The sequence below is a fragment of the Pelodiscus sinensis genome, chromosome 2 (genome assembly GCF_052426305.1).
Source record: "Pelodiscus sinensis isolate ZL-2025 chromosome 2, ASM5242630v1, whole genome shotgun sequence".
Classification (NCBI taxonomy): domain Eukaryota; kingdom Metazoa; phylum Chordata; order Testudines; family Trionychidae; genus Pelodiscus; species Pelodiscus sinensis.
The window spans coordinates 87,422,554-87,566,732 of NC_143053.1; the positions used below are offsets into that span (position 1 = coordinate 87,422,554).

The window sequence follows — 144,179 nt, forward strand, 5'->3', positions numbered from 1 at the left end:
CGTCGCCTGCCAGGCAACCACCTCGCTCATTCCAGGCTCGTACCCCGATGACTGCTGATCAGTAGGAGATGGAAGAGAGTCAGATAACAGAAGAGGATGAGTCCCCACAACCCAGATACCTCGCTTACTGATGAGTCTTCATTATCTCCAGATGAGGCCGTCATCCCGGGGAATGTCTCCCCAGTAGATGATCTCAAGCAGTTTCAGGAACTTTTTGCGAGTGGCCACAAGCCAACAGGAGCCCCTCATTAAGGTTCAGGAAAAACACCACCTCCAGCCAACCCAGAGAGCCAAAATCACACTTCCCATAGATTAAGCTATTATGGAGGCTGCAGATAAAATATGGCAGACACGTGTGTCTGCTCCTTCCACCAACAAGCATGTGGACAAGAAATACTTTGTTCCTGTTAAGGGATCCGACTTTTTATTCACCCATTTGCAACCCAATTCATTCGTAGTTGATGGAGCTCAGCAGAGGTCAAAGCTTCCCCAATACAGAAACACTTCCCAAGACAAAGAATCCAAATGCATGGCCCTGTTTGGCAGGAAAATGTATTAATCTTCTACGTTCCAGCTACACACAGCTAATTATTCTGTCTTCCTTGCTAATCATTATTTGATAATTAATTACTTTGGGACTAAGGGAGCTGATGGAACATCTACTGGATGATAAAAGACCTGTGTTCAAATCAATAGTACAGTAGGAATACAAGATGGCTCTCACAGCTTTTACAAATGGCTTTAGATGTGGTGGACACACTGGCAAGATCTACTGCAAACTTTATCATTATGAGAATGGCTTCCTGGCTTCAAATGGTGGGAGTCCCCAAGGAGCTCCAGGGGAAGGTTGAAGAACCTTCACTTCGACAGAGAACAATTATTTGCAGCAAAAACAGATGAGATCCTTCATACAAGTATGGATTCTCTAACTATACTCCAGATCCTTGGGATGTATACTCTTCCGTATCACTGCAAGAGACACATGCCTTATCAATGGCATCAAGACTTTTCATATTCCCAAAATCAACAAAGACCTTTTGACTAATCCCGATCTAGACCTCGGATACAGAGGAAATGACAGCGGAATAATTGCTCCTCCACCTCCCAGCGCAATAAGCAACGGGTTTGAAATGTTGGTTGCTCTTTGTGACTGGTTTGGTGCCTTTCAGAGGACCACTGCCAGCCTTCAGCTATAAGTAGCTTTCTTTCTAGGCAATTCACACTTATTTGACCTCCCAGTGTTACCCCAGAAACTTGTTGTTATACCATGGCATGTGTGTGCATGCACCTTTTTAAAATGAAATATTGATGTATAGTATATTTGCAGCATTTGACAAGATAACACTGACGTTATCTATTTAATGGCCTTTTAAAAAGCCCATAGAAATGGCTCATAAGCTTACAGTCCATGCAGACAACTCAAGTTTTCAGTACTTTGGAGAGGGAGTTGGAGAAAGGATTCCTTTTAGATATTTAAATTTAAGTTAAGTGACCTGTCTAGTATCACATGGGAACTGTGGTAAAGGCAGGGACAGAATCCAGTTCTCCAGGGTAGAATTCAAATATCTTAACCATGAGACCATCCTTTCCCTTCTGTACTGGATCGGGTCATATGGAGACTTCTTGCCTCACCACAAGCAGGCAGAACAAGTGAATAGGCAGGGCAACAACCAGTCCAGGGGCTCTTGGCACTGTGCTAGGGTCGAGCAAACAGCCAATACGCACAGGTCCTAGTTCACAGACAGGCAGCAAACAGTTCAGGGGTCTCAGGCCTATGCTTAGGCTGAGCAAATTGAGTCTCCTAGCTCTGGTGGAGAGCCAACAAGCACAGGCCTTTTGCCCAGGAACGGGGGTGGGAGGGAGGGAGGAAAGACTGCATCCCAGCCCAGGACTCAAACAGTGGGGATTCTGACTGCAACATGCTGACACAGACCAGGGTCTGCTACACCTGGGCTACTTCCTAATTCCCCCTCTGGGCACACTTGGCTTGGTAGCAGGTCCTCTTGATCATTGGGGAGCAAAGCCTCCAGCAGGGCTTGCAGCAGCTATGGCTCGGGAGTCGTCAGTGGTCCTGGTTGGTCCTCTGCTTCCTTGATATGCATGCCAGCCTCCCACTTCAAGAGCTCAGGGAAAGTGTCCAGGGCTTACCTGAGCTCTCAGCTCCAGCCCTTATATTTCTGGCTCACCCCCTCGGCTTCCTAGGTGGTGGTCTTCCTTTTCCACGTCAGAGAGGGACCAACCAGCCTCATTACACCCTTATAGTGTAACACAGATCCATCTTCCAGTCTCTCCAGGAAATGAATGTGGGTCCTACAGACCATCTCCGTCACTGTACAAACCCGATTCGTCCCCAGAGCATGTTTCATCCTGTGCACTGAATGAGGCTGGGATCCTGTGGGGGAAAATGGTATATGATCATATCATGACATACTGCATCACAATGCATGCAAAGGCTCTGAATTAAGGCTATACAAGCTTTTTCACATAATGGATCTTATAAGTCTATAGCTAGTTATTGAGCACTTATTTATTTTAAGCCATCTTTATTTTCATCATATTAAACAACAAGCACTGGTGTTTCTCTGTGTAGAGCAAACTGTGGGTGCACCTCCCTCCCCCCCCTCAGGGTACAACATCAGCAGGCATGCAGTGGGTCCTGAGCCAGCCCCCAAAAGGGGGTAGGAAGGGAGCATCATCCCGCTCCACTTCGGTCCTGCCCGGGTTCTGCTCATGACCCAAACTGCGGCCTCCACTCCTGACTACGGCTCAGCTACTAGCCTTTGCTCTTGGCCTCCGACTCCCTCAGCCCCCACTCTCAGTTGCTAGCTTCTGGCCATAGCCCCAGCCTGACCTGAACACAGTTCTGGGGGAGGGACACAGGCACATTCTATTACTGGTAAGGGGAGAGGGCATGAGAAGAAAAGTTTGAGGAGCACAGGTGTAGAGTGTGGTGATAAGATAGTAGAGCTTCATTAGAGAATCAATGTAAGGCAAGATGTTACCACTAGATGGCAATATTTTCTTATGCCTACCCACTGTTTTCTTAGAGAGCTTGATTTCTTCCAGCGAGTTTTAAATTACCTAATGAGCTGCTTAAAGCTACTGGTATGGAAACATCACAAGATCAAAAGATCAAGTCTTTAATATAACTTTAAAGTCACATTACACGCGATAAAGCATTGACGTTTGTTTTAGAAGCAAATATTTGGTATGTGGCATTTCATGGATCAGAGTATCATAGTGGCGTGACACTGGAAGATATGCCTGAATCTAGTAATATATATTAATGTGCAGTTAATCAAATTAAACTAATGCAAATTTTGTTGTTTGCTGCCTCCTGGTCTCCACAATATTCGTGCTCATGACTGAGTAAAAAAAAAAATCTGTGGGAATATATGATTTAGTTAAATTAATTAAATGTCTAGAGATGTTTTAATATATCAATTTTTTCTCTTTCTGGAATTTGTCTAACTTGATATATATGGCCTGATGCCATACCTCTTATATAGACAAATATATTGAATTTCCATTCAGTTATATAATATCTGAAAGTATAAATTTGTGCTGCCGTTACTTAGCAAATCCTTCTAGATGAAAGCCTTTATTTAATGAAGGAAATATTCTTCTGTGCAGTTTTAGCTCTTGTTTTACAGCAGAATTTCTTATAAATTGCAAAGCTTTAACTAGAGCTGGGAAAAGTGTTTCTACACTAGATTTTTTTTTGGAGGGGTGGGGGGCAAAAATGCAGATTCAGTGACACCAAAATGTTCTAGAAATTGGCATTAACTTTGCTGACTTGTTTCAATTGGAGAAAATTTTGAAAAAAGCTAAAAGTTTTGTTTCAGCATTTTTGAAACACCTTTCATTTCTTTTGTTTTAAAGGACTTTTTATTTCAAAACTTGCTTTATGTTTTAAAGCTTTTGATGACTTAAAGGCATGAAAATTGAAACCGCATTTTGTTTGATCCAAAATGTGTTTTTTCTCATTTTTAATTTGCAAGAAAAAAAAAGAAAGGATTTGGTTTGGTCCCCAAAAAGAGAGCGAGCACGCGTGCAAGAACTGTTGTTCAGCCAGCTCTAGATGTAATAGAATAGAATGAACAGAATGCAAATTGAAATGGATGGCTTGCAAGCCGTGAGCGCATTATTTCAGGTAGCATTCATTGACCATTTCTTTTACTCAGAGTTTAGTGTGAATTAATTTTGGTCCCAGGAGGCTGTGATAGTGTTGTGACTGAAATACTTCTCAGGAGTTTTTTGCTCTGTACCAAACTTGCAAAGAAGATGGGTGAAGGCATAAGGAGAGAGAGAATGCTTATTCAAAAGTCAATTTTGTGTCAACAACATTGTTTCTTACATTGTTGAAAATATTTGCTTTGAATAACAGATTTTCCTCTACCAACCTAATTTAGTTTTATTTTAATAGTAAAATAAAAATTCAGTGATTTAAGAAATTAATCTGTGATGACAGCAAGAAAATCACCATTGTTATGTCACTAAAGAGGAGAAGTGTAATGAGGAAAAACTCTGAAGTACAAAATGTTTTTGTACTTTTGTGATGGAGGCTTGCAAAGTTATGAAATATATGAAAATTCATTGTGTATTGCCCTGGTTTTTAATATCTAGGCTTGCATTTTTGCCCTCAGGTACAAATTGGAGCAAGTGAGCCAGAACAGAAATCTTGTGTTTGGTTAGAGTTCGTTTATGAAAATATTTTGTTTCTATTGAAACCACACTCCCTTTGTACTGACACAGCTGCTCTGACTGGATCACTGTACAGTCCTCGTAGGCCAACAGTATCATTCCTTGTTGTGTGCTTCCAGGATATATTTCAGCCTATTTTATCAAAAGAACCTGAAGAGTTTTAGTTTGAAACTTATACCTGTGTTCATCAGAGCTCTTTCTAGCTAATTCAGCTGAGGTGATCTACTATGATCTAGATTACTAGATAATAACTCCCCCCCCCCCTTTTTTAAGATAAGTTATTTGATAAAGGGTTTCAGTCTAGTTTGGGTTTAATTTACCACGAGGCCTTTTATTTTTTACAGGTGTATAAAAGACAAAACACAATCATTACAGATAAGATACGGAGGAATTCGTCTCCACTCAGTCTTTTATTTCAATCAGTATTTTAACAAGTGCTCAAATTTTCCTGGCAGTTTAATCTGGAACACGAAGTTGGGAAGAAAAATATCTTCTATAACTTTACAAAAATAAAAATATATTTTTAAAATCCTGGGCTTTAAGCAAATACACTCCAACATTAGCAAGGATGACGTATATATTTCAAAATATAGACTCCTGTCATGTTTTGAACTACAACAGCAGGCACAATGTGTAAACTGTAGTGAAACACACAAAGAGTCTTACTTCTGATCATTTTTTCCTTTCTGTTACATTTTGTGCTTTGAGAGAAGTTAGTTCAAAAAAAGTGTACAAATGATTTGTACAACAGCTTCTTTTGCTGGTCATATCCGGGTACAGTAACTTCTGGACCAGAATGTCACAATGTTGCTACAGAACTCCAGTGTCAAGTTGCACTATTGTGTAAGAAAATGGGTTCAGTCCTTTCACTTCTTAAAAATGTGTGAACCTAAATGATATAAATTACTCTATTCACAGGTCCTCCGTTGTTAAGTTTTAACACGTTAGGCTGACAGGCCATGGAGCCACGTCATTCAAACTATAGACTAGAATATATTTGTATTGTGCCATAGGTGTACATAGTGCTATACAATTTAAAATGAGTTTGATGAATTAGAGAATCAATAACTCGTGCAATTTTCATCTAATTTGCATATGTGACCTAACTGCATACATCTTGTAGCATACTGACTGCATATTTTACTCAAATTTGAAGATTTGTTCCTATCTCAGCCATTAATAATGAAGATAAACAAATGGGCAACTAATATTTAAAATGGTATACACTGAGTATATGTAAGGCCAGCAGACACTGGTTATCTGTGGGCGGAATCAAACCTAGGATCTCTGGAGCTTTGTACATGAGCCTCTACTGCATGAGTTGGCTATTAACTAAGGCTGTAGAGCAGACTCATTATTCTCTGGTAAATGGGCTTAATGTTACCAGATGGGATAGTATATCACACCTAGAAGGGATGTGGGTTACATATGGACATAGGAAGGCATTTCTTACCTCATCTGAAAAAAAAAAAAAAAAAGGGAGGAATGTGCAAAGCACCCTTTTCATTAAATATATACCTGTACCTGGAAATTATATTTCATAGGCAATATAAAAAGTGAAACAGAAAAGCCTCAGGTTGAATTCCTATACTTACTCCATACAAAAATGTTCACCAAGTAACTTATTTTTAAACCACGTCTATGGTACTGAAAATATGAATTATACATAGAGATGAATTAAACTTTTGTCCTATTGGCTAGTAGTATAAAGACACTCTCTATGCAAAGCCAAATATTCACAAAATGGCAATTCAATGTACATGCTATTATTTAATCATTTTAGTTTTATATTAGACAGTCCCATGGAAAAAAAGACCAGATCACCTCATAAGTTTTTCCTAAAAAGTTCATCGTTAAGTGCTGAGACCAAGCTTGGAAAACGTAAGTGAAGAAGGAAAAAATTTTCAGAAAACATTCTGGGGTATGTGAAACAGGAGTCAATCTGGGAGTCTTAACATATGTTTGATTCCCTGCTGATATTAGACTCAACTGAATTACTTCTCCATTTTAAACTGATGCCTTCACATGGTGATGTGGAGGGGAGTTCTCCCCTGGGTATGTATGCCTCCTCTCTTCCTAGCCACAACCTCCCAAACCTGTGACGCCACAAACTCAGTGTGACCATGTATAGGGGCTTGTTTACTGAAAGGAAGGAGAGGAGGGCTTTGTATTTTCTGCAACCCATTCCCTTTGGAGAAATTTCGTCCATCTTTTCAAACGTTCAGCTATTTCTCTGCTCCCTAAGTTAAAAGGAGGAAGCCGTGATTTGGCCCTTGGTATGTACCCTGCTAGAAATCTTTCATTACTTCCTACCTCCTGTCACTTTACAATTCTTCATCTATTTTGGCATGTTTTTTTTTAAATGTGTGTTATGGCCCAGCTCCACTGTTTTGTACACCCCTAACAAAATGAAATCTGAGGCAGAAACATTGCATACGGAGAGCATAAGGGGTATAACACTGAGCAAGCTACTAATACTTCTGCAACTTGCATATACTGTGCATACTTGATGGAAAAGATGTTTTTTCCATCATCTGATTTTAAAGGGGGGGGGGATTGTAACTAAGATACAATGGGAGGCACAAAGCAATTGCATACGTAATATAACTGAATGAGAAAAATACTCATATCCCACTAAACCTTTGGTTGGTTTTACAAGTTAAACAATTATATGTAAAAATAGTTTAAATTACTTTGAATGTCACTTAATTAGAATTTTCTATTTACCTTCTGACTGAAGGACAGTTTATATTTTTTTCTTTTTGTGTAAAACCTGTAAGATTATACTGAGAGAGATCCTTTTGGGATTTCTTTATATGTACATATCTACAGCAGAGTCCTAAAGAATAAAACAAAAGCCAATATCACAGTATTAACACAATACTATACAGAGTGATTCCTGATAAAGTCTGATGAGAAACTGAGTGTTAAGGGGAAAATGAGCCATGAAAGCAAAATGGCAGCGCCAACTGAAGCAGGAACTTTAGGTTCACCCTAGCAGTTAAAAAAACCCAAATAAGTCTGCAGTCGTAAAGTGCAATTACTGTTGTGCAGTCATGTCAGGCCAGGGATCAGACTGGATGAAGTTCAAAGCAAGAAACATCAAACGAGTGCTGTTCATGATTCAAGGAGGGGAAAAGGAAAAGAACAACAGTTCTCAGGCATTCCAGTGCATCAAGAAAATAAATGTCCTTTTCTTTCTGAAAAGAAAAAAAAACCCTCAGTCGTATGGAATCCTGGTTTTGTAGTCACAAAAAATAAGATTTTTTTTCCTTTCAACTGTGAATGTTCCAATGTGATCCAGTACAAATAAACAGCATCAGAGTAAGCATAAATACACTGGAATCCTTTTTTGGTGCCCTGCTGCTATAGCGGCCTACTTTATTCTCCTCTGCTGATTCTTCAGGTCTTGGTGCTGATGAAGCACACTGAACTAATGGCATCTGATAAGAAGTGGCTCTCTTCTCTGGTCTGTCTGGACTGGATCCATCACTAGGTCTCTGGCCATTATATAGTAAGTAGCTACCCCTGGCATTCTGCTCCATTTTGAAGATTTCATATTCTGTGTGTGGTAGGCGGATCCCCAAAGCAACACAGCCATTTGTGTGAGTAACATCCTGTTGCACTCCAACTTGCCAGGATCCCTCTGCTCCACACTCATTCCCATTGAAGACATTCAGCAGAGAGGCTGTAGCTATATCCATGGGAGTAACTTTCATGTGATTAACTGTAAAGGAAGAAGAGAGAATTGAGCATCTCGGGGGAAGAAAGCAAAAAGTGCAGGTGGTTGTCTTATTTTAATATAGCCCTGAATTCAGAGATGCCACAAATAACTTGATTCTCCTCTGTTGGTCAGTTTTAAATACATAGATAGAGAAAAGAAGATGCAATAAAACTTTTCTCAGATGTTACATCTCATGGTAGGGATGTGAGTGGTTAACCAGTGCTGGGAGCAGCTGCCCTGCCTCCAGCCTGCCATGGGCTTGGCAGCTCCACCCCAACGTGGGAATGGGAGCCCTGCAGTGTGGGGGCTGTTCCAGTCAGGCTAAAGCAGTCCTCCACCTGGGATCCCCTTAGTCGATTAACCTAACATTTAATGGATTAACTGATCAGGATTTTTACATCCCTATTCCATGGGCGGCAAGAGAATTTTGAAAATATACTAGTCTACAAAACTAATGACCTAACAAATTCCAAATGGAAACCTCACATCTCAGAAAATGCAGGTTTCACCATCCCTCATAGACTACCCATATCATTGTATGAATTACAGCTTTAGGTCTGAATCATAGAGGGATACTCTATCCTCTGTCTTAAATAATGGCAGTTTATAATTTCAGATGTAAGAGTCTAACAACTTTCTTCAATTAGGGCTACAATGACCACATTTCAGTGGAGTTTGTCACTGAGTGTTGATTTTCATCAGAGAGGCTAAAATTTGCTCTGGGGAAGAATGTGGCCCAAAACAAAAATAGAGAATTGAAGTTTTCAGTGGATTAGCATTGACAAATTTCTCCAAAAATAAAAACAAACCCCTCACAACCTTTCAGAAATATAACTTCTGCTGCAGGACATTAACAGTTATGAGTCCAGATTTTTTTAAAAGCTTTTCAAAATTTTCATGTTGTGATTTTATAATCCTATGTGTGTTTGGGTGGTCTCACAATCCATATTACTTCCCAAGTCGTACACAAAGATCAACTGAAGAAAACTAACAGTTCACCTTATTTTTCTAGTGCTGCAGTCTCATATGTTCAGTGGCAGATTGAACAATTCATTATAAATAAGCAGAATGGGTGAAATATTGGCCTTACTGAAGTTTTCACTCCATGTAATTGCTTCTAGGTAACCAGCCATGGCTCTGTGTTGCTATTGTGAGCAGAGACTCTGAAAGACTAGAGCAACCCTTAGTCTCCTTAGGAAATTCCAGTCCAACCTGTAAGCTCTTTCAATCAGGCTTTTTTTCCCCTAAGTTGGGGAGTCTAAAAAGACACTGAAGCTTTTTAAATGTGATTTCAAGTTAACTACATGGGGCTGTGAACATGAGTGGGGGTATGTAAGGCAGAGGAAGGCAGTCTCTTCCCAAACATCCACCTTGGCCACATCCGCATTCCACCCCCCGTCAGCACTGCTCCCCCAGTCTCCTGGAGCTGTCTGGGCTTTTGCCCTGTGCTTCCAGCCTTCCCCGTGCTCCAAGGGGGCCAGACCATGAGCTGCAAGTGTTCCACAGGAGGGTGGGAGGGGGAGAGTACGGGGATGCTACAAGCACGTGCTTGGGGGAGGCTCAGGCCATGAGCTGTCCATGCTTGGGGAAGCAGACTGCAAGTCGCCCATGCTTGGGAGAGGGATGGAGTGCACAGGCTGCCTGTACTCTAAGGAGGCTGAGGAAGACTGTAGGCCACCTGTGCTGGGGTGGGAGAGGCTGAGGAAGGTAGCTACTCCTATAGTGCATGGGTTGGTTCCCAGAGGGGGACCACAGTTGGTAGGGCCTTGTGAGGAAGGAGTGGGGCTTGGGGCTTGCCTCCTCCAACCGTAGGTTCGCCCATGCCTGTGAATCTTGCTAGATCTCAAGCTAAGCAGGATAGGTATAGTCAGCGCTTGATGACGAGTGACTTTGTCAATCCTGGGCTGCCTTTTGTCTTAAGATGCTATAGCTACTGATCTCTTGCTGTAAAAAATTCTACAGGATTCTTTGTAAGAGGCTGGTGCTTTCACCACATTGGACCTCTTGGATACTGAATTCTGCCCCATAGGCTCCTATGAGAGATTCTTCACTTAGTGACTGCAGCTGTTTTGTAATTTCGCTGTGCATTATTTTAAAGTCACCACACTCTGCCTCAGAAGGTGCTGTATTTCAGTGTATGAACATGCATGTGAGTGGGGAGGGAGGGTTAGGAGAGAAGTGACCCCTCTCTGTAGTTTGCACATCAGTTTGTTGGCGAAATTCTTGAACTATATGAATTTTGAATCCTTTTTTCTTGGCAACTTTCCCCCAGGAAGGAACAATTCCATCTTTTACTTGGTAACCGAACATGAGTGTGCAACGTTGTGACCTTACCTTTGAAGACAAACTCTGTTCCTCCCATCACTTTGGAAGAGTGCACGCCTCTGCTGTAGCGCCCCTTGGCATAGATGGTAAAGGTGGGGTGCTTACAGATGGGGTCAGAGTAGTGGTAGTAGTGACCCTCCCAGGTGTTATTGTTATCATGGAAGATGAAGTGCCGGGTGAGAAAGAGGACTTCAGGACGCACTTCGCAGCGCTGGCTCACCCACTCTCCATGCAATCCAATAGTCAAATCGGCCTTTGGAGGTAAGATTGGAGGATGGTGCTCATCTGACCGGTAAATGATTCGACATGCTATACAGGAGTGATCATGATTCTGAAACAAAGTGGAGAAAAACCCTGTTAAGACATTCTCCTCGAGGAAGACCATGATGTTAGTGGCCTACTGAGGTGAAATCAACCTCACCTCTAAGGATTTAAAATGTTTTCCTCAGATTGGCTACATTCTACAGCAATACCATATGTCAAAGTGAGGTACCTGGAGTATAGAGCACATAGCATATTGTGCATCAGGGAGATGGCTAACCTAGTCATTTCTTCTTCTGGGTTTACCTTCAACAAATATTTTGCTTCAGATATATGTTTTATTTTGAAGGGAAAAAACACACTGAATCTATAATGATAGGAGAATGGCTAACTTACAAAAGTAGGTGTCTTTAAAATCTGCTCTTAATTTAATTACAAAACACATTTGTTCAGCTCTGACTTGTACTTACTACATCTTTTTAATTATTAACTTTGTATACTGTGGACATATCCACCCTCCTAACTTTTTTAAGTTGGCTAGCAGTCTGGACATTTAATACCCTGCTATTTAAACTTTTGAAGATGTAGTAAGCTGGAGTGTAAAATATCAACACATCGATATTTCATTTCCAGTGATATCTGAATGAAGGGTCTCTATCAGTTTTCCTCTCGATGACATGCACGCATCTCCACTCACTTAAGTGGAGTTGCATACGTGTGTGCAAGCCAAAGTTTGCCCCTAAATTTAAGAATGAAACATCAAATTTCTCCTGTGTTCTACTAATAAAACACCATAGATGATTAAACTGAGAAAATAGTTGTCTGTTGATTTACTACTTGCTTTTCACTCATTTGGACAATCAGTCTCTATGGATAAAATTTCCATCTTTGAACTATAAGAATATAGCAGGTGAAATATGCCACCAACCACTTCACCAGTCTGATGCTGGTGACTGTGAAATGTTCAAGGAGATTAAAGAAACTACACAAACTGGAAACACAATAATAATAAAAAATTTCAAATACTCCCATGTTGACTGGGAATATGTCACCTCAGGATTATTTGTAGAGAAAATATATTTAGACTCCATTAATGACTATTTCTTGGACCAGCCAGTTCTGGAACTCTCAACGGGAGAGCAATTCTTGATTTAGTTGTAAGCAGAGCACAGGATCTGGTCCAAGAGGTGAATATATACCTGAACCACCCAGTAAGAGCAATCATAATGTAATTACATTTAATATCCTTGTAGAGGGCAAAATACAGAAGAAACACACCACAGTAGTTTTTAACTACAGAAAGGAGAACACTACAGAAATGAAAACACACCAGTTACACAGATATTAAAAGGAAGAGTGACCAAGAATGAAATGCCTGCAAACTATTTAAAATACCACAATAGAGGCTCAAATGAAATATATGCCCCAAAATAAAAAAAACCTGAGGACTCAAATTATCATCAGGACTAAATAGCAGAATAACAGAAAAAAGGTATTCTTTAAAAACTAGAAATCAAATACTGTTCATTCCATCTGAAGCATTTGGCATTGGCCACTGCCAGAAGACAGGATACTCATAGATGGACTGGTCTGTTCCAATATGGCCGTATGCAGTGGTGGTGGTAGTGGTGTGTTGGTCCCATGCTAGTAGACACACAAGATAGGTGAGGTGATCTCTATTATTGGGCTATCTTTTGTTGGTGAAAGAGACAGGGTTTTGAACTAACACAGAGCTCTTCTTCAGATGTTGGACCAATAAAAGATACGTTTACCCCCTGCCTCCTTTTATGGCCTTGTGTCACTTTCTGGTTCTTGTGTATTGGACAAAGTTGTGACATCTGGGTCAACATGTTTACACTGAATCAATATGTTTTCACTGTTATAAAAACATCAAGAAAACATTTCTAATGGATTTTTAAACTGCTCCCATTCTTGGGACTATCTGACGTTATCCTTTTTATAATGCAAGCATCTAATTCCGTAAGGGCATATTTCAGTGCCATTACAATCAGCGAGCGGTATACAATTGATTGCAATGGGAATGTTTTGGCTTGGTTATCTAAAAGGGCCTGATGATGTGAGGTGTGAAGCACTGCCATTGATTCCCCCTGGAGACGAGGCCATTTAATCTTCTGCAAGATTCAGCTTCGTATGGACATCGGGGGTGTTTTTCTGAACTGGGGGCCCACCAGACTCTCCACTGTGCTATGGCCCATCCCCCAGAGGGACTTGGGGAGGCAACCTTATTGCTGTCTTTCTCAGCTCCTGTATTGGACAATACCCCCCCCCCCCCCCTTAAAGCCAGCTGCCATGCTTTTAGAGACTCTTCTGTGCTGCTCTATACTTTTTACCTGACATCTGGGTGTGGTTTTGTATTATAAATAATTTGCTTAAGGCTTTTCACAGAAACTAAAGTGTGTGTGTGTCAGGGTGGAGAGAGTCTCAGTTCTCTTTCTAATGGATAAGTGTTGACACAACGACCAAACCATTACATATCAGGTGCATTTTGGTATGGGGTGTAATGTGTTGGGTGAGCAGTAATTAAACTAACATGCAGAATGAGCCTTCTGTTGATGTCAGGTTCAAGGTCTCTAGCAGGGAGGAATTCTATTTCCAAGGCTCCTGGTCCTCTAACATTGGATATTTATGTAGCTTCTAGCACTAATTGGTTGGGACTTTACAAAGGTAGGTTGTTTTTTTTTTTTTGTTTCTATGGGTAAATGTGTTCCAAGTTCCAAACAAACAACTTACAAACTTTTGGAACACAACCTGCTCCTAAGTTGGGGATTTCTTATACACAGCTGCAAGAGCAACTGTTTCTGCTTTGCTAAGCAAACTTCGAGCCACAGTTTATTGAAGGATAAACCATGAAACACTTTTATTAAGCTAACATGATTTGTCAATAAATAATTAAATTAAGCAGAACAACTAGAGTCCTGTTAGATAAAAGCAAAATTTTCTGGTTCTAGTGTATTTGCTACATACTGTTTGTTTACAAATATCATCTTTGGATCTGATGGGAGAACGTCTATAAAGGGCTTTTGAAATACAGAATGTGTAGTTGGTGCTTTACGCTAGATTGAAAAAAAAAACTTGTCTAGTTAGAGGGAAAAGTAAAGAACATACAGTCTTATGCCATTTTCCCCTTTCATGGACTATGTCCATATAAATACAGAGAAATGTCACTAAGTAATTCTATTGAGCCAGTGGAGGTGCTAAAGATTTGCCCGAGTGTAACTGAGAACAGAACTTGGTCTTGAATATTTAGTTAACATGAATGTTAAAAATGCACCATAAAGTGTTGCATTTTCTGAGTTTTGAGGGTTTCATTTGGAGTTTGTTGGCTGGTCCAATGGTTCAGTTGTTAGCTAGCACTCAGGAGACCAGGAAGAGCTCAGTTCCTGTCTCTGCCACAGGCTGCCTGTGTGACCTTGAAGAAAACAAAACCACCAACGAAACCCAGACTCTGTGCCTCAGTTCCCTTACATGCAAAATGTGCATTCTCTGCCTAGCACTGTAGTGAGAGTAACTGTTAAAGATTATGCAGAGTTCAGATACTTGGGTGATGGAATCCTATTCCTGAGGGCATTCTGCTCCAAACACTTAAAAGTTCTCTGCTAAAAGAAAATTCTGAGTTCTGGATGCAGGGGGTGGATCTGGATGCATGGTAGTTTGTTGGGAGTTCTGGGTGCAATGGCAATAGGAGTCTGCAGGGAGGTCCAGATGAAATGGGGCTCAGTGCGTGTGGGAGTCAGTGTCCGGGGGAATAGAGCTCAGGAGGAGCTGGGCGTCTCCAAGCTGTCAGTCCAGCACCTTTCACAAACATTAATTCACGTGATGATGATTAAAAAAAAATATTAGCCCACAAGCAACTCTGGACCATAAATATTAAAGTAAATCAGAAAGTTTTCTACAGAAGACAGATGAGTTTAATAAATCCCAAGTAACCTGAAGATGAAACACCTAGCAATGTTTTATGATAGGGCTGAGGAAGGAGGTAACAAAAGTTTTTTCAGCTTTTGTAGTAGGGTTTGTTTGTGAGCAGGACTGTAATACAAAGATTCTAATCTTTCTTTTAACTTATTCTGGCTGCTACATAGTGGGAGCTCTACTGAAAATATAGCTCCTCTGACCCCACATAATCCAGTTTCTGCTTCCTTCTGGCTTTGACTTGAAAATCCTTTAAGAGAGTGATGAATTTTTGAATAGGAAGTATATACTTGTACACCCTCCAAAGTCCTTGAAAATGTAGCTTTTGTCTAATTAATGGAAGAAAGATTTTGTTTTTGTTATAAAGTGAATGGACCTAATTATGGAGTAATATTTATTTTTGAGGGCGCCTTTTTTGTTTTTCAATGCTGCTTTCTTTTCTAGGCCAGTTGCTTTTGGCTGTAAATCACACTGCTTAAGGCCCTGTAAATCACTCCTTTTCCATAGGTCTTAAGCAAGGGTAATAGGATCTAGTTTCTAAACATAGTTAAAGAAAACAGAACAGTGGCAAAAAGCATTTGCTGCTATTCTCCAAGCACAACTGCAATAACTTCTAATAAACTCGCAAGCACGAAGTCAGATAAAATGCTGTAAAATGAGCTGTGGTTATGATGGCTCCCCGTCCTTACTTTACAAAAAAAATGTAAGATTCTTTATGGAGCTATGGGGCTTTCCCTTTGCAAGTAGCTGCATAATACTGACTCCATGGTTGCCCAAATTTTCTGTTCTTGGTGATTCTTCTGAGTCAGACTGAAAGGCCATGTAGACTACTGGCTGCCTAGCTGACAGACCTGTTCAGGAGCTGAGGGACATAAGAGGTTCTCAGTGATTTTGAAGATTTCCACCAAGCCCAAGATTTGGTGGTGATGGGGGACTTCAACTATCCAGACATATGTTGGGAAACTAACACAGTGGGGCACAGGCTATCCAATAAGTTTCTGGACTGCATTGGAGACAACTTTCTGTTTCAGAAGGTTGAAAAAGCTACCAGAGGAGAAGCTGTTCTGGATTTGGTTTTAACAAATAGGGAGGAACTAGTTGAGAACTTGAAAGTGGAAGACAGTATAGGGGACAGTGATCATGAAATAAGAGTTCATGATCTTAAGGAAAGGTAGAAGGGAGACCAGCACAATTGAGGTAATGGATTTCAGGAAGGCAGATTTTGATAAGCTCAGAGAACTTGTAGGTAAGGTCCCATGGGAAGCAAGACTGAAGGGAAAAACAACTGAGGAGAGTTGGAAGTATTTCAAAGGGACGTTGTTAAGGGCCCAAAAGCAAACAGTTCCGCTGTGTAGGAAAGATAGAAAATATGGCAAAAGACCAGCTTGGCTTAACAAGGAGATCTTGCATGATCTCAAAATAAAAAAGGAGTCATATAAAAAATGGAAACTAGGGCAAATAACAAAGGATAAATTTAGGCAAGCAACACGGGAATGCAGGGGCAAGATTAGAAAGGCAAAGGCACAAAATGAGATCAAACTAGCTACAGGCATAAAGGGAAACAAGACGACCTTTTATAAATACATTAAAAGCAAGAGGAAGACCAAGGACAGGGTAGGCCCACTGCTTAGTGAGGAGGGAGAAGCAGTAACAGGAAACTTGGAAATGGCAGAGATGCTCAATGACTTCTTTGTTTCGGTTTTCACCGAGAAGTCTGGAGGTGTGCCTAACGTAGTGAATACAAGCAGAGAGAGGGTAAGTTTAGAAGATAGGATACACAAAGAACAAGTTAAAAATCACTTAGGAAAGTTAGATGTCAGCAAGTCACCAGGTCCTGATGAAATGCATCCCAGGATACTCAAGGAGCTGATAGAGGAGGTATCTGAGCCTTTAGCTATGATTTTTGAAAAATCATGGCAGACGGGAGATTCCAGAAGACTGGAAAAGGGCAAATATTGTGCCCATCTATAAAAAGGGGAATAAGAACAACCCAGGAAACTACAGACCGGTCAGTTTAACGTCTGTCCCAGGGAAGATAATGGAGCAGGTAATTAAGGAAATCATATGCAAACACTTGGAAGGTAATAAAGTGATAGGGAATAGCCAGCATGGGTTTGTGAAGAACAAGTCATGCCAAACTAATCTGATAGCTTTCTTTGATAGGATAACGAGCCTTATGGATAAGGGAGAAGCGGTGGATGTCATATACCTAGACTTTAGTAAGGCATTTGATACAGTCTCGCATGATATTCTTATTGATAAACTAGGCAAATATAACTTAGATAGGGCCACGATAAGGTGGGTGCATAATTGGCTGGATAACCGTAGTCAGAGAGTTGTTGTTAACGGTGCTAAATCCTGCTGGAAAGGGATAACAAGTGGAGTTCCTCAAGGGTCTGTTTTGGGACCCGTACTGTTCAATATCTTCATCAATGATGTAGATATTGGGATAGAGAGTACGCTTATTAAGTTTGCAGATGACAAACTGGGTGGGGTTGCAACTTCTTTGGAGGATAGGGACATAATTCAAAATGACCTTAGCAAGTTAGAGAAATGGTCAGAGGTAAACAGGATGAGGTTTAATAAAGAGAAATGCAAAGTGCTCCACTTAGGAAGGAACAATCAGTTCCATACATACAAGATGGGAAGCGACTGTCTAGGAAGGAGCATGGCGGAAAGGGATCTAGGGGTCATAGTGGACCACAAGTTAAATATGAGTCAACAGTGTGATGCTGTTGCAAAAAAAGCAAATATGATTCTAGGTTGTATCAACAGGTGTGTTGTAAGCAAAACTCGTGAAGTCATTCTGCCGCTCTACTCTGCACTAGTTAGGCCTCAGCTGGAGTACTGTGTCCAGTTCTGGGCGCCACATTTCAAGAAAGATGTGGAGAAATTGGAAAGGGTACAGAGAAGAGCAACAAGAATGATTAAAGGCCTAGAGAACATGACCTATGAAGCCAGGCTTCATGAACTGGGCTTGTTTAGTTTGGAAAAAAGAAGATTAAGGGGGGACATGATAGCGGTTTTCAAATATCTAAAAGGGTGTCACAAGGAGGAAGGAGAAAATTTGTTCCTCTTGGTTTCTGAGGACAGGACAAGGAGTAATGGGCTTAAAGTGCAGCAGGGGAGGTTTAGATTGGACATTAGGAAAAAATTCCTAACTGTCAGGGTGGTCAAATATTGGAATAAATTGCCAAGGGAGGTGGTGGAATCTCCTTCTCTGGAGATATTTAAGAACAGGTTAGATAGACATCTGTCAGGGATGGTGTAGACGGAGCTTGGTCCTGCCATGAGGGCGGGGGGCTGGACTCGATGACCTCTTGAGGTCCCTTCCAGTCCTACGATTCTATGAACACCACTCCTTCATTCAGCACTGCTGCTGCTTCTACTACAACAATAATAAGCATAAGGAACACTTGTCCTTCCCCTGGGGAAAACTCATTAAACCAGCACTAGGAGTTGGATTCTTTGGACTTTCAAGTCCCCCTGAAACTGGGAGTTCAGAAACACAACCTTTCCTCCTACAATTTAGTTTTCTTACAATCCCATGGTTGCCTGGGACTTATTCTCTACGCTGGTCATGGTGGTTACACTCGTGCTAGGGCTACAGACAGATGACTGTTTTCTGCATCCTTGAGCCATGGTAAAATGTGTCTTTGTCTTTACTATTAATTTTATCTCCTTGAACAATGAAGAGCCCTGTGGCACCTTAGAGAATTAACAGATTTATTAGGGCATAAACTTGCCTTAATAAATCTGTTTGTATCTGCAAAAACAACAGATTTTTGTGTAGTCCTGTGGCATTTTAGAGACTGACTAACACAGCTACCCCTCTGAAACTTTTCACCATTATCTCCTGGGAGGTTATTTGCCTGGTCTGACTTGAACACCTTCATATTACACTCCTGTATCGCAAAATTAAAAGCACTTAAAATTAATGCTGCTTTTCCGAAAAGGCCTTACAGTAAAGCAGCAGCTGGGATTCCAGCAGAATCTAACAGCTCTGCCCTACTTTTTATATCAATGAGATAACCTGTTTACCATCTGCAGGATGTATTACTAATGCTCTTTATTTCAGAAATGTCTAGTGACCAACCAAGAACAATGACTTGATCCTGAGAACTACTTCAGACAATGATGGAGGTGGCATAAAATGTAACTATTTTTAGGTGATCAACGAATTCTTTGTACTGTGCTGATCATAATGAACCTAATCTTGAAGTAGCAGAGAGGGGATAGAACCAAAAGCTTTTTATGAAAATTGATTGTTTATCTTAAGTGAAAAACAAACATTTCCAGTATTTGGTTTTTCACTGTAATTTAAAATGTTCCCACCTGACAGTATTTTTTGTTCTTTTTGAACATTCTGACAATATATTTACCATTTCCTGATCCACTGTACTCATGCTTTTAATAGGAGTTTATTCCTGTCAGGTGGGGGCATATTAAGACAAAAATATGTGTGGTGAGGATAATGGTGTTATGTAGCTCTCAAAGTGCCATCCAAAAGTTTGGTATCTAGCACTTTTATTACAGCAGACTGAATCAGGAGCAAGTGTGGAACTCCAGAACTTTAGAGCTGACTGAAGAGGTCAGACCGATAGCATGTCTGCACGCCCATTAAAATCCCACAGCTGGCATATACCATCTGGCAGGGCTCCTGCTAAGAGGCAGTATGGATGTTTGGACCTGGGCTACACCAGAGGCTATAGGACAGGGGTAAGCAATAATTTTGGTGGGCGGCCACTCCAAGATTTTGAAAAGTGGTCAGGAACTGCATTTTTCTGTGGAGGGGGTTCAGGGTCTAGGATGAAGGTTGGGCACAGAATGCATGGGGTAAGGGACTGGGGTGCAGGAGACAGTCAGAAAGTTTGGGCCAAGGAAGGGGTTGTGACCTGGGTCAGGGGATAGGGGTGTAGGGTTAAGGAGGAGGCATGGGTGCAGGAAAGGATTCTTGCCTGGGAGAGGGGCACTAGGAGAGGGTGCAAAGACTGGGAGGGAATTGTGACCTAGGAAAAGGGGGTGCAGACTACAGAGGGTGTGGGTGATGACCTGGTGCAGGGGAATGGGGTGCAGGGTCTGGGAGGGTGTTTGAATGCAGGAGAGGATTCTGGCCTGGGGGAGGGCCATAGGAGGGAGTACAGAGGCTAGGAGGGAGTTGTGACCTAGGGCAGGGAATGCAGAGGGTCTGGATGGTGACCTGGAGGAGGGAGTTGGGGTGCAGGATGGGATGGGGGCCAGAGGCAGGCTCTGGCTGGGAGGCACTTACTTATGCCTGCAGCAAACCCCAAGGCAAGCTGGGCTGGGGGCTGGAGCCAGTGGCTTAGAGGGCTGGATCCGGCCCGCAGGCCATATTTTGCCCAGCCCTGCTATAGGACCATAAGGGGAGTTGCGCCAGCTGGCATAGGCCAGCCACATGTGTTTAACTGCAGGTACCCTGAGAATTCTGAGGCAGGGGGACCCACAGCTCTAACCCTAATTTTCTGAATAGCTCATCTTTTGAGCACGTCAAACCCTTACATTTATCCTACTCAAACTATACTACACGCAGTCCCCGGGTTACGTACAAGATAGGGACTGTAGGTTTGTTCTTAAGTTGAATTTGTATGTAAGTCGGAACTGGCGTCAGCCGCTGCTGAAACTGATCAGTTTCAACCGCGGCTGAATCTGGACGCCAGTTCTGACTTACATACAGATTCAACTTAAGAAACCCAGACGTCCCCAAGTCAGCTGCTGCTGAAACTGATCAGCGGGTGATTCCAGGAAGCCTGGGGCAGAGCAGCTGGGGTGCTGCCGGGTTGCTCCAGTAGCGTGGCTCCTCGGCGCTACTGGAGCAACCCAGAAGCACCCCAGCTGCTCTGCCTCAGGCGTCCTGATTCAGCCGCTGCTGAAACTGACCAGCAGCGGCTGAATCAGGACTCCTGGGGCAGAGCAGCTGGGGTGCTCCCGGGTTTGTCCGGAGCAGCGCTGCGGGACCAACCTGGCAGCCCCCAGCTGCTCTACCCCAGGGATAGGCAAGAAAAGCCTGGTCTGCTGGGGGGGGCACTAGCTGCCCCCCCCACCAGACCAGGGAGACAGGGGTGGGGACGCCCAAGTCCTCCACGGCTTTGCTCCGTCTCCCTGGTCTGCTGACCTGGGAGACACGGAGCAAAGCCGCAGAGCACGCGGGCAGCGGGAGAGTCCAGGCACGTCGCGCTGTCCCACTGCTGGCGTGCTCCGAGGCTTTGCTCCCCATCTCCCTGGTCTGCTGGTCAGACCAGGGAGACAGGGAGCAAAGCCTTGGAGCATGCCCGCAGCGGGACAGCCCGGGCGCGCTTGAACTGTCCCCCTGTAGGCGTGCTCCGCGGCTTTGCTCCCCGTCTCCCTGGTCTGCAGGGAGATGGGGAGCAAAGCCTTGGAGCACGCCCGCAGCGGGACAGCCCGGGTGCGCTTGAGCTGTCCCCCTGCAGGCGTGCTCCGCAGCTTTGCTCCTCATCTCCCTGGTCTGCAGGGAGACGGGGAGCAAAGCCTTGGAGCACGCCTGCAGTGGGACAGCCCAGGCGCGCCTGGGCTGTCCCGCCGCTGGCTTCCCCGGCAGCTTTGCAAAGCCGCGGAGGGGTTGGGGCTGCAGGGCAGCCCAGGCGTACCTGGCTGCCCGAGCCCCTCCGGGGCTTTGCTCCGCGTCTTCCTGGTCTGCAGACCAGGGAGACGCGGAGCAGCTTTTCTCGCCCTGGAGTACACGGGTGGCGGGACCGCGAGGTCCCGCAGTCCATGTCCTCCGGGGCGAGAAAAGCCGTGTTCGTAACTGCGGATCCGACATAAGTCGGATCCGCGTAAGTCGGGGACTGCCTGTATAAATAAAACCCAGAGACTAGTGGAAAGATAGTCCATTTTCACTAACTTGGAAAGGGGCATAGGAAATCATTCCTTTCCACATGCTAAAGCTGCCCTTTTTCTCTGGAGCCACAGAAGACTGGCCATCTTCTTTTTAAGAGAGAAGGACTGTAAGATATTCACAAGTAGTACTCTGCCTTAAACCCCCCACCCATGAACAAGTGTCCTTTCTTATCCTGCTTGTCTGCCTTGGAACTCTTTCTTATCCCACTGAAAAACAAAAATCCAACTCAGACACTCTTGGCAGAGTGAGTGCTTCCTTGATAATGCCACACTTGGGGTTCAAATACTTTTAACTTGCTCTTAATCTTTGTTCATTGGGGATATATTTAATGCTTCTGGTTTAAAGTTCCCCTGCACCTGGGCCTTGTGGTTTGAGCCAGCTCTACTTCTATGCTGCTGTCATCACTATCTTGCTCAATTAGAATAACCCACATACTTCATGTAAGGTAAAGTCACTAACTTTAGATTGTTTAAAAATAAAAATATTGGGCTTCATAGTTATATCAAATCAAAAAATGGTTTCCAAAAATATTCTGCCTTCTGCTCCTTTGGCTCCTTTTGATGCCAAAAGGTTGCTTAGAAAAAGCCAGATCTTTTGTGGATGTAAAGTTATCACTCCATTAGTCAATGGACTAACACATTCACAGCAGCTCAGGCTCTGCCCCAAGAAGCAGGCCCTGTTCAGCTAGTGTCTCCGAAAAAAACCCCCACACAATTACTGCGTTAAAAATGATAAGAGTTGTGAATCACATAACAGAAACCAGCTGGATGAAAATATTTCTGCTGGTGGTGGTGGGGAAATAAAGATGCTTTTACTAATAATCTAGCAAAATTCCCCAAAGCTACACTGCCAAAGCAGAGTTAGCTAATAGCAGAAAAGGGCATGTCAGATCTCAGCTATTACAATAAATGCTTCTAAGCAGCTCATCACTTAAACATCTAGATGGCCAGATCCTAGATCTAGCAACTTGGAAATTTCCAAGATGGAAACAAAAGGGCTGTGTCTACACTGGCATGAATTTCCGGAACTGCTTAAAACGGAATACTATTCCGTTTTCAGTTTTTCCGGAAAAAGGAGCGTCTACATTGGCAGGCTGCTTTTCCGGAAAAGCCCTTTTTCCGTAAAAGCATCTGTGGCCAATGTAGACGCGCTTTTCTGGAAAAGAGCCCCGATCGCCATTTTCGCGATAGGGGCCTTTTTCCGGAAAAGACTACGGGACTGTCTACACTGGCCCTTTTCTGGAACAGTGTTCCGGAATAAGGACTTATGCCCGAGCGGGAGCAGAATAGTTTTTCCGGAACAGCGGCTGATTTTGTACAGTACAGCGTTGTTGCTTTTCCAGAAATTCAAGGGCCAGTGTAGACAGCTCGCAGCTTATTCCGGAAAAGCGGCTGATTTTCCGGAATAAGTGGCCCAGTGTAGACACAGCCAAGTAATCTTAAAAAAAAACTTTTGGAGCCATTAAATTCAGAGGGAGGCTAACGTCTTAAAATAAATGCAAAAAGCTGACCATCTCAGGTTGCCAGGCAGCTTGAGCCACATCGACACTTTCAAGACTATGCAGTGTTATTTTAACGGTGTTGCTCCCTAGATGTTTTAGGGAAACAAGTTGGGTGAGGTAATATCTTTTATTGGACCAGTTTCTTTTGGTGCAAGAGAGCTTACCTCCCCCAACTTATACTGAATATCCATGAAAGTGACAATTTCACACTTCATTCCTCCACCCGCTCAGATAATTCCAGACTAAGGCAACTCTTTAATGTACTCCACCACAAAAGTGATGATGTGACCAAGGTGGCTAACCCAGAAGGCTAATTGCTGGTCATGGGGAAGTATGATTGATGCAGTTGTAACCCAGGCTGTCAAAAGGGGTGACTTACTCATACGAACAGAAGATTTAAAACTTTTAATTAAAAGTCATGAAGCAAGTAAAAGAGGTTTTGTATTGTTGGGGGAAAAACTGGTAATCCTGATGCAATGTTTTCAAGGGTTTTTTTGGGAATTCAGAGGAGGCAGAAGGGTGGGGAAGCAGTGAGACTTCTCTGCATAAAGCTACCACAAATTTTAGGGCACTGTATACAGTGTGTCATGCTCCCAGGGAAGGAAGCTGAAGGCACTATAATTGCAGTATTGTCTTATGTAAATGATTTCAACTGAATTTCACAGCCCCACATAATCAAGATACAGTATCAGAATCTTAAAGTCTGTGTGTGTTCTTCCTCTCAAGACTTTTTAGCAGATTTTATGTCCCTCTGGGGTCTTGTATTTTAATTTTTTTATATATATTTGTATTGTGTTTTAAAAATTTTTGTAAGCTGCCTCGAATATTTTAAATAGAGAGGCAGGATAAAAATATTTTAAATACACAAATAAAGTGTGGGTCATCCCGAATTTAAATCCCATCATCTACAGCAAAAGATGAAACGAGATCCAAGCAGCTTTTTCCTCAGATGAACATACCTGAATCTGTCATCCATCCAGCTAAATTGATGCTAATTTACAGTGACAAATCATATATTTTCAGAAGTAGAAGCAACAAACCATATATATTTTGGGAAACAGAAGCAACAACCAAGTTCCTGGAAAAAGTGATGCAAGTGATTGACTGAACGTGAACGGAACTGCAAGAATAAAGTTGCCTCAAAATGTTAGTTACGCTGCTGCTGTCATTTAAAGAAAGTGTATATATTAACCCTGTCTGGATTTTGAAAAAAACATTGATAAGGCTCCCTCTCCCTCCCACCACCCACTTACAAGTGATTGGATAAGTGCTGCTTAGATGGCAGACAAAGATAAAACTGATACCAATATAAATGCTTGTTGAGTTGAACTGAAGGCACTTTTTATTCTGTTTTTAGATCAGGTTTATGCTATATTGTTGCCCTGTGAAGACTTTTAGAACTTTGCAATGCTCTTACCATTGTACAATACAATTAAATTTACAGAGACAAAATAAAGCACATCTTTAAAATCTTAAAGGTTTATACAACAGAAAAAGTAATTCACCACAGCTGTTTAGTATTGGCTTCTGTATAAATTATAAGTACAGTAAACTTCCGATAATCCGGCACCTTGAGGACCCAGGGGGTGCCAGATTATCAGATATGCTGGACTATCAGAAGGGGCAGCTATGAGGGGTCTGGAGTAGGGTGGGAGGGGATGCCACCCCAGACCCCTCATAGCCCCCCCTTACGATAGTCCGGCTCTACCCCAGGCGTCCTTGATTCAGCCGCTGCTGGTCAGTTTCAGCAGCAGCTGAATCGGGGATGCCTGCAATAGAGCAGCTGGGGTGCTGCCGGGTTGGTCCCGCAGCGCCGAGGGGCAGCGCTAAGGCAGCAACCCAGCAGCACTCCAGCTACTCTTGGGGACGCCTGGGACAGAGCAGCTGGGGTACTGCCCGGTTGGTCCCGTAGTGCTGCCCCACGGGGCTGCGGGACCAACCGGGCAGCACCCCAGCTGCTCTTGTGGATGCCTGGGGCAGAGCAGCTGGAGTGCTGCCGGGTTGGTCCCGCAGCGCCAAAGGACAGCGCTGCGGGACCAACCCGGCAGGACCCCAGCTGCTCTTCCCGGGGCTTCTTGGAATCAGCCGCTGATCTGTTTCAGCAGCGGCTGACTTGGGGACCCCTGGGGCAGAGCAGCTGGGATCCTGCCGGGTTGGTCCCGCAGCGCTGAGGGGCGGCGCTACGAGACCAACCCCACAGCACCCCAGCTGCTCTGCCCCAGGCATCCGGATTCAGCCTGCTGGTGAAACTGACGCTGCTGGTCAGTTTCAGCAGCGGCTGAATCCCGATGCCTGGGGCAAAGCAGCTGGAGTGCTGCTGGGTTGGCCCTGTAGCGCCGCCCCTCGGCGCTGCAGGACCAACCCGGCAGCACCCCAGCTGCTCTGCCCCAGGGGTCCCCAAGTCAGCCGCTGCCGAAACAGATCAGCGGCTGATTCCAGGAAGCCCCGGGCAGAGCTGCTCTGCCCGGGGCTTCCTGGAATCAGCCGCTGATCTGTTTCAGCAGCGGCTGAATCGGGGACACCTGGGGCAGAGCAGCTGGGGTCCTGCCGGGTTGGTCCCGCAGCGCTGTCCTTTGGCGCTGCGGGACCAACCCGGCAGCACTCCAGTTGCTCTGCCCCAGGCGTCCCCAAGAGCAGCTGGGGTGCTGCCCGGTTGGTCCCGCAGCCCCAAGGGGTGCTGCGGGACCAACCCGGCAGTACCCCAGCTGCTCTGCTCCCGGCTTCCCTGATTCAGCTGCTGGTCAGTTTCAGCAGCAGCTGAATGGGGGAAGCCTGTCCGGCTGCCCCAGCACTTCCGGGTTCCTGATGGTGCCGGACCATCAGGAGTCCCGGAGCATTCGATGCCGGACTAATGGAGTTTTACTGTACAGTGTTACTTTAAAAGTAAGAAGAAAGAACTTGTAGCACATCCTTTGCAACATTACATCTACTGGGTTAGTAGTATGAAAATAAGCCTCAGCTATAGGACTAGCTTTAGAGAGAAATTAACCATACATCCTATTATTCATAATTATCTTAATCGCTTTTTAAAATGTATTTTTTGCTTCCTCCTTCCCTGTATCTTATTTCTTTAAGCAACTGTTTTATACAAATGTTAAAACCGTTCATTTACTACTGCACCCTAAAACGGACTTTTACATATTTTAGCAGCTGTATTTATGGCTTAGACAATCAAAAACCACTGTCCTCAGAAATTTATATTTGACTGAAGTAATATTTTATACATATCATCTAACTGAGGTTTATAAGCAATGTTCTTAGACATTTCTTAATTTATCCTTGAAATTAATCTGAGTACTAGCCTAATAAATAGTGAAAAATGAAGAAACTCAGAGATTAAGGGCTAATTATCAAACTGGTTCACTAATTTAGGACACTTCCTTTTCTGGATGTACAGCTGAGACCCAGAACTTCATCTACAGTCAATGATATTTTGCAAGTGCTAAGCAAGTCTGAAAAAATATCAAGCTCAAACAAAAACCACAAATTTGCGAGAGTGTGAAGAAATATACTCAGTATATGGTTTTGAATGAGAATGTTTCTCATTAAAAATGCATCTCATTGAATATTTGAGAATAAAAAAAGTTTTGAATATCCTTATTCACCACTTTTTTGGTTCTGATGACTTTACAAACCATTCTGTCCTAACACTTTAATAGATACCACACTATCAGTAGAATAACTTGTTTACATGTCTCTTATCCCTACAAAAATCAGAGTGTAGACTATGTTGTAAAGAATATTTTTTGTGCAAGATATGTGCAAGCTGGATGCCAGTATGATTTCCATGCACACCATTTTTTAGACACATGCAACTTTCTAAATAGAGCTCTTAAGCAGGTTGAGCGCCACACTTGTTCTCAATTCCTCAGTCCATTAGGGGCCTTTTATCCCACATCACTTAAACAAACCATACAGGCTGCGTCTAGACTGGCATGATTTTTCAGAAATGCTTTTAACGGAAAACTTTTCCGTTAAAAGCATTTTCAGAACAGAGCGTCTAGATTGGCAGGGATGCTTTTCTGCAAAAACACTTTTTGCGGAAAAGCGTCTGTGCCAATCTAGACGCGCTTTTCCGCAAAAAAGCCCCGATCACCATTTTCCTGAGCGGGAGCATCATAGTTCTTGAACAAGAAGCCCTAATTTCATACAGTAGAATGTCAGTTTACTTGCGCAAGAACCCACAGCCAGTGTAGACAGGCAGCAAGTTTTTGCGCAAGAGCGGCCGCTTTGGCGCAAGATCGCGCCAGTGTAGACACAGCCAATATTGTATCCATGCAGGGCTCTATTCATGAGAGAGAATCCCTGAAGTCACTTGACCCTGCATCTTCCATATGACACAGCACAGCATATTGCTACCATTACATTACTAAGATCGCTCCAACCTTCTGTTTGCCTCCCTTAGTTCTTAGATATTATTTAAAAAGCTGTCTTTGCAAGGTGCAGAGCACCTTTCTGAACTCTGTGATTTCGATAAGAGCCGACGATGCTCAGCAGCTTCCAGAATCAAATCTGAAATGATCAACTTCAGCTCTGTCAGCATCTTGACTGATCAAGTCAACTCAAACTTGTATGTACAATATTTTAAAGGAGGAATTTATGCGGAGGGGGGATGTTCTTATCTAAAAGAATTTGTAAGGTCTGAAGGGATTACAAATTAGATATTGTTTAAAAGCTCCCCAATGTCATTTGCACACTTGAGTTAAGATACAGGTATTTGTGAATCTACTTAGATTGGCTTAAAGCTGTCTGGTTTTTGGACAGCCCCTTTGATTTACCATCCTGTGGCTAAGTCACTGCAGGAATTTGGACACGACCCAACTCTATTTGTTTGAAGTCTGATCATGTGGCTTTAGCATTTCTAACTGATCCAGCAGTCATTTGCTTTTAATTATCATTGGCTTCAATTGCCTATGTAATAAATGTGGTGGTTATCACATCCAACTTTTAGGCTCTGCAAATTTATGAGCTAGGTGGAGTTGTCATTTTCATGGAGGCCTAATTATAAATTTAATTCAGACAGTGAATCATCTTAAACTAAGTTTAGGCCATTTTTTATATATATATATATATATATATATAAAAAGGAAATGACACAGCTATATATGAAAGATTCCACACAATACACCTGATTCAGTTCAAGGGCTGTTTCGTCACCTCCCTAGTCTTGCTAAATGATGATAAAAAGCTTAAAAGAGACCCATGTTGATTTAATGTTTCTATTTAAGGTATCCGGTTTCCAGAGGAGTCTGTGACTAGTGGTTTTAAACTCAATTTAGTATTTAAACTCATTTTCAGCTGGCTCTCAGTGGACCAACAATTAGAAAGGAAAGGAGTTCAAAGGAGAAGGGTTGTAACCTTTCAATGGTATGTTTGTGTGGTCTTTGAAAAAAAAATGCATCTTCGGTTACCATTCTGCCTACAACCAAAAAACACCGTAGCCCAGAGCCAGGTTAACAACCTGCTGGTACAGAAGACTTCATTGGTACGGTACAGCAGTCTTTCATGACAACTAATGCAAATTTAGGTTGGACCTCCATGGTCCGGCACAAAGGAATTTGCTGGATATGGGGCTGTTCCGTACAACCGGCCTCCCAATCCCTGTTGGCTCTGCTTCCGGCCCTGACTGCCTCCCTCCTTGCTTTCAGCTGGCTGTGCTGTTGGCCCTGGCTGGACCCCTCAGCTCTGGGGCTCGTGGCTGGATCCCTCTGCCTCAGGACTCTTGGCTGCACCGCCAGCGCACCCTGTTATGGGGCTTCCATCCCGCCGCTGACCTCCCTGCGCCTGGACTCTGTGGTCCAGGATGTTTCCAGACCACAGAGTCCTGGGTTAAGGAGGTGCAATCTGCATACAAGTTTTGTCTACTGTTAACTGTATCACAATGAAAGCCCAATATAGCTCAATACCCATTTTCCAGTTTCCTGAAGAGAAAAAAAACACCACAAGGATCAGAACAAGATGCACAGAACTAAGGATATCTACGGAGTCTTCATTTATCACATTCAGAAGTTGCATGGGTCCTATTAGTTGTTTTGTTACATTATACTTAGTGGCTCCAACCAAGACTGGGACCCTACTGGGGCAGGCACTGTACAGGCACTTAATCGGAGACAGTTCCCACCCTGAAAAGCTTTTGGTCCAAAGAGAAAATATAGAGAAAAGGTAGAGGAGGAACGGAGATGAGGTGACTTACCAAAAGAGAATGAGCCCAGAGCAGAGAACCAGAAATCAGGAGATCTAGCTACTGTTTTTATTACCCAGTACTTGCAGCTGTCTGCACTTTTGGGTACCTTGAAAATACCCAGTATCAGCTAGCTCTCTGCATAATAATGTCATTTTCTGTTGCCAGTGATACTTAAGTAAATGGCGTCCAATGCCATTAATTCAGTTTAGGACTTCGACTCTGCCTATATGCTGACAAATGAGCCTATATTTGGAGGCAATAAGCTCCTCCAATGCTGATCTTTCAAGTTATTAATTTTTCTTCCACCAGTTCTGGTAAACATAGGACCAAAATTTGTCAGAATCCATACAGCAGACACCCACTAATTTCAATGCGAGTTGTGCACATGCTTCTGAAGGCAAAAATCAATCAGGGCCTAGGAGCAGGGGAGAATGTGAAGTCTTCTCCCGCCCTGCCAGGAGCACATGGCACTTCTAAGAGCCATGTGCTCCTCACAAAGGCAGGGCCACGGCAGAGGCCAATCAGGGCCTAGTGGGCAGGGGAGCATGTGAAGCCTCCTCCTATCCTACCAGGAGTGTGTGGCGCTTTTAAGCGCTGCACGTAGGGCAAGGACAGAGCGGAGGAAACTTTGCATGCTCCTCTGCCCCTAGGCCTTGATTGGCCTGGAGGCGGAGGAGTGCGCAAAGTCTCCTCCAGCTTTGTCAGGAGCGCCTGGCGCTTCCAAGCGCTGTGTGCTCCTGGCAGAGTGGAGGAAGCTTTGCATGCTCCCCAGGTCTTAATTGGCTTGGGGGTGAGGGAGCAGCAGAGCCTCTATGGGCTGGATCTACCTGCTTGGCAGGTCGAATCCGGCCCGCGGAGGCCTTTTACCCACCCCTGGCCCAGATGAAAGTTGTTGGGAGTCTACAAAAAGGTCCACTCAAAGCCAAATAATACATTTTGCACGGTGGCCTCTGTGAGACCAATCCTTGGAGTGAAGGTGAAGGGGGTAATTTTCTTCCATATGTCATGAATATTGGGGAGGAGAGGTGGTTTCTGGCAAATCTCCAGTGTAACCTGAAATCAGTTACCCAGCTTTAAATAGTTTGGGATATCTATAAATACTATAGCTTATCCATTATGATTCTATAAAATGTAAGGCTAAGGAATATATATGTGGGTGGAATACTGTACAAATCGCATTTTTATGAAAACTTTACTAGACCCATGGTGTGCTGATATGTTAATAAATCAGACTTCACACCACAGGGAGATGGGTCTAGGAGACATGTTTTGCAAGATTTATTCTTTTTAACTAGAGCACTGCATTTTAGAGGTGAGCAGACTAGCAATGCCATTATAACACAGGGGCCAGAAGCAGCCCTGCCACAGCTGATTGGCAGTGTATCAGATGAGCTGAATAGGGCATCACCACACAGCTAACTGGAGGATGAATTGGGGGAGGGCAGGGAGCAGGCAGGGACCTCAGGGGAGAGGGTAAAGTGGGAGTGAGCACCTCCAGGGAAAAAGAAAAACCTCAGTGCCTATGATTCTAGTTACTTGATTTATTTAAAGATGTCATCACAGGAGGATTTAGACAGACAGACTCTCTGCAAATATACATCACCGCACACTCTTCTCATTTGATTTTTTTTAACTCTCAGTGGTTTGATCAGGTCATACGGATGTTGAGGACAGACTTAAAATGAAATTAGTTTCAAAAGTCTCCTTTTTATTTCAAATACTGTAATATGTGTTACAGTCCATAACCTGCACAGTCTTATCTATTTCTCCCTCCTTCATTCTGCCCCTTATCGCCTTACCTTCCATTTTCCCCTCTCAGCTGCACGACTTCCATGTATTCACTCAATTATTTCCCTCTTCAATACTGCTTCCTTTTCACCACCTTCTACCCTCTGCTACGCTCTCCATTTCTGCCTTCAACCCTGAATCGTCTCTCCTTTCGGTTGCGGACTTTCAGTCTTGGTCCATCTCAACAGCCGTGCTCCCTCATTCTAGTACTTGTTTCTACTGTAGAGTGGCTCTCTCTTTCTGCTGAAGCAACCCATCTTCCTACTGATCCAAACTTCTAATGCACATAATGCAGTTTCATAACTGACAAATGAGATGCTACTCCCATGAATTATCACTTAAAAATTGATCAAATTGCACTGGCTGTAACACTGCAATTCATCTCTTACTCTATAATAACAGTGGAGATTTAGGTCATAATAAAACTGTGAATTTGTAAAAGGGGCTTCAGAGCTAAATTTGGTATTGCTTCCTTTGTCAAAAAATAAAGTGTATGTACCTTTGCATTTTGAAGAGGAGGCTGGTAACTAGAGGGTCGATAGTACATCCTCTGAGTAGCATCAGTGTGGATGTCTCCAAGAAATAGCTCCTCTACTAGGTGATCTAAATTATGATGTAGATACTGCTTCTCTACTCGGATCAGTTGAAGTTCGTGCATGGCAAAATTAAGAGCTCTGGTGCATTCACAGCCGTTCTCTTCTCTCCATAAATTGTAGCTCACATCCTGCTCCCAGGGACTGTTGCCTGGTACAAATCCAGGACACGTACGGTTCACTAACTGACTTAGTTTTTCAGCTACTGCTTCGCTATGGGAGATGATCTGAACGTTATGTAGCTGGTAATCGGCTTCAGTTCCCCCTCGGATGATCCAGGATGCTTGACGAAGGCGAATTTTACCACGAATAACTAAGGTGTAGGTAGGATTTGTGCAACGGTTGCCACCATAATAAAACTGGTAGGCCTTGAACGTGTTGTTGTGGTAGAATCTATAGGATCTTGTGATGAACTCTGGGCCGGATCTAACCTCACAACTGTAGGAAGATTGAAAATGATGAAAAACAAGATTTTAGAGAGATGTAACATACCATCATACAACAATTAATAAGATGATCAGATTCTTCTTGTGTCCACTTAAAGTCTTACTGCACTAGTACTGTAGAAGCCACCTACCTGTATTATCTTATTATACCCGTTGATTACTTATGGTGCCTATATATAGCCACCATGCCTGTAGGATGAGCTCCTCAGAGTCTTCAATGTATTTATCTTCACAATGCCTTGATGAGTAACAAAGCGCTATTCCCTTCATTTTACAGAACTCAGAGGCAATTAAACCAATCACCAAAATGAACAAAGAAAGTGTGACAGACGTAGGAAGTGAACTTGGGATTTTTCCAAGACCCAGGTTCCTATGTTAATATCTGGGTGGCCCATGCTCCCCCTCCCTTTTTCAATCAGTTGCACAACTGGAATAATGAGCTATGCTTTTTTTTTTTAGCTTACATGGTTTTAAATGGGGGTGAAGGAGGGAGTATAATTTTATGTATAGTTGCTACTAGGAAAAATTAATCCCAAATCTTTCACTTTAATTAACTAGGTTTTTTTCTAAGGGTATGTCCACACTACAGCGTTATTTCGAAATATCTTATTTCGAAATAGATAATTTGAAATAGCTTATTTCAAAATAATGTGTCTACACACAAAATGCATTTCGAAATACCGTGTCCACACTGAGTGAACACTGATTCAGATTTAAGGCTCGCTGGAATCCGGTCAAGGTTAGGGCATCAGGTAAGGATTGTCTTTGTGTGGCTGTGCTTAAGAGGATCCCCCGGGCAGCTGGTTCTCAGGTGTCCCTGCTTGCTTGCCTGCCTCGCTGTGGGACAGGAAAGCATTTGTGTCTCAGAGTGCTCTGGTTGCCCTCACTTAGGACACCACAGCACTCTGCAACATGGAGCCAGAGCTGCCTCTGGGCACTCCGGTGCGTCTCGTGGACGCACTGCTATCAGCCTGGCTGCACTTTCTGCAGGCTGCCATCCAGGAGGTCCATCGGGGGGTTGTCAGTATCCAGGAGGCCCTGTGGGAGAGCATCCACCCTGAGGGGCACTCAGAGCCTCCCTGGTCTGCCCCACTGGGGTCTTGTGCCTCATTCCTCCCTCACATCCTTCCACTTACCCATCCTTAGCCCCCCTTCCTGATGTCAAATAAAATACACGTATTTTCAAAAATATAAACTCTCTTTATTTAACAAAACTGGGGGGGGGGGGGGAGAGAATGAAACTCTGGGGAGACTGGGGAAAGGAGGCGGGAGGGGGAGAAGAGAGGTTGGGGGAGGGGGAAAACTGGGAGGAGGGAACTGGAAGGGGGAAGCAAGGGGAAGAAGGGGGAAGGGAGGCTCAGGAGTGGGGGTCTCGCCAGGCCGTCTACCAGCACGGCGGGTGTGGGGGCCTCGGCGTCCCTATGGGGATGGGGAGGAGGGTGTGGAGGGAGAGGCGGGAGGAGTGGGAGCTGGGGAGGCAGCAGGCGCTGGAGCAGCACAAGGCAGCACGCTCTGCACCAGGGTCTGCAGACGGGCACAAATGGCACCACCCTGGGCAAGCAGCTCCCGCCAGAAATCCCGTTCGTCCTGCACCCACTGCTCCATAGTGTGGTGCAGGGCCCCCAGGTGCTGGTCTCAGTACCCCTGCAGTGTTGCAGTGGATCTGCCGAGCCCGTGGGTGCGGAAGCAGGTCCTGGGTGGGGTGGTGTGCTCTGCATGCGCAGCTAGTGCGGCTGTGGAGAAAGAAGAGAAGTGTTCAGTTCTCCCTGGGGACACAGAGAGTGAAGCCCAGCACCACTACTGTGAGGTGAGAATGACTGTGACCTGCACCATCAGAGCCACTGTGCTTGCATAGAGGCCATTGTCAGACTGTCTGGCTATCCTCAGGAGTGGGAGCTGCCCCAAGACCGCACCCATGCCCCTGTGCTGTGTATAGTGTGGGTGAGGTGGGGAGATGTCCCCTGCCTCTGTGTAGAGGGGGTGTGTGAAGGGAGGGCATCCTGCTGTGTCCTGCCCTGGGGTCAGGAGCATGTCAGGTGTCTTCACACACATGTGTGGCTATCAGGCCACAGCCCCTGTGTGGCACACAGCTGGAGCCACCTGCCCATGGGTGGCACAGCACGTGCTCGTATGTCCACAGGTTGCTGAGTGATCCATGGTAAGCAAGGCCCACGCGCGCGGTCCCTGCTCTCCCTCCCCACCCTCCCCGGGAAGGGGACAATAATGGCACTTACAGGGTGTGGCCTCCCCGGACGACCCTGGTGACTCCACTGCTGGGACAGCTCGGATGTCCAGCCGGCATGGCACCCTCCGTGGTGGCTCCTCCTCTGCATCCTGGTCAGGGCCCTCCAGTCCCGGATAGCTGCATGGACTGTCCCGCCCCCCATGATGCGGTCCAAGGTGTCAAAATAAGGACAGGTGTCTGCCCCGTGTTGACCTGGCGTACGCCTGCCACAGCTCTTTAAATTTCATGCGCACCTGCTCCTGAGTGCGCATGTGGCGTTTGGAGGCAGCTATGTGGCCCTAGTGCGGAGATCATGGACATTGGAGGCCTCCCCCCAAACCTCCATGAGGTCCATGATCTCCACACTAGTCCACGAGGGCACCGACCATCTCTGGCCCCTGTGATTTGCCTGTGTTGATGCTATTAAAGTTAATTTGAAATAACGGCTGTTATTTCGAATTAACTTTGATGTGTAGACATACCCTAAGGTTATATGATTATTAAAGTTGAAGTTTAATTTTGACCATATTTGTTGGAAAGTTTTAATTTTTGCCTTTTAAAAATAGTTTATATTTTGGTTTGATCTGAGGAACATGACATAAAGCAGATCTTCCTCAGAGGAAGTGGCTGCAAATTAAAGATTTTCCTTTAAATTTGCTTTTTTTTTTTTTTTTTTTTAAAAAGAGAAAGGATGAGAACACTGAAATCTGAAGCACCTTAACTGACCACATAACAGGTACAGTATTGGTAGCAGCTGTGCAAACTTCCTAAACACTTAGGGTAAGTTGATGTATACAGTAGTAATGTGAAAATCAGCTCTGCAGAAATTGGACTCAAACTACCCACTGACTTCTCAAAGACTACTGAACAGCTATCAGATGGTAATGCTTTTTGGCCCCCTGAATGAGTGACCAGGAGGTGAGAGGCTAGATTGTTCATCTTAGAAAATCTTCCCTAAGACACAAAGGGGGCTAGGCTCCTAGGTCACATTGAAAGTCAAACTCCCCTTTGTGCCTTTGAAAAATCTCCCCCTTTGGGTGTCATTTGGGCTGCTTAAAATAAATACTTTTCAAGAATAGTAAAGTTAGTAAGAATTATAAGCTCCGGAAGTTCTACTTTTCAGGCCAATTTTCCATTTAATGTGTTGAGAACTTATTCTTTACACAAACATATGATCACAAGAATACAGAGTAAAAACTACAATAGAAGAATTTTCTTTAGGTTTCAAAGTCAAGCAGCTGAAAATTAGTAAGTACCAGAATTTAGGCTGACCATGCAAACCATGATTTGTCATCCTTGTGTCACATCTTATGATAAAGGCATCAGCTGTAGGAGTCCAAGAGACCTCTGACAACTGTTAGGTAATCTAAATATAGGGGTTGCTCCCCTTATCAAAGTCTATTGAAATAAATGGAAAAGATCCCTTTGGATCAGGACCTCACTTTTTTGGTATACATCTGTACATGTGTGGGGAAAATGTGTTATTTGATTAGTCATTTAAACAGTTCCACTCTACTAAGAAGAAAGAGTCAGGACAACAACACCACACCCCACCAGTAAGGAACTCTTGCTACACATTTCACAGGAGAGCACTAAATCCCACCCAAAAAAGAGTTTAATTAACATAAAATAATTTACTTATCAGACTGAAGGTCACAAACTTTCCCATTAAGAAAGTGTATTAGCTACTGCAAACTTACTGTGACTTTGGGTTTGTTATAAAACAGTGAACATATGGTACAATAACTGAAAAAGCTACAATTGTAATAGAAGCAAAGTTTACAGCTTGTTTGTTGAGCCCTTTGTGGCGGATCTGCTTAATATAGTCAGAAGAGACTGTATCTTTACCCTACAATTGCTCCACAAGCAGAGCTCCCACTGAAGTCTATAGGGGTATGTCTACACTACAGCGCTAATTCGAACTAACTTAGTTCGAATTAGTTAATTTGAACTAAGCTAATTCGAATTAGCGCAGCTAGACTTAAAAACTAGTTCAAATTAGAGTTTTGCTAATTCGAACTAGCATGTCCACACAGAGTGGACCCTGAACAGAGGTTAAGGATGGCCGGAAGCAGTGCCGGCAGGACATCAGATGAGGACTTAGAGCATGGAGCTGCTGTCTCAGGCTAGCCGAGGGCTGTGCTTAAAGGAACCCGACCCCCGCCCCGGACAGACAGTTCTCAGGGTTCCCCGCTTGCAAAGCAGTCCTGGCTTGGAGTGCCCTGAGTGCCCACACTCGGCACATCACAGCACCAGGCCATCAGCCCGGCTGCACTTGCCGCAGGCTGCCATCCGGAGGAGAGGGGGGTCAATCAAGGGGCTTCAGGAGAGTTTCCACCCCGAGGAGCCCACAGAGCCAGCCCAGTCCTCCCCATCGGGGGCTCGTACCCCATTCCTCCCTCACCTCCTTCCACTTACCCTTCCCTAGCCCCCCTTCCTGATGTACAAAATAAAGAAAATGTGTGGTCAAAAATAGAAACTCTCTTTATTGAACAAAACTGGGGGAGACTGGGAAAAAGAGGTGGGAGAGGGGAAGAGAGAGCCTGGGAGAGGGGAGGGCAACTAAAATGATCAGGGGTTTGGAACAGGTCCCATATGAAGAGAGGCTAGAGACTGGGACTTTTCAGCTTAGAGAAGAGGAGACGGAGGGGGGATATGATAGAGGTCTATAAAAGCAAGAGTGGTGTGGAGAGGGTGCATAAAGAAAAGTTCTCCATTAGTTCCCATAATAGAAGGACTAGAGGACACCAAATGAAATGAATGGGTAGCAGGCTTCAAACTAATAACAGAAAGTTCTTCTTCACAAAGCAAAGAGTCAACCTGTGGAACTCCTTGCTGCAGGAGGCTGTGAAGGCTACAACTAGAACAGAGTTTAAAGAGAAGTTAGATAAAGTCATGGAGGTTGGGTCCATGGAGTGGTATTAGCCAGGGGGTAGTAATGGTGTCCCTGCCCAAAGTTTGTGGAAGGCTGGAGATGGATGGCACGAGACAAATGGCTTGGTCACTGTCTTTGGTCCATCCCCTCCAGGGTATCCAGGGTAGGCTGCTGTCGGCAGACAGGCTACTGGGCTAGATGGACCTTTGGTCTGACCCAGTACGGCCATTCTAAGCTCAGGGCTCAGGGTCGGGGGTCTCAGTGGACCACCTTGATTTTCATGCAAACCTGCTCCTGGGTGGCCAGGCTGGCAGCTCTCCTGCCCTAGATGGCCACTTTCCTGTGCCTAGTGCAGAGTTCGTGGACGAGGTCCACGATGTCTGCACTAGACCAGGCAGGTGCCCGCCTCTTGTGGTCCTGGCCAGGCTCCCGAGAGCCGCCAGCCTGGTCCCGGGAAGAGGCGGAGGGCTGGGGGGCATCGGGTGGTTGGCTCATGGCGTGCCAGGTGCAGGGTCTGCTGGCTGGGTGCTGGCAGGCTTGCACCTGGCACGGGCACCGGGGCCGAGAGGGGGGGCATACGAGTTTCCGTGGTGGTGCCCAGAGTGGCCACCAGGGCAAGCTGGGGAGGGCTAGCCTCCCACTAGTTCGAATTAAGGGGCTACACAGCCCTTAATTCGAACTAGTAAGTTTGAACTAGGCTTAGTCCTCGTACAATGAGGTTTATCTAGTTCGAACTAAGTGCTCCGCTAGTTCAAATTAAGTTCGAACCAGTGGAGCGCTAGTGTAGCGCTTATGAAAGTGAATTCGAACTAACATTTGTTAGTTCGAATTAACTTTGTAGTGTAGACATACCCTAGGAGCTTTCAGGGATAGTTATGGGCCAAATCCAGCAGTCCTTACTCAAGAACAGCTATCACTGAAGTCTGTCATAGTCTTGTCTGAGTAAGGATTATAGGACTGGGAGTTTAAGATGTTTATGGGGCCCAAACAGCCTAACAAAACTAAATTAAAATAGGTTGATGAATATTACAGCTGAGACCCTGGAATGAAATCTCACTCTGACTGAATGTCAATGAAGTACAGATAAGCACTTGAACATGCCTAGGCTGATGAAACAGTTTCTTAATTTAATTTGCTACTGAAATGTATTCATGCAAAAGCTCTTAGAACCAGGATCCAAGTATTGATGAAAAATGCTTTTCCATTTGTAGTGTTTTCCCCTCACGTAATTTTTTATTATCCTTACCCAGTAGAGACCCAATGCCCTTCAATGGAGGGAGGCATTTGCACAGTGATTCGGGCTCCGTTGTGAAGATGTTTCAGCATGTGATGACACTGTGATTCCTTGAAAGCCCTCCATGCGCTCTTCTCTAAAGATCGAGGGTGGGATCTGCTGTCTGGATGAAGAAGGGCAGAACCCTCTCCCAGCCCTGGAAAATAAAAGCATTAGTTACCAGGGGTTTCTGATGAGGATGACTGACAGACGTACAATAAAACAGGTTAAGTCACAGTGCTAACACATCACTCGCTTGCCATATTATCTGCTTAGGGAATGAATTGGTTATATTATTTTATTACATGTGAGAAAAAGATATTTTATTGGGCAATGTCCCTCTCTGCTAACAAATTCTCTGACTAGATTTCACTAATATGGTAAAACGAGAATAGGACCAGAACTGAAACACTAGATTCAAATACTTCTGAAATATGTATCTGGATTTAAATTTCACAACTGCTTCTTATGTCTGTCTGTCAGGAAGAAGACAACCCTAAAACCTTGGCCTAAGTACCTTTGTAACAGTGGGAAAGTTGGATCCAAATCAGATATGATCTTTGTGGCTTGGGTCCAGCTCTAATTTGAATGCTTCTATAATTCTTAAAGGCCACCTTCATTTATAGTACTCAAAGGCCACCTTACAAAGGAAAAACAGATATTAAAAAGCACAGCCTCTGTACACAGGAAACCTCTGTGATGATTGAGGTGGTCAATTCTGCTATTTTCAGGGAAAATGAATGTCAAAAGCTAATTTTATCTCCACACAGTAATTTTGGATTCTAGTATTGCATACATAGGAAATTCACCAGCAATCTTTCTACACAAAACTAATCAAACAAAATGAATATGTAGTGTAAGAAAAATAAGTCTTCTTGTATGCTATATAAAGTGTAGGAAAACATGGAGAAAAGCACATCTAGCATTAAATGTTGAACAAATATAAATCTTAGATCACTGATTCGGAAGACAGCCACTTTATTAAAATGACTACCCTTTAAAGCTATAACTGCCATGCAGGTGAATCACAATTTAATACAACTATAGGATAATTGAAAATACATAAATAATAATTCAGCTGCACCCGCAGTGTCTCTATTGACTTTAAATTCAGCATTAGGTTGTTAGCATTTCATACCTTAACTTTCCCATATTGTGCTAAAACAGTCTCATATAGGCAAGTTGCAAATTTCACTGCTCCAACTATCTCATCTAATCAGTGCAGGCAAAGACACACAATGGAAGCTCCAGAGAGTGAGGAATGGATATGGAGTACACACAGGCACCGGACTAGGATGTATTATTGTATAACTATAGTCACACTACTAGTTTTGTGGCCGGGGTTATGTGGTGGAGATAAAGGCCACCTACTATTGGATGTATCTTGTAATGCGTGTATTAGGGGTTGAGGGAGTGCATTATTTCATGAGCAGTCTCCCAAGGCTGAATAAAAATGTCTCAGTGCTTTGACCTCTTGGCATCTTTGTATGTACAGTAACAAAACACAGGTATCCAGATGTGGGCGCTTACTTTTCTCTTTATATCGCCTTACAATCAGATATAACACTTGTCATACATTGTCTCCTCTTGGCTCTTCATTCTGCTTTTGCACTCAGTAAATGAGCTTGTAAATGATGACGACACTGCCATTACTCATCTGTGTTTCCTGGACATAACACAAGTGTGCTTATTCCCATTCCTGGATGCTGTCAGAGTCTTAAAGGGTATGCACTTGGGTAGGATACAAGACCCTTTTTGTGCACTATTTATCTCCTTGTATGCTTTGTACACCCAAGTAGGGGAGAGTATGGGGGTAATTTTGCAGCAGTACATTTTCCTTCTACACCTTATACATGGAGAATCCCTAGGCTGTTAATATTCTGTAATGGAATCACACATTCCACACATTTATTCATTCGACTTTGACATTGCACTTGATGCTGTGTCTAGCACATAAAAATCTGTTTAAATATTGCTGCTAGGTCACAGCAATGAGGGTTAGCATTTGAAGGCTTAATGGAAGGAGTAGGTTTTCCATGAGGAATTTAAAAGAAAAAGTTGGACCATTGCACACTGGGGGTATGTCTAGACTTCATGGCTCCATCGACGGAGCCATGTAGATGAGTTTACTAGACATAGGAAAATGAAGCGGCGAATTTAAATAATCGCCGCTTCATTTACATCAAAATGGCCGCCATGCTGTGCCGATCAGCTGTTTGGCGGCACAGCGGGGCAGTCTGGATGCGACGCGGTCAACAAGGGAAGCCTTTGTCGACTGCTCCGGTAAACCTCATTTCACAAGGCATACCAGAGCGGTTGACAAAGGCTTCACTTGTCGACCACGGCGCATCCAGACTGCCCCGCTGTGCCGCCAAACAGCTGATCGGCAAAGTGCGGTGGCCATTTTGATGTAAATGAAGCGGCGATTATTTAAACCGCCGCTTCATTTTCCTATGTCTAGTAAACTCATCTACATGGCTCTGTCGATGGAGCCATGTAGTCTAGACATACCCTGGGATAGGTAAATAATTACTCACTTTGAAAAAAGTCTTCATTTATAAGGGGAGAAAAAGAAACACGTGATTATTGGATTTTAAGATTACTTGTGTGTATTAAGGTATATTGCAATACATGATGTAAAATAGTCTTTTAAAACCCTTTCTAGGAAAAACTCTTAAGGATGTGTTCAGCTTTAAACATGAGAGTAATCCCATTAATGTCATAGTATTCCCTTGGCAGATATAAAAATGGAAAGATGTTGGCAGTCTCACAGTTAACTGTGCTTTTGTGAAATGTAAGAGTGTGGAAGTTAATTTAAAAGACCACTTTTATATAATGTTGGAGACCAAACATAATTGATGTTGGCTTTCATTGAAAGGGATCTAAGGGTACTATTTTCTACAACAGAAGCAAATAAGAGGCTTCACTATCTATACATATATCTATGGCAAGATAACAAAGAAAACGATAAACATTGAAAGGAATAGGGAAGTAATTTAGACTCGGGAGTTGATGAACCTTAAACTTATTATAAATTAAGAAATATCTATTGTACTCAATCTTCCATGTCTTTTCAAAAACAAAATTACCTGTCTATTGCTGAGGAGTTTTAAATATTTCAAACAAAATCCACACATAAATACAACCCACAAAAATAATGCCTCGAAGTGGCATCACTCATGCTAGTGGGTAAACAAAATAGTAATTCATGAAGTAAAAATAAAGTCATAATAATTGCAGTTCCATGAGAAAAGCAGAAGAAAAAAAATAGATCAGTGTTTTCTACATGAAGAAAGGAAAACAAATATAGGGAAGAAGTTATTTTCTAGTTCATATGCAGTCCGAGAATAAAATTTAGAATTTAAAAAATATTAAGCTGCTGGCAGTATATTCAGTTAGATAATAGTATTACGTGTAAAGGCTGAAAAAATATTCTTTAAAAATTCTGCAGAAAGTCTTCAATTATTACATATTGAGTTTTCAGTGAGTTAACAGGAAACATAAGTATTGGCAACAAAAATAGGGAAGTGGTAGGTGTGGTATATCTTGACTTTAGTAATGCTTTTGATACTGTCTTTCATGACCTCAAATAAACTAGGGAAATACAAAGAAGACAGAACTACTGTAAGCTAGGTGTATAACTGGTTGTAAGATTTTACTGTGAACCACTCTTCGGCTAAAACTGCAAGGGCACAGGAAGTGGGGTCCTGCAAGGATCACTTCTGGGTCTATGTCTGTTCAATAACTTCATTAGTGATTTAGATCATGGCATAGAGAGAAACACTACAGCAGAAAGATCATAGGGGTTCATAATAGAACACAAGTATAAAATGGTTGAAACCCCCCCCCCCACCCACTCTGAAATGTATTAACAGGAGTGTTGTAAGCAAGACACGAGAAGTAATTCTTCTGTTCTACTGACTCTTATTAGGCCTCAACTGGAGCACTGTATTCTGGGAACCATATTTCAAGAAAGATGTGGACAAACTGAAGCAAGTCCAGAGAAAAGCAACAAAAATTATTAAAGGTTCAGAAAACATGAAGATGGGAAGATGGAAAGCTATGTCACCTCTCGGTCTTCTCCAGACTAAATAAACTCTATCTTTTTCAAGTACATGAAAAAGACTGTTGCAAGGAAGAGGGAGAAAAATTATTCTCCTGAACCTCTGAGTCAGTCAAGAAGCAATGGGCTTAAATTGCAGCAAGAGCAGTTTTGGTTGGATATTAGGAGTAACTTCCTGTCAGAGTAGTTAACCACTGGAATGAATTGCTAGGAGGTTATGGAATATATCATTGGAGCTTTTAAGAGCAAATTAGACAAACACTTCTCATGGAGAGTTTAGATAATACTTAGCCCTGCCATGAGTACGGGGGACTGGAGCAGATGATCTCGAGGCCTCTTTATGTCTTACGATTATGTGGTTCTATAATGAGAGTTGGGCTCAAATGCAAATTGTAGACCTCAATTCTGTCGCTAGATCTGAATTCATAGACCAAATTCTGCTCACATTCACACCAGATTTACATTAAAGTAATTTTTCCAATGTTAAATTGTTATGGACATAAACCCATGTAACCAACAGCAAAGTTTGGACCAATATATTTGTAATGATCTGAATCCAAACTCTTGATTGAAAAGTGTTTAGAGGTTCAAAACTGAGACCAAGAATTTTTCAAAGTTTTGCATGTTCAAATTTGGCCTGGTAGCCCTGGTCTACACTAGGGAGTTATAGCAAAATAACCCCCCTTATTTTGAAATCTGTACTCCTGCTTTCTTCAGGAAGTCACACTATTTCAAAATAACAATTTTGAAAGAAGTGGTAGTGTAGGTGCTCCAGTGTTGCTATTTCGAAATAACTACTCCTCAGAGTAATTTGAAGTAATTACTCTCAGTGCTTCCTGGTGCTCTAAGTTGAGGTAGCATGTCGACAATAAAGAAGGATATCTCAGACTAATTTTGAGGCTTCCCTGTAGCGGGGACACGATATTTCAATTTTGTTATGTCAGGAGTTAATTAAATCAATGTTAGTTATTTTGAAATAGTTTCCTAGTATAAACATGCCCTTAGAGAGTAAAATTGGAACTGCAAACAAGATTCAAACGTAGATCTGGATTGGCGTGAACCTGGGAAGTTCCTAATTTATATCAGTTGAGATCCACAGGGCCAAACTCTTTCCTCATTTACAACAATAAATCCTCTATAGTTTCCTTTTAGTATGTTCTTACACAAACAACCTCTTGTGGAAGCCCAGGTGCTATATCCAGGAGCATTACATCATTGGAGGGAATTAATTTTAAAACTAGTATTTTATTTCTGCAAACTATTTTCGAGTTGGAACTTGCCTGAAATGATAAAAATCTTTCAAACAGATGAATCAACTAGATTAACTATTTAGCTTTACTCATCTAGTCAACTGCCTTTAACAGATATTAGTTATCTCTTGATGTGGGACAGCTTTTTAATTGTAATGCAAACTTATGTAATTACAATGGACAATACCATATTCCTTTGCCAAACAGATGTATCTATGTTTACCAGTGTTTTTCTCCACTATTACTGTTTTATACCTCAAAGGACTCTTACAGGATTGGGACTTAAATTAGACATAACACAGCAAGGGATAACAAACAAAGGATTGGGGACAGAGAAGGTTGTAGTTTACAACTGTAAAAGATAACAGTGTACATACCTATTATCTTTCTTGTGTGTACATAGTATTTAGATATTGGTCTGTTTGCAGACCAATAATTTAGAGGGACATGCCTAGTTCATAATGAAGTTATTGAATAGAAATACAAGACAAGGATTTTAAGATAGAACAATGAAAAAGACTGCATCAAGGCTGATTGAACTAGATGTTCACGATTTGCACCATTTAATAACAGAAGTCCTTACTCAATGGCCAGTACCAAAAAAAAAAAAAAAAAAAAAAAAAAAGTCTGAGACTCTCTTAGGGGCCTAAAAACTTCAAAAACCTAGTGAAACCAGTTTGCTCAGCACCTTGGAGAGTTAGGCTTTCAATCCTTACTCTTCCAAAACACCTGTTTCAATCAACAATTGAGTAATATCAGTAATAACTCAAGGCCTCCCTATAGCTATCTACTGAAATGTTTTGCCTTTTTAAGTAGATGCATTTGTGCTCTCTTCTTTAAAGCATTTAACTTCATGTTTAACCAGTTAACTGACTAAAGTGGGATCCAGGCTGATGACTGCTCCAACCTGGATAAAGCAGTCCCCAGCCCGTGAGGCTCCCATCCCTAACCCTGCACTGGGGCTGTTGTTGGCTCCTGGCTCCCAGCCCCTTGCGTTGGGTCTGGCTTTGTTGGCCGCCAGCGGCTGGGGTTGCTGCCAGGTCACAGCACCCACTGGAGCAGCCCTGCCTGTGGGGTATCCGGGCCGCTGTGGACTGGGGATGTTTTGGACAAGAGCAGCCCCTATCCACAGCAGGCCACAATGGGACTGGAGCAGTGTCCTGCCTGCAGCAGGCAGGGAGCTGCTCCAGCCCCCCACTGGCTATCCGGAACTACTAAACATCACCTATAGAGTAATGCTTGCCAGTTAACCTTTCACATCCTTATTATAAGCTAGTGTATAACATTAATTTAAATTTGATAAATTTATTGACAGTGCCCTTTAATGTAACTTAAGAACCATTTATCAGAAGGCATGTATGTGCTGGATATTAAATAAATAAAAACAACAAACCAGAGACTATCTCCACTATATGAGACAGGAGGATAACTGGGTTCAAATCAGTTGTTTTCACATTCTGTTTTGTATAAAATATTTTCACCTGTTTTATATAATGAACTCTATAATGCTGAATACACTAGAATTGACCTTCATAACTGTATGGGGAGAAAAAAGTAAATGTGTATTTCTGTGAACCATTAAGGGTTTAAGTCTGCTGCCATAAAGTCAACGGGAGCTTAGCCATTGACTTCCAGGAGGGAAAATTGGACCTCAAGTGTAACACAAGATGTAAAGTATTTTGACTTTGCCCTTTTTCAAGTGAACATATGTCCTACACCCTGGGCATCTCCAAAATTCAGATCTACACACATCTATTCTATACTACATACAAATTAGGGGGAAAAAAACCTCATGCAGAACTCACTAAACTTACTGGAGATAGAATAAAAAACAGGACAGCAGAACAAGATCCTCTACCAAACAAAGCAATCATGCAGTTCGTTCATAGGAAACTTATACCACACATATAACTACTGTACAAAAGTTGCACCAATTACAGAGTATTAGTTTTGTTTTGGGGAAAGAAAATTATTTCAGGTATTTATCATTTGCATTGGTTTTTTTTTAAGTTTACAGACACATAACCTATTACTCTAGATTGAAATATTCTACGTACTGCATATACATGTAGCTCTGTCACACCAGTATAAACTTATCATAAATCCACTGAAAATAAATAGTTACTTGATTTACACTTTATTTTAACTGAGAGTGGAATTCAACCCACACTGTTTATTTTTAATCTTTCTCTTCATCCACCTACTGAACAGAGGTAACTCTTTCTGAGTTATCCTCTCTCAAATGAATTCAATTATTTTACTAAGGGGAACATACATCTCATAGCTCACTTCCACTTAGTTCAAGCCTTGCCCATCTCTATGTATATGGGGACATATTTTCTTACAAATTTCATTATATTTTAAGGAATGAAGCAAGAAAGGAAATAAACACTTCTATCCAACCATTTTCAGTGACATTGTTGGAGAACTTTTATGTATGTATTAATTTTTGCATAAACAATTCTGCCATTAAAAGTCTAACAGTCCTGACTGAATATTCTGGTGAGGCAAATGTTATCATATCAGGAACCAATTAATGTTTCAAATTCATTACTATAATATTAACATTCAGAAATACTCTGATACACCACAGTTGCAAAACAAATTAGCTATTTTGTTTTGAATCCACTTTACTGCATTTCAGATTAATCAGGTTTTCTGGAGCTGAATGTTTGCAGCATTTGACATTTGAAACTTTTGTGGCTTTTCATATAAGCAAAGAAAATACTGATAATGGACAACTTCCAGCTGCAAACCTCTTCTGACATTCTATAGGTTTCATTTTGACTAATGAGTACAAGTTCTTCAGAAATTTAACTTGACAATATTAAGAGTTATGTTGCAGTGCAAATAGGAGTTTAAATCTTGTACTGCATTTGCATGGTTAATTTAATAGAAGTAAAACTAACAATACTTTGAATTAAAAAGAGAAAATAAAAGCTTTAATTCTTATTTCTATACACACATACACATTTAATTCACTCTTGGATTTCCAAACACAATCCAGTTGACAGAGAGAATCATGCGATCTAAAAGAGCTTTGCACTACTGTCCTCCAACCTGGTTAGTAGTCTTTTTCTACTACAGTGTATTGACTGGCTAACTATTCTCAGACATGCCATATATGACTTGATGACCCACAAGAAAAAAGCTCCAAGGTCTTGCAGTACATGTAGAATTTTTAGATATTATAATCAAGCACAGGATGGGTAAAGACTAGATTTTAGGTTAAACTACATCTTTGGGTGTTGTAGCCAATTGTTTGTTTCTATTTCAGCCCAAGGGGGAAAATAGTTTTCTATAATTAATCTCAGCTCCAGTCCCTATGTTACTGATCTGTATATGTTCACAAACAAGTTATTTCTTTTTAGAAAATATTTGACAATGTATATTTTGTTATGTGATGCGTAACTGCAGATGGAAAAAATAGATGATTTTCCTGTTTCATCTAATTTTGGCAGCTGTTATTTTGATCTGATCATTGGCCTTGATTTGTTTCTCATTTCAGCCAAAGTTTAAAACTGCTCTGTAATTCCAAGCAGATGAGGCTGGCAGTCTAACCCTATAATTATACCTTCTCTCTTTACTCTCCAACTTCAAACCTTCCATTTTGACTTTTAGATTTCCAGATCACAGAGTTTTAAGGTACACCTTGGCATCTAGGCAGATCTGGCTCAACTGGACTTGTTTACATAGTCTATATATTTTGGAGGTGAGCTGAGGGAGGTGAGCAAATGCTCTCTATAAAAACAAAAACACACAGAAATTATTATTTACTGAGTACCATCAGTTTGTTTAGCTTAAAACTGTATAAACATAAAGAAAGACTTAATCCTCACTCCAAACAGTGAATGTTAAGAACTTTAAAGTTCAGACTCCTGTTCCCTATTCTAATGCTGGATCCAGTGAGATACCCAGTGTTAATATACTTGAAAGAGGCACCTCCTTTTAAAAGTAGATTTTGGGACCTGAGAAAGTTTACTGAAGAAGGCTGGATGCTGCAAAATACTTCAGTATTAAGCAGTCCTTAAAACCGCCAATGTAACGGAACAGGCTGAGCCACGCTTTCAGAATAACATGTCACCAAAATGTGGCTGCATAAAGGGAGGGCTATATACATGTATTTAGGCCCCTAATTAAACAGCCTAATTTTCATTGTTGCTAAGCACCCTCAACTGTCAATTAAGAAAACTGCAAGTGTGGTGCTCAGCACTTCTGAAAATTGGATATCTAAAAGTGGATTTACGTGCATCCAGCTCTAATCATTTTGTCTCATATCACTTAAATTAACTCAACTCTGCTGCCACCACAATGCTGCTTCAGAAGGCTCTCAGTTTAGTGACATGCTTAGGCAGGGTCAAAGGAGCAGTGGGAATATTTTAAAGTCCAAAAAGAGCCTCTATGTTTTAAATCAAATTATTCTTAGGAGCACTAAACACAGTCTAAAAGCTTCAGAGGGGTAGCTGAGTTAGTCTGTAACCGGAAAAAACTTAAAAAACAACAAACAGTCTAGTGTTGTTTAAGTTTAAACATACTCTTATCTAATCTGTCTCAAATCTCGCTCAATAAATATTCCCAAGTCTAAATAACACTTCTTAGGAAAAGCCAGCAGGTGAAATCCTGGCCCTATTGTAGTCCATAGGGAAACTCTGGTTGAAATCGTTAGGGGTTAGGATTTTACTCAGAGCCTCCTAAAGCAGCATTAGACTGGACTCCCAGTCGGGATGCAGTGCCAGAGCGGATGGTGGGGCACCTTCCATGCGATCCTCTTTGTAGAGGTGCATGGAGATTTTTTTTTTTAAAAGAAAGATTTCTAGCAAAACCAAAACAGCCTGACATCATGTGGAGCGACGACCCGCTTCCAAGACACGCAGCCTTGCACACCCACGAAACTTTTCCCCACACATGAGCCTAGCTTAGTCCATCACCCCCTGCAGTTTCTGGCCACATCACGAGAGTCACCCACAATATAGGTCTGGGTTTAAAACAAACAACCACCAGCACCCAACAGCTCGCAGGCTCCAGGCTGGAAACCCTACACGGGGCGGCGGGGGGGGGGGGGGGGACAGCTCTTCTGAGGTTCTTCAGCGAGTTGGAAGCGACCCTCCCCCCTGCAAAACTCCGTCGTATTCAAGCCCTGCCTGGAGGCCAGCAGCACAATGCGGCACTGCTCCCCCGCCCCCACCCTGCTCCCCTGCAGCGGTCCGGGGACACGGGAGCCGTTCCCGCGGCCCGTCACAAGGAGCCACTAGCCCCCCCGGCGGGCAGCTCTCCCCGGGCACTCACCGTGCAGGAGCAGGGCCAGGAGCAGGTATCGCACCCGGCCGCAGCAAGGAAGGGACATTTCCAGCTCGCCGCCGCCTCCCGCCTTCTTTCCTCGGCTCCCTGCAGCTGCCAGTAATCCGGAGCCGCGGGCAGGTGGGGGGCAGGCCAGGGGTCCCGACTCCAGCGCGGGCAGGAGGGGCGGGGGGCGCCAGCAGGCGGCCAAGGTGCAGACGGACCCTCCCGCCCGGGCAGCCGCTGCGCCGAGCCCCCGCTGCCCGCCCGCGCTCATGGGGGACCGGGCGGACTCGCTCGGGCTCCCTCCCGGCTGTGGCGCAGCGAGTCCCGCCGCCCTGCCCCGCGTCCCTCGCTGCGCGCCCGGCAACTTGTCTGCTGGGCGGGCGGCTCCTCTTCATATCCCCCTGCCCGCGGGCGGGGCGGGGCTGCGCGCGCCAGACACCAGACACCCGGGCGGGCGCAGGAGAGCGCAGCGCAGGGCGAGCGCCCCCCTACCCCGCCCGCTGCAGGGGCCACGGGCTGGGGCTCAGACCCTTCCCCCCCCCATCTAGTCCCTTCCCCTGCAGCGCGGGGCCCCTGCGAGCCGGGGCCTGGCCAGGGGGCGCCCAGCTCGCTCTACAAGGAGCTAGGGGAGCAGGGGCAAAGGACTGGGCTGAGACCCAGATGGGGAACCCGCTGCCCCTGGCTTCCCACATGGCACTAATGGATGTGGGTCACTGTCCCCATGTAGTGGCACTTAGATCACTTAGGGAGAGAGCGAGAGAATGAGTTCACCCCATAGCCTTAGCTGAGAGCCAGCTGGCTTTTGGTAGAGTAGGGGTGCGGGCAGGCTGCTGACCCACAGAAAAATCAGCGAAAAGCAAAAAAACCCAAATAAACAAAAAACCAACCCCCCAAATCCTCCCTGGTGTGGCCCTCAACTGAGAAGCAGAAAGACACTCCCCACATTCCCCTCACACACCAGAACTTAGCTAGCCCTGGCTAGTAGATTCTGTGACCCCCCCCTTCGCCCCCTTAGGCTCTGAGGTAGGGTCTGTGTGGGAAGGGGCTTCCAGGAAACAGGTTTGGGATGTGGGGTCTGAGCGGGCGGGTGGGAGGGTGCAGGAGCTGGATCCAAGCAAGCCAGGGACTGGAACCAGTGGGCCATATGTTTTCCACCCCTGCTGTAGACAGGAGCAGCCTGAGGCCGGCTGCAGCAGCTGGCGCCCTAGGCGGGCAGCACAGTCGGTGCCCCTGCCTGCACGGCTGTCAATGGCCTTGACGTCATTGTTGGGTGCCCAGGCCAGTGGTGCCCTAGGTAGCTGCCTAGCCTTCCTAGGCTCACAGGCTGCCCCTGGCTATTGATGACCATGCACAAAGCTCCAGAGGTCCCAGGTTTCGTTATGCTTGCCCACATTAAACTGAGTTGGCTACGTCTACACTGGCCCCTTTTCCGGAAGGGGCATGTAAATTTCACCAGTCGTCGTAGGGAAATCCGCGGGGGATTTAATTATCCCCCGCGGCATTTAAATAAAAATGTCCGCCGCTTTTTTCCGGCTTTTAAAAAAGCCGGAAAAGAGCGTCTACACTGGCCCCGATCCTCCGGAAAAAGTGCCCGGGGCCAGTGTAGACGCTCTTTTCCGGCTTTTTTAAAAGCCGGAAAAAAGCGGCGGACATTTTTATTTAAATGCCGCGGGGGATATTTAAATCCCCCGCGGATTTCCCTACGACGACTGGTGAAATTTACATGCCCCTTCCGGAAAAGGGGCCAGTGTAGACGTAGCCGGTTATGTTTCCTCTAATCTCTACCATCTTTGTACAGAATACATTTTGTAGTGTGCACCACGGGTGTGTCTAGACTAGCAAGATTTTGCACAAAAGCAACTGCTTTTGCGCAAAAACTTGCCAGCTGTCTACACTGGCCGCTTGAATTTGCACAAGAGCACTGATTTTGTAATGTACAAAATCAGTGCTTCTTGCACAAATACTTTCATGCTCCAACTCAGGGATAAGCCCTCTTGCGCAAGAATACTTGCGCAAGAGGGCCAGTGTAGACAGGCACCTAAATTTTTTGCACAAGAAGCCCGATGACTAAAATGGCCATCGGAGCTTTCTTGCGCAAAAGTGCGTCTAGATTGGCACAGATACTTTTGCGCAAAAGCACTTTTTGCGCAAAAGCATCCTTGCCAATCTAGACACGCTTTTGTGGAAATACTTTTAACGGAAAAACTTTTCCGTTAAAAGTATTTCTGCAAAATCATGCCAGTCTAGACTTAGCCCACCAGTAGAAACACATGCTGCTGGCTGTAGGCGCTCTGCTAATTAGTTGAGTGGCATTTGAATTTCTCCTGGGTGGCTGCCCAAGCCAACAGCTTACATGATGTGGCGTGGAGGGGATTGAGGATGCACCCCTTTGGCTTGACGTTTCCATCATATACAAGAATTACAGTGGGGTTCAGTGGCTCTCAGCACCTTCACTCATATTGTTCCAGTGCCTGGCTGCTGCCATGGAAAACAGTAAGAGAAATTATTCACTAGTTACAAACAATTTTATATTTGTAAATAATGTGCTGGGCAAATGGGATCTAATCGTCTATAAAGATGGAAAAACAACTGGGAATAGTTATTCATCGGTTGGCTAGGAAAACCAAAATCAGCCAAACTATTGGCAAGTACTGTTTGACCAGCTGTACTGGAAAGGAAGGAGTGGTGCTAGCAGTGTTTCACTTTACTGTGTAGAAGTAACATTCTGAGTTGGGTATGAAAATACAGCTTGGCCTAAACTGCAATGGTGTTTATACATTGATTAAAAAGAAAAATAAACAAAATATATACTTTTGCCTAAAATGCAACATGCATAGTAGGGAACTGTTAGAAATCCCAATGTAAATTAGTCTCAGAGGGGTAGTCATATTAATCTGCAATTTTAAAAACAATGAATAGTCCTGTGGCACCTTACAGACTAACAAAAATATACTGTATCATGAGCTTTCGTGGGTAAAACCCACTTCATCAGAGTTGAAGTGGGTTTTACCCACGAAAGCTCATGATATGGTATATTTTTGTTAGTCTGTAAGATGCCACAGAACTACTTGCTTTTAATGTAAATTAGGCGTGTTTTAAGTAAAAATAAACCTACAAGCGTCTTTCTTTGGGGTTCCATTGTGCTGCTTGCATTCCTCCATGTCTGTTGTGGATTAGTTTTGCTTTGAGTCTAGCTTTAGGCCCAGTCATGAAACCACTTATGCATGTGCTTAACTGTATGCATATGAAATCAGTGGAACTGCTCAGGGGCCTACGGCTTACTACATGCATGCTTTCAAGATCTAGGGCCTTATTTTGTGATAGCCTGTGGCCCCAGGAACCTCTTCTTTTCATTTTTGCTTGTTTAGTTTCTATACCTCATTGCCAGAAATGTGTGACAAATTGGAGAGTTCTGGTGAGAGCAACATAACTGGTTTGAGTTCTCTATAGAATGATGAAGTAAGTAACACTTAGAAATTTCATAGTACTTGATATATTTGAAGGTTGTACAGATATTAACTAATTAATCCTCCCAAAACCCTTGTGAGATCGGTATTAGTATGCCCATTTCTACCAAGCGGGTGGGGAATTAATAAAGTAATTCAATATTAGAACTCAAGAATTTCTGATTCTCGATCCTTGCTCATTCCTTTACACAAGTGTTTCCCAAACTGTGGACTGTAGATTGCAGATCACTTACCGGAGAAGTGTGCTGATTAGATAATATTGGCGGTCCTCCGTATTGCCTGCAAAGTGAGATAAAATGAAGAGCAATATTTGTTTTAAAAAAATAAAACAAAAACCAGGTGAACATGTGTCTCACATTGAAGACTGTTAAAATATACAAATATGTACCCAGTGTAACTTTCCCACTTTCAACTAATTGTTGTAGTAGATACAGGGATGCTTCACAAGCCTGTATGGGAAAGGAGGTAATTCTTAGCACAGTATCTCATTGAGGATGCAGTACAGTCTATGAATTTGTTTGGAAACCCCTGCTTCATACTTTGCTGCCTTATGAGGAAAGACACAACTAAATACATATGTGTCATTTTCACAACAATAAATGAGGAGGGATAGAAGTCTGCAAATATTTAAAGGATGTGAATGAGGACAGAAACAATTTAGGGTAACAGAACAAGCCACAGAGTAACTAGGGATATTGGAATAAAATTAAAAAAGAGGAAAATTAGGGTGAATATCCAGAATTTTTTTCTTAAGATCTGTTTGAGTGGGGAAATGGTGGGTGTCCAGTCACTACAGGTTGGACATTCCAAATCCAGGACTCTCTCATCTGGCAACATCTGTGGTCTGGCAGGACCATGGGTTTTCCTGGACCAGGGAGTCCTGGCTGGTAGCCCCAGTGGCAAGAGGGTTGGCAGCTCGGAGCCCGACAGGGCTGGGGCTAGGACCGGCGCTGGATTCCTGGTAGCACAGCAGAGGCTGTGGCAGCCCCAGTATCAGGGTCAGGGATGTGGCAGTTGCGGCAGCTGCAGTAACGGGGCCGGAGATGTGGCAGCTGCCATAGCGGGGGCTGGGCCGGAGATACAGTAACCTAGATAGTGGTGCTGGGGCCAGGGACTTGGCAGCCTCGATAGCAGGCTGTGGCAGTCCGGGCTGTCAGGGCTGTAGCAGCCCGGTAGCCTGGCCGGGGGACAGCTGGGGCCAGCAGCGGGGAGGGAAGGTGATCTGGTCAAGCGAATTCCCTCGTTTGGGACCAGTCAGGTCCTAAGGGTGCCAGACCAGAGAGGTCCAACCTGTAGTTTGACTGTACAAAGTATTGCTGCTACAGGCGATAATCCTACTGTGGTAGAGAATAATACCAATATGTCTCTTCCCTCTGATTTGTGATTGAGTAATGCATAGTTTCAGTGAATGAGAAAGGTACTGCACTGCAGGCAAAAGATTTTTGTATAAGTATAAAAGAAGGATGATGTGAATAGAACACAATGTGCAACTATCAAACATGGGGACAAGATTATAAGAATAGGTTACACAGGTTAGGAGAAAAACGTATTGTAACAGACACACACTTTCTGCAAAACAAAAAAAAAGCAGTTATGTAGCACTTTAAAGACTAACAAGACTTCTAGAAGTGGGTCTGGCCCACGAAAGCTCATCACCTAATAAACTATCTTGTTAGTCTTTAAAGTGCTACATGACTGCTTTATTTGTTTTACCAAGATCAGCCTAATACAGCTACCTCTCTGTTACTTTCTGCAAAGATACAGATTGTGGTATTGTGTGTGGGAAGGCTCTGCTAGTAGAATTTACTTACTCCTGCCACTTAGTGAATGCATGTCATTTCAGAGCCCAATGAGGCTCCTTACTGTTGCAGCTTTATCTCATCCAGCATCTCCAAAAAACAGCAAGTCACCCCGAAGCTGCTTGGGGCTGGAATGTAAGGGATAGACTTGACTTGAGTCACTGCAACAGCAGTGAAGAACAGCAGTCATCTGAGCATAATACAGTAGATAAAACTCTTTCCCCTGCCCTCCCAGGAGAAGATTCAATCAAGGATGCAATGGAATCTGGCTATACTCCTACAAAAATCAAATGTCAAATAATCAAATGCAAACTAGTGAATAGATAAAAGCATTAACAGATAAGCAGTTCATCCAGCAAGTTCATGGTGTCTTTTGGGAATTAGTTTTTAATGCTAATTATGCACATATGTTAAAAAAAGGGAACAGTATTGGACAATTTTGTAAATTAGATGTGCTTTATTATTTGAACCTCATTTTAGAATCAGTTGATGCCACTAAAAGAAGGAGCAATCAAACTTGTCTTGTCTAAGCAATATTAATTAAAATTATATTATTGAACCTTGAATTTCCAAGGTTGGCCCCAATGCAGGGTATGTGGATACAGACATCTGTAATGTAAAATCTTCTTAAAATCCAGTTGTTGGTTGTGTTTCTTATAAATGGCATGGGGGAGGAAGCATTTAAAGAAGGAAGCCAGGAGTCATCTGAAGTTTGAGTGTGCCAGCAGCCATTTTGAATAATAACTTCGCAGTGGATGGAACTATGTGTGCAAAAGAATTAAGATGAGGAAAAAGATAACTGATTGGACTTGTAGTGTGATTCTTCATATCAGCATACATTTGTCAAACTAAAGTTCAAGCTGGCTGGCTAGCAGCCAATGCCAGTCTCACCATGAGGAGCATTTAACAAAAACACTGGAAGAGAAAGGAATTTTGGGAGAATATGGGCACTCCAGTCTTTTGGGAAGGACAGGACATTAATCTTGAGCTGAGTAATGCTTTGTCAGTGCCACATACTATAATCTGCTAATGGTTAATTATATTATTTTAAAAAAAGCTCTTTAAATAACAAATGTAGTTTGAAAAGAGCACAATGTAAAGATTTATTACAAGGTACCTGAGCCAATAGTTTCTGACAAATAATTTCTGTTTGTGAATTGCTCATGAAAAAAACCTGTTGATTAATCTTGAACTTTTTCAGTTAATTGTTAATCTCCAGATTATTTTTAAAGCATTCAGGGTGAGTATCCAAAATATATAGTGTTTCCTGACTGGATTATTTATGTGATTAAACAACACAGTTAAGTTGCACTAGGATTTTTGAGAGTCAGTTTTGAGCACTCAAATGTTTGCAGAAGGTGCACACAAAAGAGTTGTGAACACAGACAAATTTAAATTCTCTTTTGTATTTCAATGAATATTTATGGAAAGTTTTCCTATTATTTGTTCAGCTCTAATTAGAATGCTCAAAACACATCTAAATTCTGTATGATGCATAGAAAAATGTATTAAGTATCAGAGGGGTAGCCGTGTTAGTCCGAATCTGCAAAAGTGGCGAAGAGTCCTGTGGCACCTGATAGACTAACTGAAGTGTTGGAGCATAAGCTTTTGTGGGCAAAGATCCACTTCGTCAGATGAATGTATTGTATTACATCTTGCTTTGACTATTTGAAGGGAAAGTTTTACAGAGCAGAACAAGTCACAATTAATTTATTTCTCCATACAAATGTGACTGAAAAGCTACAGAGCATCTAACATAGCAAGGTTTCTCAGCCAGTCTCACAATACTGATTTTGCTGCATTCATCGTTTTGATTTCAGCTATCTTCAGAAAAGAAACAAATGTTATATTTTTAGAATTAGACGCATAAGTTGGTGCTTTTTGTAAATTCTTTGGCAACAAAAGTGACTGACAAACCTTTTGGTAACATTCTGTGGATGTCAGGTACACAGTTCTACACAAAATATTTCTATTGCCGCTGATTTCTATTTCAGCTATTTGCAAACCCATGGAACTTGATTTTGCACTTTGTGAATTCAATGGAGTTTTTATGATTGTTTTTATTAGAAGCAAAATTTGACTTTAGCTGAGTTGTAAGTCATTGAATATACCTCGAGTTAATACAGTACTATCTTTTTCTGCATATCGGTCTTATTGATGGGCTGCGTCTAGATTGGCAAGTTTTTCCACAAAAGCAGCTATCTACACTGGCCGCTTGAATTTGCGCAAAAGCACTGACGTTCTACTGTCCAAAATCAGTCCTTCTTGCGCAAATGCTTTGACGTTCCCGTTCGGGCAAAAGCCCTTTTCCGGAAATGTTTTTGTGCAAAAGGGCCAGTGTAGACAGCTCAGGACTGTTTTGTGCAAAAAAGCCCCGATCGCAAAAATGGCGATCGGGTCTTTCTTGTGCAAAACCGCATCTAGATTGGCACGGATGCTTTTCCGCAAAAAGTGCTTTTGCGCAAAAGCATCCGTGCCAATCTAGACGCTCTTTTCCGCAAATGCTTTTAACGGAAAAACTTTTCTGTTAAAAGCATTTGCGGAAAATCATGCCAGTCTAGATGTAGCCATGGTGTTCTGGTCTGTAAGGTGGTACAGATGACCGTATGAGCTATTTCTCCCCCCACCCCCTTGCTTGGTAACTGCTATTCTGAAAAAGCATGATTTAATATTGAGCTTTATGTTTTGTAAGCCACAATATACACACACACTGCAACACTGCTATTTAGCAACAGTTTTGGTAAACAAATCGCCACGTATGGAAAGTCTGATTCAACCATGGTTAGGATGCAAGTCCTGTTTTTTATCAGAAGGACACTAACATCCCAGCTTCTTCTGCTGGAAGAGAGTGTGAAAAGCAACATTGGAAAATGGTTCTTCCAGAGGAGTATGAGAATGAGAAGGGAGAGAATATAAGATCAGTGTGAGGAAAAGAGAAGACATCTGCAGAATTCAAACAAACCTGGCTAAAGAAATCAAACCGAAGCCAAAATCTTCTTCTCCCGCCACATCTTCATGTATTTATATTAAAAATGTTCCCACAATTGTTCAGAGCCAAAGTGAAACTGCTTTGTTTGAAATCACTTAACCATGGCCCCACCAGTTTGTAGGGTACTGACAGTACAAGTAAAGCTCTAGGGTACTGATTCAACTCCAAGTGAATTCATAGGGGACTACAGTGAAAACAGGATTAGGCCCTACATAAGGTTGTTGGGAATAACAGTTGGACCATTCAGTGCTTGCTGTGTGCTAGTAGCATGAAACTGAAAGGAAGGAAAACCGAGACCAAAGGTGTATTTCTAATCCAGTATGTGCAGTAGACATTTTAACCATTTTCAATATTACTGCTGATTTCCTTCTTTCCTTCATTCATTGTACTCAACTATTATAAAGATGAGTATAGTAAGATGCTTACATAGGTGCTGATTCCATCATCGTCCACTGGTTCTACATTGATTTTTTTTGATGTTGTGACCCAAAGCAACATTTGAAAATTCTTGTGTGCATAAAACTTATATTTCCATAGAGTTATGCAACTGGAGAAATGGCTGTTCCCATTACTGAGGACGAAGAAAGCTTCTGGAACAATATAAACACATATACAGTGTTGTTCACACTCACGCTGTTTTCCTCACCAAGTTCCATTGCAGGACATTCCATCAGCATAAATCCCTCTACAATGTCAACTGGACACAGTATTGCCATCCATCTGGTGACCACTAGCAAGTTTCAGGTCCTGGTAGTTTATTAGAAGAAAAAAAAATCAATGACACAGTGTTTAGGTTTTTTTTCCCCTGTAACTTGTTTTATCTACATAGTCATATCTGCAAGTCCATGAACCCAATATCCTACTTCAAAGACTATAGCTCACCCTCCAAATCACTCCCATTTCTGAGCACCTACCGTCTTTAATACATATAGTCTCACACTGTGTCTGTGAGGTAGGGATTATCTCCATTTACAGACTTGAGGTACAAAGAGGCCAGGTCTACACTCACTCTAAAATTAGTATAACTACATTGCTCAGAGCTGTGAAAAATACACCTACTGCCCAGCGTAGACAGTACTGTGTTGATGGGAGAGCTTCTCCTGTCAGCATGGCTCTCATCTCTCTGGCTATATTTAGACTTGTAATCCTTCTGCCAGGACAAGTTAATTGCAGCAAGAGCCAGGTTCAATATCTAGGGGTCTCCTCCCAACAACATAATACAATGCTGGCTCGAGCCCCCACCCAGTGACCTGGGAAATCTTACACACACCCCTGGGTGCCTCAAAGAGGCAATTCTTCCCCTCTCGAAAGCACAGAGCCTTGGTATAGCAGCAAATCTTTAATAACACAAGGTAACCGACATCAGCATTGAAGTGGGAAAACACCACAACTGAGATTCATAAACCAGACAAGAGCAAAGACCCACCCCCCAGCCCCAAATCACCCAAGGTCCCCAAAAGTCCAACAGCCCAAAAGTCTCTTGAGTCCAGCAACCCAAAGTCCAACACCCCAAAAGTCTCTGTGCTGGGTCAGTGCCACCCCAGGGTTCAAAAGTTCACCTGGCAGGGTTTTACCATCCCAACCTGGGTGCAGTGGAGGGGGGAGGAGTTGGTACACCTTACACGGTCCACTGGCAGGTCCGCATCTCTATAGGTTTCTGCTGCCGCCATTGAAACAAATCACTCCGCTACACTCCACCTGCTGTTCTGTGAGCCGCTCCAGCTGTTCCAGTGTCTGCTCTGCCAGCCCGCCTCGGTCCACACTCCCCGGCCACTAGCTGGTAGGTCCCACAGCTGCTCCACTGGCCGCCCATTGGTCATCCCCGGCAGCCGCTCACCTGCATCCACCAGTCACCCCCACAAACTGCTTTGCTAGTAGCTCAGCAACAGTGATTTCAGCTCTTAGTAGATTTCAGCTCTTTAGGGCTGTGTGTAGACTGGTCAGTTTTTCCAGAAAATCAGCCGCTTTTCCGGAAAAACTTGCCAGCTGTCTACACTGGCCGCTTGAATTTCCGCAAAAGCACTGACTTCCTACTGTAAGAAATCAGTGCTTTTTGCGGAAATACTGTGCTGCTCCCGTTCGGGCAAAAGTCCCTTTTGCGCAAAACAGTTCAGATTTGTTTTCCGCAAAAAATCCCCGATTGCAAAAATGGCGATTGGGGCTTTTTTTGCGGAAAAGCGCGTCTAGATTGGCCACGGATGTTTTTCCGCAAAAAGTGCTTTTGCAGAAAAGCGTCCGGGCCAATCTAGACGCTCTTTTCCAAAAATGCTTTTAACGGAAATCTTTTCTGTTAAAAGCATTTCCAGAAAATCATGCCAGTCTAGACGTAGCCTAGCAGTATGGTACCAGGCTACCCTCAGAACACAGTGATTTCAGCTCACAGTAGAAGAGCCTCAGTGCAAGTGCACCATTGGCCCACTGTGAAGCCAGCAAGAAAGGAGAAGGTACAATTGATGTGTTTTGGGCCCTTAAACAAGGCCAGAGGAGTACCAGTTAATTCGAGTTAAGGGTTTTTTCTCAGAGTACTGCGTCTATACGCGGCAAGTTAAATCGGGCTAGTCAGTTTCCAAAATGGCGACCAGACGTGACTATGCTAATCAAGTGCAGAATATTTAAATCCCACGCTTCATTAGCAACTTTGGTCGCCTTCATTTGCCTCCCTAGTTCGAACTAGGGGGCAAGTGTAGACGCACCCTGACTGAGTAATCACTCAGGATTTGTACAGCCCATACTGTCCTAACCTCACTGATAACCAGAGTTCAACAGCTAGCTTGGGTATGTCTACATGAGGAAGTCTTCAGCACAATAGAGAATTGAACAGAAGTCCTAGATTTATGTCTTTAACCATTGAATCAGCATTCCTACTTTTTGTACCATCTGTCAGTTACTGAACTTGCCAAGAACTCTGAAGTACACTTGTTCACCTGTCCCTAGAAGTGTGCTTGTGTTTGCTATCACTAATTTTTATACTGTAGTATAAAGTATAGATTAGTATAGAAATGCAGCTCTGTCAAAATTGAAACACTTTGAAATTATGTCAGTTTCATCAAAATGTTGTCTAGGAAAAAAATGAGGGGAAAAATTCTGACAATATCGAAACATTTCAACATTTTTTGAATGAAACATTCAGGGTTTTTTTAATGACTTTTGGTTCAAAATCTGTAAATTTTACATGTATATTATACTACACTAAATTACAATATAAAAAAAGTCAAGACTGAAATGAAAAATTTTGATTTTGTTGCCACAAAACATTTCAATTGACTCAAAATATTTTACAAAAATTCTTTAGAGAATTTTTAAATTTTTCAGTGTCATTCTGAAATGTAATGAAAACAAATGTCAAAATTTCAAAAAGCTTCATGAAGACAAATTTCCATCCTCCATACAGCTCTGCTCATCTTTTTTTTCTAGTTGCCCAAAGTCTGCAACACATTATGCTACATAGGGTGTGGCAATTTGAACTTCCTTATGTCAGCAAAACTCCTTGTGCCACAGAAAAGAGATTACTTTCACACTCTCCATGGGTTAGCTAGAAGAGGGCTACTTTTCCTCACAAGATCTCTGAAGCCAACTTTGCAGTGGAGTCTGGAGTAAGAAAGTAGTGAATCAACACAGCTCTATGGCTTTGTTGGCTTTATGGGGACCCCTCTGGTAGACAAGAAGAGGTAGGTGTTTTCTGCCATTGCATGTTCATGCACAAATCCGTTTTCTCAAATATTTGACCTTGAGGAAGAATTTTTGGACAAATGAGCATTAAACCAATGACATATCTGGGAGACAGATGATATTTCCATTCTCTGGAGCAATAACCAAAACTCACTCATAGATTTCCACCACAACTTCAACAGCTTCCACCCATCCATTAAACACGCTCTGGAATATTTCCCACATTAACATCTACTTCCTGAACACCATCATTGGTGTTCAACAGCACACAGAGGAGCTGACAGCCCCTTTGCAAGGCGTGGGGAGGGACAGCTCTGTGATCCCGAAAGGCATGGAGCCTGGGGTGGAAGGGCCGGGGCAGCCATCCATCAGCGCCACCTGGAGTATGCATGCTGCCTCCCCCAGCCATTAGAGCCACCTGGAGCACATCACATGGTGTTCTGGTGGCAATTTAAGGAGCCTGGGCCTTTGAGTGCTGCCATTGCTTCAGTAGCAGCAGTCAAGAGCCTCAGGCTCATTAGAACTGCCAGGCCCCAGGACAGTTGTCCCCTTTGCTTCACCCTCTCTCCCACCAATGCACCTGGTGGCACACAACAGACAGCCATACACAAGAAACGCATGGACTACCACTGTGCATCCAGTTACCTCCCCAAACGCACACACACAAAAATCGGTTATTTACAGCCAGGCACTCAAATGCATTAGAATATGCTCTGAGAAGAAAGTCCAGGATATTCACCATGCTCAAACTGCCTTCCCCAAAGACGGACACTCCATCAGAGAAGTAGATCACATCATGGAAAGGCCCTCCACAATACCCAAAAAGAACCACTTCAGTACAGAAATAATACCCCCCTCTGAATGCACATCCCAAGTTGTAACCTACTACCCCATACTGGAATCCATGCAAGGCATCCTTAAATAATTACAACCCCAACCTGATGGGGACCACATCCTGAAAGAAATCTTTCCTGGACCTCCTCTTCTGGCCTTCAAACAACCCCCCTCCCCACCGTCTCCAAGATCATCATCAGAAGCAAGCTCCTCACAGACCAAAACACATCATCACAAGGCCGCACTGGACCCAACAGATGGAAAATCTTCAGACACAGTTCCACTGCTACAATGATCAATGCTCTCACACCTTTCTAGTTTCATGGGTTCCACTATGTCTATCACAACACCTGATGTACCCCAGCCAGTGCACTCTGTGCTCAAATAACAACTATTAGTTTGAAATGATACAACCACTATGCTCTCAGATGAACACACACCGAAAAATGATAAAAGACAAAAGTACATTATCACCTGTCATAGTGCAATCAATCTATAGCTGATCTGTCTGTTCTCGTCTTCAAAGGGCAAGCCTGTGGGCTTAAATTCAAAGTATGTTAGACACCAAACGTCATGGACTGAATAGACATACTGGGTTCATCAATTATTACAACAATCCATAACCCTTTCCCCCTCCCACAAGTTTTTGTTTTCTCCTTTCCCCCATATGTCTAGAGAAGTGTTAAAGGGCCACTTCACCTTTATGCTTACTAAAATATCTGTTTCACCTTATAGTTCTCTGACCTGAAGAAGAACTCTGTGAAAGCTTTAATCCTTGTCTCGCTCACCAACAGAAGTTGGTCCAATAAAAGATATCACCTCACCCCCCTTGTCGCTCATAAAGCCTCATACTCAGTTTCACTCATACTGCTCACAAAATATATTCTGTCCATTGATAATAATGTGCTCTGGCCATGATCTCTCACGCTACCTCTTTTCCTGCAATATGTTCATAAGAACATAAGAACATAAGAACGGCCATACTGGGTCAGACCAAAGGTCCATCTAGCCCAGTATCCTGTCTACTGACAGTGGCCAGCACCAGGTGCCCCAGAGAGGGTGGACCAAAGACAATGATCAAGCGATTTGTCTCCTGCCATCCCTCTCCAGCCTCTGACAGACAGAGGCTAAGGACACCATTTTATCCCCTGGCTAATAGCCTTTCGTGGACCTAACCTCCATGAAATTATCTAGCTTCTCTTTAAACTCTATTATAGTCCTAGCCTTCACAGCCTCCTCTGGCAAGGAGTTCCACAGGTTGACTACACGCTGTATGAAGAAGAACTTTCTTTTATTAGTTTTAAACCTGCTCCCCATTAATTTCATTTGGTGTCCTCTAGTTCTTCTATTTAGGGAACTAATAAATAACTTTTCTTTATCAGCCCTCTCCACACCACTCATAATTTTATATACCTCTATCACTGTGGTCACCAACCAGTAGATTGCGAGCTACCGGTAGATCTCAGGGGCTTTAAGAGTAGCTCTTGAGCCCTCTCTGAACTGCGCATCTGCGCAGTACGTTTACATTAGATTTCCTCATGAAATGTAGACGGGGCTTCAAGGAAGGGGCGGGGCAGTAGATCTTTGCCTGTTCTGAGACTTAAAAAGTGATCTTGAGTGTAAAAAGGTTGAAGACCACTACTCTATCATATCCCCCTCAGTGTCCTCTTTTCTAAACTGAAAAGTCCCAGTCGCTTTAATCTCTCCTCATATGGGACCCGTTCCAAACCCCTAATCATTTTAGTTGCCCTTTTCTGAACCCTTTCCAAGGCCAAAATATCTTTTTTGAGGTGAGGAGACCACATCTGTACACAGTATTCAAGATGTGGGCATACCATAGTTTTATACAGGGGCAGTAAGATATTCTGGGTCTTATTTTCTATCCCTTTCCTAATAATTCCTAGCATCCTATTTGCCTTTTTGACCACCGCTGCACACTGTGTGGAAGTTTTCAGAGAACTGTCTACGATAACTCCAAGATCTCTTTCCTGATTTGTCGTAGCCAAACTAGCCCCCATCATACTGTACGTATAGTTGGGGTTATTTTTTGATGTGCATTACTTTACACTTATCCACATTAAATTTTATTTGCCATTTTGTTGCCCAATCACTCAGTTTGGTGAGATCTTCTTGGAGTCCCTCACAGTCTGCTTCTGTCTTGACTATCCTAAACAGTTTTGTATCATCTGCAAACTTTACTACCCCACTGCTTACCCCTTTCTCCAGATCATTTATGAATAAGTTAAAAAGGATTGGTCCCAGGACTGACCCTTGGGGTACACCACTAGTTACCCCTCTCCAATCTGAAAATTTACCATTTATTCCTACCCTTTGTTTCCTGTCTTTTAACCAGTTCCTACAATGGAGGTTTCTCAGCAATGGCAAAGAGTTTTTTCATGGCCACTATGCCAATCAGAGGAACCCCTTAGAACACCAGATCTGCTTTTGGATCCAGTCCAGTCTGCCTCGTGTGGCCTTTTATGCTGTGTAGCAGATACATGGAGAATTAGGCTCCATTTCTTGCCCTGATGCAAATTTTTGGGGAGAAGGGACAACCTTACATTCACACTTACATTTAAAGCCGTAGAGTACAATATATAAAATAAAGCAGTTCCACTTTCCCCTCTATTGTGGGAAGGATTAATGGTGAGGTAGAAATTTTAAGGGATTTGACCTGCCAGTGGCATGAACTTTGAGGATCCATGAGGTATCCTGCATTTTGGGTCATCATTTTTGGTAGTTCCTCTATGTGCCCTCCTGGACACCCCACATACAGCAGCACAGACAGCTGGATGGCTGTACTGCTACTGCTTCCCCTGCCTTGGGAGTGAATTACATTTCGAAACTACCCCTTAGAAGTAAAAATGAACACAGCATTTTGTGTAGATCAGTAAGAACATGCAGCGCAGAGTGAATATTCCACAGCTAATCTTCTTCTGGCTAGCTGCCCTCTATCCAAAACATGTGCATTCTGAACCCTGCACTGATTCTGTGGCAATGCTGTTGCCCCCATGGGGGATTTTAATGGCCTAATGTCTCCATTCCATTCCCCAGCTCAATTTCCACCTCTCTATGCTGCCTGTTATGATCTGCGGAGTTGGGAAACATATGGCCCTTTATGGTTACCAAAGCATCTGGGCACAAATGATTATTAACACTTCCATAATATTGTGTGGATTCCCTGAAGTGCGTGTGATACTTCATTCTAGAAGGACTCAGAGAAAAAAACAGAGAAAAAATTGATCAAGGACATGTATCGCACATGGTTCCTCAAAGGTTGCACTCATGTTTTCTCTATCAAACACACATACACACATAGCGCCTAGATAAATATTTTTTGGATAGTCTCAGCAGCTACAATTATAGCCATTCTTGTGTGTGGCTTACTTCTGGCAGATACATGAGTGATCTGAAAACTATCAGGTTACTAAAAATATCCACTACAGTCTATTGTGTTGTTAGGAAACCTTTTCTCAATATGTTAGATAAAGAACAAGTACATTGGATAGTAATTTGCCTCAGCTAAGAGCATGTGGTTAACTTTATGCAATATTTTTATCTATCAAAATAGAGTTCCATATAGGTTTCCACTATTGTGAACTGAAAGAATATGAAGACTGCTGATTCTTTTTTTATTATTGTGAAAAGAGCCTTTTTATTTTATTTATTTTTACAGTTTTGGAAGGAGTAATGCCAGAGTTAACGGTGCTAGATTGTTTTTGTAGCTCTGCAGTTAACATGAGCACTGACTAATCTACTTACTCTGCATTCCAAGTATTGTGCCATATGACTGTAGAATTTTTTAAAAAAATGTATTTTAACAGAGCATGGAATTTATCCTGTTTCTCTTGAAATCTTTCTCTAAAAATGACATTCTAACAGTTTGCAAACTTCTGTAGTAACATGTTACCAATTTATCATTATTCTTGTTCTGTTTACAGGAACTGAGTTTGGTATTGCCCTTGTGCTCCCCAAATTCTGTGTTCAGTGTAGGTTCTGGATGCACCGGAATGTAGGATTGGACTCTTAATATTCTTATTCATTTATGAAATATACTCTGTGTAAGTATTGCATAGAATTTAGGGTGGGTCATCAATGTTTTCTCCAATTTTTTCCAGCCAGGTGTGGAATACATTTTGTTATGTGCACTGAGGCATTTGCAGATGATTGTGGAAGGCTGTGAGTGCTCTGCTAATCAGCTGGGTGGCATTCACATCTCTCCTGGGTGGCTGTCAAAGCATTCAGCTTCAGGGAACACTGTTTGCCATCCAAGGTAGCTTATGTTTCACGAGTGGAGGTGCACAGTTTTTAAATAAATGGTCATAATTCTCCTGTCAGCTAAGGTACTTCCTACTTCCTTTAAACACCCCATCAGGGTGTAAGCACAGCCCTTTTTCATTAATTATATTGATTAAGGTTTCTTCCAGGCTTATAGCCTGATCCTTAAAAAGCCTTACATTAAAAGCCATAGTCAGTGGAAGATTTACCATTCAGTTGGCTTCAATACAAGCAGGATTGCATCCATAGCTGGTAACAAACTATCTGATGGCTCTTTATTAATATGAGTGCAAACAACTTAACTAAATAGCAAGAAGTAGGTTGAGACTTGCATTACATGAATATGCCTGGCTTCTCATGCTAACCAGCATAAGGTTAATATTTTTAAAGACAAAATGCAAGGAATTCAATCAACTCTATTTGATTGAAGATAAGTTGCCCTATTCATCCATGGCTTCTCTTCAGTGGAGTTACATACACGTATGCCAGTGATTAGTTTGGTCTGTGTGGGTGGTGCTGGTGACCAGTGATATTTAGGAAGCTCATCATATATAGATGATCTGATGAGCCCTTCTGAAGTTCAAATCTATGACTATGATTCTAAGTTCCTCTGCCATTTTTGTTCAGATTGCTATGTTGTTCTTTGGTGTGTTGTTGTTTTTTTTCCAAAACCAACCTACTTTTTCTTTCAGTTGGAGGACTAACCACAACCATTTTGTAAATGAACTATGCAGTTTTTGGTTATCTGATCCTATAGACCCATAGGACTGATCCTGAGTTTCTGCTGAGATACATTTGGGAGTGTTTCAAAGGTGGCTTTATACAGAGGTGAGCACAAAATTGTGAGTAGTTTTACAAGAAGTTTTCTTTTTTTTCCCCCTAAACATTCTGCAATTTTTGAAAACTGAGTATTTTTCATTTTCCCCCTATTTCTCTCCCTTTCCTATGTTTTCCTTTGTTCATTTTGCCCCTAGAAAAGGAATAAAGAGGAAGGGAGGATTAGGCTGACATCTATGCAGAGCAGGGTCTTCTCAGCCTTTGTTCTCCAGGTTATGGAATTTTTTCCCCTGGAATTTTTGCCTGGTGCCAATGCTGCCACTGTTCCATTGCCAGGCTAAAGCCATCCTTTTTACCCATGTTTTTACTGGTGCTTGAGTGTGAGTGTGTGCGCGCACAGGCCCCCCTCCTCTTGAAGTGTCTTAGCAGGTTTTATGCCCCCTGTTGCGATCTTGTATTTTACTTTATATTGCATTTTAAAACTTTATAAGCTGCCTTGAATCTCTTAAATAGAGAAGTGGGGTAAAAACATTTTTAAGTAAATACATTGAATAAAACGTTTTGTTTTTTAAAAGCTAGAAAAATATAGACAGCAACAAAAATGTTCTGTGCAAAATTTAGTTTGGAAAGAAGGTCAATTATTATCCAACTATGTTATTCAATTTTTTGATGAGTTCTAGCTTTAACCCACCTTTGTAAACCCTCAATACCCCATCCTGGGGCTGATTTTATATTAGGCTGAACCCCTGGCCTATTAGAGCAGCCATCAGATGTCCATGGCAGAACTCAGGGCTCACAGGACATAGAAGTAGGCTGGTTATGGCTCCATTTCTCCCATCCATGCACACCGTACAGGGAGTGATAGCCATGAGATGGGCACCATAGTAACCACTATGGCAGCTATATGCCATTTGAGGAATCTCTTGCACTCAAGTGGGGGATCTTCTAAGAGATGGAGCCACTCACTGATGCCTGATCCAAAGCCTATTAAAGTCAGTAGGCATCTTGCCATTGACTTTAGTAGGCTTTGGATGAGATCCCTGGAGTAGTGCAGAGAAGTTCTAGTACCCTCAGGTGTTAGGAGTTGCATTTTAAAATACATAAATTCATAGGCTTTAAGATCAGAAAGCTCTCGTGATCAGCTAGTCAAGTGATTCTCAATCTTTTTTTTTTTTATACCATCATGGAAAAACCCATGATCTAACCCATAACCAGGCCCTATAATTTTATGCAGTGATTTCTGCATTTTGTCCAGTGATGTGTGGCTGAACTTGCCAAAGCCATGGATTAACTAAGCAGTAGCTGGACAGAACAGAGGAAATTATGAACATGCATTTAAAAAAGAAGTAAACTGTTTCATCAAATTGACACAATGACATAGTGCTCTTAGATACGATTACAATTAAAGCTTTTAGAAATGCGCTGGCAAGTAAAGTTTGATCAGGATTTTTATAGATACATACTTATCTGATGATGAAAGACATATGGTAAATGGTTACAGCTGAAGAAAAACAAAACTAGGTAGAGTTTATAATGCCAGTTGGATTATATTCTTCGAGTGTTTTTTTTTTTTTTTTTTTCCACTGACATGCCATGACACGAAGAAGAGAAATATTAAATATATCTATATTTACAGTTGTAGTAGAGCTAAATTTCTTTTATTTCTAACTGTAGATTGTCATGAGATTACACCGCATAGTTTTATAAAACTAAAATAAAACATCTGGCTGGAAATACCACGCACAGTAAGAAATTGTTACAGACTGTATCTGCATTTAATGAACATTAGATGCACCAGTGTTCTAATTATTTCAGCTCAAATGATGGTCTCACAAACATTCATAAACCAGAGGCTGAAAAATGTTGAATTAGGTGGTGTTTGTCATGATCTGCTATAGTTAAGACTGCATAATGATTTCCATAAGAACCACCCCGTTTTCAGTTGCTTATGACTTCCTGAAATGTTTTGGGCTGAAATTTTCCAGGCTTTATCCTAGCCTGAATGTAAATTTTGTTTTTACAAAGTTTTGCTTAAAAATGCTTCAGGGGGTAGCCGAGTTAGTCTGTACAGGTAAACTGAAAAAACAACAAATAGTCTGGTAGCACTTTATAGACTAACAAAACATGTAGATGGTATCATGAGCTTTCGTGGGCACAGCCTGCTTCTTCAGATGACTGGATTGTTGGATGTCTAAGACCAAAATAGGTTTATTATTTTGGTCCTAGACATCCAACACTCTGATCATCTGAAGAAGCGGACTGTGACCACAAAAGCTCATGATACCATCTACATGTTTTGTTAGTCTATAAAGTGCTACCAGACTATTTGTTGTTTTTTCCGTTTGCTTAAAATGGTTGGGTCATTTTTGAATGTGAGGAGAAAAGAAAATTTACTTTTCCTTTCAGACACTACATGCTTGTGACTCTTTTATCATGAAGATCTACAGCTGTAGCAATTTGGGGTTGAAACATGTCACAGAAATAGCCCTTGTTGAAGAGAAGCATCTTTCCTAGTTTCAAAAGAAATGGGTTTGATTTAATAGTTATACATGTCTAAACTTCACATATTGAACATGTAGAAGAGATTACTCCATCCTGCCATCCAAAATCAGGGGACACTTTTTAAAACTGCAGATCAAGTGTCCAAATAATCACATAATCATCTGGGACGTGGAGTCCAAGGTTCTGATGTCAAAGTTTTGTGGACTTTGATGAGAAATGGATTCAAGACTCCACACAGTCAATGCTTTCTGGTAAGTGGAAGCTACTCATTTATGTCCATCTTTTTCAAGTGCTTCATGATCTGCAAATGAAAAGCACCAGGTAAAAGAAAAGTATTAGGCCCATTTGTAGAGACGAGCTTTATTCGCCTGGTCAGCATTACTGAGTGGTGAGTTAAGCCTAAGGCTACATCTACGCTACAGCCTGGGTTGATCTCAGAGTATCAATCTACTAGTGGTCTATTCAGTGGGTCTAGTTAAGACTCACCAAATCAACCACAGATTGCTCTCCCTTTGACCCTGCTACTCTACCCCAAATGAGAAGAGTAAGGGAAGTCGATAGTTTCTTCCATTGACCTCTTGTGGCATAGAGCCCTCAGTAACTTGATTTTAAGGCACATCAGCTCCATTCATGTAGCTGGAGTTGTGTAGTTTGTCAACTTTCTGTTGTAATATAGTTGAAGCATAAGCCTGAGTGCTGCAAATTCTTGTGGCGGGGAAAGTCTACTGGGAAAGATGAGGTACTGCTTGGGTGAATAGCAAGGTTTGTAGGATACATGTCCATAGGCATTAGGGATGTCTTTACTCAGTCATGCTTCACTGTGTAAACTGCAGCGTCTATGGAAACTACCTGAGTGTGTACTCCCCTTAGGGAGTATGAATAAATGGTCAGTTTTTAATTATGGCAAACGATGAAAAGTAGCATAGTACCTAGATTCTGTGTTCAGTCTGTTATTGTTTGTTTATGTATATAAGTAGTCTGGAAACAGGAGTGAGCAGTGAGATAGCAAATTTCCAGATGGCATAAAGTAATTTAGGTTACAAGACTGTAAGGAACCCCAAAGGGACTTAATCAAACTAGCTGAATGAGCAGTAAGATAACAAATGAAGTTCAATATTAAGGCAATGCGTGTTGAAGGGGAAACATTTTATACTATTCATGCGTGTTAATCCTAAATTAACTGTGTCAATTCAGGAAAGGGATCAGGGTATCACTGTGAACAGCTCAGAGCTCAATTAAAACCTGTGATTGATGTGCAGCTGTGGTCAAAAAAGCAAAGATGATAGGATGTATAAAGAAAAGGATGAAGAATGACATGGAAACATTTTAAATGTGATTATATAAATCAGTAGTATGGACTCATCTGTAACAAGGTGTTCAGTACTTCTGCGATGATGCCAAGTGTGCTGTTAACCCCAAGAGAGATCTTTTCTGCATGAGGACAGTGTGAGGCGAAGCCTGCAATCAAGCTCCACTTTGGCCTTCTCTAAATCCCTCTAATACTCTTCTGTTGTAATGCACATAGAAAACTGCCATCTCATAATGTCTAGGTTGGTGGTGAGTTCTAATTATTTCTTCATTTCACTTTGTGGCAGTGTTCTTGTGTCCATTTCTACAACAGGTAGTTGATGAACTAGGGGCTATGGTTTATCCAGGCAAAGAGTGAAAATGTCTCCAGCCAGTCAGATCACTTTTTCCATCTACATCATTTTACAAATAAAACACTCATAAGCAGTGAATTTTGTAGGACGTGGTCCCCTTTCGCATGCAAAATTAGGGTGTTAGTGATGGACAGCGGGGCTGGCCTTACTATGAGGCGAACTAAGGCGGCAGCCTCAGGTGCCAGACTGTGTGTGTGTGGGGGGGGAGGGGGGGAGAGGGGGCATGCCACTAGGACCCAGAGTGTAGAAAATTGTGTCTGCTGCTAGTGCAGCGAGGGAGCATGGGGGCGTCATTTGAGCTCTCTGCCTCAGGTGCCAAAATGTTGTGGGTCAGTCCTGACTGGCCAATAACCTTAAATTCTAAATTTGTTAGCTGTGAGTAGCTTTAGCTATATATCCTTTATTATAAAGGTAGTTGTATCTTTTGCTGTTTACACGAATACTGACCATGTATAATAAAATCATACGAAAGTTACAAATGAAGACATCCTTGCACTATTAATGCACATGGAATAGTTCTCACATCACAGGCTTTGCTCAGGTAAGTCACATAGTGTTCTTCTGTTTCTTGATTGGATGCGGGTCGCACTCTGATTTCTTGTGGAAAAGCTGAGTATTATAAATTTTAAAACTGTTTCCATGTTTAAGGAAACTTGTGTTATAATTTGCTTTCTACAAACATTTGATCTAGTAAAACTTTACAGCATAGATGTCACAAAAAGCCAATACAAAGGGTTGCAAACATGGCTGAGGAACCTTTGTTTAAACATGTGAATGAATATTTGCAAATCAGTTTTTGCAATACTCGCTCTGCTCTTAGGTATAGAGACCGATCTGTTTATTTCTATCTCTAATCTTCAACACACAAATTCACCAAGCTATTATACAAACCTTACACAGTGGCTACTGAAATGCAAGGGAAATAGTAACTGTAGAATAATGTACAACAGCACATCCCTATAGTACTGATAGCAAATGAATACCATGTCGGGCTGGAATGGAGGGTTAACACAGACAAGTAAAAACAAACTACTAGATATGAACTATGGTCAGGATTCTTGAATTAACCATTCCACTTAACTTACAGATCCCATACTGCTGTTCTTTTTATGTCTACACAGCATTTTGGGAGAACATGATAGTTAGCCCCCTACCCTGAGTAAAAAATATTTGGGATAGCGGGTTTAGCACTAGCCCTCTACAAAGGGTGGCATAGATGGTACTTTGAAAACGCTGCTTGGATAGGAGCTCAGGCGCTGACACCTTTCCCCTGTCCTGTAGGTCTCCGAGACCAAGCTGCAATCTTCAAGGGCTATCTGTACAGCTGTTTTTAGGGCATTAATGTGAGTCCTGTTAACTACAATTAGTTGAACCTGGTGCGAGGTGCTCACTCCTACTTGCACCAAAATTCTGTGTAGACAAAACCTAAGGGTACGTCTACGCTGCACATTTATTTTGAAATAAGCTATTTCAGAATAGTTGTTCCAAAATAGTTTATTTTGAAATAGCACGCCTGCACTGCAGGGAAGCCTCATAATTAGTCTGAGGCAGGCTTCCCTAATGTAGACCTGCTTATCTCAGTTTAGAGTCCCAGGAGGCACTGGGGAGGAATAACTTAGAGTGGCCCTAGTGAGGGGCTATTTCAAAATAGCAGCAGTGAAGTGTCTACACACACCTTATTTTGAAATAGGTATTTTGGAATAGGCATTATCCCTTGTAGAATGAGGTTTACAGATTTCGGAATAAACCATCCGTTATTTCAAAATTATTTTGAAATAATGGAATAGCTGTGTAGATGCTCACATTGTTGTTTTGAAATAAAGCTAGTTATCTCAAAATAACAGTGCAGTGTAGACCCTGCAGGGCTTAACTCGAAATAAAACACGCAAATTGAGCTACATTAATTGCTTATCTTATTTCAAAATAGCTTATTTAGAATTAGGGAGCATCTGCACAGCACATTTCAAAATCGAGTACTCTTCCTCCGACTTCCCCTATTCCTCATACAATAAGGCTGTGTCTAGACTAGCATGATTTTGCGCAAATACTTTTAACGGAAAACATTTGCTTTTGCGCAAAAGCATCTGTGCCAGTGTAGACGCTCTCTTCTTGCGCAAGAAAGCTCCGGTGGCCATTTTAGCCATCAATCTTTCTTGCGCAAGAAATTAACTTGTCTGTCTACACTGGCCCTCTGCGCAAGAATACTTGCGCAAGAGGGCTTATCCCTGAGCGGGAGCGTCAGAGTATTTGTGCAAGAACCACTGATTTTTGTAGAGTACAAAGTCAGTGTTCTTGCGCAAATACTCGCGGACAGTCTAGACAGGCGGCAAGATTTTGCAGAAAAGCGGCCGCTATTGCGCAAAATCTTGCCAGTCTAGATGCAGCCTAAGGCTTACAGGAGTCAAGAAGTCCTCCAGCTTGACAGTATTTCAAAATAACTGCCTGCTGTGTAACTTCAGACTTACATTATTTCAAAATAATGTTGCAGTGTAGGCGTACCCTTAATGACCCCAAGTCACTAGGAATTTATTATTACATCCTGTCCCCAAAAATGGCAACTCCAGGAGCACAGAGCTCCCATCAGGCTTGAGGATTGGTTCATTGTTTATTCAGGGTTCGTCTAGACTGGAGGTATCCCAGAAAAACTCTGCCGTGTCCAGAGAATGCGTTTGCTCTTCCACTTTTTTGCAGAAGAGCAAACACGCTCGTTTGGGGAGCCCTGTATATCTCATTCTATGAGGAATAAGGGCTCTGCCGAAAGAGGAGGCTTTTCCGCCATTTGGCCCTGTCTAGACGGGGCCAAATGGCGGAAAAGCCTCTTCCGGAAAAGCAATTGGAAAAAGCTATGCAAATTGCGGAGCACAATTTGCATAGCTTTTTCTGATAAGAGTGTAGTCTAGACCTAGCCTCAGAGAAAAGAATGTCATCTCCTAAGCCCATATGGTGCAGCAACTGGGTGTTCCTGAAAATCTTGCATCCACGTACAGACCTGATCCAGGCCTGCTTAATTTATGAGCTCTAAGGTAAGCGAGATTCATGCACAAGGGACCAATCCCAGTAGAACATACATGAAGAGAGCAGTATGTGTTATCTTTTCTTATGGTATTCAGGTAGATTTATCACAGCAAGAGCCTAAATCAATGGATACCATCTGTCACTTTTCAAAGTTTGTACAGCATCTTATTTTATGTCTTAATTGACTTTACATTTGAGGGCTTTCACTTAACAGCTGCTCACAATTTTTTACTGTAAGTTGTCACAGATGTAGACTTTGACTCACATGCTTACAAAGTGAATCAGTGGCAACATCTGTTTCCCCAGAGGCATGGGTGCACTGGCCCCAAACCACCCACATAGCTAAAGTCTATGAAAGTTGGTATTTCCTGGTCTGCACTCTTGGAAGTACATTCATTAGGGAAAAAAGAAAGAAAAAGAGAACATTATCAGTCCATGCTTCTGTGCCTTTATACATGTTTCAATATCTTCCTTTTATTCAAAAGGACAAACGAGAGTCATGTTGCATTAATAAAAACAACACGGAGTTTGGTGGCACCTGAAAGACTAACAATTTTATTATGGCATAAGCTTTTGTGAGCTGCAACTCACTACATCAAATGCAAGAAGTGAAAGACCAAGGAAACAAATAGTAGAGATAAAGAGATGGGAATGTTACATCAGAGTTAATTCAATCTTGATGGATAGGGATAAGAAGGTGAGAATACCTAAAGTGGAAAACTACTTATGGTAATGAGTAAGCCATTCCCAATCTTTATTCAGACACATTCTGATGATGTTAAATTTGCATATGAATTCTAGCTCAGCAGTCTTGTGTTGCAGTCTGGTTTTGAAGTTGTTTTGCTTGAGACTGGCAACTTTCAAGTCTGTGTGTCAAGGGAAGTTAAAATGCTCTCTCTCTGGTTTTTGTATAATAGTGATAGAAATGTAGCCGTGTTAGTCTGGGGTAGCTGAAGCAAAATGCAGGACAATACCAACCCTGGTACCTTCCCTTGCAACAAACCCCGTTGCCAGCTTTGTCCACATATTCATTCTGCTGATACCATTATTGGACCTAACCAACTGAGTTATAAGATCAAGAACACATATTCCTGCGCATCCAGAAATATAATCTATGCTATCATGTGCCGAAAGTGTCCGTCTGCTATGTACATTGGACAAACATCTCAGACACTTCGCCAAAGGATTAATGCCCACAAAACAGATATCAGACAAGATCACAAAGAAAAAACAGTTTCTTGCCATTTTAACCAGAAAGGACACTCTCTCAATGACTTAACCACCAGCATTCTACTACAAAGACCTTTTACATCTGCACTTGAAAGGGAATCCTCTGAACTGTCATTCATGTTAAAATTCGACACTCTCCAAAAAGGAATGAACAAACACTCAAGCTATCTTACCCATTACCAAGATAGCTTCCCCAATTATCACCTCTAATACCATTAACTCACAAACATCCCACTCTCCCCACCTCTAATATCATCAATTCACAGACACTTACCTTCCTTCCTTCCCCCGCCCCCCCGCATCCCCTTCCTGTTCTGAAATGTGATTTGTCCTTTTCATATGTGTTAATTTTTTTAATTGTATCCTTTGGTATATATGGTTGTGACTACTTTCTTCCATTATTTGATCTGAGGAAGTGGGTCTGGCCCACGAAAGCTTATCATCTAATAAACCATCTTGTTAGTCTTTAAAGTGCTACATTGTCCTGCATTTTGGTTTTTGTATGTTACCATTCTCTATGTCTGATCTGTGTCCATTGGACAAACTGGACTATCTCTATACAACAGAATAAATGTACATGGAAATAGGGCATTGATGGCACAAGATGGCATATATCACATTAATAGATGTGCAGCTATGGATGGTGTGGCTGATGTGGTTGGGTCCTATGTTGGCATCACTAGGGCTATGTCTAGACTGCAAGCCTCTTTCGAAAGAGGCTCTTTCAAAAAATACTTTCGAAAGAGCCTCTTTCGAAAGAGCGTCTAGACTGCACGTTGAACTTTCGAAAAAGCGGCTTGCTTTTTCGAAAGAAAGCATCCAGTGAGTCTGGATGCTCTCTTTCGAAGAAGCCCTATTTACATTCAAGAACGCCTTCTTTCGAAAGAGGAACTTTCGAAAGAAGGCGTTCTTCCTTGTAAATTAAGGTTTACCGCCATCGAAAGAAAAGCCGCGTTCTTTCGATTTAATTTCGAAAGAACGTGGCTTGAGTCTGGACACAGGTGAAGTTTTTTCGAAAAAAGGCTACTTTTTTCGAAAAAACCCCTGAGTCTGGACACAGCCTAGGGTAGACATGTGGACAGATTTGGTTGCAGGGATTGGTTCCTGGGTTAGTGTTTCTGTTGTGAGGTGTGCAGTTGGTGGTAGTGTGTGTTTTCAGAGTGAGGGGCTGTCTATAAGTGAGGACTGGCTGTTGTTTTTGCTGAAACAGATTAACACGGCTACCTCTGAAATATATCAACATGTGGCATTAGTGTAAATGCTAAGCTGAAAATTCAAATTTAGGCTTCTGACAGCCTATGTTGCTATCACTAGTATGGATAACTTTTTTTCCCCCTGACTGCCTTATATCATATTTTTGTGTGGGGGTACTTCATAGGCAAAGTTCTAATTTTTTTTTGTCTTATTGGGACTTGGATATATGTGGATCAGTTTTGCTCTCGGGTATATCTATGTTTGGTGCCTACCTGAAAACGGATCTTTCCAATATTGTCTTCAACCTGCAGTGGCATGTGTGGTCTGGCAAATAAAACTCACTGTTTTAGGAGCTTAAAGAGAATGAGATGTGGATGGATGATAGCTTTCACTTTGATAATCAGGGGAAAAGTATATAACACTCAGGAGTGGCCTGAGGCTGGCTGCAGCAGCTGGCACCCTAGGTGGAAGGCGTGATTAGTGCCCCCATGTGCACCAGTGGCCATAATGTCGTCGTCATCGGGCATCTGGGCTGGTGGCGCCCTAGGCAACTGCCTAGTCTGCCTAGGCTCACGGGCCACCCCGATAACATTCCTTTCATTCATTGAAGGTTGTGTAGCTGAAACCTAACATACTTCAATGACAAAATGGAGGGAAACTAAAGAAGAACAGCAAAAATAGTTAGGGGTTGACTGCACTGATTTAAGGATTAAGAACCAGATCCAATGGCAATTGAAATCAGTGGAAAGTTTTCCACCATTTTCTATGCACATGGATCAGTCCCCAAAAGATGCAAAAGGATGTAGATTGGTTAAGTGGATGTAGATGTGATAATTGTCTACACGCATTTGAAGGAGCAAATATCAAGGGTAGAGAGGAATTACCTAAGCTAGCACTCATGTATAGAAATAGGGGTTCTGGGTTGAAAGTAAGAATGGGAAAAGTTATACAAAAAATCAGGGATAACTTCCTGACAGTGAGATAAATCAGGCTGTGAAATAGTCTCCTAGTAAAAGTTGTGAAAACCCCATCACATGGGATATTTAAAAACAGAACTTGGCAAAACACTAGAAAATATAAAAGAACAATTCAACACTGGAAGGGAAATGGACTGGATGGTCTAGCAGATCTTTTCTATTGCTAATGTTTACAGTTTTGTAATTCAGTTAATGTAAGAACTCTTCAATTCCATCTTTTTCACATGACTCCAAGTCATAATCATTTCTGGCGGTGGTAATTACATGTATAGAATATGATTATATAGAATGTGAACAGACTGAATAGGATCATAGTCTCAGATGATGCAAGCAGTGTAGCTCAATTGACTTGGGAGTGTATCAAAAAGATCTGAATCTGCTTTGAGGATCACAAGTATTGCTTTGAAGTAATCGGAGCTACATGGTTAACATCAGTTGAGAACCTGATTAATAACTTTCTGAGACTGATGACATGGTTGCTTTCTTGTGTCTGTTTTTGGTGGTTTCTTCCACAGAATGAAATATGAAGCAGTCTCCCCTTGCAGGCTCCAAGTGACAGAGGGCAAAGGCTCCTGACATTGGAACTATAACAACAAGGATTCTGAAGGATCCGGCATAAGCATGCTGTACTTTTGTGATAGACTTATAGATTAGTGGATGATGCAAATTGAGTTGGAAGCAGAGGGATTCTGTAAATTATTTAGAGATCCTTCTAAGATAGATGATGCTACAGAAGAGTCAAGTATTTCAAATATTATGGAGTTAAGACTTGCATGTAGATAGAATTAAAATTTCTCACAATACTTTGAGTTTTCTAATTTTGTCATCAAACACAATAAGGCTGTGTCTACACAGGCACCCCTTTCCGGAAAAGGGATGCTAATGTAGACTTTGGAATAGGCAAATCCGCGGGGGATTTAAATATCCTCCACGGTATTTGCATTAACATGGCTGCCGCTTTTTTCTGGCTTGGAGATAAATCGGAGAAAAGCGCCAGTCTAGACGTGATTCTCCAGAAAATAAAGCCTTTTCCGGAGGATCTCTTATTCCTACTTTCAAGTAGGAATAAGAGATCCTCCGGAAAAGGCTTTATTTTCCGGAGAATCACGTCTAGACTGGCGCTTTTCTCCGGCTTTTCCCCAAGCCGGAAAAAAGCGGCAGCCATGTTAATGCAAATACCGTGGAGGATATTTAAATCCCCCGCGGATTTGCCTATTCCAAAGTCTACATTAGCATCCCTTTTCCGGAAAGGGGTGCCAATGTAGACACAGCCTGTTTGGCAGGCAAATGAATGTTATATGCTTTTGCAGGTTAAATATCTTCAAATTATCCTTTTTAAAGTCCCAGTAGTCTCACTTTTGTGGTTCTCTATAAATAAAGACCACAATGTCCACTCTCATAAGATTTCTAGGTCAGGCCACTTTTCAAAATTTATATTTCAACACAAATTGAGTTACTTCATTTATCTGTAGGATTTTAAGGTCTAGTATGGCATTGACCTTATACTTATTCATATGCGTGTTATACACTTTATACACCGGTAAGAAATGTGTCTTTTCAAGTTGATGATGGAGACATAGTTGCATTTGAGTGCAGTTTTGAGGACTGGGACATATACAGTGTAGTTTACTATCTGGTGAATGGGGACTGTGGAGCTGATGGGACTATGAGGCTACGTCCACACTGAGCGTTTTTGTGGAGTCATGATCTCTTTAGCATATTTTCTGCTGTTTCTTTTTGCACAAGGGGTTTTTGCACACAAAGAAGCAGCGTAGCCGCTTCTGTTTTGCGCAAAAACCTCCTTTTGCGCAAGATCCTTATGCCTCTTGTATGACTGATGTGGTTGCTTTCTTGTTTCTGTTCTTGATGGTTTCTTCCACAGAGTGGAATGCTGGAGAAGCATAAGGATCTTGTGCAGTACTTCTTTTTGTGCAAAAAACCCATGCACAAAAAGAAATGGCAGAAAATATGCTAATGAGACCGTGACTTATGCTAATGAGTCCCTCATTAGCATATTTTCTGCCACAGAAACTCGCAGTGTAGACGTATCCTCATTGTGTTGTCGGGGCATAATGTATCTGAATGAGAATGCACATGGGGGTTACTGTTGAGTTTATTTGAGATTTTCTCCAGTTTCAGTGATTATGTTAATAGGAAGCACACATGAGCAATCTTAACCCAAACTAATAGCATTTAATCACAGAGAGTGATGGCAGAGAGTAATGCTCATTTATCCGTTCACCTGTATCCTCCACAATTGATTATTTCTGATCTTAATTACATCAGTATAAGGCCAGGTTTGACCTACAAATTTTAATTTTTATGGGAATGTTGGTTGAGCTGTGATTTCAATTTATTTATTTATTTGTGAGATGTTTTTACTCTAGCAAAATCTCTACTGTAGACTGTTATACCAGCATAAAAGTGTTTTTGTCAGCATAGCTTATTTCATTCATGGAAGTGGCATGAGCTATAACAGTAAAACCACTTTTTGCAAATATAAGCTGCAGTTATTCTAGGAAGTTTAGCTGGTATAGCTATGCTCAGTTATATCAGCAAACCTTTTCAAGTGTAGACTAGGCTCAAATTAAGAGTAACTCCACCACATCAGTGGAGTTACTCTGGATAAAAATTGGTGTAAATGAAAGCAGAATCTAACCCATTACCTTGTCGTCATTGAAAATGATGTAGTTGACAGTCAAAACTGCTGACTTGTTTTTGCCTGTGGGTGTTCCTCTTCCTTCCCTCCAGTGGTGGCCGGCGCCTTGGAAGAGGCCGAATAGGTGCGTGGCCTTGGGGCAGGGCACTGGTGGAGTGTGTGTGTGTGTGTGTGTGTGTGTGTGTGTGTGTGTGTTGGGGGAAAGAGGGGCTGGGGTGGGAACAGAGCCACACTTGGGTCCACAAAACATTAACCCAGACCTGCAGGTACTGAACCCCTATTTTTTTTTCAGTGGGTGCCTGAGCCCCTAAGCATGCATAGAGTTGACATCTGTGGATTCTGTGGTTTGTTGGCAATGGTTGTACCAAGAGAGAGAAAAACACCGAAATGGTGTTTCTCTCCGGCCAAATGAGTAGAAGTCATGCCTAGCTGATAGTTGCCTTCAGCTTACTTTACACCTCTCGTCCATTTGTCCTAATGCTTCTAGTAAAATTGTTTTAATCTTTAAGAATTTTCATTTGAATCGTGCATTTCCAGCATAATTCCAAACACTTTCTAGTAGGCTAAAAGCCTTCTGAGGGAATAGGAGGAAAAACCCGGGAATTTTGAACATGAGCTATTTTTCATTTTCATGAAAGAAACAGGAAAGGGTGGCACCACAGGGGAGATATTCAGAGTCAAGTCAAAGAATACATACTCACACAATAGCATAGTCTAGTCATTGTCTCCATATGAATAATTATTGTCATGCACACTTATAACGAGTAGAGCCTGAGTGTGTTGCACTGTGCAGAAAGTTGCATTTTATTGATCTAAATAAATGAATAGTCAAATAATCTCCTGTACCTACCTGTGGGCAGTGTGTAGATAGTAATACTTACCTATTTCATGTCAAAGGGGTGCAGTGGATTTTAAATGGTTAATGTTAGAGAATTAGAAGGAGAGATTAGTTGTGCACCCTAATAAATTATACTTAAAGTTAACAATCAACTTTAAAATGCATCATTTTTATTCCTACAGTTTATATTGGATTGTGAACATTTTCCTGTAAGTTTGGCAGAAATTCTTTTTTGGTAGATATTAGCAATCTTCTTTTATAAGTAGGCTTTAGAGAAGGTTTCTTAGTTTATATTTATTCTAGCACATTAAAAAAGGCAAGTTAGACATAGGATTTCCTGAGAGCAGTGTCTGATCTAAAGGATATTGAGTGGAAAGTGGCTTATAAAGTTTGAAACAGTTGTGGCAGAAAGCTGATAGTTATGAATGCTTACTTTTAATTGAGAGCATTAGGTTCAACGTACCTACCTTCACATTGCAATGTCTCACAGGCACGAAGAAGAGAAATTATTTGTGGAATGCTGTATCAGCCAAGTCTCAACACACACTCTAGGTGAAATTGGCACAGACTCACTCAGTCACGATTTCAGTGGAGAGTTGAACTTGAGGATTTTGGACTGACTTCTTTGATTTCTTTTCATTAGTGTCAAAAAGGGCAGGTCTGCCCTCCCAGCTCCCTGCTGACTTTTGCTTTTATTACTTTTAATCTTTAACTTTCTTTGTTAGATGTGCTCTGGCTGCCAATGGGATCTAACTGATTGCAGGCAATATCAGACAATTCTTCCTTTATTTTCTTCTTGACTTACAATAATCATATTGTCTTTTACTTGGGCTTGTTCTGTACAGTTTTTTTCCTGCGGTGACTTTTTATTTTTATAGACTAGAATTCTCACTACTGCAGAGCTAATGAGGTTTTTTTAGTTCCTCATTGCAATCTGTGGAAGTTCCCACCTTCCTCCTGTTGACTCCTGACTTGATTTTTGAAGAGTTTTATAGGTTTAGGTAAAATATCGTCTCTTTGTTAAGGATGTTTATAAAAGAATAATAACGGAAGTTATTGAAGCTGTAACAGCAAGTAGGAGAGTACAAGTTAAAGAAAAGGTACTAGGCTTTGCTGTTCTAGAAAGGCCGATGTTTGTGAAGTATAAGGCCTAGAGTGATGGGCCTATTAGGAATTAGCCAAAGTTGGCTTGTTAGCAAAAGTAGGCTTGAAGGCTTAACCATGCATCATATAATTATGCCTTCTCATGTTGAGAGACAAACAAGTGACCACAAAGAACTGGTCCACTACATGTATGTAATTGTGTAATATGGGGGACTTTATGGCACTTTTGTAATATAACTGCTTTAACATATATGATTTATTAGCTGGAATAACATGGATGCTTAGCCTGAATACCACATGCAGGCAGGGCCTCAAACCTTATCAAACATGGGATGGACAATGTGGGTGGAATAGGAGGGGGAAAAAAAAAGCATAAAATAGATTGGGATCTTGGGATGATGACCCAGGGCAACTCTCTAGAAAGTCTGTGCCAGTGGCTTCCTCTTGGGATGACTTTCTGCACTTATCTTTGTTTCTAATTATCATAAGCTTGAAATTATGCACAGTGTAAGATAAGTATGAATGATACCAAAAACTACTTTACTATACCTATCTGATATATATTTTGCTTTTTCTGGTGATGTCTGTTGTATTTATCTGTATTAACTAAAGCTTATAAGTGTATGTGCCTCACCAATTTCATCTTTCAGATTTTAATTAACTTTATTCCACACCAATAAATAACTTGCGGTAATCAAACAGGACACACTGCTCTTCAAATTCATGTCCTAATTTCATGAATATAAGCAAAAGAGTTATCCTAGAACAAGTGTGGGTTATTATTTATTTAATTCTACCAAGGCTTTCTTCTCTGTGTTGTACGACCACAGCAGTGACCAACTGAGGCACTTAAGATACACATGCCTTTGTATAAATGGAATAGCGCTGACTGCAGATTGTTCTCTGTGGAGAACCTTTACTTGGAACATTTTCCCTGCACTCTCCTTAGTCTTAAAGCAGGAGTGGGGAACCTTTTTTGCGTCAGGGGCTGCTCCTTCTTGCGCAAAAGCCCCTTGTGCAAAAATGGTGGCTCATTAAGTATGCAAATGAGGTGCAGCGATATTCATTGCTGTGCCTCACTTGCATATGTTCTTGCACAAGAGAGTGCAATGTAGACGTAGCTGAAAGGTTTTATTCTGGTCTAAACAGAATATTTCAGTTTGATCAAAAAGCTTTTTATCACTTTTTGTCCCAAAATGAAATTTTGTCTGAACACATTCTTGTGAGAAGTTTTGGTTTTGACTAAAAGACGTTTTCTGACTGAAATGTTTCCTCTGAGAAATTTTGACCCATTATAGTGAAAATTGAGTAAGGACTTCTTCAGGCTTTGGTCCAAGAAAAATTGAGTCAGTTTCTCTCTCATTTGTCTACTTTTCCGACTTTTTTTTTTTTTTTTTTTTTTATTAAATTGAATGCTCTGATGGGAACATCACATTTCTTTGTCTCATACTATCTTCCCAAGCCATATGAATTGATCAGAAGGACATTTCATGTATTTGGAGTAGTGCAGTTCCCTTGTGTACAACCTCCATGGTCTGGTAGACTCAGATACTCAGATCATATTTACCCTGTAGCCTGGATTCTGTACACCAGGTATATTTATTTTTGGAATTCCCCTGGGAATTAAGCATCATGTTAAACCTATGGAAGATGACCGCTATGGTACACAAACATGGATTAAATATGAGCCAAACTTGTAGCGTGAGAGAGGATGTTTTTATTTAGAAATAGGAATACTTTGTACTTCTATAGTATCTTCCAGAGAATGCTCTCAACACACTTCAGAAATGTGAGCGAATTAAGCCTTACATCACCTCTAAATTATTAACTAGGTTTTACAAATCAGGAAAGTGAGGTAGCAGGCCCGTATGCAGGAATTCCTGTGTGTGTGTGTGTGTGTGGGGGGGTGCTTTCTTTGTAAATGAGGACTGCAAGTGTGTGAATGCACCCCCAAAATCTCCCAAGTAAGCAGGGAAACCGGCTCCAGCCTTCCCCTAGCTGGTCAGAGCATGGGGCAGGGAGGCTCCGGCAGCGCATTGCTTCTGCCGTTCCCCGGGCTGGCTGACACATGCTTACTTGGAGGACCATGGGGAGGTGCTTTCATACCCTTCTCACCCTCTGCCCCCAAGTACAGGCCTGGATAGGTTTCAGGAAGTTAGTGGCAGAACTGGGTTCAGTTAAAACAAGATGGGGCATAATTTTCATGATTCCTCCCCAATCCCTTTACGCCGGTTCCTTGGACAAGGTGAGGGGACTGACTCCATGCTCCCAGAAGGGGCAGGGCCTCAGGTGGAAGGGGCGAGGCAGGAGCAGCAAGCATACCACATCACACGCCCCAGCCCTCCGTGCTGCCTGGAGTGCAGCACTCTTCGGGTCCCCCCCCCCCCTTTAGCGCTGCTCCGAGTGGCTGTGTGGTGCTCTGCTGGTGATTTAAAGGGCACAGGGCTTTGAGCACTGTGGCAGTGGTAGTCTGGGCCCTTTAGAGTCCCTGGACCCTGGGTCAGTTGCCTCCATTTGCCCCCACTTCCCGTCATTGGTGGGCCTGCTGTGGTAGGATTAGCTCTTGGACCCTCCAGATGCCTAATGCTGTATTCATTCCTCCATATCAGTGTTTCTCAACTTTTTTTTTTATTTAAAGTACCCCTTTAAAAAAATAAGTGCCCCCAGTACCTACAGCTTTCAGATTAAACAATTTTTTTTCTACCATTGTAACACATTTGTTTAAACAACTTAATTGTAGCCAGGTGGGCAATGAATTTTTGGTTGTAAAAAGTATAAAAATAATAAAGCGCTGTAAAACTTAAAACAAAAATTCAGTTTTCTCCAAATTTCAGTTGTGTTGCCGTACCCCCCCCCCGACATCTCTTGAGTATCCCGGAGGATACTTGTACCACTGGTTGAGAAACATTGCTCTAGATTGGGGTGGGCAATAATTTTTGAATGGGGGGGCACCTCACAAATTTGGAAGTGTCTGAGGGCTGACCTGGAAGGAGTACGGCCTTAGGCAGAAGGGGAGGGGCCTCGGGTGGAAGGGGCAGGGTCGAGAGCTACCCTACTGTGAGCTTTGCGTGGCGTGGGGTGCCTGCCCCCTGACTTCTGGCCAATGGAAAGGACCTGGAGCAGATGAGGGTGCTGGGGACTAGCCTCCTTCCCAGAATTGTCTGGGGTGGAGGTTTACATTTCATACAACCAGGCTCACAGCTCCTGGCCCCACTGCTAACCTGTTGTCTGGCAGCTGCCGGGCAGGTACGGGCTCTTTGAATAGAAGCAGTCGAAAGGGCTCATGCCTCTGGGCAGCTTCCAGACAATGGGCCAGTAGAGCTGAGCTGTGAACTCTTTTTCAATTGTTTCTGTTTAAAGGGCTTGCTCTTGCAGGCTTACTGCACATTGCAGCCACCCAGCAGGTTCAAGCCCTTTAAATAGAAACAGTTGAAAGGGCTCGCATGTCTCCAGCTTCCTAGCAACACTCTAGAGGTGCTGGAGCTGTGAGCCCTTTTAAATGCTTCTGTTTAAATGGCTGGCTCCTTCCCTGCGCCTGTCACGCAACGTGTTGCCTAGCAGCCGCGGGGAACAGCAGAGCCCTTTAAATAGAAACGGCCGAAAGGGATCGCGCATCTCTGGCAACACGCTAGAAGCGCGGGGAGCTGCATGCCCTTTCAGCTGTTGCTATTTAAAGGGCTCTCATGGTCCCTGCGGCTGCTAGGCAGCGTGTTTCCTGACAGGCCCAGGGAAGGTGCAAGCCCTTTAAATAGATGCAGTTAGAAGGGCTTATGCCCCTCTCCCACTCTGAGGCAATGTGGTAGGGGGCAGGGCCTGGAACTGCCTCACAGGCTGGATCAAAGCCCTAGGTGGGCTGGATCAGGCTCGCTGAGAGGCTTTTGCCCATCCCTGTTCTAGATCGAGCTGCTCAGTACATACTGTTGTTTGCACATAATGCACTGAAATTCATACAAATCTTGTATGTGTGCCTATATGGGCAAAGCACACTTGAAACCTCTTTGAAAAACTACGCCTTTCATACAGAAAAATGATAGGAAGATGGATTCTTGAAGAATCCAAGTGATTCTTTTATTTTTAAAATAGTCTTAGCCTTCCCATTGGGCAAAGCTATTCACTAGCCATGGCACACAATCTTTCTACCATGCAACATTCCTACAAAGCAGGTCTTTAATGTGGATCTTTGCTTTTATGTCACTATCTGAACTGCCCAGCTGCTTCTACTGAACTTCAGGAGTCGCATCCTGTTTGTTGGGAAGACTCAGCTGTGTGTGTGTGTGTGTGTGTGTTTGTTTAAAAGACATTTTGCACCTGAGACAGAAGGAGTTAAAGGAAATATGTTAGTTGCTCTTGAAATGTCAACCACAGCAGCTCATCACTCAGTGAAAAGCCCTCTTGTTTCCTTGCTTTATTCCTCCTGCACTTCAAACAGTCCTATAATCCCTTTGACCTGAGAAGGTCAAAGATATAGAAAGTGTATCTTTTTGTGTGTGTAAGGGCACATTAATCATCCTTCCATAACCCCTTATTCTGTGTGCAGAATCTGTGATATTGTAATTCAGGGACGTTCTTGTAGCATTAACATATAATTATCTTGCAGGGTTTTATTTATATATATATAAAATGTCATGTAAAAGGAAAATCTCTTGTGTCTTTAGTTCACTGTTGGCTTGTGAGGTATTATGTAAGTAAAGATTCATGTAAATTATTTCTATAACTGATTTAATTGTGTATTTTTAATAAAAATATTAGCATTCACTCTAAAGCATATAAACCCAAGTGTATACAACTATTTAATTAAATGACTTTAATGACTGATTTTGTATTTATTATGTGGAGAGACCTTGTGAAGCAAGGCACAATACGGTTTTGTAAATCAAAGGGACTTTAAGAGTATGGGGCCATATTTTGATCTGTTACACCTGTGCAAATCTGGAGTTTAATTTAAGGCAGCAAATGAATCTCAATTTGCACCAGTGTCAGTGAGAACAAAAGTTAGATCCCAATAAAGATTCTGGAAGAGTTTAATTCAAAATGGAGAATATGAACTGAGGAAAAGGAGTAAAAAGTTAAAAACCTAATTAGATGTATTGGAATCTTGAAGAAAATTGCTGTTAAACTTAACTGTGTGGAGTCTCTAAGGGTCAAACTAAGATCACACAGGAAATACACATGCAGGATTGAAACGACATGTGGCTTGGGAATGATTGCACAGGGAGGGAGAACTGGCATATCAACCATCCACAAATCCTGCTCTCCTTCTCCCCCCTCCTCCCCCCCAAGAGAGCTGTGTTAGACCATTAAAGGCCTGGCACATCTGCAAATGAAGACAAGGGACATTGTGAGGCTCTGATTCAGCAAAACGCAGAAATCCCATGACTTTCAATGGAACTTCATATATATTTATGAAGTCTCATTGAAAGTCATGGGATTTCTGCATTTTGCTGAATCAGAGCCTCACAATATCCCTTGTCTTCATTTGCAGATGCACCAGGCCTTTAATGGTCTAACACAGGACTTAACTAGGTTCTTTTAGTTAAGCACCTACAGGCTGATGTAGCTATAGCCATAGTTCTACTAGAGAGCTTTAAATGGCACTAGTGAAGCTGTAAACTCTAGTGGAGACACTCTACTCTGATGGGAGAGAGCTCTCCAATTGACTTAATTAGTCCATTCCCAATATGCAGTGGCAACTATGATAGCGGGAGACGCTTTCCTGCCAACATAGCACTGTCCACACTAGTGCTTAGGTTGACGTAATTTGTTACATGTGAGCAACATAAGTTATACTACAGTAAGTGGTGCTCCAGACCTAGCCACAGGTGTGCTAGAACTAGACTGGGATGTGGAAGGCTGAAGAGGAGACCATAGAAAGATGTGAACCAACATTATATATTTTTTTTTTTTTGCAGAGACCTGTTTCAGTGAGAATGTTATGAATTTTTACTTTCAAATACAAACCTCACGCAACAAAGAGAAAACAAAAATTGAAATATATAAACTCAAAATTATCACCTATAGCATATATGGTATTAAAATATACATCTCTCACTTAAAAACCTTACTATTAAACTAGTAAATCAATACTTTAAAACTGAGGGAGAGGGAGGCAAAGCAGATAAGGTAAGCCTCTTTTGCCCATGTAGTCATTGATCAGTTTGGAGTGCACAGGTTTTTGACTGAGGTAGCTATGCATAGTTTATATGAAACTAGCACATTTGATGTTGCTTGGATCTTTAAGGAGGGACTCAGGGCAGGGAGCAGAGGCTGTGGGGGATGAGGAGGAGCTCTGGACGTGTGTGTGTGTGTGTGTGTGTGTGTGTGTGTGTGTGTGTGTGTGTGTGTGTGTGTGTGTGTGTGTGTGTGTGTGTGTGTGTGTGTGTGTGTGTGTGTGTGTGTGTGTGTAGGTGGATGTGCTGGGAAGGCAAGGGGGCCAAAGCCACGCTCCTCCCCTGAGATTTGTACCAGGGCTGCTTCCTTTCCTGTCATGGAGTGAGAGCAAAGTGCATAGTAAGTCTGCCCCCTATGCAGAAGGTCGGCCACTGGGACAGTCATGGATAGGGGGAAATAGGGTGCCCCCAGCCAGCCCCTTTTACCTGCTTGATTCTATTTTCTGTATGGTTTTCTGAGAAGCAATCCCATTCCAGGCACCTCCCATTTTCCTGGCACAACCAAACTCTTATGTTGCTTTAAGTTATGAAAAGAGGAAGCTGTATACCGAATTTGGTGGTCCCTGCTCTTACCATTTAGGAAGAGTTCTTGAACAAACAGACAGACAAACTCTCTCAAAAATATAGTATGTGAGATTGGTACAGATCACACAAATGGAGAAAGGAAGATTTTTATTGCGCTACCACATAATCATAATTGCTGCCCCAGAAAATCAAGACATTTAAAGCTGACTAGTCCTATACATTGCATACTCACATCATGAAACCATCAGTGGGAAAGACAAAAAGGATATATTACCAAGAGTGGGCCTGATGTTCAAGTTTCCATGGGGGCTATTGTCCTGATGAACTTGATGGTGTGCTCATCAGGTCACCCTTAATCCTCGCATTTGGGACTGTTTAATTCAGCTCCTTTGCCCATGTTTGTTCTTTCAGGGGACCATTATTAGGGTTCTGGCTGTTATTTACATCACTGGTTTTGAGGTATCAGTGCAGTTTCAACTACAGGAAGCGAGGAGCGGTGCTGCGGGACCAACCCGGCAGCACCCCAGCTGCTCTGCTGCAGGCGTCCCCGATTCAGCCACTGCTGAAACTGACCAGCAGCGGCTGAATCAGGGATGCCTGGGGCAGAGCCCGACTATTGGAAGGGGGGGGGGGCTATGAAGGGTCTGATGGTGGCATCCCCCCACCACAGACCCCTCATAGCCCCCCCCTTCTGATAGTCCAGCAAATCTGATAATCCGGCACCCCCTGGGTCCTAAAGGTGCCGGATTATCGGAAGTTTACACTGTGTGTGTGTGTGTGTGTGTGTGTGTATATATATTTATATTTGTGTTAGTCTCTAAGGGTGTGTCTACACAGCAACATTATTTCAAAATAACTAGCATTATTTTGAAATAACTTAGTTGGTGTCAACACAGCAGGCAGTTATTTTGCAATAATGTCAAAATACTGTCAAGCTGGAGGACTTGTTACTCTGACTCCTATAACCCTCATTGTAGGAGGAGCAAGGGAAGTTGGAGGAAGAGTGCTCTGTTTTTAAATAAGCTGGGCAACTGACAGCTTAATTTGTGTAGCTTATTTTGAGTTAAGCCCTGCTGTGTAGATGCATGTTAAGGTGCTATAGGACTACTTGTTTTTTATTTTGTTACAGATTAACATGGCTTCCCCTCAGATTCCTTTCCATGTTCGTAGTGCAATGGGTAAGTGGATCTGTATTCTGTTAAGGACAAGAGAAAATTCCCATCAACTCCCTCTAGCCAGCTTCCTTGGAAAAATCTTTGAAATAGAAGTCTTCTTTGAAATAGAAGTCTAACGTGTTTATATAGTGATGGCAAGTGAGCTTCAAAATCTCACATATGCCTACTGAAAGTTCAACAGTGTTTTAGTTTGAAAATGCTAGTACTTTTTATGCCTGACTGCTACCGTTATGCATTGGTTATGTGGGGTAAAATCTTCTCTCATCCTCACTTTACTCTGGACTGACCTGATTTAATCTGATGTGTCTGAGAAGCAGGCCCTCCAATGTTCTGGCTTAACTCTTCCAGACAGGAAGGAAATTTTGGTTTGCATCCCTTTGGGTTAAAAGGAAAAAATTTAAAACCTCAAAAAACAAACATAACCTTTCTTTCCCCTCAGCAGCAGGTTTTGCTTATGGAGTGATAGTATATGGTTCTATTACTGTCCTGGAACTGCCCCACAATAATAGAGTAGGTTTTATATTTTCCTTCTTGGAAAGAGTCTGTTCACCAGCACTGATGCATAAACATAGTTTGGTTAGTTGTTGAACCCAGAGAGTGTAGGTTTGCAAATCAAGTAGACATTGACTCATTTTGGTTACATCTTACATCCTCCATTCTCTGATTACATAAACAAAATCGAATAAGGCAGATATGACAGAAAAGGATGAACTCTTCTGTATTCTTGATTACTTCCCCAATTAAATAGCTGTTTCTGGGAGCTCAGGTGGGTTGTGGTCGTAAAAATAACTTTTTTATCATTATACTTATGACTTTCACTTAGGTTTGAATCTTGACAGATTTTCTTGCCTTGATTATTGTTGTGTATATGTATTATAAGAGTGGTGAGGGATGATATGAACATAAGCTGAGAAATTATTTCTGCCTTAAATATTTTGAATAAGCATTTTGAATAAACAAAGGATGGTCAAGAAAATACAGGCACAGAGATATGAAATGACATGCTCAGGGTTATAAAGCAGATCAGCAGCAGAGCTGGGAAGAGACACCCAAGGCTACTGAGTTCTAAGAACGGTCCTCTGGATGATGCTGCCAGGCCTGGCTTTAGGGCAAGACAAGCAAGGCTGCTTGCTCACTGCCCTGGCTGAGAGCCGCCCGGCCACGCTGTTCAGCCAACCACAACATGCCACCTTGGGCCCTTCATACTCTTTGGATGTTTTAGCCTGCATGTGGGATTCCTGCAGTGCATTCTATTTGATGTCACTCAGAAGCTTTAGATGGTGTACTGTAGAGCTGTAGACCTGATCCAAAGCTCATTGTAGCCAAAGCTCATTGTAGCCAAAGGGAATCCTTACAATGATGTAATCTAGCTTTTGATTAGTCCTTGAATATGTTGGGTCATTGTTATATGAGTGGCGCTGCTAGTGAGAGAGCCCAGGCCAATGGGTGGTTCTCAAAATTAATAGATCTAATATTTAAATATCGTAAGGCTGCAGAGTGGGTGTTCTCAGATGCTAGTCAAAGAAAACGCTTGCCTCTGGAATTCGATTTCTCCATTGGTCCAAGAGAATTTGAGTTTATCGGTCTTTAGGGCATGTTACAAGGCTCGTCCTCTTTCCCAGGCTTTGGCTTGAAGGATGGAGGAGCCAAGAAGGAGTTGGGTAAGTAGCTGTAATGGGGAATGCTTCTGTTTTTATTGAGCCGTAGGGTTTAAACAATCATCTGTTACATTATGTACATTGCATCCAGAAACTTTTGTAGAGTCTTATGTATCAGTCAATCCATGGTATATTACTCTGTCTTGTGATTCATGCACGTCAACACTGTACCATGCAACATAATGGGCTGGATTCATCAAAGTGATAGCAGGGTGAAAAGAGATTGAGTAGCCGGCACCGAATGAGCAAGACAAGACTTGCGGGTGTTTAGAGGCAATTTTAATTTTATTTCCTTTTTTTGTTTAATGTTTAAACTTTGATTTAGAGTTTCCAGTGGAGAACAATAGATCTAAGGGTTGTTTGAGTCCAAACTGATAATGCCAAAGCGTTAACAAATTAGAAAAATAAAACAAACTAAAAGAAGAAAAAATAAAGCTCACAGCAGGACTTTATCCAAGCAAAGGCCTTGATGTTAAAATTATACAGGCTGTTCCCCATCCATTTGTCTCCCTGCAATGTTTGCTGTAGGCAAGATTGTAAATGCTGGCTGTCTGGCATAGTCTCTCTAAATAAAACTGATATTTCTGCCCATCTGCAACACACAGCTACAGGAAATTCACAGACAATGCCTCAGGGATTGCTAAAGATTTAATCTAATACAGTAAACAATTTAAGTTATTTTCACAGTTCAGATCAAAGGGTTCCGGGATATCAGACCCAGTCTACTGCTGCAGAATTGTTTTCTCAAAATAGATATAATAGCAAAGGATATGTCTTGGTAAACTGAGACTTTCATATATGTCCTGTTGAATCCTTGTGCATGAAGATGGGACTGTACTCCTAAATGTCTTTTTCAGTTCTTCTGAATAAGTTAAAATAACCTACACAAAGCTTGGTGGTTCAAGCAAAATGGGAGTTTGAGCTAAACCACACATCAACAATATATGGAAAACCAAGTTTGCTACCTTTTTGTCCAGCTCTATTCCATTTTTAATTTCTCATGTATTTGTCCCACTAGCGGGCTTGCTAACAGAAGGGAGCAAAGGGGAAAGTTGCTGCAGGACCCGGTGAGTCAAAGGGACCCAGAACTCCTGGCTGCCACTGCTGCTACTGCAGCAGCAACAGTAGTCAGAACCCGGGACCCTTTAAATTGGCACTGTGCTCCAGTGACATACACTTTGGGCAGCTCTGATGGCTGAGGGGCCCAGTGCTGCTGTCTTGGTGACACTGAGGGCTGATTGCCCTGCCCTTGTCCCTGCCCCTTCCACCTGTAGCACTGCCTCTTTCAGGGTGCAGAGCTGGCCCTCCCAAAACCTTGCTTGGGAGTCCATGGAAGCTGTCACCCCTGCTACCCCTCCCTCCCCCCACACTTATCCTGGGCCCAGCAAGGGAGACGATATTGATGAAACTCTCGTTCACTGTTGCAACATTAAACAATCATTTAGGGTTATGTATCACCTGGCAACTCCCTTTATGAAAACCACCATTAAAGACCTCTCTTTTAATAGCTATTTATTTAGGAAATTTTAACAGGCTCACAAATCATGGCTAAGTAAATATCAGACACAAAATGAAATTCATTACAATAGTAAATTTTTTGTACATGAACATTAGGCAGTAATAGAATAACCAAGTCTCTATGTTACCATATAGAGTGAGCCTCCGTAAGCCATTCAAAGCATGTTGATGCAGGTTAAACAGTTAAAGCATTTAAAATGTGAAGTAGATACTAAGGCTTTCACTTTAATAATACACCTTATTCCCATTCCTTTTAGTTGTAAAGAAATTTTTAGAGTAAAATCGTGTTTATCGTTTTGACGGTATTGTTCGTTTGGAGAGAGAAAACGTAGTTTAGCTAGTCTAACACTGTTGTTTTTTGGAGTCTGATCCTATTTCCTTCAAGCCAAAGAAGGCGTACTTATGCAGAAGGGTGAGAAAAGAATAGCAAAATCAGAAATGTAGCTTCTGTCTCAGGTTCGTTAGCTTTCAGGGTCACTGCTGGAGGAACAAAAGCCAAACATATGGTTTTATCAGCCACTCCTAGATATGGCAAATGGTAATCATCTGCCAGCTATTTAAGACATTATTCTTTGCTGCTGTTCTGTTGACGCTCTCACAGCACTGTTGCAAAGGTGGAGTTGTCATAACATCTAAGCCAGAAGTAAAAAGAGAATGATTGGACAGAAAAGAAATGAGGTGGGGAAGGAGAATGACGTACAAAGGAGGAGGTGATAGCAGGAGCCCAAATCTCATATCCCAGGTGTTATGTATATGTCTACTGTCTCAACAGGTATATATGGGTGTCAAGCAGCCCCTCCTTCCACTTGCACTGAGCTACTCTATTTTTAGCGCTCTAGCTCAATCAGAGCTAGTGTGGATATGTCTCCTTGAGCTGGAGTGTACTCCTCCAGCTTGAAGTGCAGACATACCCTGAGGATACCGGCTCCTGTACAGCACTGCACCCCTCGTATGTTTTCCAGAATTTCCAAGGAGAAAACCACTGATGTCAATATAGGAGCCAATATTAAAACACAAACGTTTCTGGACAAGCTCTGAATGCTTCCCAAAATAATCCATTGGCAGCCTGACTAACAAGGATAAATACTAAATTGAGGCTCAGTTCTAGAGAGCTCTTAACACATTGGCTACGTCTAGACTGGCCCCTATTACGAAATAGCCATGCTAATTTCCAACTTTGGAATAGGAAAATCCGCGGGGGATTTAAATATCCCCCGCGGGATTTAAATAAACATGTCCGCCGCTTTTTTTTCCGGTTTGGGGAAAAACCGGAAAAAAGCGTCTAGACTGGCGCGATCCTCCGGAATAAAGCCCTTTTCCGGAGGATCTCTTATTCCTACCTGGAATTCCTTTTTTTTTTCCCCAAGCCGGAAAAAAAAGCGGCGGACATGTTTATTTAAATCCCACGGGGGATATTTAAATCCCCCGCGGATTTCCCTATTCCAAAGTTGGAAATTAGCATGGCTATTTTGTAATAGGGACCAGTCTAGACATAGCCATCGTGTTGAGAGGTTTGCAGATGCTGGGTTTTGTTGCTTAATACTTAAGAGTCAGCATTCAACAGAGGCTGAGCGGTTGGCCAGAGCTCAAGGGAGTAGTGTTGTGAAAGATTGGGTCAGGGTTAGAACCCCAGAAATTAAGTGTGACCTTTACATTTTATTTAATGGCTACTAGTCATGGCTCATAACTTGGGATTTGAGGTAAACATGAACACTTTTTTTTTTTTTAAATGTCATGATTACATGAATACTACCGATTTTCAGTTGGCCTTTTAGTGGAATTTCCCCCACTAGTGTATGCCTTTCAGGGGACTGGTCCTTTAAATTTGGTGAAGTAAGGCAGCTAAGGCCTTAAAGTAGCCATTTTGTAATTGGCTGCTGCTTGCTGTCTTGATTCCTCTTCTCCAGCTGGTAAGCATTTTGAATTCTTCTTATGTTTTTCTCTTTCTCACAGCATTTCTGAGGCTGTAGCACATTTTCTACATGCCTCCTGCAGTAATGCTCTGTGAGAATGTTTTAATGCCAAGTCTTGGCATTTTTGAACGAAGGGTTCAAGCACAGTCTGCCTGAGGAGCTCTGGAGATAAAAAGCATAGTGGCAGCTTGAAACCTATTTCTAAAGCAAGCCACCATCTGCAGGTTGGGTTGGAAACAGGGGAAGTACCACACTATGCGTATTTTGGGACCTACTTACCTATCCCTACTTGTGACCATATTTACACATGTGCGGGATTTAGGACTAGATTATTTGGACTGAAAACAAAAGCTTCCTGTTCAGTTATCTTATAGAGGTATGTCTAAAGAGAGGCAAAGAGGAAGCTATTTGCAGTCAGCAGAGTAATCATTTTTGTTTGGTCTTGAAAAAGCCAGAACTATACTATACGCAGGGCTGGGCAATAAAAGGGTGGTGTTTTGCCAGGGTTAGCCTGGTGGGCTGCTGCTGCTGTGTTTACCTGTGCCTCTGCAGATACAGGTGATTGCAAATCCCGCTGGCCACGATCACCATTCCCCCACCAATAGGAGCTGTGGGAAGCAGTGCAGTCCAGGACACTACTTCCTGCAGCTAATGGTGCCTGGAAACAGTGATCCACGACCAGCAGAGCTGCAATTGCCCGTTCCTGTGGATGCACAGGTAAATACAGTGGTGACAATCAGCCAGGTGCTAACCCTGGTGGACCAGATCCAGCCTGTGGACCAGATCCAGCTGGTGGACCAGATCCAGCCAGTATTTGCCCACCCTGGCTATAGAGTCTGCCATTTACTAGTACCTTAGGGTATGTCTACACTACCCTCCTAGTTCGAACTAGGAGGGTAATGTAGGCATACCGCACTTGCAAATGAAGCCCGGGATTTGAATTTCCCGGGCTTCATTTGCATAAGCGGGGAGTCGCCATTTTTAAAACCCCGCTGGTTCGAACCCCGTGCAGCGCGGCTACACGGGGCTCGAACTAGGTAGTTCGAACTAGGATTCCTATTCCGAACTACCGGTACACCTCATGGAACGAGGAATAGGAATCCTAGTTCGAACTACCTAGTTCGAGCCCCGTGTAGCCGCGCTGCACGGGGTTCGAACCAGCGGGGTTTTAAAAATGGCGGCTCCCCGCTTATGCAAATGAAGCCCGGGAAATTCAAATCCCGGGCTTCATTTGCAAGTGCGGTATGCCTACATTACCCTCCTAGTTCGAACTAGGAGGGTAGTGTAGACATACCCTTACCTACTAACTACTTGGTACTAATTATGTATGTACTTTTTATGTATAGAGCTGTCTTATAACTGTATATGCTAAGATCATTAACTAAAGCTCAGATGGCTATAATTCCATAAAGCATTCATTATCTAGTCAAGCTTTTGGCAAAAACATGTAGTCTCTCATTGAAATTAAGGACTACATATACTAGAGGACTGGTGAATCGCAAACCTGTATTTTAAAAGTTGCTACATGTAAGTGGGTAATCATGGATAAGCAAATCTTATTTCTTTTTTACTCCGTGATCATCTGGTTGAAAAGATAACTAAAAACAGAATTGTAAAACATCTAGAAGATCACATTGTTTTAGGATTCAACCAGCATAACTTTGATAAGGCAATGTTTTGTTTCTGTAATATCTTAGAATTTTTACAATAGGTCAATGAAATAATGGATGAAGAAGATCTAGTTGCTGTAATATATTTAGTCTGTTTCAAAAGACCTTTGCTAAAGTCCTTCACAACAGACTTCTAAATATTCATGGAGTGAGAGACAACATATTGTTATGAATCAGAAAGCGGCTAAGATATAGAAAATGTACAATAGTACTTTTCATCCTGGCAGAAGGTTAACAGTGGACCAGTGTTTTATGTATTTGTGAATGTTCTATAAAAAGAGATGAGCAATGAGGTGGGAAAATGTGCAGATGACACAAAATTATTTAGGGCAGACAAGACTGAAGAGGAGCTTAACTGTAGGAGGTGAATGAGCAACAGACTGGCAGTTAAAATTACATGTTGAGAACTGCAAAATAATGAAGGGAATAATTTGAACCACACAGATAGCTTACAGTGTTCTGAATTAACTCTGCCAGCGCAGGTAAACACCTTCACATCGAGCTTTGGGGCATAAGTCAATTAAAGACCTGAGGAGACCTCTGCAATGGCAGGTTATCCCACATCTGTCTACTGCAGGGTTCTTTTTCTGAAGTGTCTGGTACTGGCTTCTGTCAAATACCAGATTTCTTTATTTCTATGAAAAAGAACTGAGTATCATTACCGACAGCTCAGTGAACATTTCTATTTGCTGTGTAGCAAAGATTAAGAAAAGCAAAACATTATTAAGCAATCAAAATATTAGACTACACAAGGAATGGGATGACAAATAATACAAGCTATAATCTAATACCAGTATAGAAGTCAGTGGTGTGATCTTATCTGGGATATTGTGTTCAGTTATGACCACCCAGTCTCAAAAAGCACAAAGCAAAAATAGAGGAAATGAAGGATTAGAATAATGGGAGGCATGGGAAAAAAACCACTTCTGTGAAGAGAGGTTGAAAAGATTAGTATGATCTGGGAATAAGAGGATGTGATAAAAGTATATAAAGTAATGAATGATGCATAGAAGGGAAGTCAGGAATTTCTATTCATCTTTTCTTTTAATAGAAGGTAAAAAGTGGCAAATTCAAAACTGGTAAAAAGAAATACTCTTACAACACACAATTAACCTGTGGAACTCATTGGCATAGGAAATCACTGAGTCCAACAGTTCAATAGAAATATAAAAAAGGATTGCACATTTCTCTGGATGACAAGAGTGTACAGTTATAATAGTAAACATTCAAGGAATTTTGGAAAGGACACAAACCCTCATTTTTCAGAGCCTAAATTAATCTTTGACCATTGGAGATTAAAAATAAAAGTTTCCTCTTGATAGGTGATTTCATAGTGGCCTACTGCGAGGGTATGTGAGTGTGTTTTGCAACTTCTTCTGAAAACTCTGATTCTGGTTGTAGTTAGAGATAAGATGGCGCACTAGATGGCCACTGATTTTGTATGGTCATTCCTATATTTCTATCATGCTATATATTTATTCAATGACCATTTCATTTTCCAATGTTATACTCATTTGGCTTAGATACTTAACTGATATTTAATAAAATATCCTGGAAAGTCTTCTAGTTTAATTAGTGACAATTCAGAATTCATTTCAATCCTTTTATTTTTGTTTTGGAAGTTAATATCCAAGGGACCTGTGTTTTTTTATTTATTTATTTATTTATTTATTTTTATTTTGACCAGATTATAGCTGTAGAATTGGCACTGGATTGCCAGTATTTACATCCTTACAAAATTAACGGGCTTGGTAGTGTGGAGGTTCTGCTAATAAATCCAAGCTAAGGGAGGTTATTTCAAAATAAATCCCTAGTGAGACCAGGGCTATCATTATTAAAATAAAAAGTGACTATATTTTTTAAAGAGAACATAGCCCTTTTGAAAGACACTAGGTTGACTCCCACGGAGATTAAGGATCTGATTTTTTTTTTTTAAATGTAGAGGCCCATTTGCTTGCCTGATTTTGTGTGTACATGTAACCCATGTTACTATAGTATCTGTCAGGCAAATTCATAAAAGAACAGCAAAGCACTTGTGTTACCAGCAGTTACTCCTTTACCACAAGTGTTAGAAAGTTGTTTTGCTTATGGAGCTTGAAGCTTCTTACCCCTGCTATTGACATACGTACTTGCATAGGCACATGAGTATGGTTTAGAGAGGGTACCTATGTAGCCATCTATAAGTGCAAATATCCCAAATTGGATCCCCACGTATAGTTAGTGCTTGTGCAAAAAGCAACGAGACACAAAAAACAGAAGTGTGACTGAATTGTTCCTTCCACAGTGTGAGACATAAACAGCAGAGGAAAAAACATAGAAGACACATCCACTTCATCTCCCTCAGTGTTTATGCCTCTGCCTGGAGAAATGCACATACAAGCAGACATAAGAGTTCACTGTATGAAAATCGAACTCCCAGATTGGCCAACCATTGTATGTTACATTGCATCATGAGGAAAGTTACAGGAGACAAAGAAATTAGAGGATTCATTTGCATGGGTTGTCAGAGTGAAGGTTGTGGGCCCTTCCCGTTGGCATTTCTTGACTTTTGAGGGCTTTGCCTTAGAAACATAGTGTTCTCTTAATGTAGTATTTTTAATGAAATGCATATTTACAAGTTTAATTCCGTGTTAACAAAGAAGTTTTGTTTGGGAGTTTTTGGTTGCCTCATATGATAGTCGTTAGAACTCTTTGCCAGGCAAACTTTTAATTCCTCTAAAGAGGTGGGGCATGCTGGGGTCCTGCCGTCAGAGACAGAAGAAGCTTATAAGTGAATTAGCTGTTTGTAGCTATTCAAACAATATTCTATCTCACATGTTCCAACTGCTCTTTTCTTTTACCTCCAGTGTAATTCTTCAAAATAAATAAATCAATTAAAAGAATATCTGTTGCAGGGATAGGCATTATAAATTTTTCCAGCTAACTGAAAAAGCCATTCTAGAGTTACTATGGTGTCTTTTTTCAGACTTTTTAAATTAAGTAGCTCATGGGAGCGGTTTACTCCCTATTTATAGTGAGTTCAAGTGGGATAATGCATCTGTAGATCTGTGTGGCAAAGGATTAAAGAGAAGGGGTAAGCTAGTCACATAAGCTTTATCTCTTTTAAATCTAAGAAGCAAAATTGTATATCCAATTATCCCTTATTGCAGCATAGGAAAACAAAAGTAAGAAGTTTCCTCTTTACTTCCTGTTAAGTTAGACCCTCCAACTTTCAAAATGGAAAGCACACACAACTTTGCCTAACCCTCCTTTAAAGTATTTAAACTATTACAATAACATTTTCCTAAGGTAATTCATAATGTAAAAATCCTCTTTGAGTAATTTTAGTAGGGTTTTTATAAAGTGCACCAAAAGTCCCTAACTTAATGGAAGAGAGCTGCTTGGGATGAAACATTAAGAAGTTTGGGGCTCAACCTTTAGGAGTCAGAAATGTAATTAAAAATTAATTGCAAGTGCTCTTCATCAGGCACACAGCATGTTCCAAAATAGCCAGTGCGGTACAAGTCAAAAAGTCCATGTTCCAATGAAAATATTCGTACTCTAGACTCCATGCCTGAAGAAAGAAACTTCCCTATTCACCCTAACATTTAAAAATAAGACCCTTTTTGGTTTGCAGATACTCGCATTTTTTAATCAAGGTTTTTGTTTTTTTTTTGCTTCCTGTGGTAAAAATCCTGTTGACTTAGAAAATATTCTTCATAAGAAGCATCAGTCACACGACACTGGGAGAATGTTTCTTTTTTTTTTTTTGTAGCTGGAGGATCAATGTTGCATCTGTTTAATGTACAGTGTGCAAATAATACATCTGTTTCAACAGGATTTATAGTGACATTTTGGATTTTTGTCTCTCTTCTCTACAGCATGCAGGCTATGGTACTTTGTCAATAGAACTTCTCTTATTCATGTACTTAGCTATCTGACTGAATCTGTGTCATAGAGGGATTTGTATATTATAACCAGGTGAGCATATCTTACACAATCAGTTTCTTTCTTTTCCACTAGGACTTCAGGTGGTGAAGTATACTGAAAAAACTGCTGTATCCCTCCCCATCTTTTTTTCCCAAGTACATTTTATATGCATGTTTTGCTTTTTTAGTAGGTTTGAAGTTTTCCATTTCAGCCTGTTCTTGCCAATTACTTTCCCTTTCCAGAATGAAAAGCAACAGATGGAATTTTAGTTACCATATACATTTCCTTTTACTGAGAGAAAATGATATTGGATGCTAAGTGAGTGCTAAGCTTTACTTGAAAAGATGCATCAGAGGAAGAAATCATTAGAGACTAAGGGCTTGATTCTCCACAGCACTGCATCTTATGTAGTCATTTACATTTACAAAAACACTACTAAATTAGAGTGGCAGTATTTTTTTAGACATTTTGCACATAATGACTACATAAAATGTAAGATATAGAGAATAAAACTCCAAATACTTAGGCATGAAGCTCCACTTACTTCAATGGGGCTCTGCATGGGTTTGAGGGTCCTTCTGTTGAGAGTGGATTTGTAGGACTAGGACTGTAATCTTTTCAAGAAGAGAGGCACAAATATCAAGGAGGTGCCCAGCTCTTAATATTTGGAATGGGAGACCAGTAGTTGCCTTTAAAACAGAATGTTACAGGTAGCAAATCCTTGTAGCAACGTGGGGAAGTGTTAAAGTAAACCTGTGGTTGTGAGTGCAAATCTAACCTTGTGAATAAATATTAACTATTAAATGGACATGCAGAGATTCTTGAGAGAGGCATCTTACCTGCAGATCACATACAAAGTACCATAAGGTAATTTCTTTATAGCATGCTTTCACCAAGAAAATTTCAAGAAAATATAAACATCCACTGCGTGATCCTGACAAAGAACCTGTGAAAGATGCACAAGGCAAGAAAATGAACAGGACTATTATGCCCTTGTTCAAATGCCTGATTCAACTGTCTAGACTAGCTCTTCACAAGTCAAAGATTTAAGAAGGTATTTATTTCCTGCTTTTTTCAGACCAAAGCCTGATGCAATACAGTGCTTTTCACACTGCGTTTTCATTCAACATTTTGCAATATGTCACCGCCTACCCGTATTACCAAACACATTCTCCATGGATAAGTGGCTAAAAAAAGAAACTCTGGCTTCTAACAATCAGACTTTGGCTGGTACAAATGAGCAAAATGTTGGGACAGGAAAAGGACAATCACAGCATTTTGTGACAGAAAAAATTGGAAAGTGAGCAGTTGATGAGGAAACCACTCTTATCCACCAGATTAGCAGCAGGCAACAAGAAACTCAAGTATGATGATGATTATTTGTCTTTCAGATTTACTTTCATTGGAAATAACGATGCTCCCCATGCGTAGTGCGTGCTGTGCAACAAAGTACTTTCCAAGAGTTTTGATACTTGCTAATCTACAAAGGCATTTAGAAACAAATCATTGTGAACACAAAGAAAAAGGCATAATTTTTTCAAGTGAAAGCTTGTCGCATTTTCAAATAGTAAACTCTTCTCTCAGTGATGAAAATCACTAAAGTGGACAATGAAAACACAATAGAAGTGAGCTATAAAGTGAGCTACCATACTGCACTCACTGAAGAAGCCCATACAATTGCAGAATATCTCATCAAGCCTTGTTCAAAAGACATTGTGATGAGCAATCTGGTAAAGTGGAAGCAGCACCACTGTCAAACAGTACTTTTGCATGTCGCGTTCAAGATCTTGCTGCTGATATCGAGTGAGTTAGTTTCTCAACTGACTGTGATTTTGTGATGTGTATTCATTGCAGCTGGATCAGACCACTGACGTGATGGGGCATGGGGTGTAAATTGTCTGCCCGTTTCATGTTTGATAAAACCACCAAAGAGGACTTGTGAATGTGAATCCTTGCAGAGCAATATGACTAGGGAAGAAACATTTAACTGTATTAACTGCTTTATTACAAGACATGAAATTAGTTGGGGAAAAATACATTGATGTGTGTCATGACAGTGCCATGGCAATCATTGGGAACAGTCGGAGCTGTATCATGAATCAAGGATGTGGTGCCAAACTGCACCAGCTGTCACTGTGTTCTCCACAGACAAATTCTTGCCATTAAGAAGATGCCTGCACCTCTTAAAAATGTTCTGCATGTGGCAGTGCAAATTATTAATTACATAAAAACGAAACCACTACAATCCATGCTATTCAAAATTCCGTGCAAAGAAATGGGCAGTGCGCATGGAGCACCCCTTCAACATATGGAAGTGAGGTGGCTATTGCAAGGGAAAGTGCTCATAAGACTTTTTGAGCTTCCTCACAAAGTATTAGTTTACTTTGTAGATCAAAAACATTGACTGTCCAGATATTTGACAAATCAATCATGGCTGCTGAGACTTTTGTACCTTGCAGACATACTCGCCAAGCTGAATGAAGTTAATTTCTCATTGCAAGGAAGAAACGTGAACAATTCACTGTCAAAGATAACATTTTGTCACTATTGTGAAAACTGAAATTTTGGACATCGTCTATAGAAGAAAAGAACTTTTACTGTTTTCTTATACTGAATGACTTTTTGACTGAAACCAATTCCATTGTTAATGAAGATATTTGCAGTGACTGTGTACAACTCTTATGTGACTTGTGCTTCTCACTTTTAGAATACTTTCTTCCCACAAACTATGACAATTCTTGGGGGAGAAATCCATTTTTAATAACAGCCAGGCTGGAGATTGAGAGTCTGATGGACATTTCTTCTGAATAACAGCTCAAACTAAATTTCAACAAACTTCTGCTAATTAATTTTTGAAGCAACCTGATTCAAGAGTTGTGAAACGTGGATTTTTGTATTATGCTGCAACCAAAGCAAAAGATGGGAATAGACTAGATGCTGCATCTAGTATAAGAATCCTGCTTTCTGGCATCATTCCTGATATTTAATGGATTTATGAAGGAAAAAAAACCAAGCCCATGCTTCCCATTAAAATATGAAAAAAAGTATCACCAATAAGAATGAACATGATTTTGTTAGTAATTTTCTGATAACTTTATTGAAGAAAATTATAAGAAATATACAAGAAATAAAAACAATGTCTATTTATTTAGATACCTATTGAATTAAAAATCACAGTCTTTTAAGTACCCTGCCAAATTTTTAAGATGCCATAGGGGCTCCTTGTCTTAAAGTTTGGGACTGTGCTTTAATGTCTTTCTGTCTTTCAGTGTTTTGGTCTTTCTTCCTGTCTTTCTAAGATATAGCAGGTGTCTCTTGTTTGCAAGAGCTCCCTCTCAACACTCTCTCTCCACAAAGAAGGTGGGAGAAAGGGAGTTCTGGTTTCTCAGAGGGTAATATAAAGTCTACTTTAGCCTATTTCAAATCACTGTGCCTGAGGCTTATGTGATAAGAATGAGTTTGTGAGATTGATGATTTCCTTAACAATTCATTTTCTTGCTTTTTAAGTCCCCAGGTTTTATAAATGGTGTGTTAAGTAACACTTGTTGCTTAGCAATCTTGTCTGCCTTTTTGGAATGAAGTTCTTTTATTACATTGAAATATATATTGCTGGAGGTAAATTGAGGTAATAAAAGACCAATTTTTTTAGTGTAGTTAAATAGGTATCCGTTCTTGCTTTCAAACTTGCTTTCATAATTGGCTAAGTGAAACGGGAAACATCTGAAAATACACAGAGGTGCCCATTGTGATCATAGAGCGTTTGTGGGGCTGGCATGAACTCTGCTATGTTTGTGGTCTGATTCCAACTGGCTGTGCAAAACAGCAAGAAGAGCTGCATGATGCCTGGCCAGACTATCTTTTTGGGAAGGTCAACTCCTTAAAAGCACCGATACCACCAAACGGTTGGTCTCAAACATACTGTACTTTGCGTTGAGTACAAAATATTTATTTAGGTTGAAGCCAGGGCTGGATTATGAAGAAGGCTTTTGGGGCTGTAGCTCAGGGCTCTGGGTGTAAGGGGGGTTTCCTTAGCCCAGTGTTTCTCAACCAGTGGTACGAGTACTCTGAGGGGTACTCGAGAGAAGTCGGGGGGGGGGGGGTACGGCAACACAACTGAAATTTGGAGACAGCTGAATTTTTGTTTTAAGTTTTACAGCGCTTTATTATTTTTGTATTTTTTACCCCCAAAATTTAATTGCCCGCCCGGCTACGATTAAGTTGTTTAAACAAATGTGTTGCAATAGTAGAAACAAATTTGTGTATCTAAAAACTGTAGGTACTTATAAAAAAAAATTTTTGTGAAAAAGGGGTATTTTATAAAAAAGGTTGAAAAACATTGCTTTAGCCCAACGCCCTGTGATGCAGATATTAAAACCCATGCATGCTGAAGCTTTGCCTGGCAGGGTTGGGGGGAGGGAGAGAGAAGGGAGAAGTGGCTCTGCACACTACTATCCCCCCTCTTTGCCTCCTGGCTGGAGCCACATGTCACCCTTAGCAGTGCTCACCTGCAGCAGGCTCCACCCCAACTGCTCCCACTAGTTGGAAAGCCAGAAAAATAGAAACTAGATCTTTCAAGATCCAGTCCCGTACCCCATCTACGAGGCCACACTGCCTCCACACAATTCTGGCATAGCTTAACTTCCGAGTGCTTAACTTTCCATTTAATACAGGCAGTCCCCGGGTTACATGGATCCGACTTACATCGGATCCCTACTTACAAACGGGGTGAGGCAACCCCGCACTAGCTGCTTCTCTCCAGCAGACCAGGGAGACACGAAGCTAGCGCACCCCTCCCCCCCCCCAGCAGACCAGGGAGACGCGGAGCAGATTTTCTCAGCAGACACCTCAGCCTGAGAATAAAGGACTGAGGGAAGTGAGGTGTGGGAGAATAAAACTGAGCTCTGGAGAAATGTTTGGCTAGAGTTTCCCCTACAATATGTACCAGTTCCGACTTACATACAAATTCAACTTAAGAACAAACCTACAGTCCCTATCTTGTACGTAACCCGGGGACTGCCTGTAGTAGTCTTTTAATCTAGTTATGTGTGTAAGTATTTATCTAAAATATACCTTTTCAAATATGAATGTTGTAAGAATGGAAGCCACCCTGTGGTCAATATTTAACAAGGGGACTTCCTTCCAGTGCTGCAAGGTGATCTAATAGCAGTTGTAATCAAGATATCTGAAGGGTTTGGCATTTCTGTTTACTTGTAAGTTGTCACTAACAACTTTGTATATTTGATTTTATAAAACAATCTAATAATGTATCTTCAGGTGAATGTCTAAATGGACAACGTAGAAGAGTGGTGGGCCCTGTGTGGCCCATTGAGATTCTATCTGTGGCCCATGCAACCCTTCTGCCCTTACCCAGTGTGACAGATGTGCAGAGTATCCTGCACTTACCTACTGCTCTCCCTCCCTGAAACACTGTGAATTAGCTGATTTGTGCCCCATCCCCATCTTGCCTCTTCCTTCCCAGAGCTAGATGAATGTAACACCAGTGAAATCAGTGGGACTTTGCCAATTTATAGCAACTAAGGATCTGGATACCTAATATCTGTTTGTTTTTTGCTTTGCTCATTGTTGTATTTGCATGGTGATTAAGAAGTTTTTTAAAAAAATCATTAAAACTATTTATCTGTGAAGCTTGGTGATAGGCAATGTTTCTCAGTCTACTTTGAATCTTGCAATTTTCCTTTATACAGACTGACAGTTGTGGGCTGCCTCCTGCTTTCAGATGCAGAAATGACGTGAAATGAGTCTGTCCTTTTCGAACATCAGCTGCTGCATTTTTGACATTCTGATCCATTGAATGGTGTGCGCTCGCTGGAAGAGATAGCGTATGGTTCTTTGCACTGGTTCCAGTGGAAAAAGTATTTGTTTACAATAGCCTGGTTTTATAAACTCTGAAGGTACTTCAGTTGTGGTGACTGGACGGATTCAGATCATTGTGCAGTGTAACATGTCCTTCATTTAAAATAAGCAGCACTAGAGTCCAGGAAAAATAGAATCAACAGCACATTAAAACCAAATATGCTGTATTTCACCCTATTCCGGGTTGTTTTGGAGATGAGGGGGCTTGCACAGGCCCAACTGGTATCTGTATACATTCTTTGCTTCCTGTCATGTTATAGCATCTTCTGACAAGTTGGCTCTGCAGCCTTTGTTCCCCTTGACCCTTCCCATTATAGAGATTTATCTTTAAAGTCTTCCTAAAATGTTTGATCAGTAAAAGAGATTTTAAGTCATTCTCTACAGGATTGAGATGTGTATTTCTGTTCCAGTAATAGGTGTGCTAAGTACAAATGTGGCCCCAACCATCTACTGGGTGAAGTTCACTGTCCCATGTAGTGAAATTTAGATCACTTACAGAGAGAGAATGATTTTGTCTTTTAGCTCAGGCAGTAGAGGCTCACGCACTAAGGTGTAGAGGTTCCAGTTTTAGTTCCGCCTTTGCCATCATGGACTGTAGCTAGGTATGTTTGGCATCTTGCAAGGAGTTTGCATGGGGGGTACGTGAGGGAAGTTTTCTGTTCTCACACTAACTGTGTCCATGACCGGTAGATGTATAAAATATGTTGTCAATTAGATGATTTTGCCATTAAGTCTTAATGGGGTCCTGGGAAGCATTTGTTCCCTCAAGTGAGCCTAATAGGAGAAGATTGGTCAGGGATGGTGTTAGATGCATTCCCAGTCTGGGTTCAGAGAAGCAGGTAGCAACAGAGCAGTCCTAGGCCTGGGGGAGATTGGGGCAGTTAGGGTGCATCTAGACTATATTCCTCTTTCGAAAGAGGAATGCAAATGAGGGACATTTAAAATGCAAATGAAGCGCAGATTTACAAATCTCGCGCTTCATTTGCATAATTTCTTCAGATTGCTTTCTCGGAAGCGATTTTTTTTTTTTCAGGAAAAAAAACCCAGCCTAGACAGGGTTCTTTCGGAGAAAAACCCCTTTTTCGAAAGAACACTTATTCCTGAAAAAATGAGGTTTACAAGGTTCTTTCAAAAAGGCTAATCGTGTAGTTGATAGAATTTTTATCAGCTACACGATTAGCCTATAAGGGAAGGCACCCAGTCCTGGTTCGAACTGGGTCCAGAACCTACTCCCACTGCGCCTCTGCAGTTTAAATGTAGTAGGAGCCAGGTACAGACTGGGAAGAAGGGAGATGTTGTGTACTATTTCAGCTTTCATCTCCCTGGCCTTGACAGTGTCAACCTTGTCCAATTCAAGTCCATTCAAAATGCTACTATTGGGTGGTTGTTCTCACCCTATCCTCTGCTCTGCATCGTGCCATTGGATCTCCCTTCTCTTACATAAGCTCCTTCTATTTACCTTTTAGGCTCCCTGTAGTCTAGCTCCATCTTACCTGTCATTTCTATCATCCTACAGACATCTGAAAGCCATCTTAGGTCTGCCATTTTCAGTTATCTGCTCCCACAAATTACTTCTCTCACAGGTACTTTCATGCCTTCTCCAATGATGGCCCTTAAGAGTAAGAAACTCTCTCTCAAACTGTAAAGCATCACCTTGTCCTCCTTTAAATCTCTAGTCGAGTCTTGTCTGCCATGAAGCCTACCACATGCTCCCATTTGAAACTGGCTAGGATTGTGGCATGATGGGATTAAATTTATTTAGGCAAAGCATGCTTTTAAAAATCTTTCCTCCCTCCTTTCTTCCTTTGTCTGCTCCATCCTCTTGTCTTATTACAAACTTGAGTTGTGAGGGACAGAGCCCGTGTTTTTTACCTCATGGCTGCACAAGTCCTAGTGGAGTGAGGTCTTGTTCCAATCAAGGAGCACACAAATCTTACTGCCATACAGATAATGAATAATGGTAGTGATGTACAAAGTATGTACAAAGTAGAGAAGAATTGACACCTGTTGAGTAGTAGCTGGGTCCAGCAGGATTCTTTATTTACAAAATAAATTAATTTATTCATTAATGTATTATAATAAAATAATTATTACATCCTGTATTTATTTAGTCATTCCATTTTTAGAGATCTGTTAGGTCTGTTCCTAACACACGCTGGCCAAGATTTTCAAATGAACTCTGCTCCTGTGTAGGTGCCAGAATAAGTGACTAGAGCACCATATTTTGGAAGCTGAGATTTTTTTTTTTTAAACTGTCCATAAGTATCACAATGGGAGCCAGCGGGTGCTGAGCACTTCTGAAAATCTGCCCCTTGTTTAGTTGCCAAAATGGGAGCTGGTCTTGTGAAAGTTGAACCTCCTGTGGAGGAAGAGAGCTAGAGAGTGGTAGAAGGGAGCTAGAGGACACTTTAGATCAGGGGTTGGCAACCTTTTCAAACCAAAGAGCCAAACTACATCAACATTCAGAACAAGTGGTCATAAAAGGCCGTGTAAGAATGCTCATTTACATGAATGAAAATAAACAACTTAATATTATTGATAATCGACATGATGATAAACCATTAACATTCAAGCTACATGAGTAATTACACTTTTTAAATTTTTGAATTAATTTTTCATTTTAATTTAAAAAGTTGCATGTATTTTGGGAATGACAAAAGAGCCATATTTGGTCCCATATTGAGCCATAGGTTGCAGATCCTTGCTTTAGATGATATACTTCGTAAGTAAAGGTTTTTTTGAGCAATGAGCATGTAAACCACTGAAAATCATTCCTCTTGCATGCAATGATAGTCCCCTCTTTCTCCGTATATATGCATATATAATGTTCCCAGATTATATGACTTTTGTGGGAAAATAAAACTACCTCCATAGCTACTGAGCACTCTGCCTTGTTATCTCTCTTGCTAGACTCACCCATCCCTTCCTGTAATGCTTCCAGACCCGAAACTGCCGCCCACAACCTAGTCTTTTGACTGCGGGAGGAGGCAGAGTGTGGAGTTAGTGATAACTTTGAAGATGAATGTGTTGGATAGCTTTGATTGCTAATTTGTTATTTTAAGTACATATAGTGCTTTGAAGGCTCCTTTAGGCTTTAGTCTCCAGCTAAAGGACAAAGATCTAAGGGATGTCTGTTTAATTTTTCTTCTCCTGTAACTGTACAGTATGACATTTTGGCTTAAGTAGATACACATGACATAAACCAACAGATTTTAACTGAATACAAAACAATTAACATGTATACAAATACTTGCATATTTAAATGAATTTCAGGAAACTAATACACTAAATCCCTCAAGAATCTAAACCTTGCCTGCTGTTTCCTCAGATTCTGTTCAAAAGGAATTAATTTCCTTTATCATAAAAAACATTTCCATTGCAATAACCATTTTTATTTTAAATCTAAACAGAGTTGTACGGGATTTCAGTGTTCATGGCTGCCAGTTTGATGCCTTTCACAAAGCACTAAATTAATTTACGGCAAAGGACCCACTAAGATTTTGTCTTAAATTTTTGTAGTATCCCATTAATAAAATTAGCTTTTCACCTTTAATCAGGTGCATTCTTTTAAATCCAGAGACAAAAATTACTGAAGAGAAGCTTTAAACTCTGCTCAGGTATTAAAAGGGAGACCTATATTTTTCTTGAGACCAGACTCTGCCACCCTTTCGCAGGCAGAGAAGTGCCTTGCTGTAAGAAGCTCATGGCAATACTTGTAGAGCTGGGGTGGGCAATAATTTTTTATGGGGGGCCACTCCAAGATTTTGGAAAGTGGTCAAGGGCTGCACTCTTCCATTATATTAATGGAGGAAGTGTGGAGTCCGAGATGGAGGCTGAGTGCAGAAGGGAGCTTGGGAAGGAGAGTGTGATCTGGGAGGGAGTTTGGGTAAAGGAGAGGATTGTGACCTGAGGCATTGGACTGGCTAACTACACATTAGATGATTTAAAGTAACTTTAATTCAGATAATTGGCTGAGTGGACACACAAGGGGCTGCAGGTTTTTGACCACGTAGAGCTCTTGCATATGTGGATCTAGGACGGGGGGCAGAGAGTTTGGGTATGTGGAGTAGAGTGGCAGGAGTTGGGGCAGAGGGTCAGGGAAGGGAGGGGGTTGGGTGGAAGAGGCAGGCTCTGGCCAGGAGCTTTACCTGAATGACTCCTGACCATCAGCCCAGCACATTTTGCAGGCAGGCAGGGAGCCTGCCCTGCCCCCGCACAGGCTGTGCAGCCACGTGCATGTGTGAATAACTATGAGCTGGAGAGGAGGAGAGCATGGTGCTTTGTGGCCAGAAACCAGCCTATGGGATTGTGCTGGGAGTGGGATCTGCACTTAAAGCCATTTGCCTCCCATCCAGGGTCACAGTTTTTAAAGAGAAATGGCCCCGCAGCTGCTTTTCTGTGCAGCATGCAAGTGGGGCGAGACAAACAGGGAGCCTACCTGTGGCTCCCCGCAGCATCCGTGAGCCGGATCCAGTGGCCATACTTTGCCCACGCCTGTTGTAGAGAAAAATACTGGGCAAGCACAGAAGTGAAATGAATGATTTGTTTCAATGTTGTCAACGAGGCTACTCGAAACTTAATGCTGTGAATGTACCTATGTGCTTTGCTGGACCAGGGCTTTAAGTACTACAGCTCATAAATAAAGGTGTCAGAAGCTGATCCTAAATTGGAGCCATATTTTGTAGCCTCTCATTGTTAGTTATTGTGCCTGTTCATAGAATCCTAGGGCTGGAAGAGACCTGAGGAGGTCATCAAGTCCAGCCCCCTGCCCAAAGCAGGAGCGAGCCCAACAAACTCATCCCAGTCAGGGCTTTGTCAAGCCGGGACTTAAAAACCTCTAAGAATGAAGATTCCACCACCTCCCTAGGTAACCCATTCCAGTGCTTCACCACCCTGCTAGTGAAATAGTTTTTCCTAATATCCAACCTAGACTTCCCCCATAGTAACTTGAAATCATTGCTCCTTGTTCCGCCATCTGTCACTACTGAGAACAGTCTCTCTTCATCCTCTCTAGAACCTCCCTTCAGGAAGTTGAAGGCTGCTATCAAATCCCCCCTCACTCTTCTCTTCTGAAGACTAAACAAGCCCAAATCCCTCCGCTTCTCCTCGTAGGTCATGTGCTCCAGTGCGTCCTCATCCTTTCTATAGCTGGGGAAGGGGGGACCAGAACTGGATTCAATACTCCAGATGTGGCCTCACCAATGCTGAACAAAGGGGAATAATAATGTGTCTAGATCTCTTGGAAATGCTCCTCCTAATGTACCTTAATATGCCATTAGCATTCTTGGCTACAAGGGCACACTGACTCATATCCAGCTTCTCATCCACTGTAATCCCAGGTCCTTTTCTGCTGAACTGCTACTTAGCCAGTTGGTCCCCAGCCTGTAACAATGCTTGGGATTTTTCTATCCCAAGTGCAGGACTCTGTACTTGTCTTTGTTGAACCCCATCAGATTTCTTTGTCCAATTTGTCTAGGTCACTCTGGACCCTATCCCTATCCTCCAATGTATTTCCTCTCCCCCTATCTTACTGTCATCCGCAAACTTGCTAAGGGTGCAATCCATCCCCTCATCTAGGTCATTAATAAAGATGTTGAACAAAATTGGCCCTAGAACCAATCCTTGCCAGCCAGATATCGAGCATTGATCGCCACCTGTTGAGCCTGACAATCTAGCCAGCTTTCTAGCCAACTTACAGTCCATTTATCCAATCCATAATTCCTTAACTTGCTGGCAAGAATATTATGGGAGATCGTATCAAAAGCTTTGCTAAAGTCAAGATATATCACATCCACTGAGTTCCCCATGCCCACAGAGACAATCATCACAGACTATCTCATCACAGAAGCTAATCAGATTGGTTAGGCATGACTTGCCCTTGGTGATTCCATGTTGACTATTCCGGATCACTTTCCCTTCTTCTAGGTGCTTCAAAATGGATTCCTTGAGGATCATCTCTTTGGCTAAGTCTACACTACAGGTTTTACCGGAAGAGGCAATGCAAATAAAGCGCGGATTAGCATATTCTTGTACTTCATTTGCATAATCTCTTCCGATCCATTTTTGTGTAAGAGGTTTTTGCACAATAACAAGCAGTGTGAACGTTTCCTTTTTGCGCAAAACCCCCTTTTTGAAGGTATAAGGATCTTGTACAAAAAGGAAACGTCTACACTGCTTGTTTTTGCGCAGCAACGTATCAGAAAAGATTATGCAAATGAAATGTGAGAAAATGCTAATCCACGCTTCATTTGCATTGCCTCTTCCGGCAAAACCCGTAGTGTAGACGTATGATTTTTCCAAGGACTGAGGTGAGGCTGACTGGTCTGTAATTCCCTTTTTTAAAGATGGGCACTACATTTGCCTTTTTCAGTCATCTGGGAATATTAAGTATTCCCATTTAAATTAATGGAACCAGTTAGGGTTGCAAGAACTCAAAAGGTTAGTACCTTAGGGTCCCAATCTTGCCAATACGTCCACATGTGCTTTGCTTTAAAAACATGGGGGCTCGTTAATGGGACTGGTTAGGAGCTGGAAATTAAACACATATGCAAATATTGACAGAATCAGTGTCTTAATTCGTTTCTACTGAGGGTGGCTTGTTAATATATATCCATTGTACCATAATTTCAGATAACTTTTGAAAATCAACAATCACGTTTACTACAATCAATACATATTAACTGGAATCAGGACATTATATATAAGTAAAAATCAACAGGGTTGCCAGAGCTAGTGATGGATATTTTTCTGCAACCAAAATGTGTGACTCCCAACCTGCCTTCCCCCCAAATATGGTATGTTTCAACTCATGATAGTGCATATGTATCTAAGCTATTTTCTTAATATTAAAAGTTAACTTGCTCCATCTCCTATGAGCTATACTTTTAGTTCCCACTTAGACAGGTGTCGTTTCTGACAATCACCTTATATATACTTATGCATGTTAATCACCTCACTATGTATTTTTATCTAGCTAATATTTTCTAGTTACGTAGCCACCGTCTAGCAAAACAACCCGATACACATTTATTTGTCTCCTATCGTGAGCATCTCTTGGACATCTACTAAGTCTCCTTAAAGTTTTATAGCCCTCCTGAATCAATATTTTTGTATGTGTTTGTATCTTTTCCTCTTTGTTGTTGTTTTTTTTTTTTTTTTAATGAATGTGTGGGTGGCTTCCAGGACTTTGGCCTTGATTCTCCATGGATTGAAACCTTGTGTAAAGTGACCAGCTTTATACAGCTAAGACAGCCATTGAACTTCCCAAAAGTGTGGGGATTGAATCTAGATTTCCAGAATTGTAATGAAGAGTCTTAATCACAAGCCTATTCTTCCTCTCTACCCTTTAAATGGCTTGTAAAAAGAGTCTGACAGGGGAAAACAATCTTGGGACTGCTATTTTTCGCAAGGGGTTCAAGCCAATCTGGCTGTACTTCTTTCTTAGCAATTCTGTAAAATGCTCTTTTAAAAACACTCCCCCCTCTTTCAACTTGGGGGTGGGAAGAGTTCATCCCCAAGGAAACTTCACAGTAATCTCTGGAGTTACATCACAGATGGACTTGACCTGGTGCCTTTGGAGTCTTTGCGTTGCTGCCAAAGGAATGGTGCTGGTGTGATGACTGTGGCACATGTTTAAATGATGTCTGGCATGAGTTGTAATAAGACACTAGCTTAAGTAGAGGCTGCTAATGCCTGTTGAGATCTTTGTATACCAGTTCCATTGTTGCTGCATGAAAATGACAGTAAGTTTGTTTTTCTTTACCACTGTGTGGTCCTAGGCAGATTCCATAATGAGATATTACAATGATCCCCCAGGCAGGGAATTTGCAGAGAAATTGGGACTCTGCTGTTGCTTAGTTCTTACAAACTGGCAGCAAACTGTATTGCTTATGTTTCCAGCTCTTCTTATGTGGGTTTTTGTAGCCAAGTCATGGCATGCCAGGCGTATACTGTTCATTGGGGCTGCGGTATATGTTTTGTTTACAATATGTCTCTGTGTGATTATGCTGAGCTAGGAAATACAAAAGGAGCCTTGCCAACTGGGTGTATAATGAGCCCAAATGATCCTGGATTCCTCCCCTTCCCCAAACCTATACTAACTTTTCTTACATCATAATCACATTTACAGATGGCTTTTTATTCAAATGAATCTTAAAGATAACACACCCCTCACCTCCCCCTCTCTCTTCCTTTTAAAAGTTGATTTAGTGTCCATGAAAACTGCTAGGTCGACACCATTGGAAAATGAAGTCCTTTGTTTATTCAGGGAATGAGCATATTGTGTGCAAAAGTGACGCACTTTCCTCTGTGATCCGGTTTGACTCTGAACTCAGGGGGTAGGCAACCAAGATATAAGAATCTATTTTTAGCTACATATATGGCCCTAATTATCAGAGCATCTGGGTACTTAATGATTTGTAATATATTTACCAGGACTGGCCAGAAACAACAATTTTGTTTTGTAGAAGTGTCGAGGTTTTGAAATTTGTTTTCGTTCTGATGTGGAATGAAACAAGACTTTTATCATTTTTGCTAAAAAGCAGGAGAGAGAGACACACTCAGAGAGACTGACTCTTTCTATTCTCCTAGTTGCCCGGTGACCAAGGCACTTTCTAGGATGTGGGAAACCCAAGATTTAGTTATTGTTCTGAATAAGGCAAAGCAGGGACTTGAATCTCACTCTCATGCCTCTGAGGTGAGTGCCTTAGACATCAAGTTATTAGTGTAAGGTGGTCCACAATATTCCAACCAAAACATGAGAAGCATTTAATCAAAATGACTAGGTTTCCACCAAATGGCATTTTTGAATGCTTAGCTCTAGCCTTCATCTTCCCAATCTGATTCTGAGGTAGATAAATACTATATCCCGATTTTACAGAAGCGCTGAGTTACTTAGTTCATATTATATGGGAAGTTGAATAGGAATTTGGACTAGCTCTTCTAAGACATGAGCTATTATACTGTCTACTGGATAGCCTTCCTCCTACTCTGCTGATAAATCAGTCCAGATGCCTAGTATCTTCACTGATATTATTGTGACAACAAAAGTGCCAATTTTGGTGATTAAAAAAAAACAGCACAAAGAAAGTAGGCCAGAGTGATTGGATGCTGGCTGCCTAGGAACTGCCCAAAGTTTTTCAAAGCAGAGCTAAGAATGGCATATATGTCATGATGAGCTGTTAAGTCTCTGCATTTTTGTTTACAATGTTTTGGTCTATAATAGAGAATCTTAATCTTTTTTTAATGCTATCTCATGTCAACTAACCAATGAGTTTATCTTGTTGATTAAGCAAAATTTGAAGAAGTAAAATTATGGACCCATGATATGACTATTTAGTGTAATTATAAAACTATAAAAAATTTAAAATTAAACGAATTTAGAATCACAAATATTTATTTGCCTCCTTCACTCCTAAATTTCACATGTTGCTCATCATGTTAGATTATTTACACTGTAAATTCTTTAGGGCATGTAATCACTCTTATTAGGTGTTTCTACAGTGCCCAGCACAGCAGCGCTCTCATCTCAGTTGTGGAATAATACAAATAATAGATGCTGTAATACAAACCAAAAGAGTTTGCAAGATGGGTAGGCCTGTAAGATGGTCTGTATGTCTTCATTTAGTACATAGTATACTATAGTATAGTCCCGATCCTCAGATGGAATATTGGGTTCTATGATGATAACATAGAAATGAAATAAAAAATTTTAATGATTGCCTGAGAAGATAGAAAATGTAACAAGACCTTTGGAAAAGAGTTTGTGTTTGGGGAGCTGACTGGGGGAAAGCAGGAACATTTTCTTGAAGAGCACGTCTCATTGTAGCTATTCTGAACTAGGAAAGGCCCCCTACAATTAACCCAGGGCCATCACAGATTGCAACAGAGGTTTAGCTAATTCACACTGTGAGGAAACATTGTTGAACTAGCTTTGTACTTCAAAACCATTGCTAGTCTCTCAGTTATGGTGTCTCGTGCACCAAACCCTTGGGGGTCACATGAACATTCTAGTCAGTAAGTTGGAGAAATACTGTTATTTCTGAGGGAATCTGTGGAAGGGGGTCCCACCTACCTTCTGAGGTACAGGATCTGTTGTCCCTGACACTTGTATTTGAGGGCTCCTTGTGCCATCCCTGTCAGAGCCTGTGCATGGGTCAGGGACAGTCTAACCCTTAATGGACTTTATGCATAGACTTTCACCAAATCCCAAAGCATAGAAAAACAAAATGAAAGATTAATGTTACAACTTGAAAAGTGCTTAAAGTGCTTAAAGAGTGACTCAGTGAGTTCTTTCTTGTGTATTTCAAGCCAGGGGCGATGGAAAATGTCCTATTTTTAGCATTAATGCCTTTTTATTGGGTGCTGTATGTCGTTTAATTTTAAAAAGCCACCCACATGCGATTAAGACAAATAAGTGAAAAGAAAAGGCCCTGTTTATTTCCAACATGATGAAAATGATTCTAAAATAAAGGCCTAGATGAGCACTGGTGAAGGCTGTCTTTCAAATGAGACCTAAAACCAAGGTCCTGACTACTTGTGGCTATTAACTATCTCATGGCATTTTTGCAATATCTAGGAGTGTTTCAGCCTAGCATTCTGGCCCAGTTCCCGTTTGGGTAATTTATATTTCATGTTACCCAAATTCTCCGTGCAGCTAGAGCTGGAATATAGCATACTCTTTTGTTTTTGTTCCCAAGCTACTGTATAGTGTTTCTCTGTGATTTTTCAACAGTACTTGGGTTCTACCTTGCAGGTAGTTAGTTGCATGTCAATGGGAAAAGCTATGATCCTTTATAAAATGGTATGCAAATTATACCAAAGTGCTTTTGGATTCTTTGTAACAAATGGTACAAAGGCAAGATAATTTCCATTTAAAATAACTGCTATCATTTACCTGATAGGGGAAAAATATTACTTTTAGGGTACATCTTCACTTGCCACACCAGAGATCGATGTTCTGGCGTTTGATTTAGCAGGTCTAGTATAGATCCACTAAATTGAACGCTGAGGGCAGCTCCAGATGGCATCTGTACTCTGCATAGTCACGAGGAATAAGGGACGCTGATGGGAGCATTTGCTCCCATTGGCCTCCCTGCAGTGTGGACAGCGCCAACCTTGGCTTAAGGTAAATCAACTCCAGCTTTGTATTCAGTGTAGCTGGAGTTACATAATTTAAGCTGACCTTTCAGGTCTAGTGTAGACCTGGCCTTGGACTCTGTACACAGACCAGAATTAAGAGGTATAGAAGATCCAATCTATCATGTTGTAGGTGATCATCAGAAAATACATCAGAACTGTGCCTTTAAAAACGGACTGCCTGTAAATCAAAAGTATAATTAAGCAGGCACCTTTACTCCCCTGAAACAATGAGTATTAAATTAGGGTTTCCCCATTTTACTGCTCTCCCATAACACTTTGTGTCTTTCTCTACCCTTCCAGTCCCTTATAGATGGTCTGCCCTTCCTGAGCTGGACCACAAAGTCACTACTCTCTTCTTGTTTGAATCCCTTCTTTTGACCCACTCATATGTGGTGCCTTCAGGAAATGAGCCAATAATAACATTTTTGACATTCATTTTTATTTAAATAAAAATTCATTACTGTACTGTGCAGGTCACTATCCTGGTTCAGATAACATTAAATCTTACTATAGTCCCATTGTCCTTGCTCAGTGACCCTAGTCTGTTTTTGCAAGATCAGACTAACACGGCTACCTCTCTATTACTATTCAACTAGTCTGTTTTGGTGTCTTCCTTAATGTAAGCGTGGAGACGAGGTGGATGAGGTAATATCTTTTATTGGACCAACGTCTGCTGGTGAAAGAGCAAGATTTTGAGCTACACAGGGCTCTTCTTCAACATTTCTGGCACTCCAGATCTTGTCTGTTTCACCAGCAGGCAGAAGAAACTACTGAGGGACACAGTGGGGGCATCAGCCACGTGACCAGCCGCTCCACATAACTCCCTCTACCTCATACCCCACCCCTGCCCTGCCTCTCCTCTTACCACTTGCCCTGCATCCTTCCCACCTCCGCTCAACCCTCACCTTGCCTCTTCCCCAAGTCCCTTCCCCCCCCAAGCAATATGGGGGGACTAGTGCCCACAGCAGAGGTCAGGCTCCCCCTGCACTCACTGGAAGTGGTGGGAGGAAGTGAAGTGATGAAGCCCTAACCTGGTCTGCAACCCTGACTTATGGCTGCATCACTCAGGGGAGGGTGTGGAACCACTCCTTGCACCCCCCAGGGGGAAATGAGCGACGTGTCTGGGAACCAGGGGAGTGGAGTGGGCTGTGTCACTTTGCTTTCCCCTGCCACTGCCAGTGAGTGTGTGTGCCCCTCCTGTTCATGGCACATGGCGGGGGGGACTTGCTCCCTCATGTTCCCCTCCCACATATTGCCCTGGCTAGCAGAAGTTGTTCCAATAAAAGCTGCTACCTCATCTACTCTCTCGTTAATATTGTTGGACCAACACGGCTACAACAACAGTACAAACAACAATGGAAATCTGTGTCATATCCAGAACTGGATTGTCGGGGCATTGATCTGGTCATTTTGTCAGAAGTGTGAGAACATGAGGCATTACAAACTTTTATTTTTTGTTAAAGGTTAATGCTCTCTAGTGTGTTTTCTTTAATATGTGGTGAAACATAGCATTTTGAAAGCCACCAGACCTCATGTGACCATATTTTCAAAATTATAAAAAAGGAAACCTGTTTTGGTGACATTTTTTAGTATTGTGAAATAGTCCTATGAGAGTACATATGAAAAAAAGTATGCAAAAGTTGCTATTGCCAGCTTTTGATTCAACAGCAGCATGTTTCTCAGAATGGGTGATTCCCCCCCCCCCCAGTAACTGAATGTTCTCAATGAGTGTGCCATGAAACACTGAACATGAGTTATTTACATTCTCTTTGAGCAAAAGAAACAAGTTAACGGCGTCTATACTCATTCAGCTTTTCTTTTTGCTCCAAACACTGTTTATCATGCAGAACACTCATTCCACTAAGCAATTTGTTCCTGGTAAATGCAGAGCATTTCGTATAAAAATACGCCTTGAGCTAGTGTACGTATGAAAAAATCAGCATTTGGATTTGATGAAATGAAAAACAAAAACATTGCAAGTATTCTGATAAGTTTCTAGGACAACAGAACATCTAGTGTAAAACCAGGATGATCCCTCTAAAACCATGATATGCAGTTACTTTAACCATAGTTACCATTAATCAGAGCTGAATGCATTCTCCAACAGAAGGAAGGTATTCATCTCAGGCATCCGCTGTGAACAACTGAGAACAGGTATTCATTTCAGGCATCTGCTGTGAACAACAGAGGGAGAAGTGGGGTATACCTATTTATATAGTGCATTTGTAGAAGAATAGTGTAAAGACTTATGGATTTGTGTTGAACTGTCCAACTTAAATGAATTACTTACATTTAGCAGACAGCAGAAGATAAAAGAGCAACATATTTTATTGATTCTACATATACTTTTCTGTCATGCTTGACAAAGGCGATGGCACTAAATCAAACAAGAGCAAGCAAAATAAAATGAACCCTTGTCCTCTTTTATGTTTAAGAGCTGGAACTTCTGTGCCTCACGTTGCTTGGCGGAAGTGCCCCATAGTCCAGTAATGTGGATGCACCATATGAAACTGATGTCCTGGGAAAGGTTTATTTTATTTAGCTGCACTGACTCTATGTTCTGTATCAGAAGTTCTGCTCTTGCCTTTCTAAATTGCAAAAATGTTTTCTTTCTCAAAGCAACATCTGTTATTTAGCAACATGCAAATTTCCATAAATAATCCCAGATTTTTGGGGAAGGAAACTATAAACAACTGCTCCATGTGCAGAAATGCAAGCCCCCCAGTTCAGCTGCCTGCCTGAATGAGGAAGGACAGCTGCAACCAAGGAAAGGGAAGTGCCACCTCTGCAGCATGAGCCATCTTACCTTAGTCTTCCTAAAACAGCGGTTCTCAAACTTTTTGGGCTCTGGAGCCCTTTATATGTGAAAAAAGTTATGCGGAGCCCTAGCGGTCCACTGACTGTATGTGTTGTACCTATCGATGTTTCCAGTTTGTCAACCTCGCGGAGCCCTTGGAGATGTCTCGCAGAGTCGTGGGGCTCTGCAGAGCACAGTTTGAGTACCATTGCCCTAGAAGATTCTCTGAGGGCTATTGAGGGAGCCAGCTCTGTGGTATTCTGCTCTGGGGCAGGGTGGAGTGTCAGCTGGGTTTCTCCTATTCCCTCCTGAACATTTTCTAGGTGGCGAGTTGTCCTGGGTAGCAGAGTGAAAGTATGGGACAGATGGGTGGAAGTCTTTTCCCAGTTCCCCCTTAGTGGATCACCCAAGAACTTTGAGGTCCAAGAGTAGAGACCTCAGCTTGTCTTGCAGTGGGGCAATCCATACACCCTGTTGACAATAAGAATAGGAAATGTGCTTAAACACAGGAGAGTTTCCTCTGTAAGTTATTCCTGCAGTCAAGGCCATCCATCGTATAATAGACGAGTTTTTAAAAGCATCTTTGATTCACAGATGTTTTTTTAAAAAAGTCATTATGCAACAGAGAATGATTCATAAAGAAATAAACAGCAATGTGTATAGTGCCTCCAGGATCTCTAGTCTAAATACTGTGCAAAATTTCCCCCTCCGCTCTAGGAACCCTGCTGTAATGATGCTGTGCCTTCAGCATATGAATCTAAAACTCTAAAAACAATTTCCTTTTTACTAGTTTTGTTTGTTCCCCTTGCCAACATATTTTTTGGCAGACTGCGATGGCTGTCCCCTTAAACAATAGAAAATGACAAACAAAACCATGCCTTCAGCTAGTTCTATTTTTTTTATTTCTGAAAAAATTTCAGGAAACTTAAATTTCCTTTATGGTTCTCTAAACAAAGACACTAACCTTTCTGCAGTAGCTGTTTAACAAAGGCTGAACGTTGATATTGCTGCTTAAAGTTGTAGCATGAGAGAGGATTACACTAGCTGGCCTGTGCTGCTGTTCAAACTGAAGCGAATATTTCCTTATCACTCTCCTCATCTTTATTTTTTCCCCTTCCCTTGGCTGATAGTTGATGGCTCTAGATATCCTTTCTGCACTCCGGGGACGCTGTGTAAAGTTGTTTTTGTAGCTTAACATCAATACCATTCCCTGGTTCATCAGTGAATTTGTTCCTTGTATACTGCCTCAGTGCGCCACTTCCCTAGGGCCCAATCCTGAGCCGGGCCTATGTGAGTTTTGCCCCTTACTTCAGTGGGAACCGGAATGGGCTCTTACACAGTGACTTAAGAATGTCGCTGTGATTAGCAAGGGCCTGTGATCTTTACTCTGCCACACCAACAGCCTGACATTTAAGATACTGCTTGTTAATTCTGCGGAAGAGAAATCCAGAGCAAACACAATCAAAATATGTTTAGCTTTTGTACAGCCTGACAGCACCCACTGTGCCATCTGGGAATGACTGCATTTTAAAGGCTAAGCAATTTTTTTCCATTGTAAGCAGCTGGGGGATCCTCCGATTTTCATTTCTGCTAGCTAAAGGGGGGGGGGGGGTCAGTGGTTTTCAACAATTGATCCTGGGACCTTGTGGTTATTTCCAATCCCAGCACAGATGATCCCCCTCCTAATATTTTTAATGTTTAGGGAAATGGTAGCTGAGAATTGAGCTCTGCTGCTAAATACTTTTTGTTGTTACATTCACTTCCATTTGTCTTGATTGTATGTCCACTGGGGCAAGGTCTGTTCCCTTAGGGTATGTCTACACTAGAAAGTTAGTTCGAACTAACGGACGTTAGTTCGAACTAACTTTCCTATGCGCTACACTAGCGCTCCGCTAGTTCGAATTTGAATCGAACTAGCGGAGCGCTTAGTTCGAACTAGGTAAACCTCATTTTACGAGGACTAACGCCTAGTTCGAACTAGCTAGTTCGAACTAAGGGCTGTGTAGCCCTTTAGTTCGAACTAGTGGGAGGCTAGCCCTCCCCAGGTTTCCCTGGTGGCCACTCTGGCCAACACCAGGGAAACTCTATGCCCCCCTCCCGGCCCCGGACCCCTTAAAGGGGCACGGGCTGGCTACGGTGCCCGTGCCAGGTGCAAGCCTGCCAGCACCCAGCTAGCAGACCCTGCACCTGGCACGGCACAGAGCCACCCACCCGATGCCCCCCAGCCCACCCCCTCTTCCCGGGACCAGGCTGGCGGCTCCCGGGAGCTTGCCCTGGACCGCAAGAGGCGGGCACCTTCCTGGGCTAGTGCGGACATCGTGGACCTCGTCCACGATCTCCGCACTAGGCACAGGAAAGTGGCCGTCTAGGGCAGGAGAGCTGCCAGCCTGGCCACCCAGGACCAGGTGTGAATGAAAATCAAGGGGGTCCACTGAGACCCCCGACACTGAGCCCTGAGCTTACAATGGCCGTCCTGGGTCAGACCAAAGGTCCATCTAGCCCAGTAGCCTGTCTGCCCACAGCGGCCAACCCTAGGGACCCTGGAGGGGATGGACCGAAGACAATGACCAAGCCATTTGTCTCGTGCCATCCCTCTCCAGCCTTCCACAAACTTTGGGCAGGGACACCACTCCTACCCTCTGGCTAATAGGACTCCATGGACCCAACCTCCATGACTTCATCTCACTTCCCTTTAAACTCTGTTCTAGTTCTAGCCTTCACAGCCTCCTGCAGCAAGGAGTTCCACAGGTTAACTATTTGCTTTGTCAAGAACAACTTTCTCTTACTAGTTTCAAGCCTGCTACCCATTCCTTTCCTTTGGTGTCCTCTAGTCCTTCTATTATGGGAACTCAGGAAGAACTTTTCTGAATGCACCCTCTCCACCCAACCCCTGCTTTTACAGACCTCTATCCTGTCCCCCCTACGTCTCCTCTTTTCTAAGCTGAACAGTCCCAGTCTCTGTAGCCTCTCTTCATCTGGGACCTGTTCCCAACCCCTGATCATGTTAGTTGCCCTCCCCTCTCCCAGCCTTTCTCTTCCCCTCTCCCACCTCCTTTTCCCAGTCTCCCCCAGTTTTTTTCAATAAAGACAGAGTCAATGTTGGAAGAAACGTTATCTTTATTTTGTACATCAAGAAGAAGGGGGGCTAGGGAAGGGCAAGTGGAAGGAGGTGAGGGAGGAATGGGGTACGAGCCCCCGATGGGGAGGACTGGGCTGGCTCTGCGGGCTTCTGGGGGTGGAAGCTCTCCTGCAGCCCCCCAATTACTCCCTCTCCCCAGATGGCAGCCTGCGGCAAGTGCAGCCGGGCTGATGGCCGAGTGGTGTGATGTGCCCAGTGTGGGCACTCAGGGCACTCCAAGCCAGAACTTCTTTGCAAGCGGGGCACCCCTTAGAACTGTGTGTCCGGGGTGGGGGTCGGGACCCTTTAAGCGCAGCCCTCGGCTAGCCTGAGACAGCATCTCCATGCTCTAAGTCCTCCTTTTATGCCCTGCCGGCACTGCTTCCGGCCATCATTAAGCCCTGTTCAGAGTCCACTCAATGTGGACTTACTAGTTCGAACTAGCAAAACGCTAGTTCGAACTAGTTTTTAGTTCTAGATGCGTTAGTTCGAACTAGCTTAGTTCGAATTAACTAATTCGAACTAAGTTAGTTCGAACTAGCGCTGTAGTGTAGACGTACCCTTAGTTACTTATGTCAACTCCAGCCACGACATGGGCCTTGATCTTCAGAGTTTCTAGAAACTGCTGTAATTGTACAAATAGTAATACAGGTTGAACCTCTAAAATCCAGGGGACCATGGATATTGCTGGATCAGAGAACTCTGGCTGGCCAGGTTCAGGAGTGAAGCCTGGGCTGAGATGGTGGTGAGGAATGCAGCCCCAACTGGGCTGGCGGCTGTGGGGCTGGCATGGTGGGGAGCACAGCCCAATCAGGGCTGGGGGCTGAGAGTGCAGCCTCAGCAGGTCTGAAGGCAGCGGGGCTGGTGTTGGGAAGCATTGCCCCAGCTGGGGCTGGGAGCAGAGCCCAGTGACCGGGGCTGGCACCTGGGAACAGAGCTGACATCTGGGGAGGAGCTTTGACCTTCTCTGGTCCGGCAAACTCCATGGTTCGGTCCCAAGAGTGCCAGACCAGGGAGGTCCCATCTGTAGTTTGACTACAGCAGTTTGCTCTGCCAGGCAAATAAAATGGTAGCTGTACATTACTGAATTATAAAAAGAAAATAAATACCACCATTTAATACACACTAATGTTGTACACCAAAGGTCACATTCTTGTAGCTTTGCCTTTGTTGGGCTCCCTTTTCCACCTTCAAAGTGGAAACAAAAACTTTATCCCTGAAATATAGGCCCCTTTGAATTCAAAGCATCCAGTTGTACCCATGTCTCAGCTACATCGATGGCCAAGAGACAATAACTGCAAGGACAAAGATAGAGGCCTGCTTAGATAATATGGCTCTACAATCTTTAGAACAGTGGTCCCCAACACGGTGCCCGTGGGCGCCATGGTGCCCGCGGGGGCATTTCCATGCGCCCGCCAGGTGCTCGGGGCTGGCCTGGCACCGGGCGCATGGCGGGGAGAGCGCCGGCCCCGGGCGCGCGGCCCTGGGCGGGGGGAGCGCCGGCCCCGGGCGCGTGGCGCTTGGCGGGGGGAGCGCTGGCCCTGGGCATGCGGCTATGGGGGGGGCCGCCCCCAGGGCACAAGTGTCCCCGCCGCCTGGCGCCCGGCGGGCGAACGGCCATGCCCCCTGGCGCCCGACAACCTCGAAAGGTTGGGGACCACTGCTTTAGAATATACAGGCAGTCCCCGGGTTACATACAAGATAGGGACTGTAGGTTTGTTCTTAAGTTGAATCTGTATGTAAGTCGGAACTGGCATCCAGATTCAGCCGCTGCTGAAACTGATCAATTTCAACAGTGGCTGAATCTGGATGCCAGTTCTGACTTACATACAGATTCAACTTAAGAACCCCAGGCATCCCCAAGTCAGCTGCTGCTGAAACTGATCAGCAGCTGATTCCAGGAAGCCCGGGGCAGAGCAACTCTGCCTTGGGCTTCCTGTAGTCAGCCGGTGGTCAGTTTCAGCAGCGGCTGACTTGGGGACGCCTGGGGCAGAGCAGCTCGGGTGCTGCTGGGTTGGTCCAGTAGCGCGGCCACTCCTCGGCGCTACTGGACCAACCCAGCAGCACCCAAGCTGCTCTGCCCCAGGCGTCCCAATTCAGCCGCTGCTGAAACTGACCAGCAGCGGCTGAATCAGGACTCCTGGGGCAGAGCAGCTGGGGTGCTGCTGGGTTGGTCCAGTAGCGCCAAGGAGCGGTGCTGCGGGACCAACCGGCAGCGCCCCACCTGCTCTACCACAGGCCCCGGGGTTTGCTCCACGTCTCCCTGGTCTGCTGCAGGGGGGGGAGCACTAGCTGCGTCCCCCCCCAGCAGACCAGGGAGACGCTGAGCAAAGCGGCGGAGGACCCGGGCCGGACCGCGGCGCTTCCAGATCAGCTGGAAGTGCCACGGGTTTGGCCCGGGTCCTCCGCCGCTTTGATCCCCGTCTCCTTGGTCTGCTGGCTCCCTTAGCAGACCAGGGAGACGGGGAGCAGCTTTTCTCACCCCGGAGGAGTCCCGCCGCTCCAGTCCTCCGGGGCAAGAAAATCCCCGTTCGTAACTGCGGATCCGAAGTAAGTTGGATCCGCGTATCTCGGGGACTGCCTGTATTGTCAATTTTTAACAGCGGGGCTGTGAAGATAAAATCAGAAAGTCCATCCAAGAGAGTGATGAATTCTGGATTCAGCTTCCATGTCTGCTACAGATGCATGGTGCACACACAGGCCTCAGAGCAGGAGGGAATGAGACTAAGGTCTCCTGATTTCCAGTCCAGTGGCCTGTCTGCTAGGCCCTGTTTCCTCTTTATACATTTATCTCTGTTTACAAGAGTTTGTTTTGTTCATAGAGTTGTTTTGATTTTGGTTCAGTTATAGAGAATGGATGAGTCACCATGAGCTGGGCTGATTCTAGGTAAAATGCTCCTGCACAATACAGGAGTCCATGCTCAGCAACCACAGCTTACAAAAATGCCATTACCAATTAAGTGTATTGAACAGTGAGATAAGCACTATATCTACTGTATGTCACACATTCAGCAGCATCTTCTAGTGTGTGCTGTATCTTTCCACAGAACGACAAAGAACCCTCCTTCCATTTCCGTTTTAATTTTCCCAAAGTAGTAATTTGCTTGAATTAGTATTTTGTTGATAAACCTGCCACTGTCAGAATTAATCCTATTGTAAGCAATGACTGCTTTCCTTTTTTGCTTATTTGGTTTCCCCCCCCCCCATGCAAAAAAAGGAAAATGTTATTAAGAAAGGAGGTTTTTCATTTTCTGCAGCATTGGTGGATCAAATCTGCTGTCTGTGAAATTTGTGTATGTTATCAACTGGTAGAGTTTCTGGCCATTTAAACTTCCATCTGGAATTCAAGGCCCTAACTTATTAAATCATAAAAGGCATTGGACCTTGTTACATAAGATAATTCCCTTTCTTGGTGTGACATGCTGATACAGTGGAAATCAGGAATTGTGAAGAAAACAGTGGAAATCAGGAATTGTGAAGAAATAAATGACAAGGGACTGCTGGTAGAGTGCTTGGTTTACAATCCTCAGTTTTTGCTCTTTTACCCCTACTACTCCATTGATTTGCCAGAGTCTAGAATAGTTAACTTTCCAGAGATGCTTCAAAATCCACATTTTTTATTTATTTTCTCAGGCTGTTGAGGAAAAAACTGTCTAACATATGGATGTGAAGTTTTCTGTTCATTCCACGAGCTTTGGACCCAGTTCCTTGACCAGAATTTTCAAGCCAGGGTTCCTAAAGCCACTTGATTTTTCTGAGGTGATGCCAATAGTAATGGCTCATCAGCTCTAAAATGAATAGACCGTTTTTTGTTCCTGTGCCAAAATATGAGTCCAGGTGCCTAATGCTAGGCACTGACAGAACATATTGACTAATCTCTTCAGAGAAATAGGGCAACACTGTGTAACAAAGTACGCTCCTCTGTAGTTAAGGAGTTGTTTCAGGAAGATTCTGGATCAATTAAGTATTGCTGTCTTAATAAAAAAGTCATGGAATGCAATGCTTCGTCACATTGAAGTGCCCATCTGTGTATCACTAAACATTTGAGGGCACTTAGCTTCTGTGGGAATATGGCGGCCATCCTATTTGCTAAAAGACAAATTCTGGCATCCCTGCATTTCATGTTGTTATATTAGCAGAGCTGTAACAGCTTGTGCACTCTAACAGATCTAGCATTAATCTGTCTGCACTACCAACAGTGCTGGGGCTCTTCAGTTACAACAGCAGTTTGGAGCCCTTAATGAGACCCGCCGTTAACTATTATCAGTGCTGTTAGCAGATATATGGATTGGAACTGGTGTCAGTGACAGTACCCACAGTGACAGTAGCTATCTAGTTAGGGGATAATCATAGTAATAAATAGCCACTCACTTGGGGATAGCGAAGAGTAAAGGATTTGAGGAAAGGATACTGCAAGATGTTAAGGGGCCAATAGTGATTTCACAGGGAACGGGTGTAGATGCATTACTGGCACTTAGACAAAACTTACATTTGCAAGCACAGAAGAGAAAACTGGTTTTGATGCAATAAGATTTTTACTTGAATCTACATCCAGTAATGAAGCCACACCAAAATGGACTCTTTCATGAGAGCTGAAGATATTCCATTCACTTATTCTGAATGGGAAAATGCTGTTACCTCATAATAGACCTTATTATAGGTTCTATTATGATGAAGCAATATTTTACATTTTTGTTAACTCCTGGGATCCTGGGGAAACAGCAATGTTGAGATACTGTCACAGAAGCTATTCTTGTGGTGGTGACACTCTGACTGAAAATCACCAGTTTCTTGAGAGACATTTCTCTTGAGACTTCCAGCTAGTTTTTCCCAGAATCATAAGACATGAATAGTTTGGATAAGATTCAACCAAGCAGTGAGGTTTCTCAGGGTACTCAGGACTGTTAGTCACCTTGTTACTCCTAGCCTGTTGCCTCCAGTGACTGAGACTTGCTTATTTTTGATTGGTTGTGATCATGACAGGATCTGCACACAGTTTACTGGTGAGCTGGGGGTCACACCCTCCAAGCACTTGCAAATTGATTGTAAGAGAATCTCAGGTTGGGAACGGACAAGGAGAAGGTCACATTTTCTTCTTTTCTGTTTGTTTTGGGTTAAGGAAACAGAACAAAAGGACTGTGCAAAATGAGCAAAAAGCAAAGGGAGAAGAGGATTCAGCCTTGGAAAACCAGCCTGAGGCAGCCTTCAACAAAAGAGCCATGAAATTAGTTAATCAGGTTGGGGGTGACTCAAACAGATAGAGGAACCAAAATTCCAGATATGGGCAGTCAAAGAGAAACTGACAGCAGAGATGCCTGTAAGCTGCACAGAGAGCCCTTGCACCTGAGAACATAAGACTATAAGAATGCACATGCTGGGTCAGCCCAGTATTCTGTCTTCCAACAGTGGCCAATGCCAGATGCTTCAGAGGGAATAAATAAAATATGAAAAATTTTGACTGATCCCCTGTTGTCCAGTCCCAGCTTCTGGCAATCAGAGGTTTAGGGACACCAAGTGCATGGGGTTACATTGCTGACCATTTTGGCTAATATCCATGGTTGGGCCTATCCTCCATGAAGTTACCCAAATCTTTTTTGAATCCGGTTATACTTTTGACCTTTAAAACATCCATCCAAAGAGCTGACGCTAGAAGCAGAAAGAAGTATCCGAAATAGCTGCCCATTAGTGAGCCATGGAACTGGAGGAACTGAAGTGTGAGGGGTGAAAGTATGAATGCAAAATGCTGGTGACAGATACAGAACCCTGAAGCATCAAGCAGTCCTTTCCAGAGAACACATGACTGAGGCAACTTGTGTGCGTCTACACAGCAGCATTATATCAGAATAATGGCTGTTATTCCGAAATAACAATGCGAGCGTCTATACAGCAATTTCGTTATTTTGAAATAAATTTGAAATAACAGACTGTTTATTCTGACTTCTGTAAACTTCATTCCACAAGGAATAATGCCTCTTCCGAAATTGCTATTTTGGAATAGCTATCGTGTGGATGCTCCACTGCTGTTATTTTGAAATAGTTCCTCGCCAGGGCCATTCAAACTAATTACTCCCTAGTGCTTCCTGGGGCTCTAAATTGAGGTAGCATGTCCACATTAGGGGAGCCTGCCTCAGACTAATTTTGAGGCTTCCCTGTAGTGTATAAGTGCTATTTTGAAATATGCTATTTCGGAGTATTTCTTCCAGAAATAAGTGTGCGGTGTAGATGTACCCTTTGTGCCCTAGTTACAAGGAAAGTAGATGCATAGAGGATATTTAACTAGCTTAGAAAGAATCTGCAGTGTTCAAAACAATGCCTGAAAGTGCAATAATGACTACCTTGCTCTCTAAACTGATGGGCAAAGCCTTGCAAGTGTCCTTAATAATGTGGATGTAAATGAAATTATAAAATATTATTTTAAATTATCCTTGGGGTTATAAAGGTTTTTAATTGTCAGAGACTCCTGCCTCAGGTTCAGGAATTTTAAAAAGTTAGCACATTAAATCCTGAGGAATATTTGTGCATAAAATGGAGGGTTATTTGGGGAAGAAGAAAAAAAAAAAAAGGATTCAGAGTAAAGAGGCAACCCTCCAGAGTAAATAGTTGGATTTAATAGCTGAAGAACTGTCTTTTGAGGTTTTCACTGAAGAAGTGTGAACCGCAGTTCGAGAGGGTCAGTAGAAGAATCTGCTGACCTAGGTGACTTGCACAGACAAGCAAGGAGTACAAATCTCAAAGGGAAGGAGCTGTTCTGAATTAAATCATGCAAGATGGTATATATGCTGTTCCCTTGGGCACTGCAGATTGAGTATCACTGTGAGTTTTCTATGGATAGGGGGCTGTATGCCACAAGGTGTGTATTGTTATCAGGCAAGACAAAGTCAGGCCTGGGATAACCCAAAGAAGATTATTTGGGGAAACTAACAGGCGAGGGGTATCGGGGAGCTGACCCCCAGTTAAGCACAAGAAGTTCTGCCTCTCAGAGGGAAGTATTGGGGGTGGGCGAGGGGGAAGGCACGAGGAGGGGACAAGCTGCGGAGTTCCTGAGCAACATCACACAAGTTTTTAGGAAATGTACCCAAGCCAAACTTCCGCACTTGTTAGTGTCACTCATCGCTGTTGAGAAGCTGAGGAGAGGTAAGGCAGCCATGTGTTTTTTATCGTCTAGCTACTGCATACCTGAACCGTCTTTTCATGCATGGTTTTTATGCTGCAAAATGTTTGGAGATGTGTGCCTCTCATTCAGCCTCCTATGGTCAAAACAGCTTACACACGTCGCTGCATCTGTGGTTTGGGATTTATTGTACAATGAAATCGCAAGAGACAAAGGGAGGTGGGTGTAAAAGCAATAGGACTGAATAGTGCCTCGGGGCAATAGTGACAACTGCGGGACTGAAGACGGGAGAGGTACTGTGCTGCCTGCATTGATATAACATAGCTTTGGTTAAGTGCTGACCAATACTGCTCACGTGTCTCTTAAACACAACCAGCAGCAATTTGGCAAAGCAAAAAGAGGAATTCATGATAATATCAGAGAATTAACAAGGGGCATTTTTTCTTAGGGCTGTCAAGTGATTAAAAAATGTAATCGCGATTAATCGCATGCGCCTTCCCTTTGAAATGCTGCGGCAGCGTTTCAATGGGGTAGTGTTGCATGGAGCTCAGGATCAGCTGGAGTCCCCAGCTGACCCCGGGCTCCATGCAGAGCTTCCCCTTGGAAGTGCCGTGGTGGTGCTTCCAATGGGCAGTGCATTAGGAGCAAGGGATCAGCTTGCTCTGCTCCTTTGAAGCGCTGGAGTGGCACTTAATGTTGCGCTGCCCTTTTGAACGCCTGCGATTAACACGTTAAAAAATTAACGCGTTAATCCTGTCCTGTGTTGACCTATGTTAACGCCTGCGATTAATTGACAGCCCTAATTTTTATGTATCTTGTTCCTAATGTGCTGTTAATGTAATAAAACTGTGGTTGTGCTGGTGAGGGTGAGAGAGTGCCCAAATGCCACTACAAATACAATATGATAAATAATTCTATGCCATATATGGCTCCTAGCTATTGCTCTCCTGAAAAATATATTGACACTTGGTTTCCTTATACTGTTGCAATACCGTGCTAGTGATCTCTTTCATGAGCTCTTTCCAAGACATCCCCTCCAACCGTATGTTGAGATGGAGTTGGAGTTGTGAGTACATATATGGCAATTATCGCAAAACTAAGTGTCATAAACCCAGAACATTCAAATTTAAGGTGAAACTTAAAATAAATCCAGACATATCAAGGCATAAAATGCACAGTTAGGACACTGAAATATCCTTTCCTGAACTATATCTTTAATGTTAAAAAACCTTTAATTAGGAATGAATTTTAAGGGTAGTGGGCCAGATTCATTTGCTGTAAGTCAGTGAAGACAAAGAATCAATTCCAATATATCTGTGTTTAAAAGTATCTATCTCTACAACCTCAACAGTTTCCTCTTATAATTATAGGAATTTATTTTTGAGTTCATAAGGTATCGACTTTGTGTTTTGTAAAACAATAATTGATTCTATGAAACATAGGCTACGTCTAGACTGCAGGCTTTTTGCGCAAGAAACTTTTGTCGGAAGAGATCATGTCTGTTATATTACATTGGCCAAATTCTCACCTACACTAATGTGAATTCATGGTAACGCCACTGAATGCAAGAAATACTTACTGTCATACCTTAATGATAAATATTCTGCTGAAATATATAGGTATCCTGGAATGTTACTTACATTCGCAGAGTTAACAAGAATCTTTGGTATGTGTAAATATTGTACCGTATAGGTACCATATTGTATCATTTCTGAAAAGAGAAGGTATAATGGTCTTGGTACCATTGGAATGGACTATTGTTAGCATATGCTCCTATCCACATTATGAAGTAGTAAAGCAGGAATGGGGAACCTAAGGCCCGGGGGCCGGATGTGGCCCCCAGCTCTCCTGGATCCAGCCTCTGAGGCTCAGGGCTCCCCCCTTAGCATGGGGGAGCCCCTCCTGGTTCAGAGTGCACACACAATCTAATAGCCTGGCCCCCCCCCGTAGGATCTGTTGTGCCAGGAGAATATGGGAAGTGTCTTTCTCAGTCAGAAGCCATGTTTGGCTTCTCACTTGTATGCAGCCCCTGACAGATTTTTCTGTGGGTCAACGGCCCCCGACCCAAAATAAGTTCCCTACCCCTATAGTAAAGTATTTACTGACTCTGTTCAAGCAGCTGGCAACTACACTTTCCCTGAATTTTACCACAAAATCATGAGCTAGAACACTCTCTGGTAAGTATTGATTCTTCTGCACCTTTGAAGTGACATTAGAAAAAATTGGGCCTAATTTGCCATCATTCTGCACCTTGTACATCATTTCTCCTCATTTACCACCATATGAGAGCAGAATCAGGCCCATACCTGGCACTCAATGGGCCAGTAAAGACCCATTTGGTGCTGCAGTAAATACTTCAAACCACACCTTGGCTAACTCAATCTTTACTACCCGTTTTGTAAATGTTATTACACTGACACTGGTTTTTCAAATACCAGGTATCTTTTGGCCCCATCTTTCCCTTTGCTGGAAATAACACAATTTCTCCCCCCTTCAAATTCTTTGAGCCACAGCAGGGCTATCAGCCAATTTCTTTTCTAAGCGCCTCTTGTCTGAGGCTCCAGCCAGATGCATCCAGAGAGAGGCTAGATCAAAGCAGACAGTGCTGCGATTGAGCCTTTTTGCAGTTAGCTGTGAAATGGTAGTGTACTTCCAGGAAAACTCTACAGATCTCTGTCAGGCTGCTTTGATGAGGCCTGCCAAAGCTGCCCTGACAAACTCACTAATGATATGGTCCTCCATAGCATTCATGATGGCACAAAGAACAGAAAGAGATAAACACAAACATTTGGTTTTTAATAGGGATCTGGAAGGGGTGGGAGAGGGAGGAGGGAAAGAATTTTCATGGTCTAAATGAACTGTCCCTGTTGATATTCACCTTAGTCTGCTTTTAGCGAAACAGATTGCTTAATACTTCAGACAGCATGTTCTTGTCTGAATCATCCAAGAATTTGATGCTGAGGGCAGTGGTGCCAAGTTGCTTTTAGAATGAAAAGCCTTATCTGTGTGTGCGCTTAGTAAATAAGCTTCATTTTATAAGAGTGTCTGGGTGTATTTGCAGGTCTATAAACACCTAAGTACTAAGGACTGTATGTGGATAACTGGTTTCTGCACACCTTTAAAATACACCCCATATTTATCAGCTAATGGAAGCAAGAAAGTGTTCCTGGTATTGTAACTCATGTATACAGCATAAAGAATGGCTATTGTATTTTTTACTAGATCTCTTATCTCTTGATATTAATGTGCACATTTCAAAAAGCATTGGTAGCTCTTTTACTTCTAGAAGCTGGACTTGTTGGCCTTTTTTTTGTGCTGGACTCTAGTTGCAGGGACTCAAGGTAGCACCAGCTGCACTGAATGAAACATTCATAGAAATGGCTAGTTAATTCCTAAGGCCTACGCTGTTTTAAAATAGCCTCCATGATGCTGCAAGGAAAGCAAAAGACCCAGTGGGCCTCTGCCAATCTGGCCTCAGTGGGAAAAATTCCTGACCTCAAAACAGATGGTCAGTCAGTAGAGAAGGACTGAAAGGGTCATAAAGGCTGAACTAACCTCTCCTAATTTAACCTCCTACATCAGTTTAAGGCATTTTGGGAATCTGGACTCATGTGCCTGTTAAATTGGACTGGAAATCTTGTGTGAATAGCCTGCCTCATGAGATTTCCAGTAGGCCCTGCTTCTAAAACTGAAAGCTCTGGAAAAAATAAACACAAACTCACAATTGTTAGTCTTGTCTCATTGACCCTTATATGCAGCATCCTACAGGTACTGGGTTGCCTATGTGGTTAAAGATTTATGTGGCCTCCTGATGGCATCATTGATAAAGATTTAGCAAGAAGATCATCAATATACAGGTGCTGTCTTATGGGTTCTGTGCTGGAGGGTTACCTGGGTAATATTTCTAGCCCCAATCTATGACTTCTCTACTTTGCTCTTAAACCTTGTGCTTAAGTGCTTTCCTGAATTGGGGCCATAAATAGGCAAAGGGATGTAAACAGAGAAAGATGAAAGGAGGAAAGAAAAAATAAATATATTAGCAGTCAAACCAAAACAACTTTGGGGGAGGAGGCAAGAGAGATTTCAAGGAGCACGGGCTTCACACTGTGGAATACACCTGATTTACCCATTGATTTAATACAGGTCTCTGGAACCCTCAAACACTGGGTTGTGTCTTATTGCTGGGTAGAGGGTCCCCTTAGCAAGGTGTGGTATTCTTCCTTCATGGCTCTTCTTGTTGAAGGGACTTGTTTGGAGGCAATGAATTGTGGTATCATGGCCATATGTTAATCATGGTTTCACAGTGTCTTGCCTGTTGCTTAATATTCATGTCAATCTCACAGCATCACAGGCTTTTGTAATCATGCAAATCAACGATGCTATTTATTTCTTTGCAGGCCTTTCACCAAGGCTCTTCTGTCTTTGTGTTCGGAACTGTAGCCAATGATACTAGTTAGTATTCACTTATTGTGTGAACTTATGATTATATCACATATATTCATTGTATGTTTATTAGAATTAAGTTGTAGAATTCTAAAAGTCTAAGTTAGTTCCTCTAAATACTGAACTATATATTAGACATGAGTAAGACAAGCTGAAATGCAAGAACCCATAGACTGACAAAACTTTAGATTAGCCATTTTAGGCTTTGGAGACTAGAAATGATGACCCAAGTGACCAGAAAATAACCGGAATCCCTAAGATTATGGGGAAAGAGGCGCCAAGTGATAATATTGCACAAAAGTACCCAGATCATAAAATTACCATAAAGGTGCATCTGTCTCTGATATGTCTGTACCTACATTCTGTGCATGTTCACAACAATCACTTTCTATAAAGGGAATTCCCACAATGGGAAACTCCAGCAGGAACCATCCCTCTACTGATGATCAAGCCAGGAGAGACCCATCAGACCCTAACACCATTATTAAGGATGTAATAGATCTGCATAGAATTTCTATATGCTTGGTGATCATAACTTGAATTACAACTGTAATAAAATGTATAAAATAGATTATACCTTGTACTCGTGAGTGTATGTGTGGTCACTGCTTTTGGTCTTTGTGATCCTAAAGACTCCAAGTTTGAAACTAGTAACAGAAGTGATTTTCACTCTATTAAGCTTAAAACTGCACCCTCCAGAGCTGAGCTGAGACGTAACACTCCGAATTAGCTGTTAAACCTCATTCCACAAGGAGTAACAGCTAATTCAAGTTAGGGGTTTACTTCGAACTGCCGTTTCACTGCCGTGTGTAGATGCGGGCAGTTATTCCAGACTAGTCAGTTTCCAAAATGGTGACTGCTTGGGAACATGCTAATGAAGCACGGGATATTTAAATACCGCGCTTCATTTGCGATTACGGTCGCCCTCATTAGCCTCCCTAGTTCGAACTAGGGGGCTAGTGTAGTCGTACCCCATGAGATGTAACACTCTGTTATGGAACATACTTTGAAGAAAATAAATGGCTACAGAATGCAGCCTGCTTGTTTACTCTCCGCCTTTGAGAAAGCTAGGTCATCTCAACTCATCCTGCTTTTTTTATCTTGCCCATCCATAAAGTGGAAGATTGACATTACACTAATGTTGCTGATTTCAGACATGGCTAGCTTTTCACCCCCCTCCCCTCCTTTACTATTAGTCTGATGGGTATCTTTGTGCAGATACAACCCAGTATTTAAGGGTTCCACAGTTGTGTATTAAATCAATGGGTGGTTTGTATTCTGCAGTGAGAAGCTCATGGTCCTTTGAGATCTCTTTCTCTTCCTCCCCCTCCTCCAAAGTTGTTTTGGTCTGACTGTTGATATATTTATTTATTTTGTTCCTTCCTCTTTCCTCTGTTTGTACCTCTTTGCCTTTCTATGGCCCCAATTCAGGAAAGTACTTAAGCTTGTTCTTAAGCTAATCTCTGCTCAAGAAGGGCACTTATATAAGCATGTGTTTCAACTTCAGTGGAACCTAAGCATACACTTAAAAGCCTATGCTGAAGCATCCTTCCTGAATTGGCCTTCACTTCTGGATAGAGGCTTATACTTGTTCATAGTTTTGGAGTGAGTTCTTTTAGACAAAGCTATAAGCACTTTGGGAAGGGGGAGCATATAACTAAAATTACAATGATTTATTATCAGGCCACATCCTGAATTCTTACTCAGATTCACTCACTCCTAACTTGGGCAGACTCTCATTCCAACCAGTTAGTATTATTATTGAGAGTAAGGGGGCATGCAGGGCATTCCTGGATCCGTATATTCCCTCCCTTTGTGTGACAGGGCAAAAGGGTGGGATCTAGATCTCTCACCCTTACCTGTATATTGACTTGATCTTTAACCCTCAGTTCAATACTCCTCAATTTTTGGAAGTGCGGTTTGAAATCCAGTTCTGGATTCAGATCTGAATTTTCTGACTTGGGCCAATTTTTAGTTATTTCCAATAAAATAATCTTGTCTGGGTAAAATAAAGATTCAGTATGGGAATGAAACCAAATGGAAATTCTCCCACGCTGAAGGCAACATTTAAGATGATATTTTCTTTGAGAACTATTGAGAGGAAGCAGAAAGTCTGGTGTCATTCTGGTCTGCAGAGGGCAAAATTTATATTGTATATTCACACTTTGCTCACTTGACATCCCATTGGTCCTGGTTTTGCATTTTCAGCTGTGCTGAATTATTGTCAAAGAATTTCTGTAGTTTGACTAACTTTCTGACTTGGCCCGTGTAGAAACTAAGGTACCAGTACTTACAGCACCAAAGAATGTAGATACGTCGTTGCCGCTCAGACACGTATGGAAGATTAGTAACACAAAGTGTGTTCTGTGTAAAAAGTCACCAACTATAATTTATTTCCAGAAGGATCAATCCTGATCAGCAACAGATTGCAGCAATCTTCAAAACAATTAAGCAGGTAGCAAATGATGAGTCTGTCACAATTCGCAGAGGATGTCAAATGTCATGCCTGACACCTTCTGAGGTTTCATGGGAGATTTTTTTTTTTGGGAGGGAGGGAGGATAAAATTCAGAGGCAGGTTTGTTAAATACATTAGACAAGACATAACTGAAATGGGGATTTGCCTTCACTTTCAAAATGATATTGGGTTTTATAATGACAGAAAATACATCATAGAGGGTACACTCGCTTACCAAATTTTGATTGATTGGAATCTCTGCTGAGCCCAAGTGCAGTGGTGTTTCCCTGAATGCACTGGAATCTCCTAGAGTACGTCTGCACTTGCTCCCTAATTTGAACTAGGGATGCAAATGTAGGCGACTGAAATCGCTAATGAAGTGGGGATTTAAATATCCTGCACTTCATTAGCATGATCTCGCTGGTGCGTTACTCCGCTCAACAGCTGTTTCGAAAGTGAAAGTGCACGCCGGGACGCGTTAGTTCGACCCAAACCTCATTTTTTTAGGAGTAAAGTTAGTTCGAACCAAGGGATTCGGTTCGCACTAACGTGTCCCGGCACGCACTTTCACTTTCGAAACATCTGTTGAGCGGAGCAAAGCGCGGGCAAGATAATGCTAATGAAGCGCGGGATATTTAAATATCTGCTTCATTAGCAATTTCGGTCACCTACGTTTGCATCCCTAGTTCTAACTAGGGAGCATGTGTAGATGTAACTCTAGAGTTTAGCCCCTTTAAAGCTGGATATTTTGGCTGGCTTTTTCTGAGCTGAGCTACAGGGTGGAGAGGCTCAGTGCATCCTTCTTACAGCTTGGCTGCAAGTTCCTCTCTCTCACACTTCTTCCAAAACCCCATTTATTCCAGGATTTGGATATTGTCCAAGATCTTTAGCTAGTGTATTGTAATGGCCAAATTCTGCTATCCGACATGCAGTGGGCTATGCTGAAACCTAGTTTAAAAAAATACTTAAGCAAATGCCTGTATTTAGGTACATAAATAATTTCATGGAACTCACCAGGACTACTTGTGCTTGAGTACCTTGCCGAACTAGGGCCCTAAACATTTTCTTTTCCAGTATATAGTAGCCTTCACAGCTACCAAAAACATGCGCTTGTATGCTGCATGCCTTCGCAGAGATTCTACTCTAAACACTATTATGTACCCTCCATAACTTTATGGTCTTTTAATAGAATATATAACTTCCGATTTTTTTATATGAAATCAAATGTTCATGGGATGAGGGAAGGAAAAAAGTGCATTAAAATAATTTTCAGTCAGAGCTTACTGCTGCAAATGTTCTACTAGAAGGCAAGTAACTGCCAATTTTGTGGATTCCCCAAACCCTCAAACACATCCTGAGATCATTATTGTATTGAAGCCAAATAATATGCATCGGTGATAGTCAAGAATCCAGAATGCTGAAGTACTTCTGCTAGGTTTGTAACTTATTTCTAGTGATTTCTTACTGGCTTTTTAATTTGTATATGGCTCTTTATGTGAAACTAAAGCTGTTTAATATACCGTGCTAAATCCAACTGAACGAAGCAAGCAGGTCATAGAAAGAAATGAGAATGGCTAATATAGAGACAAATTTGGATGCAGAACTTCCATTTGAATCAATACAAATTTTGCTTAAGCAAACTTTGAATAAGGACACTCAGACCTGGCCTTATTTTAGTAATTCTGGTTGCTTTCTAAGACCTGCCTATGTTAATCAGATAGATACATTAAGTTAGACAGAGAGAGAGGTCATTTCATATGATCAATGTGAAAAGTCAGTAGAAGTAAAAAATAAGCCATTCCATCACCATCACCAACTCCAAGGTCTATATTATGGCACTGAAAGCCATGTGCTTGTTAGTGGTAGTGGTATAGAAGGGAGCCACACCCAGGGCATGTCTACACAGCAGGGCAAAAGTCGAATTAAGCTATGCAACTTTGTCTTCTTAATTGTTCAACTGAAGTCGAAATAACTTAATTTGGCTATAGGCACTCTTCACATAGCAGGAAGTTTTAGGAAGAACACTCTTCCTTCAACTGCCCTTATTCCTTGTAAATTCAGGGTTACAGGAGTCGGAGTAAGGAATCCTCCAGTTTGCCATTTCTGAGTAATGGCTTCCTGTGTAGACACGCACTTTGTTCTTTCGAAATAGCATGTTTTTATTTATAACGTCAGCGAAATGACGCTACTGTGTAGACACAGCCCCAGAGAATGGCCGGCAGAATCAGGAGACAAGTGAGCAGAATCATAATGTCTCTGAGGGCTCATGCAGGAGTGGCACCTGTCATGCTGTTTATGAGTCGGCAGCACATGTGCTCTTATACCATCCATCAGAACTGCAGCAGGGCATGAGTGTGTCATGGCTTCGTCCCATTTACCCAAAACCTCCTCACAGTGTATAGCTTGGCTATTCAACACACAGCCCATGAGCCGCTTGTGGCCCACGGCCCATTTGTTTGCGGCCCATGATGCGGTTTGGGTTTACGTAGGGGCTCAACACACGGGTCCACGGGTGGGATCCTTTGAACATGGCCTCTACTGGGAACACACTACACAATGGCGAAGCATCTCCCAGGTGGGGTGAGCATTGAAAGACACAAGCGGGCGGACGGGCTGGCTGGAACAGAAGGGTACAGGGTGTTGGCGTTTCTAGCCCCCAGGGAGAAAGTGCCAAGAGTGCAGAGGGCACTGTAAGACAGAAGCTATTTGCATATATGTCTATGTATATACAACCATACTTATGTTGTAGTCCTTGGCACATTCTGTGAGTATCATTGTGGCCCCCGGGGCTTCCAAAGTTGAGTAGCTCTGGTGTATAGTAATGCTAGTGCTATTAAAACCACCTCTTTGCAGTCAATGGGTGAAAATTATTCTTTGCAGAGAGACATACCAGGAGGGGAGGACACCCCAAAGCCTATGTGACAAATTAGCCTCACTTTAGAATTATTTTGAGGTATCAAGTTTGTGTGCAGAGCTCGTGCTGGTTCTCTGCCAGTGTTTTCTCTTAAAATCATCAGCTTCTTTCTGAGCCTGCTTTGTGCCTGATGCCTTTGAAGTTGTCATGGTGCATGGCCTGTCATGCCATAACAATCTGGCATTTATAAAATTCATTTTCATAGGTCTCCTCACTGGAGTGTTTTGACTTTAATATTTCAAATCTCTCTTTTTGATGGAAGATGTTTGACTAACTCTAAACTTTTTTTAAAGGGAAAATGGGATTTTTTTGAATAACTTTTTTTTTGCAAGAAATGTCATCTAATTTCGATGGAAAATTTCAGTTTTCTGTTGAGAAACTGATAACCACCAAAGCAAGTTTTTATTAAAAAATCAATTTTCAGCCAAAACCTGTTTTATTCACTAAGTTAAAATATCCTGAAAAAAATCACAAAGAAGACCAAATCCCCAAACAAATAAACAAAAAATCTCATTTTTCTTACCAGCTTTACTATCTCTGTATGTTTTTAATAAGAAACCAATTGTCTGTTTTTCTGGTTGGTTAGACAGCTCAGCTAGAGACAGGTGTTTTGCTTTTGATACACTAGCAGCACTGCTATTATGGGATGTTGTTTATTAGACATTTGTCCCGGTGCAGACAAATTCTAACTCACTGGTTTACAAGTGACCATACAGAGACTGGAGAAAATCTTATCCAGGCACTCAAAATAAGACCTGCACACATCTTTTTGTGTGTTTTAAAAAATATTATTTTCTGCAACAAAACATTAATTTTAATAATTAAAAACAGTACTTAATGTTCTAAGCTTAAATTCCCATTTATGCTTTCCATTATAACTGAACCAATGTGGGCATCACTCAGTCATCAATATGTTCTCATTGTAAAACTGGGAAAAGTGTGCGGGAAATGAGAGGTTATAAATATGCTTTTGAGAAAATTAGACCTACTGTTTAGGGTGCTTCTAAGTTATTTTAAAAATGGTTAACAAATAAAGACAAAACAAAAAATACCCCCAATATGAAATGCATCTCTCTCATCCTTGTACCCAGGCAGCAAGTTTAAAGTGAGTCTATGTCTTCTTAGCAGCCTTCATTCCAATGTATGTAAAAAAACAACTTAGGTCACTGACCTATCTGATGGTCTTGATTGTTACTTCAGTAGGAAGCAAAGGGGATCAATCTTCAGCTCAAAATGAAGAGAAAAAGACAAAGGTCCATATTGTGGCTTTGAAAATATGGAGCACGTTTGGTAAAGGATGCACAAGGGACACACAGCCATGGGAGTACCTGGGGGAATTCTGACTCACTCTGTCAGCATTCTGCTAGGGTGTATGGGGGCCCAGGTGTGGGGATATGTATTCTGACTTGTGTTTGAAAGATGCTGTCTTTCTGTACCCATTCCTTGACCCCTTGTTGCTCTAGCTCTGTTGAATGGATAGCCAATGAAGGATCAAAAGAGAAAGCATAGGCCCAAGGGGGAAAGTTAGATAGTTTCCTTTCTCATAAATATATTAAAACAAACACACCAAAACACCTTCTCTGAGTATCTGAGAAGTTTTAAATTGTGATTTTTCAGTTGTTGAGGCCTTTTCTTGTTTTCTTCTATACTATGTGGTAGAGAATTAGTTGAGACTCTTGCTGGCTTGTGTTTATGCTGGCACTGGGTCGAGGAGAGTTCTAGAAAATGGACAGTGCTTCTCAGCCTGTCTAACATGATTAGTGTTGGAGTGAAGTGCACGCTGTCTGGGGTGGGTGGGAGGAGAACAACTGCAATATGGCATTTAGCAGGTGTTGCATAGTTAGAGTAAAATCTAATGAGAATCATAGACACACTTGAAAGCTTTTTAACTCATACAGGATTTGCAAGAGCTGTTGATAGGAAACAGTAGTGACCCAACTGACAGCTAAAGAGATGAAAGGAAGCCCTTCGGATTAAAGAAGATTTAGGAAATAAAAGGATTAGAGCTACACAAAAGCTAGATTTATGGGTTTATTTAACTAGTGCAGTGTGGCATGATGGGATGTAGGACATCAGAAAAGAGACCAGAGAGAGAAAATAAAAAGACAAATGCAGGCGGTAGCATGGAGGCGAAGAATCAGAACATTATTCCCCCCAAGCCCTCCACAAATCTTCTTATAATTGAAAATGGCGCACACAGAGAGAGTGGTTTTCATTAGCAATTCTGGCATCTGCCCACAGTAACAAGAAGTGTTATAGTGATAAGAAACCTTCTGCAATGGGACTGTCAGTTCATCTCTTTGCCAAAGGAGAGGGGAACTTGTTTGGAGGCAACTCATCCTTTTAGATTAGGTGTTTGGCTGAAGGTAAAGTTGTAGATTTATGCAAAAAGTATTGCTTTTACAGCCATAATTGCACTGAGCCTTCAAAGGGGAAAATAGAAAAGCCATTCTTATTTTACTCCTCTGTGTGTAATTAAGTCAAGTAAAAGGTAGAAAGTATAAATTGAGAATCAACTTCTGCTCTCAGATGCATGTGTCAGTGGAAGCAAGGCATGTACACTCCATCTGGCTATGTCTAGACTGCAAGCCTCTTTCAGAAGAGGCTCTTTCAAAAGATACTTTCAAAAGAGCCTCTTTCGAAAGAGAGCGTCTAGACTGCACGCGGAACTTTCGAAAGAGCAAGCCGCTTTTTCGAAAGAAAGCACCCAGTGAGTCTGGATGCTCTCCTTCGAAGAAGCCCTATTTACATTCAAGAACGCCTTCTTTCGAAAGAAGCACTTTTGAAAGAAGGCGTTCTTCCTCGTGAAATGAGGTTTACCGCCGTCGAAAGAAAAGCCGCGTTCTTTCGATTTAATTTCGAAAGAATGCGGCTGCAGTCTAGACGCAGGTGAAGTTTTTTCGGAAAAAGGCTACTTTTCCCGAAAAAACCCCTGAGTCTGGACACAGCCTCAGAGATCACCTCTATCTGTAACAGTTGCCTGTAAATTGAAAGGTAGAATAATTAGGTTTACCAGAGCTCACCTGTTTGACTTAGGGCTAAAATTCTCCACCTCTCTTACCCTATAACTTTTTAACAAGATTACTCAATTGTTCACTTAGGGCTTCCACTGAAATCAGTGGCCTTGGATCAGGCCTGTTGGCTTTGGATCAGGCCTGCAAAGAGGTTGTGCTGGCAGTTGTGAATGCTCTTGGCATCTTGCTGTTGATATCTGAAGAATATACCACCTTTCTTGCCTTAAAACAGCTATCATGTTGCAAGGCACCACAATGATTATGAATTTCTAAAATGTGAATTAGGATCATAGACAATCTTGAATTTTGTCAGTGGCAGAAATGCTTTATCTGTTTTATTCCCAGACAGTGTTAGGGATATTTTCTTAGTTGCAAAACTGTGTTTGTTTTTTTCATCCGCTGATAACAGAAGGACTGATATTAATCATTGAGTTTTGGAATGTGACAAGGAAGCGTTATGAAGATAATGACCATGCAGTTTCAA

The 144,179-nt window shown here is 42.3% G+C and overlaps 1 protein-coding gene and 1 pseudogene across 2 annotated transcripts; one reads left to right on the forward strand and one right to left on the reverse strand.

The window, feature by feature from the left end:
• Positions 1–3,126: 3,126 nt before the first annotated feature.
• APCDD1 (APC down-regulated 1) lies at positions 3,127–49,678 on the reverse strand. Of its 2 annotated transcripts, NM_001286890.1 has the most exon segments (6): positions 7,501–8,431; positions 10,763–11,084; positions 31,794–32,325; positions 38,679–38,862; positions 49,305–49,439; positions 49,511–49,541. In NM_001286890.1, coding segments are annotated over 5 exon segments (1,548 nt in total). In that variant the 5' UTR covers positions 49,363–49,439; positions 49,511–49,541; the 3' UTR covers positions 7,501–7,979.
• Positions 49,679–102,140: 52,462 nt separating this feature from the next.
• On the forward strand, positions 102,141–103,896 carry LOC149525301 (zinc finger BED domain-containing protein 5-like; annotated as a pseudogene).
• The last annotated feature ends 40,283 nt before the right edge of the window (positions 103,897–144,179 follow it).

Excerpts from the sequence above, each read along its gene's own strand:
- APCDD1 (XM_075919732.2), bottom strand. The coding sequence starts at position 49,572 with ATGAGCGCGGGCGGGCAGCGGGGGCTCGGCGCAGCGGCTGCCCGGGCG. Across the intron at positions 32,326-38,678 it reads GGGCATTGGGTCTCTACTGG|TTGTGAGGTTAGATCCGGCC; the intron begins GTAAGGATAATA and ends ATCTTCCTACAG. Across the intron at positions 11,085-31,793 it reads CTCCTCTTCAAAATGCAAAG|AATCATGATCACTCCTGTAT; the intron begins GTACATACACTT and ends ACTTTGTTTCAG.